The sequence below is a fragment of the Garra rufa genome, chromosome 1 (assembly GCF_049309525.1).
Source record: "Garra rufa chromosome 1, GarRuf1.0, whole genome shotgun sequence".
Taxonomy (NCBI): domain Eukaryota; kingdom Metazoa; phylum Chordata; class Actinopteri; order Cypriniformes; family Cyprinidae; genus Garra; species Garra rufa.
The window spans coordinates 55925652-56047547 of NC_133361.1; the positions used below are offsets into that span (position 1 = coordinate 55925652).

Consider the following 121896-nt stretch of genomic DNA (forward strand, 5'->3'; position numbering starts at 1 on the left):
GAAAGCAGCTGCGCTGGACGGAATGCCTTTTTAATAGTTTTACCTCATATCTTCTTTTTATAATCCTTGAAATCCAACATTGAAATCAACAATAACATTGGCTTAATATCACAGCCACAGGCCTAAAGTGTAAGCAGACAGTTGAATGCTTAGTTCTCTCCTCTAACACCAAAATTAAACAGGGATTTCATGTTGAGCGCTCTGTAGCTCCTCTGCATGAGCGCAATCTCTCTTCTGAATTGCAAATAGCAAGAATGCATCATAGACAAATGTCCTTAGATCCTAATATTATTGCATATAAAAACAGCTGGTGACTCTGGCGAGATAAAATTTGCAATTTATAGCAATAATACATGTATGTGTATTCTCTTAATTTTCCCAGTAATGATAACAAAACCGTGGACTATTTTAACAATGTCCTTACAACCTTTCTGGGCTTTGAACGTGTCAGTTGTGTTGCTGTCTATGGAGGGTCAGAAAGCTCTCGGATTTCATCGAAAATATTTTAAATTGTGTTCTGAAGATGAACGAAGGTCTTATGGGCTTAAAACAACATTCATTTTTGGTTGAACTGTCCCTTTAATTGCATTGATTAGACCTAGAAAACCTACTAAACTGTGCTTTCACTCATTTTTTTTCTGAAATTTATTCATTTTACTATTTTGAATAAGCAAAGGGTAATGACTAATTTGAAAGTTCTTTGCGATGGCTAGCAGGGGCGAGTCAGATGTGAATGTATGGTATTTCTAACATGACAAGACATCCACAAACATCATAGCCCGTTTGATTTGCATGCATGCAAACACATGTGGCAGAACTGCGGGCAGTGACACATGCATACCAATGCATGTAAATGACGAGATTTTGCTTATTCCCAAAAGATCCTGCATTGTTTAGCCAACAGCGATTTCACAGAGCAACATGTTCCACAAGTCAGGCAACGCAACACCTGAACTACGTAACGTCACAGTCCACGTCTACTGTATTATACTCATGCTAATTTCAGTGGTAGGGCTAGTCTACAACTGTGTGATGAGACACACGATCTCATTCCAGGTGCTCCTTTTAAGTTAATAAGGTCTAATGCCTCTGAAAGAGCCACCTGCATATGTGGAGCTATTTGTTTGGTGGGAGCCCTGATTTGTGATATTTGCGGGCTGCGGGTGTCCATGGCCAGCCTGTGAAACTGAATACTCCTTTCTCTGAACGCGGTGAAATATTCATCGCTGACCAAAACCCCCGCCTCCCATCACACACGCACATCCGGGCCACGGCTCGACCTTTCAGATGGAATTCCACACGGATTTCAACCTGAAACCCTCTCGCACATTTATTTACTCCGCCGGCACCGGCGATATTGTGCACACAATAGAAGTACAGGAGCCAGATCCGTAGGTGTGAAGCCCTGTTGTTCAGCACCTGTCCTCCCTGCCGAGGGTTGGCTCATCGCGGTGGCGAACGAGGGACTCGTGCCATGCAATTACTCAAGCGAAGCTCGCCTCTCCACCCTGGAAAGCTGGGGTAAATGCGGACACTCGTTTAAAAGCTCTGTGTATTAGAAGATTGTCTGGTTTAAGACAAACAGAGGCTGTTTTTTTTTTTGTTTTTGTTTTTTTACAAAAAAACACTTTATCTGTCAAGGCGGGGGAGGCCGGGTCTTGAACGCTCACAGGTGAAGGCATTGTGTCAAAAATGCTCCCTACCTGGTTTTCTGTTTGCTTGAGAGAGAAAAAGAAAATGCAGAATCTGATACAAGCCTCACAATAGATGTGAATCTCAAAAGAATGCAAATAGTGACACTGTACGCATGAAAGAGCTTCGGAAACCATTTGAACTCTCTGACTGGTCGTTCTCTATGTTGTGCGTGATGATTGAGATTCATGTTTAGGTTGGGAAAAGTAGCTCTTTCCGTATGGCCATCTTGATGAAGATCTTACTGGTGTTTGGAGTGAATATGCACAGCTGGATGACAGCAGTGGATCATTATGATGCCAGATGCCCGCTAAGTGAATCAATAGGCATCTCTATCCTGTGTGCATTTACTGTGGTACACAGCTGCCCTCTAATGGAGAGACCGGCTTAGTGCTCAGATCCCAATCTGGCACAAGTATTGCTGTGACTGTTGCTCATACTTAAGGTTATGATTTTAACAAGCCAGTAAACTTTTTATTGCTCTGTTTGTGCTGAGGACATAGACGATACCTTAAATTGTGTGGCTTGTTAGAGACTGAGCAACAATAAAAGAAGAAAAACACCCCACAGACTTAAAACAAATGAGAGAGTGAAGTAAGCCTGCATGATTTCAGGAAAAAATAAAAATAATAAAAAAGATCAAAATAAAATTCTGATTTAAAAAGCTGCATTTTAAAATGATTTTTATAAAACTGCAACGCTCTAAATTAGTTTGTTTAATATGGCTGTACAATCTGGCCCAAATAATAATAATAATAATAATAATTATTATTATTATTATTACAAAATAAAAATAAAGAATAGTAATATTGTAATATTTAACTGTAAAAAAAAATCAAGTATTTAGTAATTATGAAAAATATATAAAAGTAATATTAATATTGTAATATCTGTCTATCTGTCTGTCTGTCTGTCTGTCTGTCTGTCTGTCTGTCTATCAACTGTCTGTCTGTCTATCAACTGTCTGTCTGTCTGTCTGTCTGTCTGTCTGTCTGTCTGTCTGTCTGTCTGTCTGTCTATCAACTGTCTGTCTGTCTGTCTGTCTGTCTGTCTGTCTGTCTGTCTATCAACTGTCTGTCTGTCTATCATCTGTCTATCATCTATCTGTCTATCAACTGTCTGTCTGTCTATCGTCTGTCTGTCATCTGTCTATCGTCTGTCTGTCTATTAACTGTCTGTCTGTCTATCGTCTGTCTGTCTGTCTGTCTGTCTGTCTGTCTGTCTGTCTGTCTATCATCTATCTGTCTATTGTCTGTCTGTCTGTCTGTCTATTGTCTGTCTGTCTATCAACTGTCTGTCTGTCTATCGTCTGTCTGTCATCTGTCTATCGTCTGTCTGTCTGTCTGTCTATCGTTTGTTTGTCTATCAACTGTCTGTCTGTCTATCATCTGTCTATCATCTATCTGTCTATCAACTGTCTGTCTGTCTATCGTCTGTCTGTCTGTCATCTGTCTGTCTATCATCTGTCTGTCTGTCTATCATCTGTCTATCATCTATCTGTCTATCAACTGTCTGTCTATCTATCTGTCTGTCTGTCTATATATTTGTCTATCTATCTGTCTATTTGTCTATCTGTCTGTCTGTCTATAAAATAAGAATATTAAATAAGGAATATTAATATTGTAATATTTCACTGTAAAATGTACAAATCAAGTATTCAGTAATTATGAAAAAATATATTTAAAAAATAAGGAATATTAATATTGTAATATTCTATTGTTTACAGTATTATACTAAGTTTATTCAGGGAAGATTGTGGGGGGGGGGTTCTTGATTAAAAATATCAGTTTTTAAGCAGATGTAGGCTACTCTGCTTGCTTTTAGGGCGGCACAATTTGGCCAAAAATTGTGGGTTTTATTTATTATTTTATTATTATTATTTATTATTATTACTATTATTACAAAACAAAAATATAAAATAAGGATATATTAATATTGTAATATTTAATTGTAAAAATAACAAAATCAAGTATTTAGTAATTACAAAAATGATTTTAAAACATAAGGAATATTAATATTGGAATATATTTTACTGTTTACAATATTATACTGATTTTTATTACAAATAGCATTTTTTTTTATTTGGATTATTATTAATGCTATTACTACTACTACTAAATAAAACTATTACACAAAATTAAGAATATTACTTTCCTAATATTACTGATTTTCTTTCAGATTTTTTTTGTATTATTATTATTAATGCTACTACTACTAAATAAAACTATTGAACAAAGTAAAGAAAATGGGTAACACTTTATAATAACTATCTGTTATAACTAGTTAATAGACCATTAATAAACTGTTAGTTAATGAGTTATAAATGACTTGTTAAATAACAGTTAATAGTTTGTTAATTATTTATAACTGTGCCTTATAGATAGCCAATAGATAACTTACAAGCTGTTAGTTAACAAGTTATAAATGACTTGTTAACTGTATATTAATGATTTATAACTATACCTAATAAATTAGTAATAGATCATGAACAAGCTGTTAGTAAATTACTTACTAAAGACTTGTTAAGTATCAGTTAATAGTTTATATATGTTATTGGAACGTTATTCTAAAGTTGCAACTATTCTTCATTTATTAACTGTTAGTAAATGAGGAATAGTTGCAACTTCAGAATAACGTCCCAATAACATACATAAGCTAATAACTAACACTTAACTAATACATTAACTCACACTTTACAGATCAGTTGTTCATAGTTTAACCATCTACTAATACCAGTGAAACTTTGTAGAACAGCAAATGGATGGAACAAGTTCAAGCTACAGAAATTTGATGTGATATTTAAAATACACAATTTTTGTACCTCAACCTTGTTCCACCCATAGGCATAAACTCCACAGATGAAATGTTGAACATTGCGTTTAATGTATAGAAACACACATACTGAGCCATCACATGGCAGAACAGCAGTATACAACAGAATACAAACCCATGAGGTTTGGGCACTTTATCCTGATCAAACATCTTTAATGAAAAGATAGCAAACAGTCCTGCTTACCGTCACCGTTGTTGTCCATGTGCACAGCATGGTCCACAGGTGTAGCTTTCTTTTTAATGGAAGTACCCGCTGTTGACTTCTTTCTCTTTCTCCAGACAGTACCTGGATTTATCTCAGTATTTTGAGCATCGCCGCTGGTTCACTCAGTATAGAGGGTCCAAGGTGTGATAAAACATGTTCATATCAATAGTGCCAATGGCTAGATTTTTATTTATTTTGTTTTCATGTTTAGCACAAAAAGTGCCCAAACCTCATGGGTTTGTATTCTGTTGTATACTGCTGTTCTGCCATGTGATGGCTCAGTATGTGTGTTTCTATACATTAAACACAATGTTCAACATTTCATCTGTGGAGTTTCTTTGGTAAAATACAGTACACAGAAAATCCTATGGGTGGAACAAGGTTGAGGTACAAAAATTGTGTATTTTAAATATCACATAAAATTTCTGTAGCTTGAACTTGTTCCATCCATTTGCTGTTCTACAAAGTTTCACTGGTATTAGTAGATGGTTAACAAACTATGAACAACTGATCTGTAAAGTGTGAGTTAACCCCTTAACGCCTGAATTTATATAGCTGTATATAAATAAATGTTTTATGTGTGTTTTTGCCTTTAAGTAGATGGTAAAAAATGTTGAGATTATCAATTTCACTTTTGCACAACAAATAGATAGAAATTTTGGTATGTTGCAAATTTGCGACAACAGGCATAATGACAAAAAACAATGTTTTATTTATTCACCCTTTTTAAACTTCTTTATTTATATAAGGTAAGTTGTGCTAAGATACAAATATTTACCTGCTTATTGTGTGCTTATACACTCGACATAATGAGGTGAAATATGTGTGACAAGTATTTTTGAAGTTATTGTAATAATTAGGTTTGTAGCATATTAGCGACAGTAGGCCATAAGGATCAAACTTTCCCGACTCATTTCCATAACTTCGCGACCGGAGTAATCCTCATGCGTAAACAAGAAATAAGTCCGTCACTTTGCGGTCCCACTAGAAACAAGTGCTTGTCGAAGGTTCCTAGGTCCGTAGCGAATATGCACTAACCGGCATTGGGGGAATGCAGACGCTATCTCGGCTGGTTGATTGAGTCAAACGGTTTGTCGCATATTTATGACAATAGGCGTTAAGGGGTTAAGTGTTAGTTATTAGTTTATGTATGTTGCAACTATTCCTCATTTACTAACAGTTAATAAATGAAGAATAGTTGCAACTTTAGAATAACAGTAAGTAATTTACTAACAGCTTGTTCATGATCTATTACTAATTTATTAGGTATAATTATAAATCATTAAAATACAGTTAACAAGTCATTTATAACTTGTTAACTAACAGCTTGTAAGTTATCTATTGGCTATCTATAAGGCACAGTTATAAATAATTAACAAACTATTAACTGTTATTTAACAAGTCATTTATAACTCATTAACTAACAGTTTATTAATGGTCTATTAACTAGTTATAACGGATAGTTATTATAAAGTGTTACCCTACCTCTCCTCATTAAAAATAGCTGTTTTTAAGTAGATGTACTGTGCTTGCTTGTAGGGCTGCACAATTTGGCCAAAAATTGGGATTTGTATTATTATTATTATTATTATTATTATTATTAATGCTACTACTACTAAATAAAATTATTAAACAAAATAAAGAATATTACTTTCCTAATATTTAAGTATTTAAAAAAAAATACAACAACAAAAAAATACAGTATAATTGTAAAGTGTCAACCCTAATATTTATCATGGCTCTCTTAATTCTATCCATCAAGCTCTTATATTTGCAGAAAACTGCAGGGAGACACACGATCTTCCTCTGGTTTTGTAACTGATATCGCACAAAGCCATATCACGATTTGGCTTTTACTATGATTAATCATGCACCCCTAGACTGAAGTCGTATCTAGAGGCCAGAGCATCATAAAGAATTGTGGGTGGACTCTTTTGGCATGAGTCAGTGAACAACCACCCAGAAACACATAGCAGTGCTTTTAAATTTGCATTCATACTATTATTATTGTGTTTTGCATATGCATATGACAGTGGCTAAGTTATGTTTGCACGCTAAATCCTAGACAGCATATATGAAAGACTCCCAAACACTTGCAGTTTTGTTCACTCATACCTGATGACCGTAATCAGATCATGTCACACGCTACGTTAAGAGCAAGACTAGATTCCAGAGCGTCAGTGAGACGACACTTTCTTGTGCTCCATTATCTTCCTGTTAGACATCAAACCTGTGTGACTGCTGGATGTAGGAATGTGTATGGAATACATCCTGGAACAAGAAGCAATGAATCATGATTCCTGCTTGATTTTACTTGTGAATGTTATGACATTTATGCACGAAAATTTAATTAAAAATCCTGTTCTTTGTTTTTCTCTAGATGCCTCAGTCAAACGGGCTGCCAAAGCATCCTATCCTAGGGTGAGTATTAATGAATCATGTTGTTTTCTGTGGCAAGGGAGGCATCGTCTCCTCAACACATTGGATGAGAAAGAAATTCAAAATACAAATAGTAAACAACGCAAATATTACAAAACATGACGTTAAAAGCGTATAAATCACTAGTTTTGAAAGAAACACTGTTCAACAGTGACACCAGCAGGTAAAGTTACAGCGGGCGTCTCTCTCGCCTCCCCTGAGCCCGTTAAGTTTTAACAGACCTCCTAAAGCATGCGGTGAGTTCAGTGGGGGGTAATTGAGAATGAATGGATCATGTGAGTCATCGTGATATGATTGATATGACTGGTTACGATCATAAATCCCATGAACAATATAATGGCGTTAATAAGAAGACTAATTTAAAAAAGTAAGTAAACAACTCACACACTTAGATGTAACCACTTTATGTCAAAATAAGACTTGAAATGACATGAAAACATGATCTGTGGGAGTTTTTTTTAGAGATTTAATGACTGATTATCTGAAAAATGTAAACATAGTTAAAAGTTACATAAGTTCACAAATAAAATATGTGACCCTGGACCACAATACCAGTCATAAGTAGCATGGGTATATTTACATTTACATTTAGACATTTAGCAGACACTTAAATCCAAAGTGACTTACAAAAGAGGACAATGAAAGCAGTCAAAATCAACAAAAGAGCAATAACATGCAAGTGCTATGACAAGTCTCATTTAGCATGATAATACACATAGCAAGGTTTTTTTCAGTTTATAATAAATAGAATAAAAAAGAAAAAGCAAGCTAGTGTTAGAGGCCCTCTTTTTTGCTTTTTTTGTTGATTGTATAATAAATAAAGAGAAAGGAAAATTAGATGGAATACAAAAAGAACAGAGAAGCTAGTGTTGGAGTATAAGTAGCTATTTGTAGCAATAGCCAAAAACCATTACGATATTAAGTAAAGATTATGTTTCTTGAAGACATTTTGTAAATTTTCTACTGTAAATATATGAAAACGTAAATTTGGATTAGTAATATGCATTGCTAAGAACTTCATTTGGACAACTTTAAAAGCGTACTTATTGTGCTTTCAGATTAAAAAAAAAAGACTTTTATGACTGGATTTGTGGTCCAGGGTCACATATATTGTTTAAATTGTTACTGCCTTGATATGATATATAACTTGATGAGATTAATGCTTGGCTTTAATTAATGGAATATTAATTACATTGTTAATGTAAAAAATAAATAAATAAATATTGTTTTCTTTTTTTTAATAGTGCAAGTAATGCTTATTTAATAAATGTCGGGCCCTATAAAATCTGTTTTATTTTGTCCCAAATTCCTTTTTTTTTTTTCAAATAATGTTTTTTCAGTTTTAATTTTTTAATTTATTTTTTTTCCCTCTTTTAAATTTTCTAGACTCTGTCTACGGTTAAACTACATCTTATTTATTTGTTCAAAAAGCATGTCTAATTCATTGAAATCATGAAACTGTAACAGCAACAAAATTTAACAGCAGTTTATTTAAAGTTTAACAAAAATTACATTTTAATATCCCATGATTTTTTTCCCCTGTCAAATTCAGCTTTATTTTTACCAAATTCTGTTTTCCATTAATTTTCCGGATTAATCAAAAGCATTTGTAATAATTGATTTTATTTAAAAAGAAAAAAAATATTATTATTTGTGAGAGTAGACCACAAAACCAGTCAAAAGGGTAAATTTTGTTCAAAAATTGAGATTTATATTTGATCGAGATACAACTATTTGAAAATCTGAAATCTGAAGGTGCAAAAAAATCTAAATATTGAGAAAATCGCCTTTAAAATTGTTCAAATGACATTCTTAGCAATGCATATTACTAATCAAAAATTCAGTTTCACTATATTTATGGCAGGAAATTTACAAAATAACTTCATGGACCTTGATCTTTACTTGGCATAAAACAAAAATGTATAATTTTGACCCATACAATGTATTGTTGGCTATTGCTACAAATATACCCATGCTACTTAAGACTGGTTTTGTGGTCCAGGATCACCTTTTATTTCTTTTTTTCCAGAAATACTGTTATGTATTTATATTCTTCTAGTAAATAAATTCTGGAAAATATTTTTTCTGGTAAATATTCCTTTAATAATAATTTTATTAGTAGTAGTAGTACTATCATTACATTAAGTAATATATTTCTGTCACAATTTCTTCAAGTTAAACCAAACTTTTATTTTGACGGGTTGCTGTGAAAACCTGTAAATTTCTGTTACTCATATATTGAAGTGGCAGAGGCTGAAAAAACAGTGAGAGAACCACACGTCTGCGCCATTCATTCACACAGAAATAGCAGGATTCATATTCAAACGGCATAATATTCAGAAACACTAGTCTATATTTCATGATTCCGTCCGTGTTTCATAGGGAACTATAAATGTGACTGGGACATGAATTTACATTTGATTTTTAAAAAAAGGGAAAAAAGAGGTTGTTTAAATTTATTTATTTTGTATTTTTTTTATTTATTTTTTAATCTGGTCTGAAATATCACCACATATGTTGTGTCTGTAGGGGAGGGAATCCATTCGCTACAGTCAAACTTCGGCCCACAGTCACCAATGACAGATCAGCCCCTATCATCTGATCCACACCACAGAGACCCGCCGCCGAGGATGCTGGGATTATTCACAGGAACACACTTATGCACACAGACACCACATACTGTACAACCACTATTTATGTTCATCCCCTTTAACCCTCCATCTCCCTCTATGTATGTATGTAGATACATATATGTAAAGAGAGAGAAAATTAATGTATATGCGTTTAGTCGAAAGAATCAGATGTTTAACTTTCAGAGTATCCTTCTGTAAATACATGAGAGAAGATGAGTGTGATCTTAAGTTTTTTTTTGTTTTTTGTTTTTTTTTAAATCATTGTGGAGATATTTTCTTACATGTACACTAGATGGGAACCTGCGTTAGCGGAGAATTCCTGATGATAGTGATGTGAACCGAAACACTGATGAAAATATTTTTATTTCTGTAGATGCTGTCTGAACTGGTCACTAGCCCTTAAACCACTTGACCTGGTAACTAGTGAAACGAGCGGAGCGTGAAGTGATTAAAGCATTATTATGACCCCAGTGAAGCTCATAGATTGGAAAAGCAGAGCCATGTAAGCATGTCTACCAGAGTTAGCTGGCTAACTCGCTCAGCTGGCCTTCAGGAACACAGTGGAGTCGTCCAGTGTGCAGGCAACACCATCGTCTACAGAAGCGCTTTTAGCTCATTTTATCTTTTAGATCCTCAATGCTTTTAGAACAAGGGAGCTTTGCTTTTAGTGTCGGCACTGAATAATGATCCATTGTCGGTCAGTGGATAGTGATTTTTATTTATCTTCTGCTTTGGGGGAAACTATTCATTTGGCTTTGATTGTATCAATGCACTTTTCTGTTGACGCTGGCCTGAGATCTTGTAGATCACTGCTGTATGAAAATAAAAAATATTTTGTTTCTAAGTGCGTGCTTCTGTTCATATGAGAGTGATGTGAAGAATGAAGAGTCTAGAATCATTTAGAAAAGGTCTTTGCAAGACATACTTCTCTACATGTAGACCTGGAGTTTTTTAACAGTTTCCAAGAGTTTTTTTTTTTCTTTCTTCTTCTTCTTTTGGATTTGGAGAAATTCAGCATTCATCCTCTGCAGTGAATCAGTGCCATCAGAATGAGAGTCCAAACAGCTGATAAAAACATCACAATAACCCACACAGCTCCAGTCCATCAATTAACATTTTGTGAAGTAAAAACTGCGTGTTTGTAGAAAACAAATCCATCGTTAAATGTACAGATAATGTACTCACTCCCTTGTCATCCAAGATGTTCATGTCTTTTTTTCTTCAGTCGTAAAGAAATTAGTTTTTTTGAGGAAAACATTTCAGGATTTCTCTCCATATAGTGGACATCTATGGTGCCCCGTGTTTAAACTTCCAAAATGCAGTTTAAATGCAGCTTCAAAGGACTCTGAATGATCCCAGCTGAGGAAGAAAGATCTTATCTGGCGAAATGATCGGTTCTTTTCTAAAAATCATTTACAATTTATATACTTTATACAAGATGAGCATTTGAGGTTAAAAAGTATATACAATTTTTTTTAGAAAATAACTGATTGTTTTGCTAGATAAGACCCTTCTTTCCTCTGCTGTGATCGTTTAGAGTCCTTTGAAGCTGCATTTTGGAAGTTCAAACTTGGGGGCACCATAGAAGTCCACTTTATGGAGAGAAATGCTGAAATGTTTTCCTTAAAAAAAACAATCTCCTTACGACTTCCTTGTAAGTACACAAGCAAAGCAAAATATATAACCCTGTAAAAGTGTTTTTTGGATATTTTAATAAAAAAAATCTTACATATTGTGCCTTTAACTCTAAATCACTGATTTTGACTAAAATGCCACCCATTCACAGCAGAGGATCCATTGGTGAGCAAGTGATGTAATTCTGAATTTCTACTAATCTTTTCTGATGAAGAAACAAACTCATTTACAATCTTGAAAGGCCTGAGGGTTAGTACATTTTCGTTTATTTTTGCATGGTGTTTGTATATAAGTGTGTTTTAGCAGTGTGTGCACACAACCACCCTACAATTATAAAAAAATAAATAAAAAAATTTACTCCGTTTTTAAATCCATCGCATACTTCCCTACTATAATAGAACGCGAAAAACGTGAGGCGAGTAGTATGTCTGAATTCATAGTATTCGAAATACAGTAGGCGGGAAGTACCCGGATGACCTACTGCTTCCGCCCGAATTCTGCAGTACGCATCCGATGGACACTTCAGACTCCAGTGCTGCGTCCAAAATTGCATACTACCCTACTATATAGTACGTGAAAAACAGTATGCGAGGCTAGTAGTATGTCCGAATTCATAGTATTTGAAATTCAGTAGGTGAGAAGTACCCGGATGACCTACTGCTTCCGCCAGAATTATGTAGTAGGCATACCATGGACACTTTCCTATCCCATGGGGCTCCGGGAGAGGAGGCGTCATATTCGAAAAATGGTGGAAAGTGGAGACGCCATGGATATATATACGTAGATACCGCTATGACCGCTCCAAGCACGCAGATGCGTCCGCCATATCGGAACGGTATAGGTTCGCAGACCAACGGCTGTGCAGGACTGTGGCATTTCGAATATTCAGTGATTACTATTGTCAATTACATAGATCTATGGGTGAGTGACGTCAAGTAGACCGCAGTGAAATGGCGGACGGCTTACGTATAACGACCCATAGAAACAGTCGCTAATGAGGCATCTATATATATCTATGGGAGACGCAGCTCTTTTCAAGCGCTGTTGTGACGACGCATGACACGTGACAACATCAATATGGCGGATGTAGTATGTCCGAATTCCATTCATACTACTCACATTCATACTATATAAAACGTACTGTTTTAACGGTCGGGTAGTACGTTTAAATTTAAATGTAGTACCTACTTAAGTAGTATGCGATTTCGGACGCAGCACAGGAGAGGAGTTGTTATTCGAAAAATGGCGGAAAGTGGAGACGTGGCGGATGTAGTATGTCGAATAGGCTTTATGCCGAACGTCACATGACCAACCCCGGAAAACAGGTCTCATTGCTTCCGCTTGTCGGAGAACGTGTTAATAGCCGTAATAAATAATGGCGATATCGACGGACTGTTAAGGTAATCAGTTAAATAAGCCAGCTGTTTATTGTGGACGTTTCATTCGATATTTATATATAAATGTTAGTGAAAAGAATAAAAATTTAAAACTTTTATATATCAATCCACATATGTGATGGACATTGGTTATGATCATTTTTAGTGTCTACTTTGAATGAATCTTGAGTAAATCATGTTCATATTTAAAGAGGGATATGCAAAACGCGTGAACCGGAAGCAACGAGACCTGTTTAGCAGAAAACGGAAGCCTGTTGGGCATAACCCCTATTCCATTCATACTACCCATATTCATACTATATAGAACATACTGTTTTAATGGTCATGAAGTACGTTTGAATTTAAATGTAGTACCTTCTGAAGCAGTATGTACGGAGCCCCTTACGTCACCTGTAGAAGAAAAATAATTAATCCGTGGGGACGGTTTTGCAATTCGTTCCCTCAGTTTATAAACCGTTCTCACGAATTCTTAAACTGTTCCCTCAGTTTAACAATTCGTGCCCACGGATTAACAAACCGTGCCCACGAATTTCCAATCCGTGCGCTCAGATTTTGTAAACCGTACCCTCGGATTTTGAATCCGTACCCACAAATTCATAATCCGTGCGCACACTTTCGCAATCCGTTCCCACAGTTTGTAAACTGCTCTCACGGATTTGTGGCCCCGCCCCCAAATTCAACCAGGACACCTGTTTATATGCTGGATGCATTGTTTTGCATTTATTAAACTTTATTTCTCAGTAGGCTATATGAGACTATGCAACACTGACAAAACAGAGTTTTTAGCTTTATTTTATATTAATCACCAATAGATTAGCTGCCAAAACATCATGTGTTTTAACCTATTGGTTATTAATGTAAAATAAACGATAAAAAGAAGCCTGTTTTGTAAGTGCGGTCATGGTACCAAAATAAAATAATAAGTGAAGAGCGCTGTTCAAACGGCTTTGTTTTATATAATATTTTTCAAAATATAAAATTACCCGAATTAAAAAAAAAAAAAAAACGAGTTTTGGAGAGGAGAAGGTAAAAAGCAATACAAAACAAATAATGTACCATTGCCATTCCTTTGCTCTCAAACTAAATGCAATGTAATAATCAGTGGTGTAAAGTATTTGAGTAAATGGACTTCGTTACTGTACTTAAGTATTTTTTTGGCTACTTTTTACTTGTACTGAGTATCAAAAATATAAGCAACTTTTACTCTCTACTCGACTACATTTTTTATGTAATATATGTACTCTTTACTCCACTACATTTGAACGTACACTTACCGTTACTCATTACATTGTGATTGTGCGCGACAAGTCGGCATCTTTTTCTGCTATGGGTAATTTCTTGAGCGGAAGAGGCGATATGGCCATCTGCAGGGAGCTGAAGGTACTGGATGCTATTTACCTATGTGCTAAATGAGACTACTCCACATGAACGTGAACGGAATCTCTGTGCGGAATTCAAAATCCCCATGTGAGTGATGTTATAATGTACAGTAATGATGCTATGCGTTTTCTTTTAAAGTTTCTTTCAGAGACTTTATGCCCTTTTCCATCAGCAAAAGTGAATATTTGTATGCCATCAAGACATCGTGAATTGTCAGATGAAATAATGGATTTTTTTGTTTACTATTCATTCAAAAATGTGAAACAGGAGGGATGGCAAATCATTACAAATCAATGCAAATTGTTTTATCCTATGAAACTTTTATATCCCAAATAATTAGAATCTATATTTTGCTATAATCAGTTACTTTAAATAGTTTTAAACAAGGTTTTAACATTAAACAACTTTAAACATTTATTTGGAATAATATGTGTTCTAGTATTGTGTATATAATTTGGGGCATTAGGCAATATTTTATATACTTTCATCAGTAATGTGTGAATTCTTTTTTTCTTTTCTTTTTTTGGAAACTTTGTGGAATGCTAAGATAATATATTTTAAACTGAATAAGTGAATATATGCTTAATTTTAAATGCACTAAAAATACTTTTAAATTAATTTTTCAATTTTTAAACAGTTTTTGAGTTTGACTGAGACTGACTTGTTCTGCCATTTTGAAACATTAAGGTGTTCAATTTCATTTCTATATTAGGATTTAAATAAATTCTCACAAATAAACGGTTTCTTGTTATACACATTTCTTTGTGTTCTTTGAGCCTACGTTCAGTACGAGTAAAATACTTAAGTTCTTTTAAAATCGGATACTTTAAGACTTTTACTCAAGTCTTATTGGAATTGGTGACTTGTAACTTGTAACGGAGTAATTTTTACAGTAAGGTATCTGTACTTTTACTCAAGTATGGTTTCCGGGTACTCTTTACACCTCTGGTAATAATAGGCCTTATTTAATAATAACATTAATAGTGCAGCATGTATCTAACTCTGGGTGAAAAGCTTATCATAATCACAAATCCGTGAGAGCAGTTTACAAACTGTGGGAACGGATTGCGAAAGCGTGCGCACGGATTATGATTTTGTGGGTACGGATTCAAAATCCGAGGGTACGGTTTACAAAATCTGAGCGCACGGATTGGAAATTCGTGGGCACGGTTTGTTAATCCGTGGGCATGAATTGTTAAACCGAGGGAACAGTTTAAGAATTCGTGAGTACGGTTTATAAATTGAGGGAACGAATTGCAAAACCGTCCCCACGGATTAATTATTTTTTTTCTACAGGTGACGTAAGGGGCTCCGTAGTACGGGGCTCCGTAAGTATGCGATTTCGGACGCAGCACATATTTATGCCAAACTGGTCAAGACCCGCCTACGACCGCTATTGGACTGTCCTGTATTTGCATATTCTCGCCCTCAGCCAGTTATAAACTGCACCATTTTCGGTTTGGGAAACAGCGTCTCCTAAGCAGTGCAGGTGTTTTGTAGTTTGATGTGAAAGTAAACATAAGAGTCTTTCATTTTCTCCCAAAAGCAGAGTCACTGAGGATGCAGTAGATTAACGCTAATTTTGTTTTTCTATATTAACGAGCCACCGCAAAAAAAACGTAAAGAGACAGGTGGAGTGAGCAGCTGTTTTTGACAAGGTAAGTTGTGTACGTTAAGTGTTGTTTTACACAACCATTCGGGAATTTCAAACAAAGCACGTTGTAGACATTTCATGAAGAGCCTAAAGAATCATACCAATGTGTGGAAAATGAGTTTTAAAAACCTTGACAAACACTAGTTAGCCCCCAAAATAAACACTGACATATTCAGAGGGTTTTGGATTTATGTCACAATTTGGTCAGTTACTTACTCGGTTGTAAACAACAGCATGGTTTGCACGGTTAATGCACTACTGAATACATTGTTCTGCTAATTTATGCTGTCTAAACCACAGAAAAATCATATAGAGAAGGACTTAGTAAGGGCGCAATATTTTGACAAACTAAAGTTAATAGGAGGTAAGGACACATACCAGCAGTATTAAGATATTAGCCTAATATTTCACCTACCTGACTGGAAATGAAAAGAACAAACACGAATGTTGTCAAGATTAATGCTCTGAAAATCCTGGTTCAGTTTGGCCAACCACAAACGCCTTTTGTTCCTCATACCGTTTTTGCACTCTTCTCCTTGATTTGTTATAACTTTTGGCATTTGATATAGTACTTCAAATGGTTTTCCAGGTCTGACTGATTAGTAGAGATCAAAACATGACAATAATTGGCCACTTTTAGCAGCAATATTCAGCAGAATGTGTGGATTTCGTTTGGTTCAGTGGCATTGTTTATTGTACATTCAGTGGCGCCAAAATGGCCAATTGATGAACTTGTGAAAATGCAACATCTGGAAAAATTAAGAAGCTTAAAGGTTGTATCAGCGATTTCAAGCCTGAAACATAAAGTTTCAAATTCAGCTGACCTTTCTTCATGATCCGCTCGCTGCCTGCCCCATAAATCAGCTGTAAAAAAAACGCGTCTCTCTGGTCAGCCTAGGGTTCGAGATATCCCAAAAAAACAATCGGTGCTACCAACCTTTCCAGAGCAAAACAAACCAATCAATTGTTTTTTTGGCATATCTCGGACCCTAGGCTGACCAGAGAGACGCGTTTTTTTTTTACAGCTGATTAATGGGGCAGGCAGCGAGCGGATCATGAAGAAAGGTCAGCTGAATTTGACACTTTATGTTTCAGCCTAGAATTGCTGATACAACCTTTAACCTGCCGAGTGCTTGTTAGATACATTGCAGTCCTGATTTCACAACACCATAACGAAAAAAGAAACCATACAATCCTGTCAAAGTCAGCACCGCATACATTGTTCTGCTAATTTATGCTGTCTAAACCACGAAAAAAAACATGTGGAAACTGCTAAATCAAATAGGGAAGGATTTAGTAAGCAGGAAATGGCGCAATGTTTTGACAAACTAAAGTTAATAGGTGGTAAAGATACATATGAGCAGTATTAATTAAGATATTCGCCTAATATTTCACCTACCTGACCAGAAATGAGAAGCAGCAATAATCAGCAAAATATGCAAGTTTTGTTTGGTTCAGTGTTATTGTTTGCCGCCAGAATAGCCTAGTCGACGACTATTCTCACTCATTTGTTAAAGATATACAATCTATTTTAATGATTCCAAACATGTTCAGTAATACAAATGAACGAGTTTATTTGAAATAGAAATCTTTCATTACATTATAAATGTTTGCTTTTGATCAACCGACAACTGAAAATTAGTGCTTAGACTTTATAGATAAGTTCAGATGAGTTGAGAAAGTTCAAAATGTTGTTCTATGCACATTTCTAGACCATCCAATAGAATCAACAAACACAAGAAGCAACCCTTGTAGAATTTATTTACAATCTCTCTTAATGTAGAAAAGGTTTAAAACGATCATATTTGCGTGTCTAGTGTATGATACGAGTACATCATGAATGAAATCACCCCAGAGGCGTCCGAGACTGATTGTCGGTCACTGAGAAAAAAAAAACAAAAAAACATTTCCTTTTTTAAAGAGTAACTGCGTGTCCGTAGGTGACATATTACATTGTCTAGATGCCAACTTCCCTTGTTTATTGCAGGTTTCAGTTCAACCTGGAGATGGCTGAGGTCCAGCGAGTGAAACATAACTGCATATTTAACCTTTAAAAAGACGCTTTCAGAAAACCCAGCACGTATAACATTGATCATCAGTGCAGTATGACGAAAACATGGCCCCCAGAATAACTAAGCTGATTCAGAAATCCAAGATATACAAATAACACACAAAAAAAATGAATACAGAAGATGCTTTTTTGATCTTGACTAAGATGTGGCTGCTTTAGGGAGCATATTCAATTTCTTGACATGAGAGGCAACATTCAGAGATGGAATTGAAAATACATCAGGGAAGCAAATTAACCGTTTCTTTTATACAACAAACACACAATGTTACTCAAAGTGATTCGGCGTTTGTCCAGAGTCGTGTGGGATTTAACCCTCAGTGAGTCCCGGCTCGTTCAGTTTATGGTTTCTCTGCCATCGTAAAGGCACTAGTGATTAGATGACTGGAGACTGGCTTTAAGATTTTATATAAAGAACAAAATACAAACAAACAATCAGCAAATAGTGCTTGCGAGGCATTTAAAACGAAAAAAAAAAAGAAACATGGACAGCCTGTCACATGCACCATCTTGAAGTAAAGAGTTTGTGGCTGGTTACTATTGTGATCTGTCATTTCTCGTAGTTACGCAAGCGACGTTTGGCATTATTGATGTGCGCTGATTACAGATAAACTATGCTGATGCTTAAAACTGAATTTTAAAAAGACGACAACGACAGGGGTTTTGGTCCCTCTAGCCAAAAGTGGCTCCACAGTTTGGACATCTCCTCTGACGCAGGGCCAGACAGAAGAGAATTCCCAGAGGAAAGAAGAATATGGCACACATGATTCCCAGACAGGTGAAATCATCCTCCAGCACGCCAACCCTGAAGAGTGAACCACACCACAGTCAGATCAGTCATTAACGGAGCGCTAAAACAGTCAAATGCTACACTCTTAAAAATAAAGGTGCTTCACGATGCCATAGAAGAACATTTTTGTCTAAATGGTTCCATAAAGAACCTTTAACATCTGTTTCACAAAAGGTTCTTTGTGGCAAATAAGGTTCTTCAGATTATAAAACAGTAAGCAAGAAATGGTTCTTTAAAGAACCTTTGACTCAATGATTCTGTGGAACCAAAAATGGTTCTTCTATGGCATCCCTTGAAGAAGCAGCTTTATTTTTAAGGGCGTCGAACACGTTTTTGTTAAAGGAGAAGTCCACTTCCAGAACAAAAGTTTACAGATAATGTACTCACCCCCTTGTCATCCAAGATGTTCATGTCTTTCTTTCTTCAGTCGATAAGAAATTATGTTTCTTAAGGAAAACATTTCAGGATTTCTCTCCATATAATGGACTTCAATGGTGCCCATGAGTTTGAACTTCTAAAATGCAGTTTAAACGCAGCTTCAAATGGCTCTAAATGATCCCAACCAATGAAGAAGTGTTTTTCTAACAAAACAATCGGTCATTTTCGAAACAAATTGACAATTTATATACTTTTTAACCTCTAACGCTCATCAAGTCTAAGTGTGCGTGAACTCTGTTCATGCATTTTGAAGTTGGGGAAGAAAAAGAGAGAGTTTTTCGATCTACCCTAACTGTTTTGGCTTGAAAAAAAAACTATATAAATTGTCAATTTGTTTCGAAAAGACGCTTCTTCCTCGGCTGGGATCGTTTAGAGCTATTTGAAGCTGCATTTAAACTGGAAGTTCAAACTTGAGGGCACCATTGACATCCATTATACTGAGATAATTCCTGAATTTTTTTCCTCAAGAAACAATTCCTTATCGACTGAAGAAAGAAAGACATGCACATCTTGGATGACAAGGGAGTAAGTAAATTATCTGTACATTTTTGTTCTGGAAGTGAACTACTCCTTCAACGTTTTTGAAAAAAAGTCTCACCAGGGGGGCATTTCTTTGATCAAAAATACATTAAAAACAGTCAAATTATTCTAATATGCTGATTTATTATCAATGTTGAAAACAGTTGTGCTGCTTCATATTTTGAACCTGTAATAATTTTTTCTGAAGCCTTTTCTGTCACTTTTTTTATTAATATAATACATCTTTGCTGAATAAAAGTATTAATTTCTTTCAAAAAAAAAAAAATCTGTTGACACCAAATATTTGAACGGTAGTGTATATTGTTGCAAAAGATTTCTATTTTAAATAAATTCCGTACTTTTTATCACTAAAAAATCCTGAAAAAAGTTATCACAGGTTCCAAAAAATATTAAGCAGCACAACTGTTTCCAACATTAATAATAAATCAGCATATTAGAATGACTTCTGAAGGATCATGTGACACTGAAGGCCTGAGTAATGATGCTGAAAATTCAGCATTGCATCACAGGAATAAATTATATTTTAAAGTATATTAAAATAGAAAATTGTTATTTTAAATCGCAATAATGTTTCACAATTATGCAGTTTTTTTCTTTATTTTTCATCAAATAAATGCAGCTTTGATGAGCAAAAACAAAAAATCATTTAAAAACAAATTCTTACTGATTCCAAACGTTTGAATGGCAGTGAATAGAAATTGTAATAATGTTAGTTTTTACTGTATTTGTTTTTAAATAAAGATATTTCATTAAAACATTTAAAAATCACAGTTATTCCAAACCTTTGACTTGTACTGCAGCTTTACCATAATACTTTTCAGATGTGACTGCATAAAAATACTATGACTAGTTATTTAATTAAATTATCGTAACACTCTTTTTGTTACTACCCCAGTATGCGTTATGCAGCATATGATTGAACTTTCTTAGCTAAAAAATAAAAATGTCCCACCAAATATGGGATGTTTTGTCCAATCTAGCCCTCTTCTTAAAATGTGTTTGACACCCCTGATGTAAGAGAGTCCACATCGGCACATGTTGAAACAGTAAGAGCTAAAAATATGCCTCAATCGACTCTCATAAAGACCAAAGTTATTTTCACTCTCTGCTGTAACCATTTCTCGTCCAAATAAATCCGAAAATAGCATCAGCCTCTGGTTCTGCTTTCTGATCATTACCAAGTCAACAGTGGCCTGTTAAAGGGATAGCTCACCCAAAAATGAAGCGTCTGTCATCTTTTATTCACCCTCACGCCATTCCAAACCAAAAAGATTTTTATTATAGAAGATTTTTTTAATACGAGTCTCAATTTTTGTTCATCCATCAAGTCAATGCAACCAAAAGTTCATTAAAACATCATAAAAGTAATTCATCTAAGAGGGTTTACACTTGTCATGTTTGGTTAGAATAAAGCGAAATCTGGTGTGATTGCTCTGTTAGTGTGGTTCATTTAAATAAGTGTGAACACCATCTGCACTCTGGTGCAAAAGCGGACTGAGACCACTAAAGGTGTGTTCACACTTGTAGTTTGGTTCGTTTGGTTCATTTAGTCTGTATAAAGGAAATTATACATTTGGTCCTGGTCCGTTTAGCGTTCACCCTGGTATTTTTGACAGCTACATACAGATACTGAACCTGACTGACTGGTTGTGAACGTATCACTATGCTTTTAGGTTTAGTATTTTTTGGGTTCGCTGTCAAAAATCCCAGTGTGAACGCTAAATGGACCAGGACCAAATGTTTCCCTTTATAGGAAATGTTTTCCTTTGTGGTCCAGACCAAATGAACCAAAAGAACTGGTCTCAGTCCGCTTTTGCACCAGCGTTCAGATGGCAGTGTTCACACTTACTCAAGTGATTTTTTGAGTATTGAGTAAAAGTGAGTATTTTTTTTTAATGTTTTTAAAGAAGTCTCTTCTGCTCACCAAGCCTGCATTTATTGGATCTGAAATACAGCAAAAGCAGTAATATTGTGAAATATTTTTACTATTTGAAATAACTGCTTTCTATTTGAAATTTTTTTTAAAATGTAATTTATTCTTGTGATCAAAGCTACATTTTCGGCATCATTTTCATTTTCTCCTGTCCTCCAGAAACCATGCTAATATGCTGATTTGCTCTTCAAGAAACATTTGTATTATTATGATTAATATTTAATAATATTATTTAAACAGTTGAGTAAATAAATACATTTTTTCAGGGTTCTTTGATGAATAGAAAGATCAGAAGATCAGCATTTATCCAAAATAAAAAGCTTTTGAAACATTATACACTATTCAAAATCTTGGAGTTAGTATCATTTATTTATGTTTTAATTAATAAAAAGTGATGATAAAGACATTTATAATGTTACCAAAATTACTTTTTTACTCAGCAAAGAGACCTAAAAAAATTCTACTCAGCTGTTTTCAACATAATACTTACAATAAATGTTTTTTGATCAGCAAATCGAAATATTAGAATAATTTCTGAAGGATCATGTGACTGGAGTAATGATGCTAAAAAATCAGCTTTGAAATCACAGGAATAAATTACATTTTAAAATATATTCAAATAGAAAATAGTTATTTTAAATAGTAAAAATATTCCAAAAATGTACAGTTTTTTGCTGTACTTAAAAAAAAAAAAACATTAAAAATCTTACTGTTCAGAAACTTTTGACTGGTAGTGTATAAGCAGCTTCAGTAAGTACCAACATTACAAGCGTAAACGCTTTAACAAACGTCTTTTATTTATTTAAACAGACGGTATGCAGTTCAGTATGATTTAAGAAAAGTTTGAAAGGGAACAACCAGTGTTTGTTTTGTGGTCACGCTCACTAAACTGGACTGATCTGGTCCATGAACCAAAGTTCAGTGTGAAATCAGCGTGTCAGGAGTTCTCATGATGTGACATGACTCACATGAGGAAACAGGAAATGATTCTGGATTAAACAACCTCAACAGGCCACAATTCTAAGTTTGAAACACGATATGGATTTGATTGAAAATATGAAAACAATGTAAAATCAAATTCCATAAATCAAATTCATTTTTAAATGTTTTTTGGAGGGGGGAGGGGCATCCAGTCATCACATGACATAGGTTGCATGAGTTAGCAGCAGATATGCAGTCACAAGGGAAGAGGATGACGACAGGGCGGATACAGAAACCACTCAATTCAGTAGAACTGCATCTGGTTTATTTCTGGTATTTCCTTCACACATTAACATAAAGTTCAAATAACTACTGGAACAATGTTTAGATGGTGTTTTCTCTCTATGGATTCTTATAGTGCGATGACTGTTGTGTATCCTCACCTGCAGGCCGGACATCCTCCGACCACCACCACAGAGGGCTGGACGATGGTGTAGGTGTTGGTGTAGGCTGGCTGGGTGGCTACAGCGATAGGCGGTGCCGGGCCCGCTGGATACGCTGTTGTGGCAGCTGGAAAACCTGCGGGACAGAGTTCACATTCATTTATCACTCCACACTTACCACTTTATCACCTCAGATGTTTCCACACACTGTGATGAGCAGGAGTGATGTTTTATGAGCTATTACAGCAAAACTATAGCCCCTTGTTAAAAAAAAAGTAGTGTATTTCAAAACTCTAAAGTATATATTTTTTGAAAACTATAATAATTTTTTTCATTTTAATGGAAAGTAGTCTGCTGAAGTATTCTAAAGTGTACCTTTTTTCCACTAGGATATGAAACCCTGAGACAATCAGTAAACTGTCAACTGTGATTGGTTAATAACTAACCAGCCCAACCAAATTGTGTTGAGTACGTGACTGCTTTCAGTGTGTTATTACAGTCCATTATAAAATACATAGCGGCAGTCTTGGTACACACCATGGTACTGAATGATTACCTTATTCATATATGACCCCAGACCACAAAACCAGTCATAAGTAGCACTGTATATTTGTAGCAGTAGCCAAAAATACATTGTATGGGTCAATTTTTCTTTCATGCAAAAAGTAAATATTCATTTTCCATTTAGTAAATTTTCTACCATAAATATATCCAAACTTTTTTTTTTTATTAGTAATATGCATCGCTGAGAACTTAATTTCAGCAACTTTTATAGACGATTATCTCAATATTTAGATTTTTTGGCACCCTCAGATTCCAGATATGTAAATAGTCGTATCTCAGACCATACGTCAATGGAAGGTTATTTATTCAGCTTTCAGATGACACTTATGACTGGTGTTGTGGTTTCTTTTGACAGTCGTGAAAAGATTCTTCCAAGCCGGTCCTTTTAAATGAACAGAATGTGATCCAAAGCCTGTTGCATAAGCTGCTTAAACTAGTTTTACAAGTTAGTCAGCTGACTTTTATTTTATTGATTTATTTTTTTTAGAACTGGTCACAACTAAACCAGTCTTATAACCTATAAACTGCGGTAATTTGAGAATAAAAAAGGCAGATTGTTATTAATTAATTGGTTATCTTATCTTACCGAATCAGCTCTTTTAAGGGAATCAAAAACCAGTGTGATTTATGAATCGTGATTTATGAATTAGCCAGACCGATAACTGAATTAATCTGATTTACTCACTGTGATTTATTAATCAGTTAATTTATTATCTATAGAACTGCAAAACGATTAGTCGCGATTAATCGATTTAAAATAGTTTATGTTTGCATACTACATGTGTAGTGTGTATATTTATTACATACATACATACATACATATATATGTGTGTGTGTGTGTGTGTGTGTGTGTGTGTGTGTGTGTAAATACATGAATCATATTTTCATGTTGTATTTATATATATATACATAATAAATATACACAGTATGCACACATATAGTATGCAAACAAACTTTTATTTTGAATCGATTAATCGCAACTATTTATTTTGCAGCTCTAATTAGCTGTGAGTTACTAATATTTATTTATGTATTTATTTGTTTACTTTTAGGGCTGGTGATACTCAAATCAGTGCAGTATTTTATAAACTATTTATTTACTGTATAGCTACAGTTGGTAGTTGGTAGGATTTTTTTAATTTATAACGTTAGGTAAAAAATGTTGGATTACTAGTCTGTGTAAAAACTATTATTTAGTTGTAATTGTAACATATTTAATTGTGATTTGAAATGAGTAATTAGTCAAATTAGTAAACAACAGATATTTTTTATGACATGGCAAGGTTAGTACTGACTGACAATTGACTGCTTTATCGAAATGTTTCTTCCTCAAAAGTAATTAAAGGAAGCAGAATCTGAGCCAGTATCGTTATATTAAATTACATCACTAATAATAATAATTACTTGACACATACGTTATAAAATCCGGCAGTGTGTGAGTTATAAATCGTTAATAATGATTGTGAACAGACTGAATATACAGTATGTGTTTCTCTTGCCTTGGTAGGGCGGCGGTGCTGGAGGCTGGAAGCCCGCCGCGGGTGCAGCGGCCGCGGGGATCGCGCCGTAGTCGTACGCGGCCGGGACTGTGTTGTACGCTGGAGGTCTGTCCTGGAGAAGAGGTTTAGTATCCATATCTGGTCTGAGGCGTCTTGTCTACTTTAGCAAACTGGCATACAATCTTCTCGAGCGTCTTTAACGCGGAGGGTCAGCGGACTAACACAAACAAAAACCAAAACAAAGATCAGATGAAAGTTCCTCCACTCTCCCCATGCGACTTCAGCCCACTCTTAAAGCGTCTGTGTGAGGAACAGGAATGCTTATTAAGTCGGCAAAAATGTCCTAAAGATGCGCCATAGCGAACTTTTCTGGATTTCTCTCGTTTATGAGAGAAATCTGGATTACTTAACGACGGAAACTCCTTATCAAACTCAAACGACGTTTTTTCCTGTTCGCTGCACTGTCACAAGACTCGAATCACGTGATGAAGTGGGACGCGGCGGGGCGGGGAACGTCTTAAAGAGATACACCGACTTTTTTCTGCGCGTTTATCAAACAAAGTTATTACTTTTATTTCTGTTTAAACTCAACCTGTTACGATTTTGCTTACATCTTCCTTGCAAATATATTTTTTTATATTTTATTAAAAAGTTTTTAGAGGTAAACCAATAGAAATTAGAATTTTAATAATATTTCAAGTGTGATTTATGAGATTTGTTGTATTTTGAATATTTTTTTTCTTTGTAAAAGGCAAAAAGTTGATCATACTGATTTCAAAATTTCTGTTTAAACTCAACCTGTTACGATTTTGCTTACATCTTCCTTGCAAATATATTTTTTATATTTTGTTAAAAAGTTTTTAGAGGTAAATCAATAAAAATTTGAATTTTAATAATATTTCAAGTGTGATTTATGAGATTTGTTGTATTTTTAATATTTTTTTTCTTTGTAAAAGGCAAAAAGTTGATCATACTGATTTCAAAGTTTCTGTTTAAACTCAACCTGTTACGATTTTGCTTACATCTTCCTTGCAAATACATTTTTTATATTTTATTAAAAAAATTTTAGAGGTAAACCAATAGAAATTAGAATTTTAATAATATTTCAAGTGTGATTTATGAGATTTGTTGTATTTTGAATAATTTTTTTCTTTGTTAAAGGCAAAAAGTTGATCATACTGATTTCAGAGTTAAGGGTTCACTAGTTTGGACACACATCGAACCAAACACTATCATAACATCTTAGTTGATAATTCAGTATACTTTATTTTTGACAAAACACCTCATGTTTCGGCCGTGACAGAAATGTTTTGGCTAAAACATGCTAAGATACAGAAAAATTGCACAACTGTACTAAAATTGAGTTTATTTCCCCCTAAACAAAGGATTATGTGTTCCATTTTGTCACTACTGGAACAATGATGACATGTTTTGGTCGTGACTGTTACAGTAGTGACAATTTTAATGGGATAACCAAAAAAGATGTCACTACTAAAACACCCCCAAATGTTTTGGTAGTGGCAATTTTAGATACTTTTAACCTCTTAACTGTCAACCTCATTTCTGAAAATTCATAAGAAAGTGCACTTTCGAAAAACTTAAATTATTATATTTCATGAATGCTTTTGAATACAGACCTACACTCTTAAAAAATAAAGGTGCTTCATGATGCCACAAAAGAACATTTTTTGTCTAAATGGATCCATAAAGAACCTTAAACATCTGAAGAAACTTTCTGTTTCACAAAAGGTTCTTTGTGGCAAAAGAAGGTACTTCAGATAATAAAAAGGTAAGAAAGAGATGGTTCTTTGTGGAACCAAAAATGGTTCTTCTATGGCATCCCTTGAAGAATCTTTTAAAACATCTTTATTTTTAAGAGTGTAAGGCTGGTCTCTCTTTTTAAAGAAGACAATTAGCAAATTATTACAGAAGTGAAACCATTTAATAAAATGAAAGTATTAAAAGTTATTGAAGTTTAAATTTACTGTATTTTATATAAAATACATATTGTTAAAAATAGTTAGAAATACAAAATTGCTATGAAATTAAAGCTTTATGTCTGCGTAAGTTGTGTTCCAAATTTGAAGTTGATATAAAAAAAAATTTGAGGTTCATATGCAATTTTGTTTAGGCATTATACCAAAAAAAATAAAAATAAAATAAAACAGAGGGACACCCAAACTCCATTGAATTTTTTTTTTACACATTTCTGTCACAAATCTATTAATTTCTCTCTCAGTGTTACATTTATTACACAAAAAACACCAAATATGGAATCTTGAGACTCTTGAGACTCAGACCTTTCCAATGATAAGTGCAATGGTTCACTCTTGTCATAAATTAATCTATTACTGTTCCTACATATATCTTCCAATTATACATATAGTCTGAAATTATTCAAGACACAAATTGATTCATTTTGATTCATAAGTCACTCAGGCATTGAATCATTTGCATCTTACTGAATCTTACTTTATAAGACGGAAAACAAAAAGAGAGTATGATGAGGATGTTACCTGCTTCTTAACAGTTTTTAGTTTTAGTTTAAATTTAAGGAAGTAGAGTTGCAATGAATTCAAAATCATGAAGAGAACAGAATAAAAATAGGAAGAGGACACCGCTGACCCTCATGATTGTGTGTCTTGTAACAATAAGTCAATAAAGCATCAGCTATTTTTTCTCTTTCATGCCATGGCAACTTCCCTTAAAAACGTATAAAGTTTGTTGAATAAATAAAAAAGATCAGAAGTTGAGTGAGAATCAAATTCCTGAATCATCCACACCACCATCTTTTATTGAGCCATGGCTCAGGTGTTCGTTTATTTGCCTTGTTTCTTTGTTTGTTTTGTATGATTGAGAATGACAGTTTCAGGCTTTATTGCTGTCATAAAGATCATCATGTGACAAGGCAGCTTAGGTCTGTATTCTTCTTGAGCATGTATGTACAGGTTGCCCTTACGAAAAAGACGTTTATTCAAGTGTGCTATTAGTATACGTCTTTTACACTAAAAAATAGGAAAGTATACTTTCAGTCTACTTTTTATGTACTTCTCAAAAATGCGTTTTATGTATTCTCAAAGACATTTAAGTATACTTGACTTTGAAAAAGTCTAAATATATTTGAGCAATACTTGTGCTCTGAGAATCTGTGTTTTCATTGTTATACGCTAGGGGCGCTATTACACATTTTCTGTGTATAATTTACAAAACAAGCGAAGAAGAAACCGAAACAACAGATGCAAATTATCAGACATAGATATGTAAAACTGTGTAACATTATGGAATAAAATGTCAACACATGAAGAGGTAATAATGACTGTCAAGCTTTGGGGTTATGAAACTTACCCACATTCAAGTGTTTTTTTTGTTTGTTTTTTTTTTAAAGGATGATTGAAGCTAGAATAAAATATTTTTGTTTACAAGCAGATACCATGTTCTTTTGATGTTTTGTATGTCCAGATATTCATATAACAAAATATAAACAAATTAATAACTAAAAAGGGGCATACAGTCAAGCCTGAAATTATTCATACCCTTGGCAAATTCTGACTTAAAGTTACTTTTATTCAACCAGCAAGTTTTTTTTTTTTTGACTGGAAATGACACAGGCTTCTCCCAAAAGATAATAAGATGATGTACAAGAGTCATCATTGTATACTTATCACATAAATTATACTTAAAATATACTTTAAGCTTTACTTAAATATACTTAATAAACTAAACTTGAAGTATACTTCTTTTTGGTAAGGGCGTGTCTGTCTTGTTAATAAACCAGTTGTAAAAACTGCAGACAAGAACAAAGCGATTTACAGCATTATCTAAAGAATTATAAAATACTAGAGCCCTTATTGGCAAGAATTATCAGAATATTCCTTCTAGATAGAAGAAAGACGTTTCTTTTTATTTGTTTGATACATCGTCTATGTATTTATTACAACAGTCAGAAATAAGAAGTTAAGTATAAAAGCTAGTACTCATATATCACCCTTGAGTTTTAATTATTAAGAAAGTAAAGAATTAATAATTGATCAGGTGAGCGTGCGCATATGAGAGCTCTACCCTACGGAAAAACATACGTGCTCACACAGGCTGTCCAATCAGAGGCTGAGATTCCGACGTTTCCGTGAGCGCTGACCAATCAGAGCGAAAATACCGTTAACTTCCTGCTTTGAGTGCCTGAGCCCTTAGAATAATGCTGGGAATAATAATAAACGGACGGCCGATGTTTGTAATGCACGGAATATATGAAGACTCTCTTCACAATCATTAAACTACATAGTAGGTAAGTGTATGATACTACTCAGGGAGCATTTGAAGACAGAATATAAAGCGGTTGTGTGTCGGAATTTAAATTCGTCGTCATGTCGGTTACTATGTTTTCTTTACTAAACATAACGCATATAACATCAATAGAAAAGTGCAAAAACATGACATAAACTAAATTAAATAGCGAATAATACGCTTGCAGCAATGAATCCAGTCAGACAGGTGCAAGCCGACCATCTGGTGTCCAGTTACCTGTATCTCTTACATTAGAAGGCTTTAATGTTTGTATTGAGTATTATTAATTTACATATAACATATATTATTGAAAGCCAGCATGGTTGATCGAATTAAATAAGAATTTCTAAAATACAATGTATTTATGTATTTTAATAGTGAACTTGTATGGACGTGAGTACTTGACAGTCTTGTTTAATAAGCAACAAAACGCTGTTTATATTTATATATTTGAAGCCATTTCATTTTGTAAGTGTGTATTGAATAAAATACTGTTTGAATATCATGTCGTCTAGGGCCCATGATGGCCGGGTCGCTGCTGTGGGCAGTGGATGTGTACGGGCGGGTGTTCAGTCTGTCGGCCGCTAGAGGCCGCTGGAGGCGCGCCGCGGATATCGTGCTGGAGCTGAAGCGGGTGACAGGCTCTCAGCAGTGCTGCTGGGGCGTCGGATGCGACCATCAGGTTTATCTGCATGTGTATCCCAGTCAAGTGCCTATACGCCACCAGGAAGAGACCTATGAAAACCAGGTTATCTTCTTAATCAATTGTGATTTATTAGCATGATAAAATACTGTATCTGTGTAGTGACAAAGCATGGACAGCTTAGCTGTACACAATAGTAAAAATACAGTTGGTTGCACAATAAAAATGTAATATGTGAAACATAATGTATTCATATTCACAAATAATGTATAATAATTGATATGGAACATTTTACAGAATTGGTTGGAAACATATTTTTCCACAAATTTTGTTTGTATGCATACTGTATAATATCTAAGGTACACATTTCTAGCAATTGTGCAGGTATTTCTCATATTGTATTTTTAGAAAGTTTTGGAATATTTATCCTCTCTCCAGTTTGTCACTACTGAAACACAGTAATATATAATTTAATAAGAAGGGTTATATTGACTTATATATGCAGTCAAGCCCGAAATTATTCATACCCCTGGCAAATTCTGACTTGAAGTTACTTTTATTCAACCAGCAATTTTTGTTTATGACCGGAAATGACACAGGCTTCTCCCAAAAGATAATAAGACGATGTACAAGAGGCATCATTGTGGAAAAAATATTTCTCGGCTTTTATTTAAATTTGAACAAAAAGTGTCATGTCCAAAATTATTCATACCCTTTGCAAACTGTCACAGTCTATGGGAAAATCCAAAGTTCTATACCATTCCAAATAGTCCAAGCTGTTCTAAAGCATCCTAATTACCCTGATTCATTGGGAACAGCTGTTTTAATCAACTTAACAGGTGAAAAACAGAAGCTCTCTGCTGTTGGTTTGTGGACAGTCATGGCTAAGACAAAGGAGCTCACTGAGGACCTGCGGCTGCGCATTGTGGCTGCTCACAAGTCAGGAAAGGGCTATATGACCATATCTAAATCTTTTGAAGTTCCAGTGGCTACAGTGCAAAGTATTATTAGAAAAAGCAAAAACGTTCCGCACTGTGAAAAATCTTGTGGTCGGAAGTTAAAAGTGACACCTGTGCTGGCCAGGAGGATAGTGAGAGAGGTAAACAAGAATCCAAGGATCACCACCAAGGCCATCCTGATGAATCTGGGCTCTGCTGGTGGCAACATCTCAAGGCAAACAGTCCAACGGACACTGACCACCGCTGGGTTCACAGGACGCAGACCAAGGAGGACACCACTTCTCCAGATAAGGCACACAAAAGCCCGCTTGGCCTTTGCAAATGCTCATCTGGACTAAGAAGAAGACTTCCGGTCTTCTGTTTTATGGTCAGATGAAACAACAATTTAATTGTTTGGCCACAATGATGTAGCCTTCATTTGGCTTAAAAAATGAGAAGCCTTCAACCCTAAGAACACCATCCCCACTGTCAAACATGGAGGTGGAAACCTAATGTTTTGGGGGTGAGAAATATTTTTTTCCAAAATGATGCCTCTTGTACATTGCATATAAATTAAACCAAACACTATCATAACATCTTAGCTGATAATTCAGTGATTTTACTTAAATGCTTTAATGCATAAATACTTAAATATATGTATAATAATGTACTATATTAAGTCCAAACTCACCAAGTAGTAGGATAGTAATAATGACCATAAGCATTGTAGTGTATGTTACAGACAGTACACCTGACCTGTTAAGTATCATTGTCTGTCTGTCTGTTTTACAGAGATGGAACCCAGTTGATGGTTACACAGACACACTCCTCCCGACAGACCGCTGGCAGTGGACGGATGAGTTCGGCTTGAACCCACAACCTCTCCACAGCTTTGTGTTGCCATCTGCTAACTGGGAGTGGGAAGGCGACTGGTACGTGGATGATGAAAGCTGTGGGAGAGAATCCACTGAGACAGGGGTGGGTGACACAATCTCAGACATCTCTAAACACAAGCCATCTTAACTCAAACCACTGTAAACTCAGCCTATTGCAAATTTAACCCAGCCGTCCCAAACGTGATCAGCTGTAAAATGTACCTTATCCTAACCCGTGTATACTTTAAATCTTAAAAGAATATTTTGAAAAACTGTACTTGCAGATAATATAATATCAATGAAATATAAGGTCACTGAAGTACACTTCCATTCAAAAGTGTTTGAACAGTAAGATTCTCTGCTGCTCACCAAGCCTGCATTTATTTGATCCAAAGTAAAGAAAAAACAGTAACATTTAAAAACATATTTTTTATTTAAAATAACTTTCTATTTGAATGTATTTTAAAAGGTAATTTATTCCAGTTACTCCAGTCTTCAGTGTCACGTGATCCTTCAGAAATCATTCTAATGTTATATACATAATGTTATGTGATTAGCTGCTCAGAAAATATTTATAATTATTATTTTGAAATAATATAATTATAAATAACATACTGTCTCCAAGCTTTTGAATGGTATAGTGTATAATGTTGCAAAAGCTATTTATTTTAGATGAATTCTGATCTTTGGATCTTTCTATTCATCAAAGAATCCTGATGAAAATGACTGTTTTAAATATTGATAATAATGATTGTAAAAAAAATTTGTCTTGAACAGCAAATCAGCATATTAGAATGATTTCTGAAGGATCATGTGACACTGAAGAAGAGTAATGATGCTGAAAATTCAGCTTTGATCATAGGAATTAATTACATTTAAAAATGTATTACAATAGAAAACAGTTATTTTAAATAGTACAAATAGTTTACAATATTACTGCTTTTGCTGTATTTTGAATCAAATAAATGCAGGCTTCGTGAGCAGAAGACACTTCTTTAAAAAACAGTAAAAATCTTACTGTTCAAAAACTTTTGACTGGAAGTGTAAACTTTTATTTATTAACACGTTCAATTACACTTTTAAAAAGTGCGCTTTGAAACAAAGTCAAAGTAAAAGTTTTACTTTAAAGTACATTTTAAATCATTATGTTTTAATAGGAGATACACTTATTTTATTAACATACCAAAACACATTTTGACTTTAAACATTTTAAACTTTAATTTAATTCTAAACAACATGCAATTAAGTAACTGAAAACATTACTTTTAGTTCACACTTAAGTGCATTCTTTAAAAGTATACTAAAGTGTGCTTCTTTTTCGCAAGGGTAAAACACCAAATTTTTAACAAAAAATTTAAATCATGTCAGAATGACTGTGTAATGCTACTTCCTGTGCTTTCAGGGGTGGGAGTACGCAGTGGACTTCCCTACCACCTTCACCAAAGAGAAGAAGTGGAATTCATGTGTCCGTCGCAGGCGATGGCTTCGCTACAGGAGATATAAAGCACTAGGATCGTGGGCCAAGGTATCATCACGAGAAAGACTACTAGTATTTCTATTTAATAGGGAAACCAAACTTATATCTAAAATTTGAAACTCAGTGTGAAACAACCAAAGATAAGCCAATCTGGAATGCTGTGTTCTTCGGTGTTCTGCAGAGTTTAGCTCGAACCAGCTCCAAAACACTTGCCTGCCCTGTTGAAAAAAACTGAATATGCTGCTTGGTATGTTTTGAAGCATGGCAGCTGGTTTGAGCTGGTTTAAGCTGGTCCTAAGATTGCCCTAAGTAACAGGACCAGTTTAAACCAGCTCATGACCAACTAAGTACCAGCTTAAACCAGCCCAAACCAGCTGCAATGCTTCAAAACAGACCTAACCAGCATATGCTAGGTTTTTAAACAGTGTGGAAATCTGGAGACCTTGATAAGCTGTTTTAAGTGTGTTTAATTTAGGGTTGGAGCTAAACTCTGCAGGACAGTTGCGCTCCAAGAGCAGAATTTGACACCCCTGCTTTATATTTTACTCCTATTAACTATTGACCACATATGTAGAGTTATTGAAAATGTGTGTTCTTGGTGCAGGTGCCTTTGGACAGAGGCAGACCTCCTCCAGAGCCCTTTACTGACATCAGCTGTGGAGGCTGGGACATGAGTGACAGCCCTGAGAAACACATTTACCTGTGGGCCGTGTCCCAGCAAGGAAAGGTAAGTCATTACATACTGTATTCAACCAGTGCAAAGGAATATTCCTGGTTTAAGACAAGCTCTAGAACTTATATGTGCGATGTTTACCACGATTACTACAGAATATAGTTTACATAAATATCCCACATGCATATCGCTCAGGTCAGAAGGATTTTTTAATTAGTTTTGAAAGAAATTAATACTTTTATTTAGCAAGGATGCATTAAATTGATCAAACATGACAGTAAAGACATTTACATGTTACAAACGAGTTGCATTGTAGATGCATTGTTCATTCTTAGTTTGTTAACTAATTAACCTTATTGTAAAGTGTTACCAAGATTTCTATTTAAAATAACTGCTATTCTTTTGATATTACATTATTTAATCAAAGCGTCCTGAAAAATCATGTTTCCCCAATTTATTAAGCAGATCAGCTGTTTTAAACATGGGTAATAATCAAAAATGTTTCTTGAGCAGCAGGTCAGCTTATTAGAATGATTTCTGAAAGATCATGTGACACTGAAGACTGGAGTAATGATGCTTTGCATCACAGAAATAAATACATTTCAAAATATATTCCAATAAAAAAGTCATTTTAAGTTTTAATAATATTTCGTGTTTTTTTAGGTCACAATCTAATGTTTGATTTAGGAGAACATAAAAGACTTTCAAAAATATATTTAAAAAAATCTTACTGACCCCAAACTTTTAAACTGTAGTGTGTATAAATAAATAAAACATATGTGATCCTGTGTGTATTTGTAGCAATAGCCAAAAATGCATTGTATGGGTCAAAATGATCGATTTTTCTTTCATGACCAAAATCATTAGGATATTAAATAAAGGTAATGTTCAATGAAGATTTTATTGCAAATTTCCTGCCGTAAATATATCGAAAGCCATTTTTTTATTAGCAATATGCATTGATAAGAACTTTAAAGGCGATTTTCTCAGTAGTTAAATTGGTTTTTGCACCCTCAGATTCCAGATTTTCAAATAGTTGTATCATGGCCAAATATTGTCATATATATTCATAATATTTCAACAGAATTGACCCTTATAACCGGTTTTGTGCTCCAGGGTCACATATATCAGTAACAAAAAGCAAACACAAAATACATTATGAAAAACCATAAGAGGCCAGATCTAAATAATTGTGTGTGCTAACTAACAGTATTTCACAGCTTAAGCTGTATTTAACTAGTTGTTTAACTGATAAGCAGGTTAAGAAAGATGCAGATGATACTGATGGTTTAGTATTATTTATTAGTCTTTTTTATATTTTAAGATTTTTTTTTTAGTTAAACAATTTTAGTTTAAGTTTAGTCATTTTCAGTAATGCTATGTTATATCTATATAGCTTTAATTTATATCTATTTCAGTTTTAGTTAGTAAATTTAGCACTGAAACTTTCACTTTAACATTTTATTTAAACGAATTGCCAAGGCTGTTTCCTTCTAATTCATTTTTAAAATTTTGATCTCAGCTTTATTTCAGTTAACAACATTTTTTTAAATCGTTTTAGTCTTTGCAACTGTAACAGCGCGGACTTGCAGTTGCATTACAAACTTGTGACCACTAGAGCGCACTGCTGTCCTGTGATGTCTGTTTTATATTTTGAGCTCAGCCAACACCTCCTTATGGATTAACCACTTGCTCACAAGAATGTGAATAATTTCCTGGCCGAGTGGTTCATTTAAACACTCTCTGAATGTTTTGTCATGTTTATCATGTGTTAAGAATCTCTTCATGATACCACGCAGATGTAAGGTGTGTCTGTATCTCTACACAGCTGTGGTTCCGCACAGGCATCAGACAGCAAAACCCAGAGGGGACGCACTGGGAGCCCATCCAGGTGCCCCGAGAGGTGACGCAGATCAGCGCCGGGCCGAAAGACCTGCTTTGGGTCGTTCTCTGGGATGGACAACTGCTGGCCAGAACGGGCATCAGTAAAGACTGCCCTAAAGGTCTGACACTGACAGATTTATTCCTGTCCTTTGAATTCACACATACAGTATGCAGGACATACAGTACATGTTTTGAATGACTTACACATCGCTGCTATTTACGGTCAAACTGGGATCACGGTCACGGTCATGTCAATAGCATGACAGAGGTATGGTCCTAAAGAACATGTGGTCACTTGCGCCACACTTACACATTTCTGAATGTGTTTGCATTAAATAGCAGGAAATCAATACTAATGCAACAAAAACTGCTGCTCTCATTTTTGCTCGATGCCTTTGAATCATCTCAAGTCCTCAAGTGTCCTAACAGGACAATTTTAGTACGTTTCAGTTGAAATTACATTAAAGTATATGTGACCCTTGACCACAGTCCACCAGTCTAAAAAAGTATTTTTTTTTTTAAACTGAAAAAATGAAAATTTTGAAATATTGAGAAAACTGCCTTTAAAGTTGTCCAAATTTTATTTGATTACCAGTCAAATATTAAGTTTTAATATATTAACAGTAGGAAATTTACTAAATATCTTCATGGAACATGATCTTTACTTAACATCCTAATGATTTTTGATGTAAAAGAAAAAGTCTTGCAGAATATGGCATTATGTGCTTTTTAAGTACTAATAAACAGCCAATATGCTTGTAATGCGGATGCTAATAAGCAAGTAGTTCATCTTGAGTAGTGTTCCCTAATCTTAAGTGTTACCAAGTATATTTTAGTTCACCATGATCTTTAAAAGTATATTATTTTTGTTTTTAGGCTCATCGTGGGAGCTAGTGCAGCCTCCAAATCAGAAAGGAGCTGTGCATGTCGCAGTGGGGATCAGTGTCGTTTGGGCCGTCACTAAAGACAACAAAGTAAGACGATATTTACTCTATAAATGCTCTGTACAATGCTTTTGCTTGATGTTAATATTCTGCTATGAGTTTTGCACATTCATGTAGTGCAATTAGTTATTAACAAACATGCAAACATCCTATGACCAGAATAATTGCAATGCAGTATGCAGCTTTACCTTTCGTTTTCATTAAGTACCTACAGATGTTTCTGGAGGGCCATGTTTTACAGAGTTCAGCCCCAGCCCTGATTAAACACACCTGAAGCAGCTAATCAAGGTCTTCTAGATTCTTCCAGGCATGTATGTTAGAGCTAAACTCTGAAGGATGTTGGCCCTCCAGGAGCAAAATGGACACCACTGAACTGAAAGTAATATTAGTGGCTGTTTTTGATTTTTGAAGCCTAATTGATCCAGATGATATCTCTGTGCCTTGTCATGTGACAGTGTAGCAAACTACTCAACAGTTTGTTGTTGCATAATGAGTTCAGTTTGACATGCATTTAAAAAAATAAAGCTAGTATACAGTGTATTATGGAAGCCCATTTCCGCAACGTTTTATCTCACAATTCTGACTTTTTTTTTCCACAATTTTTGAGAAATAAAGTTGCGATTCTGAGAAATAAAGTTGCAATTCTGTGAAAATAAAGTCAGAATTCTGAGAATTAAAGTTGCAATTCTGAGAAACAGTCAGAATTCTGAGAAATAAAGTTGCGATTCTGAGAAATAAAGTTGTGATTCTGAGAAATAAAGTTGTGATTCTCAACAAAGTCTAATAAATAAAGTCAGAATATATATATATATATATATATTTCAAATGTTTATATCTTTTAATTTTGATGATTATAACTGAGAACTAATGAAAACCCTAATTCAGTATCTCAGAAAAATAAGAATATTGTGAAAAAGTTCAGTATTGAAGACACCTGGTGCCTCACTCTAATCAGCTAATTAACACAAAATACCTGCAAAGGCCTTTAAATGGTCTCTCAGTCTAGTTCTGTAGGCTACACAATCATGGGGAAGACTGCTGATTTGACAGTTGTCCAAAAGACGACCATTGACACCTTGCACAATGAGGGCAAGACACAAAAGGTCATTGCAAAAGAGGCTGGCTTTTTACAGAGCTCTGTGTCCAAGCACATTAATAGAGAGGCGAAGGGAAGGAAAAGATGTGGTAGAAAAAAGTGTACAAGCAATAGGGATAACCACACCCTGGAGAGAATTGTGAAACAAAACCCATTCAAAAATGTGGGGGAGATTCACAAAGAGTGGACTGCAGCTGGAGTCAGTGCTTCAAGAGACAATACGCACAGACGTATGCAAGACATGGGTTTCAGCTGTCGCATTCCTTGTGTCAAGCCACTCTTGAACAACAGACAGAGTCAGAAGTGTCTCGACAAAAAAAAAAAAGGACTGGACTGCTGCTGAGTGGTCCAAAGTTATGTTCTCTGATGAAAGTAAATTGTGCATTTCCTTTGGAAATCAGGGTCCCAGAGTCTGGAGGAAGAGAGGAGAGGCACAGAATCCACATTGCTTGAGGTCCAGTGTAAAGTTTCCACAGTCAGTGATGGTTTGGGGTGCCATGTCATCTGCTGGTGTTGGTCCACTGTGTTTTCTGAGGTCCAAGGTCAACGCAGCTGTATACCAGGACATTTTAGAGCAATTCATGCTTCCTGCTGCTGACCAACTTTATGGAGATGCAGATTTAATTTTCCAACTGGACTTAATTGGCCAGCAAACTCGCCTGACCTTAACCCCATAGAAAATCTATGGGGTATTGTGAAGAGGAAGATGTGATATGCCAGACCCAACAATGCAGAAGAGCTGAAGGCCACTATCACAGCAACCTGGGCTCTCATAACACCTGAACAGTGCCACAGACAGATCGACTCCATGCCACGCCGCATTGCTGCAGTAATTCAGGCAAAAGGAACCCCAACTTAGTATTGAGTGCTGCACATGCTCATACTTTTAATGTTCATACTTTTCCGTTGGCCAAGATTTCTAAAAATCCTTTCTTTGTATTGGTCTTAAGTAAAATTCTAATTTTCTGAGATGCTGAATTGGGGTTTTCATTAGTTGTCAGTTATAATCATCAAAATTAAAAGAAATAAACTTTTGAAATATATCAGTCTGTATGGAATGAATGTATACATTATACAAGTTTCACTTCTTGAATGGAATTAGTGAAATAAATCAACTTTTTGAAGATATTCTAATTATATGACCAGCACCTATATATATATATATATATATATATATATATATATATGTATATAAATATATACAAAAATTATCAATGAAAATCAAATTTATTAACCCATGGAGTTCTGGATTTGGAGTCACACTCAAAATTGAAGTGGAAAAACACACTACAGGCTGATCCAACTTTGATGTATTGTCCTTAAAACAAGTCAAAATGAGGCTCAGTAGTGTGTGTGGCCTCCACGTGCCTGTATGAACTCCCTACAACGCCTGGGCATGCTCCGGATGAGGTGGCGGATGGTCTCCTGAGGGATCTCCTCCCAGACCTGGACTAAAGCATCCACCAACTCCTGGACAGTCTGTGGTGCAACATGGCGTTGGTGGATGGAGCGAGACATGATGTCCCTGATGTGCTCAGTCGGATTCAGGTCTGGGGAACGGGCGGGCCAGCCCAATAGCAACTGCTGACACACTCCAGCCACATGAGGTCTAGCATTGTCTTGCATTAGGAGGAACCCAGGGCCAACCGCACCGGCATATGGTCTCACAAGGGGTCTGAGGATCTCATTTCGGTATCTAATGGCAGTCAGGCTACCTCTGGCGAGCACATGGAGGGCTGTGTGGCCCTAAAAAGAAATGCCACCCCACACCATTACTGACCCACTGCCAAACCGGTCATGCTGGAGGATGGTGCAGTGTGAATGTTGTGCTCAGTGTGAACCTGCTTTCATCTGTGAAGAGCACAAGGCAGTCATTTTGCAGGGCTCTGGCAGTGCTCCTCCTGTTCCTCCTTGCACAAAGGAGGAGGTAGCGGTCCTGCTGATGTGTGGTTGTTGCCCTCCTCCACGTCTCCTGATGTACTGGTCTCCTGGTAGCTCCTCCATGCTCTGGACACTACGCTGACAGACACAGCAAACCTTCTTGCCACAGCTCGCATTGATGTGCATTCTGGATGAGCTGCACTACCTGAGCCACTTGTGTGGGTTGTAGACTCCGTCTCATGCTACCACTAGAGTGAAAGCACCGCCAGCATTCAAAAGTGACCTAAACATCAGCCAGAAAGCATAGGAACTGAGAAGTGGTCTGTGGCCACCACCTGCAGAACCACTCCTTTATTGGGGGTGTCTTGCTAATTGCCTATCATTTCCACCTGTTGTCTATTCCATTTGAACAACAGCATATGAAATTGATTGTCAGTCAGTGTTGCTTTCTAAGTGGGCAGTTTGATTTCACAGAAGTGTGATTGACTTGGAGTTACATTGTGTTTAAGTGTTCCTTTTATTTATTTTTTTTGAGCAGTGTATATAAACTCACGTTTGCAAGAAAAAAGTCAGAATTTGCACGTGTTTAACTTTATTTCTCATGATTGCAAGTTCATATCACAGAATTTTGAGAAAAAAGAATTGAGATAAGATGTTGCAATAACATTTTTTTTGTTCAGTGGTGGAAATGGGCTTCCATAGTGTATAGATTGGACCATGCAGTAAGCCGTGTGTTTGTAATAGGTCTGGTTTAGGAGGGGTGTGAATTCCCACAATCCCACAGGCTCAGGCTGGATCAGTATTGGTGGAGAGATGGTGATGCTCAGCGTGGGGCCCAGTGACCAGGTGAGATCAGTGAGGTATCATATTATATTGCCATTCTAACAATACTATACATACACACACTTAATTTACAACAGTTTGCAGCCAGATGGTTTTTACAGCCAGCGAATTTTCAAGGGGGCCACAAGATGACTTCAAATCTTGAAATAGTTACATTAAAGTAACATTAAAGTATTAAAACGTTGTTAAAATGCTGACATCATGCAGAAGAGTGTGTTAGACATTGGGGGGGCTTAAAAACAGGTTGATTTTTTTTTATTTTTTTTTATTTATATTTTTACATTACTTAGTGAACATAATGGAATTTGTCAAAAAATAAATACACTTTAGAATAGTTCTAAAATAGTTCTATAAAAGAAAATGCTTATATAATATTTATAAAAAGAATGATATTATAATAATTAAAAATAGCAGTTTTCTATGTTAATACCCTTTAAAATATAATTTGTTAATTTATATACAAAGCTGAATTTTCATCAGCCTTTACTCCAGTCTTTACTTCACATGATCCTTTAGAAATCATTCTAATATGCTGATTTGATACTTTTTTCAGCATTCTCAAAAGCTGAATGAGCTATCTTTTCTAATCATATGATCTTATGATCACTTTTTTATCAATTTAACACATCCTTTTAAAAAAAAAAAAAAAAAAATGCAGATCTTTGCACTTTGCAAACTTGTCTGTTACAAAGGAGTTCTATTTTTAACTTATTTATCAAAGAATCCTGAAAAACAGGTTAAAAAAAAATTAGAGGTTCAGCATATTAGAATGATTTCTGGAGGATCATGTAACACTGAAGACTGGAGTAATGGCTGATAAAAAGCTAGATTTGATCACAGGAATAAATTATATTTTAAAGTGTATTAAAATAAAACACAGCTAAATTAAATTATAATAATATTTTACAATATTACTGTTTTTTTTTTCTGTATTTTTAAGAGACATTATAAGAGACATTATTATTAAAATGCTTACTCCACTCAAATCAGACTCAAATAGGACTGAAGTACATCTTTATATGTAATTTCATAATTACTTTGATTGTCTTAAGATTTGGTTAAATACATTATGGTTAAATAAATTACTTGTCACTTAAAAAAATACATACAACTTTCATGTCATGTATTGAAACACATTTTTAATTACACATTTGTAATAATGAAGTTGCCATTTAGTACATTTAAAATATTAAATGTAAGATCAAATTACACACAACAGTTTATATTATAATTAAGTACTTTACATGTGTTTTAGTATGTTAGTCAACACATCAAAATGTGTGTACTTCTTAACAGCATGACAAGTCATATTTAACATAATGATTTGACCTAAAAGTACATTTTTAAGAAAATGTAAAAGTAAACTTAATTTGACATTATTACAAAGTGCACTTTCTGAAAGTGTACATAGTCATATAAGTGTACTGTCTTTAGGTAAACCTAAGTGGCTTCTAATTTAATTAATGTTATATTATCTGCAAGTACAGAATGTATAGATAATGTACTCACCCCCTTGTCATCCAAGATGATTAATGTCTTTCTTTCTTCAGTCGCAAAGAAATTATGTTTTTTGAGGAAAACATTTCAGGATTTCTCTCAGTATAATGGACTTCTATGGTGCCCCCGAGTTTGAACTTCCAAAATGCAGTTTAAATGCAGCTTCAAAGGACTCTGAATGATCCCAGCAGAGGAAGAAGGGTCTTATCTAGCAATAGATCTGTTATTTTCTAAAAATAAAAATGCAATTTATATACTATTTAACCTCAAACGCTCATCTTGTCTAGCTCTGCGTGTACTTTGGGCCTTGCGGTTCAAGACAGTTAGGGTATTCTTCAAAATCGTCCTACATCGCTGTTTTACCATTTTTTTGTCAAGGGTGTTTGATCTTCTTTGCACGTTCACTTTGTAAACACTGGGTTTGTACTTCTGCAGCGATGTAGGATGATTTTGAAATACCCTAACTGTCTTGAACTGCAATACCCAAAGTACCTGCAGAGCTAGACAAGACGAGCGTTTGAGATTAAACAGTATATAAATTGTAAATTTGTTTAGAAAATAACCAATCGTTTCACTAGGTGACACCCTTTTTCCTCTGCTGAGTTCGTTTAGAGCCCTTTGAAGCTGCGTTTAAACTGCATTTTGGAAGTTCAAATTTGGGGGAACCGTAGATATCCATTATATGGAGAGAAATCCTGAAATGTTTTCTTCAAAAAACATAATTTTTTTATGACTGAAGACAGAACAACTTGAACATCTTGGAAGACAAGGGAATGATTACATGATCTGTAAATGTTTGTTCTGGAAGTGAACTAATCCTTTGAGTTTAATACATACACTTTGTTTCTTCGAATCATTTACCCTAACTACAGTCGTGGCCAAAAGTTTTGAGAATTACATAAATATTGGAAATTGGAAAAGTTGCTGCTTAAGTTTTTATAATAGCAATTTGCATATACTCCAGAATGTTATGAAGAGTAATCAGATGAATTGCATAGTCCTTCTTTGCCATGAAAATGAACTTAATCCCGAAAAAAACTTTGCACTGCATTTCATTGCTGTCATTAAAGGACCTGCTGAGATCATTTCGGTAATCGTCTTGTTAACTCAGGTGAGAATGTTGACGAGCACAAGGCTGGAGATCATTATGTCAGGCTGATTGGGTTAGAATGGCAGACTTGACATGTTAAAAGGAGGGTGATGCTTCAAATCATTGTTCTTCCATTGTTAACCATGGTGACCTGCAAAGAAACACGTGCAGCCATCATTGCGTTGCATAAAAATGGCTTCACAGGCAAGGATATTGTGGCTACTAAGATTGCACCTAAATCAACAATTTATAGGATCATCAAGAACTTCAACGAAAGAGGTTCAATTCTTGTTAAGAAGGCTTCAGGGCGTCCAAGAAAGTCCAGCAAGCGCCAGGATGGTCTCCTAAAGAGGATTCAGCTGCGGGATCGGAGTGCCACCAGTGCAGAGCTTGCTCAGGAATGGCAGCAGGCAGGTGTGAGCGCATCTGCACGCACAGTGAGGCCAAGACTTTTGGAAGATGGCCTGGTGTCAAGAAGGGCAGCAAAGAAGCCACTTCTCTCCAAAAAAAAAAACATCAGGGACAGATTGATCTTCTGCAAAAAGTATGGCGAATGGACTGCTGAGGACTGGGGCAAAGTCATATTCTCCGATGAAGCCTCTTTCCAATTGTTTGGGGCATCTGGAAAAAGGCTTGTCCGGAGAAGAAAAGGTGAGCGCTACCATCAGTCCTGTGTCATGCCAACAGTAAAGCATCCTGAGACCGTTCATGTGTGGGGTTGCTTCTCATCCAAGGGAGTGGGCTCACTCACAATTTTGCCCAAAAACACAGCCATGAATAAAGAATGGTACCAAAACACCCTCCAACAGCAACTTCTTCCAACAACAGTTTGGTGAAGAACAATGCATTTTCCAGCACGATGGAGCACCGTGCCATAAGGCAAAAGTGATAACTAAGTGGCTCAGGGACCAAAACGTTGACATTTTGGGTCCATGGCCTGGAAACTCCCCAGATCTTAATCCCATTGAGAACTTGTGGTCAATCCTCAAGAGGCGGGTGGACAAACAAAAACCCACTAATTCTGACAAACTCCAAGAAGTGATTATGAAAGAATGGGTTGCTATCAGTCAGGATCTGGCCCAGAAGTTGATTGAGAGCATGCCCAGTCCAATTGCAGAGGTCCTGAAAAAGAAGGGCCAACACTGCAAATACTGACTCTTTGCATAAATGTCATGTTATTGTCGATAAAAGCCTTTGAAACGTATGAAGTGCTTGTAGTTATATCTCAGTACATCACAGAAACAACTGAAACAAAGATCTAAAAGCAGTTTAGCAGCAAACTTTGTGAAAACTAATATTTCTGTCATTCTCAAAACTTTTGGCCACGACTGTACAAGCAATAATAGAGATCTTTGCCTTAGCAAACTCTACTAACAATCTGGCTAAGTTCAGTGCCATCACACCATGCTTTAATCACTTCTGCTAATATCATATTTCATCTGGTGAAATAATCATTTTCTCCTGTGCGGACAACTCTAGTAGTCCCAGGACTTGTCCTTGGGGGACACCCGTCTGCCGCTGGGTGGGGGGCAGACAGGTCTAATTACACTCCTGTTCTCACATGTAACTCTGAGGATTAACCATCATTAGATCCCCAGACCAATATGTGCACCCTGCAGGCCGACTGTATTCACTGTCCTTTTTTTTTTTAACGCACAAACACTCATCGTCCAATCACCTTCTCCAGCTCACGCTGGCCCCTCCCTCCCGCCAAGACGGGCATGTATGGTCTGGGGGAGTCAGGTGTCCGCGGGTGTTGATTACTAGAGCCGCTGAGTCTCAGTGTGGAGTTTGCAAGCGATGCAAACCTTGTCTCTGCATCTCTCTCTCTGTAACTAGACCCTTAGACCGCCTGGCTCTTCCCGTTGCCCACTGCCGCCTCCGTCTCAGCCCAGCCATATATATACACCTCCGATTCTTTCACCCGCACACAGCCATATGGGAGCGTCTAATTTGAGTTTGGCCGCTCTCCACTATTCCATACTTCACATTTCATTACTAACCGCGCTGGCCGTGTATCTGTGCTCAGCTCAGCTGCGACGCTCGTATTTGATCCTGTTCCTCAATTTGGCTCAATCAGAAACAATATCCTGTCTATGTCAGCACATAAAAAGATCATCTCATGGCATGATGGCTTTCTGATGCCAGCTGTATTATAATGATTTAATATTGCATGGCTGTCTGTAGTGCTTGATTGTGATATAACAGGTCAGTCGGGCATTTTGTGATCATATATTTTTGTGTAACAGAGTCAAACCCTCCCAGAACTTCAATATACATTATTATTCAGTATATGCATTAATATTCGAAAGTTTGGCATTTGTAAAATGCTTTAATGTTTTTGAAAGAAGTCTCTAATGCACATCAAGGCTACATTTATTTGATTAAAAATGCTGTTGAAAGCAGTAATATAATGTATTTTATTTTTTTAAATATAATTATATATTTGATATTACATATTATTATATTTTTTTTAAATGTAATTTATTTTAATGATGCAAAGCTGAATTTTCAGCATCATTACTCTAGTCTTCGATGTCACATGATCCTTCAGAAATCGTTCTAATATGCTGTTTTGCTGCTCAAGTAACATTTCTTATTATTATCATTGTATCATATTTTTTGTAGAAAGCTGAATATCAGTAATAATTAATTTTGTAAAAATCTTACTGACCCCAAACATTTTAATTGTAGTTTATATTCTAATATATTATCCTGGGTCACAAAACCAATCTTAAACAGCATGGGTATATTTGTAGCAATAGCCAAAAATACATTGTATGAGTCAAAATTATACATTTTTTAATGCCAAAAATCAGTAGTATATTCCTACCGTAGTAAATTTCCTACCGTAAATATATCAAAACTTAATTTTTGATTAGTAATATGCATTGCTAAGAACTTAATTTGGACAACTTTAAAGGCGATTTTCTCAATATTTAGATTTTTTTGCACCCTCAGATTCCAGATATTCCAGAAAAGCATATTTATTCAGCTTTCAGATGATGGTTTTGTGGTAAAGGGGCCGCATATATACTGTGTTCAAGTTAAGAAAAAATCCTGCATGCATATTTGCCACAGTTTGAAACTCTTTAAAATTTAAATATATTTACACATGAAACTTATTTGACTTTTAGATCACAAAAGGAATTCTTTTCAAAATCTCAAATGTTGGGACTTTTGCTTGTGTTGTTAAAAGATATATACATTCATATACATAGATTAGAAGATCATTGTTTAATAATCTTTGTATTTTAGTTTTTAGTATTCAGAAGACGCATGAGAAAATACTTCAACTAAAGTAATTTTGTCACATTAAGTTAGCTATTCTGATCCAGATTTTTTTTATATCTCAGTTTGAAGAAGGTATGTAAGAACTGAGAGACTGTGGCTGGTGCAATATAAAATATAAATTTATTTTATGTGTGTTTGTTTGTGACACAGGTATGGGGGGTTGGCAGCGATGACCGGACCGTGTATTTTCGTCATGGCGTGACAGCCACAGAGGTCACTGGCAGGTCATGGGTGGCTGTGTCAGCTCAGCTTGATGGCAGTGAAAGCACAAATCATTCCAGGTAGTTGAAAAACACTGTACAGAGCAGGGATTCCTGACCAGGCTTACTTAAAGGGATAGTTCATCCAAAAAAGAAAATATATGTATATATGACTTTATTCTTTCAGATGAATACAATGAATACAAAGAGTTGTATTGAAAAATGTCCTGGCTCTTCCAAGGTTTATAATGGCAGTGAATGGCTGTTGAGATTTTGAAGTCCAGTAAAGTGCATCCATCCATCATAAAAAGTACTCCACATGGATCCCAGGGGTTAATAAAGGCCTTCTGAAATGAATCAATGCATTTGTATCAGAACAAGATCCATATTTAAAACTTTTGCTAACTGTCGAAAGAGTGGCGTTCCAGCGGATGATGTAAGACGTAGGCATAGTATAAGCTCTGATGAGAATATGTTTGTCCCGCGAAAACCAAGTTTTGTTTACAGCAAAGGAAAACCAGTCTCTTGGATTATATTGAAATCCTCTGACATTCTTCTTTACAAATCAAAACTTCTAATTTGTGACTGTTTTTTTGTTGTTTTGCTATCTCTGATCACTTTCGCATTCGTCAACACATTCAGCTACATCCTACATCATTTGCTGGAATGCCCCTCTCTCGCAAACACACATGCGACAGTTAGCAGAAGCTAGAGATTACGGTTTAAAAGTAAAAAAAAAAAAAATAATAATTTGTTACTCAGATGCATAGATTCGCTTCGGAAGGGCTTTATTAAGCCCCTGGATCCATCTGGAGTACTTTTTATGATGAATGGATGCACTTTATTGGACTCCAAAATCTCAACAGCCATTCACTGCCATTATAAAGCTAGGAGGAGCCAGGACATGTTTTAATATAATTCCGATTGTATACTCACCCTCAAGGATGGCTTGAGGGTGAGTAAATCATGGGGTAATTTTCCTTTTTGGGGTGAAGTATCCCTTTAAACAGGTTTAAGGCGGTATTTGGAAAGATTTTTATAAGTTACACCTATAAAACAGCATTTTTTGAAGAACAGAACAGATTTTGAAGTAGAAATATTAGAGCTGTGAAAGGTAAACAGTTTACATTTAACAACTTGGCAATTTCAGTTTTACACTTCTTTTTTTCCTTTTTTAACCCAATAAAAGCCTACTGCATCATATTTGATACATGAATTTCCAAGGTGTCTGAATTATCAACATGATGAAAATTTAGCTCAAAACCCAGTTTTATGCAATCTACTACATGGCGTATATGTATATGTATTAGGTATGTAAGGATATCAAAATCTCATGATAGGATATCTTAATATTAAGTCTGTGATACAATATTTTTTGAGATATAAAAAAAAGACAAAAATTGGAAAAAATAAATATTTTGTACATTTTAAATTTAAATTGTTCTATCTAATTCACGTTGACAGCTCTAACCCATGTTCTTAACTAAGAAAACTTAAGTCAGAAAAAAGTCAGTGAATTGACTTTGAATTTTAAAGGGGACTCAATCCTCTTTTAATTTGTGGTATACTGTCTCAGTCTAAATTGCATTCACACTGGTGTTTTGGAAGCCAAACAAATTAGAAAATAATAATAATAACAATTTATATTGTTATTCCTACAACAGTAATATCCATGTGTTGTAAAACAATTGCAATGTAAAATGAATATTTCATAGGTGTATCATTTTTGCTTTACACTACAGTAGGGAAATTACAATACTTCTTTCCTAATTCCTACACTTGAAAGAGATATTTTGAATTTGGACTGCAGTAACGTACCAATTTAAACCGATAAATGTCAGCAATTCATACTGAACTTTTAAGCTTTTTTTCCCAAATGTGTGAAGGGATTAAGTGCTTTTTTTGCTTTTGGGTTTTGTCAGTTTGACAGATACTGTGCCAAAGCATAATGGCCCAAAACACAACTTTAAAGACCTTTATGTTAGAATAAGAAGTTTAAATATGTTTTTAAAGCTAGTTTTTGCCTAGACTACCTGTCGTTTCATATTGTCATGTGACCACAATGATATCAAGGCAGTTTTGCTACAATACCACAATCTTGATAATACCATTACATCCCCAATATATATATATATATATATATACATATATATATATATATATATATTAGTGGTGGGCCGTTTTCTGCGTTAACGTGCTGCCATTCACGTGCGTCAATTCAGCTGTTGCATATAGTTTAATGTCTTTATTTCGGGATTATAAAAGTAAATTATAACTCACGCACGTGCCCCAGTAAAAAGGGTCTAGCAACGCACCTGCCCTGAAGCAAACCCGGCGGCTTCATAGCTGCATCCCTGTTAGCACGTCTCGTTTGATGTGGTAATTTCACAGTAGGCATACACACAGGTTAGAAGACTCGTTCTCGCCCCCTACAGTGCAATTCGGCTAGGTATACATCCGCGCTAAAATATCAAGGTGAAAGTCATCATAGCTTGCGTAGTATAGACCCAGCTCCCAACCCAACTTTGAGAATAGATTAATGGCAATATTTTTTTATCGCCCAATAAGAGTCTCACGTTAACGCCGATAACGGCCCACCACAAATATATATATATATATATATATATATATATATATATATATATATATATATATATATATTCTGTTGGCCAACACGAGCACAGAAGATGCCATTTATTTCATGCTGCAGTGTCATTTCCATCCAGCAGATGGCACCATGCCCATCAGTCTTGTGAATGGCTCTGTGTCTGTGTGTTTCCCAGTGTCCGTGTTCACAGTGATGCCAGTGTCTTCACTGGGGAGGTCACCGCTCCTTCCCAAGGTTCTGTGCTGGGCTGTGATGACACGAACATTCCAAAGCCACGTGTCCCCAAGATCACGAGCGACAGCTTCATCTCTGCGCTGGTGTCTGATCGTTCCGCTCCAGCACACGACCCACCCTCTGCGGCCCACCCCAATGTACCTGAGGAAAACCAGGTGACGAGCCAAGAGTCTGATTCCTCTGTCCTGAGCCCCAGCAGCCCGTCCGATGGTAGCGAGACGCCATGGAGTAATGTTGACCTGGAGGAGATGAAGGCCTCGGTCCCCAGCAGCGCCCGGAGCTCAGTAGCCACGTACCCCATTGAGCTGGAGCACAACACAGTAGTGCAGGAGGACGTGCCCCCCTGGGCCTGGGTCACCAGTGGAGGATGTGACATCAATTCCAGCTCACATGTTGACTGGTTTAGCATCTCAGGTGCAACATCGTTAAAAGAGAAGTTCACGTCCAGAACAAAAATGTACAGATAATGTACTCACCCACTTGTCAACCAAGATGCTCGTGTCTTTCTTTCTTCAGTCGTAAAGAAATGATGTTTTTTTGAGGGAAAACATTTCAGGATTTTTCTCCATATAGTGAACTTCTGTGGTGCCCTGAGTTTAAATGCGGCTTCAAATGTTCCCAAATGGTGTTGGAAAAAATCCCAGCCGAGGAAGAAGAGTCTTATCTAGCGAAACAATCGTTTTTTTTTTTTTACAATTTATATACTTTTTAACCTCAAACGGTTGTTTTTTCCAGTTCAAGACAAATGTCGAAAAACTCCCATCTCATTTTCTCCCTCAACTTCAAAATCGCCCTGCATTGCTCTTTTACCTTTTTTGTTCAGGGTGTTTGATCTTCTGCAGCATTGTAGGATGATTTTGAAATTATTTTTGAAGTTGAGGGCCAAAATAACATACTCTAACTGTCTTGAACCCGAAAAAAAAAAACAGAGTTCAGGCACAGCAAGAGAATACGAGCATTTGAGGTTAAAAAGTACATTCATTGAAATAAAAACTTCTTTTCGCTAGATAAGACACTTCTTCCTCGGCTAGGATCGTTTACAACCACATTCTGGATCGTTTGAAGCCGCATTTGAACTGCATTCTGCAAGTTCAAACTCGGGGCATCATAGAAGTCTACTATATGAAGAAAAATCCTGAAATGTTTTCCTCAAAAAACTTAATTTCCTTACGACTGAAAAAAAAAGACTCAAACATCTTGGATGACGAGGGGGTGAACACATTATCTGTTATTTTTTGTTCAGGAAGTGAACTTCTCCGTTAAAGTGATAGCTTATCATTTACTCATCCTCATGTAGTTGCAAACCTGCTGCATAATTTTTTTCCTATCACCGAAGGTACAAATTCTACTTTTTCTTTATGCTGTTTTATTGAAAATATTCTCTTTTCTGATTCTGTCAGATCCCGGGCCGCTCTCTCCATCCCTCACACCTGCCCTCAGTGCTGTAGACACAAACACTCAAACAGTAAGAGCACATGAGAAAGATGCCTCTATAGAGAAGGTAAACACACTGTGAGCAGGCCTTTGTGCATCACATAAGATTAATAGTGAATGGGCATCTCAGACACTGATGTATATATGTGTGTTTCAGTTTGTGCGTGTGACAAGAGGTTGTATGTGTTGGTGGAGGGACTGGCAGCCTCACCAATGGGAGGATGTCAGTGTGACACTGGAGCAGGTGACTGGTGCCGGAGCTCAGATAGGAGACATCCTTTACCTCTACTACACACACGACCAGGAGAAGAAGGTAACACACCATGAGCACAAAAAATACTTATTATGAAAATAGTCATGATAGTATCTCTTAAAGGAATAGTTCACCCAAAAATGTTCTTCTGTCTTCTGTCATTGATTACTCACCCTCATGTCGTTCCGATCCCGTAAGTCCTTCGTGCATCTTCAGAACACAAATTAAGATATTTTTGATGAAATCCAATTGTTAAAAGCATTGTTAAAAGAGTCCATGTGACATCAGTGGTTTAACCTTAATTTTATAAAGCTACGAGAATAGTTTTTGTGTGACTTTAGTCGCACAAAACGTCTTATGGGTTTGGAATAACATGAAGGTGAGTAATTAATGACAGAATTTAGGAATAAAACAGCTTATGAACCCCTTAAATGAATGTCATTACAAATGAATGAATCAAGATCATAACGTGTTTTTGAAGTAAAGTGTCATTAAACTGTATTAGTGTCAATAACGCTACGATTCTCCCAATGTGTGTGTGTCAGTATCTGTATGCTGTGATAAAGGAGGTGACAGCCCTGGTGCCCGTGTTCAGGGACTCTCTGTACACTGTGGCTGTTTACACACCAGAGAGAACCAAACAGAGGTGCCCAATTTTACTGGCAACTCCCTCTCAAGAAGACTTCAACACCTGGGTAAAATGCACAAAAAGATCTCTGTGTGACATAAAGCACACACATTATCTTTTTTCAACATCTGCTAGTAGCAGGTGAATTGAAAAATATATCCATACAGTTGAGGTCAAAAGTTTACATACACCTTGCAGAATCTGCAAAATGTTAATTGTTTTAGCTGAATAAGAGGGATCATACAAAATGTGCTGACCTGAATAAGATATTTCATATAAAAGATCTTTACACATAGTTCACAATAGAAAATAATAGTTGAATTTATAAAAATGACCCTGTTCAAAAGTTTACATACACTTGATTATTAACACTGTGTTGTTACCTGAATGATCCACAGCTGTTCTTTTTAGTGATAGTTGTTCACGAGTCTCTTGATTGTCCCGAACAGTTAAACTTCCTGCTGTTCTTCAGAAAAATCCTTTTTTCAGCATTTTTGTGTATTTGAACCCTTTCCAGAAATGACTGTATGATTTTGAGATCCATCTTTTCACACTGAGGACAACTGAGGGACTCATATGCAACTATTACAGAAGGTTCAAACACTCACTGATGCTCCAGAAGAAAAAAAGTACTGCCCTTCAGAAGCTACAAAAGATACTTACAAATTTCACAGCAGTGTTGTTTTTGACAACCATCTTAGATTTAGTCTTAGTCTTAGTCTTTTGGACTAAAATGCTTATTAGTTTTAGTCACATTTTAGTCACTTCTAAATGTGATAGTTTTAGTCCAATTTTAGTCGACGAAAAGTCATAAAGGTTTTAGTCAAAAAAAAAAGGGGAAAAGTAGTCTTTTAACAAATTAATGTAGGTCAGTGAGTATTTTGCTGTTGGGTAGTGTCACTTATAAGTTGTGAAAATAGCAGATCTATAGTTCAACACAATGTGAGCTTCCGGATCGACTATTTTCACCAATAATTACAATAATGAAGGAATGGTTTTAGACATAAAAGACATATATTTGAAATAATGTGCAAACTGCCGCCATCATGGTTAATCATCTGTCTGTCTGAGTGACAACAATGTGACATGTTGAGCATGTGGTGGGCGTAACCAAACAAGGATAGAATGCTAAAACGGCTTGCCATAGCCTACTAGTATGGCAAAGAGTATTTAATGCTAAAACGGCTTGCCATAGCGGCAGATACTTTTTCGGTTTAAATTGGCATGCACAATAAGCAGAAATGTCATGCGTTTTAAACGTCTGACGGACCACCCACTAACATTTGCAGATTCTGCAAGGTGTATGTAAACTTCTGACCTCAACTGTACATCTTACCAGTCATGACCCTTTATTTGCATAACCATATAAATTCTTCTCACGAAGAACACATTTCTGCCCAAAATTTTGATTTGCATATAAAAAGTTTAATTGCATTGTGGTATTATTTCCATGACAGGTTTACCCCAAAACACATTTGACCCCAACATTTTCATGCTCATAAATCTTCCTGACGAGTTTAGGGTGTGTTTTTGATTGCGTCACAGAATGATAAGTGGTATCTTTCTGTGTGTGATCGTTGCAGCTGTCTCTGTTGAACGGGTCGTGTTGTGCGTCCAGGGGTCTCGGAGAGCATCCATCCAAACAGGCCCTGTGGGCTGTGTCGTGTAAAGGTGACGTCATGGTGCATGAGCCGTCACCCAGTTTGGAAGCCCCAGCGCAGTACTTACCCTGCGACCTCATGTGAGAACGTCCCCATCTGTCTTTTTCTCTCACTGTAACTCTGTTCTAAACCTAGTTTGCTGCTTCACTGGCTGCGAGAAGACTAGACTTACAATTGATTTCCATAAAGTTTGGCATTAGCATGATGCAAAGCTAACAACACAATATTATAAAAGCATGAAAAGTAGAGATGCACCGATTGACCGGCTAATGATCGGAATTTTCGGAGCATCTTGCCTATTCCTTTTATTTATTTATTTATTTTTTGCATCTTGCCTATTCCGAGCCTATCCTTTTATTGCCAGCAGTGTCTCCCCTTAAGCGCAATAACACACACAGCAAAATATTGTCTAATTATCGTTATCGATAAAATCCCAGAAAATAGAGATATTATTTTTTGTCAATATCGCACACTCCTAGATTGAAATATAAATGAATATAAATAGTTGACATTTCTACCATCTCCCTTGCATTGCAATTACATGTGATTTTGTCTTACAGTTTGTCCATTATTAGCAGTTACTTAGGTTACTAAGATTAACTAAGGGAGCTAATTAGTAGAAGTTTACAATGCTAAACGTATATACATTTATGCTAAATACATCTAAAAAGAGAATAGAACTAGTCGCAAACAGTGGTGAACAGAAGCATTTAAAGGGATAGTTCACCCAAAAATGAAAATTTCCCCATGAATACTCACCCTCAAGCCATCCCAGGTGTATATCACTTTTTTGTTTAGACAAATACAATATACAAGTTATATTAAAAAAGGTCCTTTTTTACAATGGCAGTGAATGGCTGTTGAGATTTTGAAGCCCAAAAAAGTGCATCCATCCAACATAAAATGTGGTCCACGTGGCTCCGGGGGGTTAATAAAGGCGTTCTGAAGTGAATCAATGCATTTGTGCAAGAAAAATGTGACCCTGGACCACAAAACCAGTCATAAGTAGGGTTGGGTATGGAGAACCGGTTCCATATTTTCATATTGCAGCGCCCACATCTGAAGCGCAAGCACAGAGAACAGCGCTCCCGGTTCAGGTTCCCGACCTGTGTCTGTTCTCGAACAGTTCAGTGAATTTCCACTGCAGAAAAGGTTGTTCTGGCCCGGGACTGACCTATCTTTTTTGTTTATTGACCTGTATGCACGAAATACGTCAGCAGATCCTCGTAAACACAGCATTGTTTTTGTTTTGAGTGAACGTAAACAGATGAGAAAGAACAGTATTTTTAGATCTGTGTTCAGTGTTAAAGAGACAGCCATCTAAAAAACATGCAGCCTGAGAGAAATCATTAACTCACTGAATATCTTTTATTTATGCTATTGCTAATTGATTATTTTATTACTTGTCTTTAACAATTGAATGTTTGAAATTTATATTAGTCTACTTGTTTTTTTTTCTGTGGTATTTTAGGTAAAACCATAGGCAAAAGAAAGAATAAACATGTTTGACATATAAGTATTTGACTCAAAACTTTTTAATGGATTTTTTTTTTATCTTATTGGAATCGGAATTAGAAATCGTTAAGAATCGGAATCGATAAGCAGAATCGGAACTGGAATTGGAATCGATAAAATTCAAACGATACCCAACCCTAGTCATAAGGGTCAATTTCGTGAAGTTGAGATTTGAAAGCTAAATAATAAGCTTTCCATTGATGTATGGTTCGTTTGGATAGGACAATATTTAAAAAAAAAAACTTAATCTGAGAGTGCAAAAAAAATCTAAATAGTGAAAAAATCACTATTTTTCCAAATGAAGTTCTTAGCCATGCATATTACTAATCAAAAATTACATTTTGATATATGTGACCCTGGACCACAAAACCAGTCTTAAGTCGCTGGGGTATATTTGTAGCAATAGCCAAAAATACATTGTATGGGTCAAAATTAATGATTTTTCTTTTATGTCAAAAATCATTAGGAAATTAAGTAAAGATCATGTTCCATGAAGATTTTTTGTAAAATTCCTACTGTAAACCTATCAAAATGTAATTTTTGATTAGTAATATGCATTGCTAAGAACTTAATTTGGACAACTTTAAAGGTGATTTTCTCAGTATTTTGATTTTTTTGCACCCTTAGATTCCAGATTTTCAAATAGATGTATCTCGGCCAAATATTGTCCTATCCTAACAAACCATACATCAATAGAAAGCTTATTTATTGAGCTTGATGTATATATCTCAGTTTTGTAAAATTTAACCTTATGACTGGTTTTGTGGTCCAGGGTCACATATTTACTGTAGGAAATATACAAAAATGGAACATGATCTTTACTTAATATTCTAAAAATGTTTGGCATAAAAGAAAAATCAGTAATTTTGACCCAAACAATGTTTTTTTTTTTTTTTTTTGGCTATTGCTACAAATATACCCAGGCGATTTATGACTGGTTTTGTGGTCCAGGGTCACAAATATTTATATTTAAAACTTTACAAACTGTAATGTCTTGCTTAAACTTGCTCACATTTTATTTTTTGATTAGTAATATGCCTTGCTAAGAACTTCATTTGGACAGCTTTAATGGCAATTTTCTCCAAATATTGTCCTATCCTAACAAGCTTTTTAACAGCTTTCAAATCTCAGTTTCACAAAATTGACCCTTATGACTGGTTTTGTTGTCCAGGGTCACATTTTTCTTGCACAAATGCATTGATTCGCTTCAGAAGGCCTTTATTAATGCCCTGGAGCCGTGTGGAGTACTATTTTTGATGGATGGATGCACTTATTGGACTTCAACATCTCAACAGCCATTCACTGCCATTATAAAGTTTGTAAGAGCCAGGACATTTTTAAATATAACTCCAGTTGTATTCGTCTGAAAGAAGAAAGTCATATATACCTAGGATGGCTTGAGGGCGAGTAAATCATCAAACAAATCATCAAACAAGTTAGTGATGTTGCTTCTTTTACTTAGTTCCTCCCGAACACTGCTTTTAAAGCAGTTTATTTGCTGTCTGCTGTTTGAAACACTGGAAATAATAGTAACCTAATAAATGGTGGCATCTAAAATAACTGGTTTTATAAGTCAAAAGTATTAGCATCACCGGACCAACTTTTGTATAACAATTTACACCAACAAAACTAGGTTTTACAAGTGAAATCCGGTAGGAATAGCTCTCATGGGTTACACTTTTCCTAATGTGCATTGCAAGTGCCTAAAAAGCTGTCCAGACAGGCAGCTTACTAGGTTTGGGACAGAGCTAGTTTGTCACAAAATGTTGAGCTGGCGTTTCATAATTTAATCATGCATAAGTCAAGCTTGCATGCCACAGAACTGTCTGATGCATTTGATTTGTTTTCTCTGGACTGTGTGTGTGTGTGTGTATATGTGTGTTTGTGATTGTAATGTGTTTTCTGTTGTTGTGTTTGGCATGCGTCACGTGTCTGTGTGCGTACCTGCTGTGCGCTCAGGTTCTGGCGTCAGGTTCCTGCTCATCTGCTCAGTGTGGAGTCTAACAGTCTGGGTGTGGTGTGGGGCATCGCTCACGATCACACCGCCTGGGTCTACACGGGGGGCAACAGGGGACCATCGGCTCAGGGTAAACATGCACCCTGCTGCTAACCGTATCTCTCTACACCTACATCTAGTTTTGACCCCGCAAGTTGAACCTATGCTGACTTAGACGCTGGTGTGGAGTTGTTTCCATGAGGTTTCACCAGAAGATCTTTCAGTCAACCCGCTTAACCAGAAAGACTAAGGGCCAGTGACAGATCATTTCCATAATGTACCAAGAGCAGCGCAAATTACCACCTGCTTTAAGTAGTTTTTTTTTTTTTGCCTTAAATAATGGTGCAAAAACCAGTAATTTGACGAGCCGCAAAAATAACTGTACAACAATAGCAAAAATAGCCCTTTTAGCACTAATTCTTCACTGCACGTCGTTTGACGGTTTGCGCTGGTGCAAGCTGTTAGTAAATCTGGCCCCATGTTTTGCTAGTGAAAAGCATCATGGTCCACCAGTTAGACGAGCTCCAAACCTGCATAAACCAGCCTGGACCAGGTTGTGGTTCATTCTGGTCTAAGCTCAACTTTGCAGCAGAATGGGACATATATACTGCACAGTAAGCAGTATGCTAGTATTGTGTTCAAAACAAAGTCACTGATCTTCTCAAACACTGGGTTTCATTCACTAAGAATTGCACGGATTACTGGTATTACTTGATTACTCGCAATTTGCGTAAAACGCACTCAGATCATCTCTTTTCTATTTCTTTAAAACCTTTCATTACTTAAACACTAAAACTACTGAAAAACATTATTTGAGATTATTTCGGTTACATTAATAAAGCTGGCAAAAAATACAAACTAAACAAGTTGAGTTTCTAAAATCACTAAAACTATAACTAAAATACTAAAAAAAATTAAAGCTACATAAAAATATTTTAAGCAAAAAAATCTAATAAAAATGACAAAAGCACATAAAAGTACTTATAAAATGACTGAAAATAAAAGCTAATTCAATATATAAATAAATATTATAATGATAAATACAAAAGTAGCACCATTTCACTGTTTAATAGTATATAAATAATACTGAAATAAGACATTTTATTTACACAACAGTTCTTTTTGGTCCTCGAATCTGATTGGCTGAGAGGAGTGGAATATTTTAGTGATAACAGAACTCCTTCACTCTGCTTGTGGTATTTCTCACTATAATCTTTATAAAGAATACTGTTTTTGTCATGGAATATAGTTTTAAAAGTTTTTACGTGAGAATGTACTTTTGACTTCAAATATGCAGTTTGTTATAATGTCTATTTGAAAATTTGCTTCTGTTTTGTCAGAAATGTGATCTCCAGGGCATTAGTGGGCATTCAGCCCTCATGAACCCGCCGAGAGCAGCCTTACCTCAGCCAAATTTTCTGAAATCTGCCGCTGACTCTGGTATCTCTATAGTGCTTAAACATGAGATATAATTCATATTGGGTAAATCTAATGGGCAGTCTTTGGTATCATTAATCTATTTTTTGTTCTAGAGCAAATAGTTTTGGCTGAGGGCAAAATCTAATATACACACACAAATGCATTCTGATAAATTGCAGTTCAGTATATAAAATTTAATTATAATCCAGAGTACATAAGTTTTGCATATGTTTGTTTTCAATTGTTCATGCATTTTCTTGTACATTCAGAATAAATTTGAAAGCAATTAATGAAAATTTAGTTTTTATGAAATCACTTGTACTCAGAATTCACACACAAATTCATGTACATGCACAGGTAGTGAATGTGACCCAGTGTTTTCATTTCAAATGTGCTTTCATTCAAGATTAGAACGTAGTCTTAGTTTTAAATAAACACTTTCTAACAAGTTGCTTCTGTCTCACTCTCATTAATTTCAGGAAGTGAAAACCTTAACCAAGCAATAAGTGATGTGAGGAGTGTGTACATCTATGAGAACCAGCGCTGGAACCCAATGACAGGATACACAGACAAGTAAGTGTCATTTAAGTGAGCTTCACTGGTTGTTTAATGTTCCTGTTGTAAACGCTTTGTGTTCGCTGTCGTCCTCAGGGGTCTTCCCACAGACCGTTACATGTGGAGCGATGCTTCAGGTTTGAGAGCGTGTACCAAAGACAACACTATCCCTCCCTCACCAGAGTGGACATGGGTACAACCACACTATAAGCTTGTCACGCTTGCAGAAGTTTGCCTTATTGAGCAGTCTGTTGTATTTAAAGTGCACTGAACCATTTGGAGTATTATATCGATTAGTTATTACCTTTGTCGATATCTCACTTTCACAGGTTTCTGATTGGGCTGTCGACTACAGTGTCCCGGGAGGGACAGATAAAGAGGGCTGGCAGTATTCTGCAGATTTCCACGTGTACGTTTACTTTGAGCAAATCAATAAAACAGCAGCTAGACATTTCTATTTCAAGCTAAATGTGTTTTATGTTCACACAGATCCTTTCATGGTTATAAGACAATGAAGGACTTTGTGCGGCGCAGACGGTGGGCTAGGTTAGTTCACAATTTCAGCTGCTTTTGAACACACTCACCATCTACACATCTACACTGTTTTTTTTTTGTAAGCAAAAACCTTGTTTCTCTCTAATGTGAGGCAAAAACATACAAACTCCCACAAAGGCCGCTTATTCTTCAATGCTGAAGTAAGCCTATGGGTGAGACTTCACTTCGTTATCCGCTTTAGGGAATTAACTAGAAAAATAACAATGTGCAGAAATTGGTAAAACTGTTTGCACTACAAACCAGTGTGCTCATAATTAAGATAATACATTAAAATAATTTATTCCATGGAATGTCTGGATACTGGATTCTGATTGGCTGGCAGGTGTGCAGTAAAACCGTTTAATGCACAGGTAGTTCCAAGTCAGTTTAATCACCGTTCTATATTAATGCGCTGCTTTAATTTATGCACGCAAAAGCACAGAGAGAGAGAGAGAGAGAGAGAGAGAGAGAGAGAGAGATCGCATTGTGCTGCGCACATACATAAACTTCTTGTCAGCGTTTGCCTGCGATCCTTATTAAAATATCCTAGATCGCTACATTATATTCCTCAGCAACGGGGTGGTAAAGCTGCTGTTTTTGAATGAATTGTTGTTTGTAGAGAGAGACGCACAGCATGCAGGCAGGTAACGTTACGCACACACACAACTGTCATCTCTCTTGCCTTCACACTCACTCTTGGTCGATCGATAATCTACTGAAACAAATGCTATATTTCATTCAAATAAATGTGATTTTAGCGGACTATTTAATCTCTGTGTCTGATTTGAAGCGGCCAGAATGCTAGAGCTGCGTGTCATAACTGATGAAAATAACCGTCTTTTTTATCCATTCAGTCAAATTTTGCGCTGCAAATATCAATCCTAGTTTTAATTTGTCTATAACCATGGAATAAGCGGGATAATCAACGGCTTGCCGTGCGTTAAAGGATTTAAAATGCACTTCGCGGAGGCAACCACCCTCCGCTTCGCGTCGGGCGGTTATTAGCCTCCACGTCGTGCATTTAAAATCCTTTAACGCACGGCAAACCGTTGATTATCCCTTACATAGTAACACACCAATGTGCAATATCAAGCAGCAAAATGAGCTGTTTTGTACAGCTAAAAATAGCTGGACGTGGATGAGACCGGAAGCCAGCCACATAAAATGTACAAATGGGGCTGCGCCCACTCTTAAGGGCAGGAATAAGGTGGATAAAAAAGGTTGTAGAAAGCTATTTAAGAGTGTTTGTTTCTCACAGGAAGTGTGAGATCAGTCTTACTGGACCATGGCAGAAGGTTCCTCCGATCGCTCTGACTGACGTCACTATCTTGCCGTGTCTGGCCCAGTGTAGTCTGGAGCAGGTTCCTGTGTGGGCCATCAGTGAGAAAGGAGATGTGCTGTGCCGTCTGGGTGTCACCGCCAGCAACCCGGCTGTGAGCACTAAACTGTGTCCCTATCCTGCACCCACTCTAACAAAACGGGGCTGTTTGATCCCCTCCAAATTTCATTTCATTTGAAAAGTTGAACTCAAGAAATCAGACTTTTTTTGAGTTGAGGTCAAAAGTTTACACACACCATGCAGAATCCACAAAATGTTAATTATTTTGCCAAAATAAGAGGGATCATACAAACTGACGTGATAAAGATATTTCAAATAAAAGATGTTTACATACAGTCCACAAGAGAAAATAATAGACCCGTTCAAAAGTTTACATACACTTGTTACCTAAATGCATTTGGTAGGAAAGGGTTTAAATACACAAAAAAGTGATAGTTGTTCATGACAGTGTTGTTTTCGTCAACGATGACGATGACGAAATCATTTCGTTGACGCCACTTTTTTTCATGACGATAACGAGACGATGACGAGATAAAAATGGCTCGTTGATGACTAAAACATGACGAGACGTGTGTGAGTTTTCGTTGACGAGACGAGAATAGACGAAAATGTTAGTGGGTGGTCCGTCAGACGTTTAAAATGCATGACATTTCTGCTTATTGTGCATGCCAATTAAAACTTAAAAAGTATCTGCCGCTATGGCAAGCCGTTTTAGCATTAAATGCTCTTTGCTATACTAGTATGGCAAGCCGTTTTAGCATTCCATCCTTGTTTGTCTTTTATGTTCTAAAACATTCCTTCATTATTGTAATTATTGGTGAAAATAGTCGATCCGGAAGCTCACATTGTGTTGAACTATAGGTCTGCTATTTTCAGAACTTATAAGTGACACTACCCAACAGCAAAATACTTACTGACCTACATTAATTTGTTAAAAGACTACTTTTTTCCCTTTTTGACTAAAACTAGACTAAAACCTTTTTGACTTTTCGTCGACTAAAACTAGACTAAAACCTTTTTGACTTTTCGTTGACTAAAATTTGACTAAAACTAAGAAGCATTTTAGTCCAAAAGACTAAGACTAAATCTAAGATGGTTGTCAAAAACAACACTGGTTCATGAGTGCCTTGTTTGTCCTGAATGGTTGAACTGCCCGCTGTTCTTCAGAAAAAAACCTTCAGGTCCCACAAATTCTTTGGTTTTCCAGCATTTTGTGTATTTGAACCCTTTCCATCAATGACTGTGTGATTTTGAGATCCATCTTTTCACACTGAGGACAACTGAGGGACTCATATTTAACTATTACAGAAGGTTCAAGCACTCACTGATGCTCCAGAAGAAAAAAACAGTGCATTAAGAGCTAGGGGTGAAAACTTCTGAACAGATGTGAAGGCCTACATTTTTCAAATTTTGCCTAAATATCATTTTTTTCATTTAGTACTTCCCTTCAGAAGCTACAAAAGATACTTAGACCTTCCCCAGAAGACAAAATAAGTTAAATTTACCCTGATCATCAAATTCAAAAAGCTCTTAATGTGTTGCGTTTCCTTCTGGAGCATCAGTGAGTGTTTGAACCTTCTGTAATAGTTGCATATGAGTCCCTCAGTCGTCCTCAGTGTGAAAAGATGCATCTCAAATCATACAGTCATTGTAGGAAAGGGTTTATATACACAAAACTGCTGAAAAAACAAAGAATTTGTGGGAGCTGAAGGATTCTTCTGAAGAACAGCGGGCAGTTTAACCGTTCCGGACAAACAAGGGACTCATGAACAACTATCACTAAACAAAAATAACAGCTGTGGATCATTCAGGTAACAACACAGTATTAAGAATCAAGTGTATGTAAACTTTTGAACAGGGTCATTTTTATAAATTCAACTATTATTTTTCTGTTGTGGACTACATGTCAACATCTTTCATGCATTTTGTACGATGCCTGTGATTTTGGTAAAGCAATTAACTATTTGCAGGTTCTGCAAGGTGTATGTAAATTTTTGACCTCAACGGTGTGGAAAATGGAAATTTATAGTCTGTGCAAGTTGTAAATAAATAAACCCCTTCAAACCATATTATTTGAGAAATGTATTGAAAAAAACTGGTGATCTCATTTCCTCAAATATAATGCCAGATAGTATCAAATATACAGGGCCTATGGGACATCCTCTAACCTCTAATTCTCTGAAACCACAGGGTAACTCCTGGCTCCATGTGGGCACAGACCAGCCCTTCATATCTATTTGCATAGGAGGAGGCCACCAGGTGTGGGCCATCGCCAGGGACGGTGCCGTCTTCTACCGGGGCTCTGTATCTGCCCACAATCCAGCCGGTGAGACCACACAATCACCCTGATGGAAAATAATGGTTAACTTTCCACAGTATGTAAAATACTGCTGGCTCTGGTTTTCCAATTCAGGCAGCTTACAGCAACTGTCCATTTATCATTAGACCTGTGTGCACTTTGAAGGTCATGTCTTTTGTCACTAAAAATAAATCCATTACTAAAATTGGTTTTAAGTGTTAGAAATGTCAAAATAAATTGATATTAGTGTGTCAATTAAGTGGTTGTATTACAGAAACCTATTAACTTAGAATCATATGGCATCTGTTCATTAACCAGCCTTGTGCTTATGGTCATGACACTGCAAGATGCATATTTCAAGTAGAATTTAATGCTGATATTTGACTAATGACTATGATCTCTTTGATTTTTCAGGCGAGTGCTGGTATCACATACCATCTCCTCCGAAGCAGACACTCAAGCAGGTTTCTGTGGGCAGGTCCTCCGTTTATGCAGTGGATGAAAACAGTGAGACAGCTGTTTCCACTCATACTCAGACTGTTTTTAATTGCTTTAATCAAGCTGTATAGAATCACAAAGGCTCTGAATAACTTTCCCTTCATTTGAAGTGTGTATACATACATCCAATGGAATACCTCGATGGCCAACTACATTTGTCAGTTGAGCTCAGAATTGAAAAAGCCATAGTTCTGTCCCAATTTCCTTGATTTGGCTGACATTTTTACACAAAATAGGATTAAAGGGTTACGATACCCCCCTGTTTCAGCACTGGCTACTATCACCACAGTTTTGAAAAAAATACTGCAAAAGTGGGCATGGTGCACTCACAGCGCTGCGTGGAGGAGAGGGGAGAGAGACAACACAGAAAACTTTGGGTTCAGACAGTTTCATTTTACTCCCCACGAGTTTAAAACACAAATAAATGCACATCCTTTTGCACTATGCATCGAAAACCTATATATGAACACACTGTTGAACCACTAATAACTGTTTTAACTGGCTTATTTTGCCGCGTTTATATAAGCCTTTTGATGGGTTGCGTCAAGGAAAATCCGCTTACACTAACTTTGTGAATGAATCGCATGTGCCGAACTCATACGCTCTCTTTCATCCATGAACGTTCCTCTCAGTTAATGTATGCAATCTCATAATCTGAAGCGCCTGCCATAGCAAATCAGCACACGCTGTCGTGAATAATTAAGCGAATCGACTTCTCATAGGATAAGAACACGCAGCGTCATGAATATTTATGAGACACCGACGCGCCATCGATGTACTATAGTCCATCGCCGCGTCACAAACGGTGACGTCAGGACGATGTAGATTTTAAACCCGGAAGATGAAAATAGCGCAAAAAAGCTCAAAATTAACCAGTTATCTCTAACAATTAATGTTAACAGTTGCCAACGTTGCTTTCTATGATGTGCAACACAAACACTTCTGCTAAAATCTCAGAAAAAGTTCTCTGGGGGTTTCGTAACCCTTTAAAAGCAAAAAAAAAAAAAACATCCTCCAATTAAGTCTGAGCTCAGTATGTTTGTTTTGCAGGTAATCTGTGGTACAGACAAGGTTTGACACCCAGCTATCCTCAGGGTTCTGCATGGGAACTCATTTCCAGTAATGTGTACAAGGTGTCTGTCGGACCACTGGACCAGGTTTGAAACCTTTCACTACCTGCTAAAGACACTAATGCGCATTTTACCTTATATACACAAACGCATATTAAAAAAAAAACATTTATTGGTTTCACATTTTTTGATACTTTAAAAGACACAAGGTTCTGTGAAGTTATATTTATACCACAATATTGTGGAGTTCTTGATTTTGACACACATTCCAAGGCACAGCTACTAAATAAGTCGACCCTTGTGAAGTGTGCTTAATTGTGCCAAATGTGCACATGTAGTGTAGTAACATAAATGAAATAAAACCATTGCAGCAGTGAGATTGCATGTTAGAGTTATGAATGATCTTACGCAGCCAGGGTGTACCACAAGGCTCAGTTACAGGCCCTTTGTTGTTGTCCTTACACATGCTACATAATTTCATATACTGGAAGCTATTTTTTTCTCTTTCCACTATTAATTTCCACTTTTTTGTTATAGCATTAACCTTTCCTTTACCCACTTTGATTGGGACTCTCCTCCTGAGGTTTACTAGACTCCAAAGGTGCTTAGGCACTTATTGTATCCACTAGGTTTTTGTTGTATTCTTCTTCTTCCTTCTACTTCTTCTTTTGTTCTGGGAGTCTATGGCAGCCCATAGAACTGCTTGCGAGACACTTATGAAATTTGGCACACAAATAGAGGGCAGTCTCAATATTACCCATAGCAAACTCCACTCCTCTAGCATCACCAATAGGTCAAATTTGCACTTACATTTCTGCAAAAAAACTTTGAACCATGAGATCTAAAAGCAAAATTTTAAGTCATGCCGAGTCGAATGCATACCAAAATTGAAATTTCTTTGCGTCGAAAGTTTTCGCAATTTTGAAACTCAAACCTAGAGGGTTTGTCCAATTTTCACCAAAATCATATTGATATACCAAACCGTTTTCGTAAAGAGTACTAACGAATTTGAAGAAATTTGCTCAAAAATGGACATGAGGCTACATCTTCACGACGTGTCAGCAGATTCAGACAAAACTTGTTACGTGTTATAGCAAGCATGACATGAGGGCACAGCACCACCTAATGGTCAAAATATATGAAATAATGATATTTCTGCTTACCAGTTGTGACCAGTCTGAACACTGGATTTGTTCAATTCAGAATGGCATGCCGAATCAAACCGTATCTAATTTTCTAATTAAAACTACTTTTTTCTAACTCATCCTAGACAGTTTGTCCAATTTTCACCAAAATTGACTTCAGACCATGCTGGCAAAAATGATTTTGCATCTCTCCTTTGTCTGACACACCCATTTCAGGTCTTGGAGTCTCTACTAATGAGCTGATGATCTGAATCAGGTGTGTTTGATTAGGAAGACACAGAAAACATGCAGTGTTGGGGGGCCTCCAAGACCGTGGTTGGGAAGCACTGCTTTAGTGGACTAAACTAGTTACGCATGACTGAGAGTCCAAAAGTAATTTTTTGGCACAGCACCACCAAAAAATATAAAATATTTATATTTCTGCTTTTTCAAACTTGTCCTAGAAGGTGTATCCAATTTTCACCAACATTGGCTCTGATCATCTTCATAGATGGTTTTTCCAGTTTAAAATTGTTTTGGTCCAGTTTTCAAAATGTGTTTCAATTTTCACCAAAATTGGCTCAGATCATCTTTAGACAATTCTGGCAAAAAAAATGATCAAAAGATTTTCGATATACCAAACCATTTCCATAAAGTGTGTTAAAGAATTAAAGAATCTGTGCAAAAGTGAACATGAGGCTATATCTTCGTAACGCTTTAGCAGATTCAGACCAAATTCTGTATGCATTATAGCAAGCATGACCTGAGAGCACATAAGTAGTTTTGGCACAGCACCACCCACTGGTCAAAAGATAATTTGACCAGTGGGTGGTGCTGTGAAAATATTGATTTTTCTGCTAACAACTTCTGACCAGTTTGAAAAATTAAAAGATTGGTCTCTTTAGATTCAGAACGGCATGCCGAATCGAACAGCATCCAATTTTCCTATATTGGTCTTTGGGTGTCAGTCATTTTGAGTTTTGTAATTATTATTATTATTTTTATTTACTTTTTCGAACTCATCCTAGACGATTTGTCCAATTTCCACAAAAAAACAATGCTTAGTTCTTCAGACAATGCTGGCAAAAAGTTACCAAAAGCTTTTTGATATAACAAACCAATTTCTTAAACCACGTTAACGAATTTGACGAAATATGCATAAAAATGGACATAAAGGGTTAGATCTTTGCAACGTTTTTAGCGGATTCAGACCATACATGCATTATACCAAGCATGACTTGAGGGCACATAAGTAGTTTTGGCATAGAACCACCTACTGGTCAAAAGATATAAAATATTGATATTTATGCTTGCAAATTCTGACCAGAAAAATAGTCTTGTAAGATTCAGAACGGCATGCCAAAGCAAACAGTATCTCATTTTGTCTATGTAGGCCTTTTTGGGAGATTTTTTTTTTTTTTTTCGAATTTTATGAAAAAAACTTTTTCGAACTCGTCCTAGACAGTTTGTGCAATTTTCACCAAAATTGGCTCAGATCATCTTCAGAAAATGCTGGCAAAAAATGATCAAATCCATTTGCACTTTGCACTTTAGTGGATTTAGACCAAACTTGTTATGCGTTATACCAAGCATGACTGAGGGTAATTTTGTAAGTAAAATAAGTAATTTTGGCACAGCATCACCTACTGGTCAAAAGTTTAAAAAATGGCATCAGCCATTTTGATTTTCCGAATTTTTAATTTTACGAAAAATCTACTCTTTTTTTTTAAATTCTTTCTTAATGGTTTGTCTGATTTTTTTTTAACCAAAAATTTCCCTCAGATCATCTTCAGACAATGCTGGCAAAAAGTTGTCAGAAGTGTTTTGATATACCAAACCAGCATCACCTACTGGTCAAAGGATATAAAATGTTGATATTTCTGCTTTTTCGAACTTCTCCTAGACGGTATATCCAATCTTCACCAAAATTGGTTCTGATCATCTTCAGACAATGTTGGCAAAAAGTTATTGAAATTTTTTTGATATACCAAACTGTTTTAGTAAAGCATATTAACAAATTTAACAAAATATGTGCATAAAATGGATATAAAGGGCTGTATCTTCGCACCGCTTTAGCGGATTCACACATAAATTGGTATGCGTTACAGCAAGCATGACTTAGAGCACATAAGTAGTTTGGGCACAGCACCACCTACTGGTCAAAGATATAAAATATTGATATTTCTGCTTACAACCTCTAACCAGTTTGAAAAATCATAAAATTTGTCTCGTTCGAATCGAACCGCATCTAATTTTCCTATGTCTGCTTTTTCGGGCATCGGCCATTTTAAGTTTCGTAATTTTGAATTTTGTGAAAAATCCAAACTCTTTTCTATTTCTTTCTAAACGGTTTGTCAGATTTTTTTTAACCAAAATATTGGCTCAAATCATCGTCAGACAATGCTGGCAAAAAGTTATCAGAAGTGTTATGATATACCAAACAACTTTTGTAAAGCGTGTTAACGAATTTGACGAAATTTGACACGAACAAATGGACATAAGGCTATATTTTCGCAACGCTTTAACGGATTCAGACCAAACTTGGTGAGTTTTCTACCAAGCATGACCTGAGGACACATAAACAGTTTCGGCACAGTGTCACCTTCTGGTCAAAAGATATAAAATGTTGAAATGTCGAAATTCTCCTAGACGGTGTATCCAATTTTCACCAAAATTGGTTCTGATCATCTTCAGACAATGCTAGCAAAAATGTAAGTGTTTTGATATACCGAACCATTTTTGTAAAGCGTGTTAACAAATTTGACGAAATTTGACACGCACAAATGGACATGAGGCTACATTTTCGCAGTGCTTTAGCAGATTCAGACCAAACTTGGTGCATTTTAAACCAAGCATGACCTGAGGGCACATAAATAGTTTTGGCACAGTGTCACCTACTGGTCAAAAGATTTTAAATGTTGACATTAATGCTTAATATCGGTTTGAAAAAAAAAAAAACCCTAAAAAAACGGAAGATTGGCCTCCTTAGATTCGTACAGTGCATGCCAAATCGAAGAGTACCAAATTTCCTATGTTGGCCTTTTTGGGCGTCAGCCATTTTTAGTTTTGTGGCTATATTGTTTTATTAGGTTTTAATGCTTTGATGGTTATGAAACTGGAAAGTGTTGATAAAGTTTTATCTGTCCAGGTTTGGATAATCGCAGATAAAGTGCCAGGTTATCCATCTGAGAGCTCAGGAACTGTGTGCCACAGACTGGGAATCAAGCCCATGCAGCCCAAAGGCCTCAGCTGGGACTTTGGCATTGGGGTGAGTTTTTTTTTTTTTTTTTTAGAAAGCTAATTGATTTGATTGTCATCCAAACAGCTGACCTATCCTCCAATATTAAAATAAAGCATCACTGCAGTAGTAAATTCGGGTGGTCAAAGATGCATGTTTTAAACAGGGTGGATGGGAGCACCTGTCTGTGAGAGGGAACTCTGTAGAGGCCCAGCGTATCGCACCTCGCAGTCCAATGCCCAGCCGGACTCAGAGTCAGGTGAACGGGAATGTTGTGGGCTGCTAAACATAGTGCCCACCCACCACCATCATCATCATCACCACCTTCATCATGCTTGACTGCATGTCCCTGTTTGCTGTTCTTAACACCCTTTCTGTCTCTGTGTCCTGTGCCCTTCTGACCAAATGTGACTTTATTTTGCCTGATTAACAACCATCTCTTTTCTGGTGTGACTTGATGAGTGTATGTGTATGGTTTGAATCACTTGATCCACTGATGTCTCTTTGATTTAATGCATGTTATGTTTTCTCGTTGGCGCATTTGTTTCTGTATCCTGTAGAAGACCATTTTATGTTATGGGTTTGATTCTATTATTTGAAAATGATTTTATTTCAGTCCGCTTGCACTGTCAGAGACAATGCTGTAAATGTGGACAACTTCCCTACTGTGATCTAACCACTGACAAGCTGTTTTTTCCAATAAACATCTGTTAAAAAGCACAAGCTTGTTTGCATTTCTGTATTCATGGCTTGTACCTGTAAATAAGCTCATGACAGAGAATTAATACAAGACATAGGAGTTAATACAATATATACTTTAACATACTCTCAAAATATGTATTAAATGAGAATAAATAATAAACTTTAATCTCGTAATTGCTACGAATTCTTGTAATTTAACCTGTATTCTCTTAACATTTCGACTTTATTCTCGAAACATTTCGATTTTATTCTTGAAACATTTCAACTTCATTCTCGTAATTTTGACAGTCATAATTTTGACTTTATTCTTGAAATATTTCAACTTTATTGTAATTTTGACTATTGTCAAAATATTTTATTTACATAATTTTGACTTTATTCTTGAAATATTTAGAATTTATTCTCGAAACATTTTAACTTTATTTTTGTAATTTTGACTTTATTCTCATAATTTTGATAAATATTTCGGCTTATTTTCGTAATTTCAACTTTATTCTCGAAACATTTCGACTTTATTCTCATAATTTTGAGTTTATCTCAAAACATTTCGACTTTATTCTCATAATTTTGAGTTTATCTCAAAACATTTCGACTTTGTCATAACTTTGACTATTGTCAAAATATTTCGGCTTATCGTAATTTCGACTTTATTGTCAAAACACTTAAGACTTTATTCTTGAATTATTTTTCCTTTTTCTCAAAACATTTTGACTTTATTCTTATAATTTTGACTTTATTCTCATAATTTTGACTGTCAAAATATTTTGACTTATTCTCGTAATTTTGACTTTATTCTCAAAACATTTTGACTCTATTTTCATAATTTCGACTATTCTCAAAATACAGACTTTATTCTCATAATTTTAATTGTCAAAATATTTTGACTTTATTCTCGCAATTTTGACTATTGTAGAAATATTTCGACTTTATTCTCGAAACAGACTTTATTCTTGAAATATTTTGACTATTCTCAAAACATTGACTTTATTCTTGTAATTTTGACTTTATTCTCATAACTTTGACAATTGTCGAAATATTTTTTTATTCTTGAAACACTTTTTTAACTTTATTCTCAAAACATTTTGACTTTATTCTTATAATTTTGACTTTATTCTCATAATTTTGACTATTGTCAAAATATTTTGACTTATTCTCGTAATTTTGACTTTATTCTCAAAACATTTTGACTCTATTTTCATAATTTCGACTATTCTCAAAATACAGACTTTATTCTCATAATTTTAATTGTCAAAATATTTTGACTTTATTCTCGCAATTTTGACTATTGTAGAAATATTTAGACTTTATTCTCGAAACAGACTTTATTCTTGAAATATTTTGACTATTCTCAAAACATTGACTTTATTCTTGTAATTTTGACTTTATTCTCATAACTTTGACAATTGTCGAAATATTTTTATATTCTTGAAACACTTTTTTAACTTTATTCTCAAAACATTTTGACTTTATTCTCATAATTCAGACTATTCTCATAATTTTGACTATTGTCAAAATATTTTGACTTTATTCTCGAAACTTAGACTTTATTCTTGAAATATGACTATTCTCAAAACATTTCGACTTTATTCTCAAAATGCAGACTTTATTCACATAATTTTGACTTTTCTCGAAATATTTTGACTATTCTCAAAACATTGACTTTATTCTTGTAATTTTGACTTTATAACTTTGACTACTGTCGAAATATTTAGTTTTATCGTAATTTTGACTTCATTCTTGAAACACTTATTTATTCTTGTAATTTCGACTTTATTCTCGAAATATTTCAACTTGATTCTTGTAATATTTTGACTTGATTCTCATAATTTTAACTTTATTCTCAAAACATTTCGACTTTATTCTCAAAATACAGACTATTCTCATAATTTTGACTATTGTCAAAATATTTTGACTTTATATTCGAAACTTAGACTTTATTCTTGAAATATTTTGACTATTCTCAAAACATTTCGACTTTATTCTTGTAATTTTGACTTTATTCTTATAACTTTGACTACTGTCGAAATATTTTGTTTTATCGTAATTTTGACTTTATTCTTGAAACACTTATTTATTCTTGTAATTTCGACTTTATTCTCGAAATATTTCAACTTGATTCTTGTAATATTTTGACTTGATTCTCATAATTCAGACTTGATTCTTGAAATATTACAACTTCAATCTCATAATCTTTGTTTTTTTTTAAGCTATGAGGATATTTTTTGTGTGCAAAGAAAACAAAAATAATGACTTAACGTGGCACTCTTGTGAACATACCGGTATGCCAAAGACTGACACGTCAGAGGAAAAACAGTTGAATAAAGTTATTTTTGCTTTCTTTGCAAAGTAAAATGGAATATTTTATTGACTATTTTACTTGAACGTGTCAGTTGCGTTGCACTCTATAACAAAGAATTAATACAAGACATAGAAGTTCATTGTCATTTAATTCCATAATAAACAGAGCAATTAATTATAAACCATTCCTTCAATGACACTAGGCATGATCATCGTCAATATGAAGTAAAAATATCACCATTTTTTAAAATTTACAAGTTATAAGGACATGATGACCTGCATTTCCCCATCATTAATTTGTCTTTTTCGATCACTTCTCACCCGTGATATCACATTTTAGCTTTAAATTATCAAAAAAAAGAAAAAAAAAGAAAATCAGTCTTCGTACCTACTCCTCAAGTCATTCCCAATTTACAGACAAAATTAAACATTTATATACAGGAGAACAATTCAACATTAAGTTACACTTTAAAGATGTGCAAGATTAAGCAAAGTATACTGTAGAATAAAACCGAAGAATTTCCTTTCATAAAATTTCAAGTTGAACCAAAATCGAGTGCTGGTAATACAGATATTCAACATGTCTAAAACATAGAGAGATTACTGTACTCAATTACAAGGGGATGTAGAACGTATGAAACATCTTGAGTATAATCTACCAAAATCAGACTGAACAAAGGAAATATGATTGTGATTGTGTAGCATCACCTCGATACTTGATTTCTACTATTTACATTAGTTTATCTGTCATTGTCAACCGAAAAGAAAAGCAACATGAGCAGCAAGACTGGCAAATGATTCAAACAACCTATGATTACCTTTCAGGTCCAATGAATAATACATGCGCACCAAAATAACAGAAGGAAAACTAAATCATTTCCCATCCCTTGAGTGTTCACAAGCTGCTCTTTAATGTCAACACAAGGGAATCAGAAATTTAAGGAGGTTCTTTGTTTGTTTGTCTTTTTCCTTTAAATAGTATTCCTACTAAATGCTACAAGCAGCCATTACCTTTGGAAGTCCTCTGGAAGTTCTGCTAGTTTCTAACTAGTCTCTTTGACCACCAGAGCTTTCAGAATTACTCGCAGTTCAATTTACCGCCAACAGTGAGGATGAAGCTCACATAGAGTCACATTTCAACCCAAAATCTAGAGAAATAAAATAAGAAGTTTAGCAAAATATCAATATTAAAGGGTGAGTTCACCCTAAAATTTTAATTCTGTCATTAATTGCTTACCCTCATGTTGTTTCTAAACCCGTAAGACCTTCATTCATCTTCAGAACACAAATTAAGATATTTTTGATGGAATTAAGAGCTTTCTGATCCTGGATAGACAGCAACACAACTAACATGTTCAAGACCCAGAAAAGTAGCAAGGACATCATTAAATAATCCAAATCAGTGGTTCAATCATACGATGGTGTTTTAATGCCATGATAAAAAAAATGTAAAACAAAATTACGAGATTAAAGTCGAAATGTTTCGAGAATAAATCTGAAATGTTTCAACGATAAAGTCGAAATGTTTCGAGATTAAAGTCAAAATGTTTCAACGATAAAGTCGAAATGTTTCGAGATTAAAGTCAAAATGTTTCAACGATAAAGTCGAAATGTTTCGAGAATAAAGTCAAAATGTTTCAACGATAAAGTCGAAATGTTTCGAGAATAAAGTCAAAATGTTTCAACGATAAAGTCGAAATGTTTCGAGAATAAAGTCAAAATGTTTCAACGATAAAGTCGAAATGTTTCGAGAATAAAGTCGAAATGTTTCAACGATAAACTCAGCTCAGCTTTCAAATTGTCACTTTTAACACGATATATTAATTATAAATACGTTTACCCTCTTTATTTAAAGTTACAGCATGACATATACGTGAAGAAACATCAGAAAGCATGAAAAAAGCAGTATAACCTAATTTAATGAAACAAATGACTTGTAATTGGAAAGATGACTGATTCACAATAAAGTTGAAATAGTTCATGAATAAAGTCGAAATTACGAGAATAAAGTCGAAATGTATCGAGATTAAAGTCAAAATGCTTTAAGAATAAAGTCGAAATTTTTAACAATAGAAGTCAAAATGTTTAGAGAATAAAGTCAAAATATTTTAACAACAGCTCAGCTTTCAAATTCTGCCACTTTTAACAAAATTTAAATTATAAATGTTTTCCTTCTTTATTTCAAGTTATAACAAACATTATAAAGAATGAAAAAGCAGTATAACCAAATTTAATGAAATTAATGTGTCACTGTAATCGGAAAGATGACTGATTGAAATATAGTACAAAATTAAGTAGAAATAAGCAGAAATTACAAGAATAAAGTCTAAATTACGAAAATTAAGTCCAAATATTTTGAGAATAAAGTCGGAATTATGAGAATAAAGTTCTTGAAACATTCTCAAAACATTTAGACTTTATTTTCAAAACACTCGACTTTCTCATTATTTCGACTTTATTCTCGAAACATTTCGACTTTATTCTCGAAACATTTCGACTTTATTCTCGAAACATTTCGACTTTATTCTCGAAACATTTCGACTTTATTCTTAGAAACATTTCGACTTTATTCTAGAAACATTTCGACTTCTAGAAACATTTCGACTTTATTCTAGAAACATTTAGATTTTTTTCTTGCAATTTTGACTTTATTCTCATAATTTTGACTATTGTACTTAATTCTCGTAATTTAAAAACTTTATTCTTGAAACATTTTGACTTCTCAAAACATTTCAACTTTATTCTTGTATTTTGACTTTATTCTCATAATTTTCACTATTGTCGAAATATTTCGACTTTATTCCCAAAACATTTAGACTTTATTCAACAATTTATTTTTTGACGTGTCAGTCTTTGGCGTGTCGTTTTTTGCTTTCTTTATGCAAAAAAAAAACTCTTCGCTTCATAACATTAAGATTGTACGATGGTGTTTTAGTGCCCATTGAAAAAAAAATTTAAGACTACGAGATGGAAGTCATAATATTTCAATATATTTTGTATAGAGAATAAAAGTTTTCGAGAATAAAGTTTAAATATTTTGACAATAGTCAAAATTATAAGAAGTCAAAATACAAGAATAAAGTCATTATTTTTGTTTTCTTTGCATATAAAAAGTATTCTCGTAGCTTCATAACCGTTGAACCACTAATGTAACATGGAATATTTTATTGACTATTTTAGTTGAATGTGTCTATAGAGGGTCAGAAAGCTCTTGGATTTCATCAGAAATATCTTAATTTGTGTTCAGATGAACAACGGTCTTATAGGTTTGGAACGACATGAGGGTGAGTAATTAATGACAGAATTTCCAACTACCATTATAATACAAACACTTTATATTTTAAATAGAATATAATTACATGTTTTCACATTACAGTAATGAGAAATGTGCATAATTGTCATGAAAATGTTCTTCTTTCTCTCTTTGGATTTTGGGGTGAAATGTGACCTGGATATGTTCTAGATCCCCTTTGCACTGAATAAAAAACTTTAAACACAACACAAACCTGAACTGAAGTTCAGAAAGGATGAAGGGTGTCCTCAAGTGGGCGGAGAGGGGCTGTGAGGCACTGCGACGGCCCGTTCGCTATACAATCCGACAGCTTCAGCTAAAAGCCCTGATGCGCAGCACTCCGCAAATATCGCTCACGAACAGACTGCAACGACAAACACTGCTCACTACTTTAAGACATATCCAAAACCCTTCAGCTGCCCATATCCTGACTTCTACATCTTTTAATACAAAACATGTCACTGGAACTACACGAGTCGTTGCTTGGGTGAAAGTGGTTTTGTCGTTATGAACGAGTAGTCCAAACACTGTACAAAAATATCTGTGGCGAACCCATGTTGCTTCTATTGGACATCTAAATCCGTTACACGATCATATAAATAAGCTTGTCACACTAGATTTCACATTTAAAAAAAAATAATAAAATCCAGTGTGTTAAAATAAAAGGCAAGTATTACACGATTTCGATTGCACAACTGAGTTGGAGTCTATTGGCTCATTAGTGTTTAACAGAGAGTCCTCTGGTCGAGTGATAAACTTCAGCTTCATCCTTCTGACGTCAACTAAAGAAACGCATATGAGCAAAAGAAAATAGTGAGGCAGGGCACTTGGGAAGCGCGTGAAAGTTTCTAAAGCATACGAGAAGCAAGGTTCCTCCAAATTGCACTGATGAAAAACGAAGCAAATCATAGTTTATGGAAACACAGGAGAGTCCTCACAGTATGCCATCGGCTCAGTCCCCTTCATATCCTTGAAAATAAATACCAACGCTGCCTGAGAAGCAATCAAAGCCTTGTGACGTATCTCCAATATCTATGTGTCCGACTGGTTAATCTTTCTCTCCATCTTCGCCGCTTCCTGAGAAAGAAAGAAAATGAGAAAGAGTTCAGATTCTTGAGTTTCCAGTCTTGGTTTTGTTTTGTGTGTGGATGTTGGTGCTCAACTTACCCCCTTGTTCCATGTCGGAGTCTGTGAGGTGGGTGAGGGAGAAGCTGGCGATGCTGGCTGGGGAGATGGAGAAGCGTGAGTAGTTGGAGGGACTGTTCCAGCTCTGCTCCAGGGTGCGGTTCGCAGGGGGTGGTGAGAAATACTTGGAAACTGCCGAGGTCCCACCGGGCCTACTGGCAGAATGATCGCTGGCTGCCTTTGAAAGGAAATTGGGCTCTGGAGATGGGAAGTCATCGTCCCATTCGAATGCACCACCTGAGAGACAAATCAAAAGGTTTAAAGGCTTAGTATTTAACCTAATGCTTGCAAGGTACCTGTGGCTTTTTGATGCTTTTTGAAATGCTTTTTAGTTTTTGAAACGTCACTGGGATTTTAAATGAAAATATCATGTACAGCTCATACTAGAGACTGTTATAAAATTTAGCTCTTTGGCTCTGGATTAGCCTAAGTAGGGCCCTGTGAAATTCAGTTTTTTTTTTTTTTTTTTTTGATTTTCTTGATTCCGTTTTTCCATGTAATTTTTGTAGACTCTGTTTTAATGGTTAAAATAAGAATATTAATCATAATGCATGTCTAATTAATTGAAATGATGAAACGTACACAATTTAATAGCAATTGATGAAAAAGTTAAGTTGAGGCCCTATGAAATACATAGTATTTTTTGCCAAATTCCATTTTATTTTTTTCAGTTTTAGTTTCTGGATTCCGTTTTTTTTCCAATTTAATTTTTGTAGATTCTGTTTTAATGGTAATAAAAAAATATCAAAAAACATGTCTAATTAATTGAAATCATGAAACGTACACAATTTAACAGCAATTGACTAAAAAGTTGAGGCCCTATGAAATACATTTTATTTTTTGCCAAATTCCGTGTTCTTTTTTTTTTTTCAGTTTGAATTTTTCTAGATTCCGTTTTTTCCATTTAAATTTTTGTAGATTCTGTTTTAATGGTAAAAAATAAAAATAAAAAATATAAAATATTAATCAAAAAACATGTCTAATTGAAATCATGAAACGTACATAAATTAACACTTAATTTATAAAAAGTTGAACAAACATAAAACTTAGGCCCTATGAAATACATTTTTTTTTTTCAAATTCCATTTTATTTTTTCCAAATTGTTTTTTTTTTTTTTTTTTTTTTTTTCAGTTTTCATTTTTTTGGATTCAGTTGTTTCTATTTTAGTTTTTCCTAGACTGTTTTAATGGTTAAATAAAAACAATAATCAAAAAGTATGTCTGATTAATTGAAATCATGAAACGTACACAATTTAACACCAATTTATTAAAAGTTGAACAAAAATTACATTAAGGCCCTATGAAATATATATATATATTTTTTTTTTTCAAATTCCGTTTCTTCAGGGTTTTTTTGTATTTTTTTTTCTCCAAATTCTGACCTCTGTAATTGGTTTGTGTAGCAAATATTAAGATCTATTTTTCTATTGTATCAAATACTTATTTCATGCAATAAAATGAAAATTAATTATTTAAAAATCATACAATATGATTTTTCAGATTTCTTTTTAGAATCTGTCTCTCACAGTTGAGGTGTACCTATGATGAAAATTACAGAACACAGACTGTCAAAGAGAACCCCAGGTATTAAGACTTGTATGGTTCACTATAACCTAAATAATACCTCTTACCAAAGTATGTAGTAGAAAACATATGAAAGACTTGCGTTATTTAAAAAAATCCACGTTTTATACATATTTTGGACTGACAAGTATCGGCATGTTTACACCCTTCCAGGATGGCATATAGCATCTTGCCTCTTTGTAAGCACTTTCAAAAGCAGTGTTCTACTAAAGGCCTCAAAGGCATTAGGGCTAAAGTGGAGAGAACAAAGACGTGGGTCTTTAGGAAGTTTTATTCGTACACAGGCATCTTCCCATTTCTTTTCTTCTTATCACTAGACAAAAATTGTAAACACTTAAATCGGTTCTCTTCTTGCTCTTCTACTAAAAATTACAATTAAAAGCATATTTAATGTATTAATGTGGTATTGTATCAATAATATTATTTTCAGAGTTGTGTTGTAGTAAAAAGAGCAACAGGTAGCGCCAGTAGCTCATTGAGTGCAATCATTTCATGTCAACGTCAAACCCTCCAAAAGTCCAAAATATGTATAAAAAAAAAAAATGTGGACTTTTAAAAACAAATAAGTCTTTCAATGGGTTTTCTACGATTTTTGTTGCATTAAGCCATACATGTCTTAACCCCTGGGCTTTCCTTTTTCCTTCAAGAAAAAAATAAGCATGGTCAGTCATTACCTTCTTCGTCGGTGGAGCTCTCAGAGTTGGTAAATCTATTTAGGTAGCTTGAGGCCGCCACTGGACTGCTGAAATCAGACAATTGGCTACTGGGATCAAGAGTATGCTCACCAAGTTCCTTTGTTGGGGTTTCCTATTTGGTTGAAAAACAGGCAATCAGGCATAAAAAGACTCTTAAAAACAATCAAGCTGTATTTAAACAGATTAGAAAAATATATCAGACCTGATCAAAAAGGTAGACGGTGACATCGTCAAAGAATGACACGCCGCGTCTATTATCTCGACTACTGCCCTCTTCGGATGTAGCTTCAGCAGTCTGAAGAGATTTAGGTTTTAGCAGGCTTTTGAGATTGAGGGAACTGCTGTCGTCCGAGATGATAACGGGTACCGGGTGCACAATATCATCCTCGCTGCACTCAGAGCTGGAGCTGTGCAATCGGTAAGCACGCATATCCTCATCGGACTCGTCGCTGTTCTCATCTTCTTCATCAGCATCCATCCCGTCCTCGGTGCCATACTCCAGTGAGGATCCATCGAGCTTGCCCAAGTATCTCCCCTCCATATCTGGCTCCTTCTTCTTTGTTATCTCCCCAGCGTAAGTTCTTGTTAGTTTTGCATGGCCCATGACGTCTGTTGAGGGCTGCACTGAGGTAGTGGATGTCGCTGCATGTTCTGGGGCTGCAGTTTGGTCTGAGTCGTCAACAGTCAATGGTTTTTCCTGGCTCCAATCTTCCTCAGTGGTGAGAACCAACTCAGGAAGAACAGTCTTTGGAGCCTGGACATCACCCTCAGTTGATTCTGGAGATTCAGGGGAAGTCTCAGACACCGAACGCTCCTCAACAGCTTCGGTTCCTTGGCCTCCGTCAGCTTCTCGATTACTCTGGGGCCAAAATGAAGCATCTCCAAGATTGTTTCCACTAATGTCATCACTCTTCTTATCAAGCTCCTCATTGTCTGAGAAGTAAGCGGAGTCTCTGTAGTTTCCTCCTAAGGGAACTTCACCAGGTTGTTGTTGGTGATCAACTCCACCACCATTCACCTGAACATCAGGTACAGTGTCCGCCTCAGAAACAACAATTTCCGGAACCAGTGCCACAGGTTTCATGGCACTTCCCATCTCGTTCTCCTCGGAGGAATCCTTCAAGCCTGTTTGCGAGTTCCACTCGGGTGACTCAAGGTTTTCCGTTTCATACCCACTGTCCGCTGCTTTGTATGGGGGTTGAAGCTTATTAACAGATGTTTCCAAAGACTGCCCATGCACCACATCCAAAGAATCTAACGAATCTGGCGTTTCAGCCGAGTTTTCAATGGTTGGAAGAGTTGAAGAGGTGCTATCATCAAGAAGGCTGTCCTGGCTTATTTGGTCAAGACCAGAGTCTGAAACCAACAGTGAGGACATGTCCTGAGTTACGTGGTTGTCCAGTAAAGTTTCTTGATCTTGATCGATGGCTTCTGATGGTGGAATATCATTGGCCGTGTTCTTGTCCAGCTCCATTATATCACTCATTGAGTCGCTACTTGTTAGACCTTCAGTGAGGCCACCTTCTGTACAATCACCAACAGGTGAAGTAGTAAAGCTAAGCTCAGCTGCGTCGCTGATTTCTTGATACTGCCCACTGTCCTTTGAGGCTCCAAAGCATTCTTCAAGGCTGGGGGGTTTGGCATCTATGCACGTGTGTTGTGTATCTGTAGTGGCACTTTCAAGGGACTGATGACTATCAGAAGGACTGTCAACAATGAGCTCCACACTCTCAGAGGTAGAATCAGAAGAGGAGTAGTTCCCAGATTTTGGAGAACGCAAGGAGCCATTTGTCTCTGGCAGGTGGTTGCTACAGGTTTGTCCTGTTACTAATATATCAAAAGGCACCATTTTTTCGTTTCCTTTCAAAGGCGACAGAAAATCATCTAAAATCGGGCTGACTAAGTCCAAGAATTCGTCCTTGAGCTGTGCAGAATTCTCGGCTGATTTCAAAGACTCACCTGTGAGGTTTACACTATCTGAGACGCCAGTCTCAAGGATGGAGCTCATTGTCTCCTGGATATTTTTTGATTCAGACTGTGATTTGTCCTTCATTAGGCTGTTATCTTTAAGAAACAAAAAGTTTTCAGCCAGATTCTCAGTGTTGAGAAGCTTCGTTACATCTGAGCTCTCCTGATTAGAGATCTCCAGATGAATGGCCTCCGGTCTGACCCCTAAAAAAGACTGCTGAAAACTATCACTAGCCTCTTTCCCATTGGCTTCACCATCAGACTCTCTCTTCTGCACATTCATCTCCGGAAGCTCCATAAAACCTCCTGTGAATGAATGAGAATCTTCCAGTTTTGCATCACCCTCACTGAAAATGTTAGTATGGTAAGGGCTCTCGTGTTCACTTGAGGACCATATGTGGCTGTCCTGAAGGAACGAGTCTTTTGAGTCAATGCTCTGATGGAAAAAATCAGCATCCGTACTGGATTCGTCCAATCGGACATCCTGTAAGACTACAAACTGATGCTGCTCTGAAGCATTGGTACCTTCAGCGCCCTGACTTTCCTCCATGCCAATTTCGCTCTCATCTAGCTCCTCCAATTTAATAAAGTAGTCATTTCCAGAGGATGCTTTATGTGCATCAAACACCGGCAAGGTTTCCGGGACTCTGCCCTTTTCAGCTTGCGCTACAGTGTCAGGGAAATGAGCCTGAATATCTTGCCGTGGCACTGGAAAGAACATACTGTGGTAATTCAAAGTAGTGTCCATGGCAGAGCGATTGTGGCTGTCATAGTGGTCATGCTTGGCTGCCTCCCACACGTATTCAAAACTCAGCCCGCGACTCGTTTCGGTGACTGTGAGCACCTCGTCCGGTTCTCGGCCGTCATCAAATTGCTCCAGGATGGGGAAGGAGGAATGACTGACGGTGGCTTGACGAGTCGTGGGATTGGGTTTGAGAGAGCTCCAGCGCTGCTCAAAGTCATCCTCCACATCTTTCTGACCCTGCATACGGAGGTACGTGAGCAGGCGGTGGACCTCTTCAGCGGTGGCCCTCTTGTCTGCAGGCAGCCAGCAAAACTGTAGAACCTCATACCTGTAGACCAAAGCATGGCATTAATAAGTTTCAACTTATTAGAGAAACTGATCTTGTTTACAAAAACAAAAGCAGCTGTGAAGAACTAACCATCTTTCTGAGTATGGCAAGTCCAACTGTGGCTTGAGAAGTCTGACTTGTTGATCCTTAAGCACATGGTGGAGCACTTCTCTATCTGAAAGGTGAGGATACGGCTGCTTTGGACCTTCAAACAGCTCCCACAATGTCACACCCAATGCCCTGAAAACACAAAAATCTTATTTTGTTATGAACATGTAAATGTTAAATTATATTATCTCTAAATCAATAGCATATTAAGTCTATAAAATAAGACACAATATCCAATATTTACAATCGACATAAAAATAAAAAAAGGGATATGTCTGTAGTAAGTTTACGCAATAGTTTACGCAATAGCTGGCTGACATCCAAGCCATCATTTATGCAGTCTGACTAATTCACAGATGCTATATGAGTCAAAGACCTTAAAATTTATGACCCTGCATTTAGACAAGTGCTTGGGAGCTCACATTCAGAGGGCTCTGAGCTGCCGACTGGTGTGAGACGGCACAACATTTCTACTGTTTTACTACTACATTTTCTCTTTGGAAGGGACTTCAAAAGCAAAAAAATGCAAAAGAACATTCTGTTAAACAACTATACGTAGGGTATCTATGATTTTGAGTTACGTACCAAACATTGCTGGGTTTAGTCTGTTCTGATGTAATCACTCCTCCATGCAGCTCACCAATCAGCTCTGGGGAAAGCCAACGCAGTGCCACACATTGATCGTCCTCTGTGGTGATGTAATCATCCTGCAAGGACAAAAAAGCAATACATATATTTTATTGCAATAAAAAAAAAATACAAAAAATAAATAATTATACTTTTCAGGTTTTACCTTAAAACTCGAAGGACCAATGCCATAATCTCCTACTTTGACAGTCAGGTCTGTTGTGAGATAGCAGTTCCTCAAAGCCAAATCACTGTGAAGGAAGATAGGAGCATGTTTAAAAAAAAAAAAAAAAAAAAAAAAACATTCATACATAAATCAGTTTTATCTTGTAGTGTGATGTATTGACTAATGACTATACATTTAATTTTAATTTTAATAATGCCTTATACAATTAATTTATTCCAAAAAAAATAAAATAAAATAAAAATAGATTAGTTAAAAGGATTAGTTCACTTACAGAATCAAAATTCTCTGATAATTTACTCACCCTTATGTCATCCAAGATGTTCATGTCTTTCTTTTGTCAGTCAAAAAAGAAATGAAGGTTTTTGAGGAAAACATTTCAGGATTTTTATAGTGGACTTCAATGGGACCCAACGGATTCAAGGTCTAATCTAGTTTTAATGCAGCTTCAAAGGGCTCAACACAATCCCAGCTGAGGAATAAGTAATAAATATCTCTCAAAACAATCTGTCATTTTCTAAAAAATATTGATATTTATATACTTTTTAACTACAAATGTTCATCTTGCACTAGCTTTAAGATGCCTGTCCGGGACTTCACGCATTACCTAATCATGTTGGAAAGGTCATGTGTGGTTAGTTCTTCATCTGTGTACTTTGGTTTAAACATGTAGGGTAGGGCAATAAACTTTGCATGTTCGCTTTGTAAACACTAGGTCGGTACTTCTATGTCATGCGTGACCTTTCCAACATGATTACATAAAGTCGAGCTAGTGCAAGATGAGCATTTGTGGTTAAAAAGTATGTAAATATACTTTTTTTAAGAAAATAACTAGATAAGACACTTATTCCTCAGCTGTGATCGTGTAAAGCCCTTTGAAGCTGCAATTTGGACCTTCAACCTGTTGCTCCCTATTAAAGTCCACTATATGGAGAAAAATCCTGAAATGTTTTCCTCAAAAACATTTCTTTTCGACTGAAAAAAAGACATGAACATCTTGGATGTTATGGGGTGAGTAAATTATCAGGAATTCTGGAAGTGAGTAAATCATGACTCCTAACGAAAATGTGATTTGCAAGCCATCGTCTTTTTAAATTGGCTCTGAGCTAAAGCCAAACCCACTGCAAAGATGTCATTGTCTCTATCCACTGTGTCCAAAGTGCATGCTGACAGTGTGGACATAATTAAGTCACGAGCAAGTTTGTTTCCTAACAGCATGCCAGGCTGAGTGAGTGTGTTTTGCAGTGTGGTTACTGTAAACAGACTAGCAGAAGTGTGCATGTTGCTTCATTTTTATTTTTTTTCCCCCTGGCAGGACAACTACAAATCTGAGCTACAGGCTACTTGTTGAGCTCTACAACAAAAGCACTGATGCTAAAAGCTTTTCCCACTCGCACAGCACCAGAATATTGTTCCCAGAGGGGAACAATTTGCCTGCCCACTGAGGCAGTAAGTGGGATGGGAGGACATATGGTGTCTCATTCAGACTGAGATCCTGGACATGCCAGCTCGGATTTCAGCATTGGCCATCTTTTCTGAGCAGTGTCTCTTTTACACCCTCTCTCGGGAAACCGCTGACACTAGCGGTGTGCTCACACAGCGCAGGCCTACTGTCAGGCTCACTGAAACCACGGCAAGATAAATGGACAGATATTTAAGACGCTACACTTTGGCCTTGGCAAAAGGGGCAAATACAGTACAGTTGGCGGGTCACTGAGAAGCACAGCTGTGCTTTTGGCCATACATGGAAAATCACAGGGTTTTTATGCTTAGCTTAAAGTAAAACCTTTAAAAAAACATACCTGTTACTTAAAATGTTAAGTTTTTTCTTTTAATTCCACTAGGGCCAAAGCAACATTTCTCATTTACAACCTTGGACCACAAAACTTAAGTAGCACGGGTATATTTGTAGCAATGGCCAAAAATACACTGTATTGGTCAATATAATCCATGTTCCTTTAATGCCAAAAATCATTAGGATATTAAGTAAAGATCATGTTCCATGAAGATATTTTGTAAATATTCTACCATAAATATATCAAAACTTAATTTGTGATTAGTAATATGCATTCCTAAGAACTTCATTTGGACAACTTTAAAGGCGATTTGCTCAATATTTAGATTTTTTTCCACCCTCAGATTCCAGATTTTCAAACAGTTGTCTCTTGGCCAAATATTGTCCTATCCTAACAAACCATACATCAATGGAAAGACATTTGACCCTTATGACTTTTGTGACCATGGTTTTGTGGTCCAGGGTCACGTTTTATTTAACTAAATAAATAGAACCAATAAATAAAAATGGTAACGGAAAACACTCATTTACTGTTAACCAAGAGTTTTCCCTCAATAAACTCCTAATTTGCTGCTTATTAATAGTTAATAAGGTTGTTGTTTAGTTTAGGTATCGGGAATGGTTAAAGAATCTAGAATAGGGTCGTGCAGAAAAACTATTATAGTAGATATATAAAGTACATTATTGTAACATTGATACTAAAATAACACTGGTGCACTGCGGACAAGCAAAACACAATGGGAACTGAAGGGGATGTGCATTAATTGAAGAAAAAAGCTAAATCTGTCTTCATAAAAAAGTATTCTTTTTTTTTTACTGGGTACAGGAAACTACAGCTCATTTATGTAAGTGAGGATAGCAAAATAAAGTAAACTGTGACATATTATACCAAAAAATTCTTCATACAGGAGACTACCAGTGAAATTAATAAAACATTGGGACCAAATATTAATCACACTTTGACCTGACCATGTTTTGCTTAAGTGTTTTTTTTCCCCCTTTAATCGCTAATACAACCTTTTTACACCACAGACTAAAAAAATAATAATAAGCACTGCTTGGTAATTGGTCAACTTTCCTTTCCTTTCCTTTCCAAAGTATTGATAGTTGTGTAAGTAGTCATACTAACAGTTTTCTGAATATTTGGTTGATTGTAATCCACTACATACCTTTCTATCAAAGTTATCTGACAGTACCTACATTTGTTCTGACACAGTTTAACTCTGAGTTCTTGTCATATTTTATTACCATTTGGCGAATAAACTGTGATAATATGAGAAATGCTGAAGGTGTCTGAAAGCATTTTGGTTTGACTGTATATAGCGGAAATTATTAAGGTCCAAGCACATTGGAAAAACTTTGACACAAGAACACCATTTTTTGAGCTATAGCATGTTCTCTTGATGAAATGTGATTTGGTGTGTGAGCACGCTTAGAACATCAATATCACTTTCCCAAAACTTCCCAATGCAACTTCAAGGAATCGAGGGGAAAATTTGTTTCAGCTAATACAGTTCTGGAGTTATTAGTGAAACGTCCTTATTATAGCGCTACCTAGTGTTGAGTGGGTGTCTGTGCATTTGCCCTGAATTGAGAGAACTTTACTATTTTGATGCCCAGTTACTTCAGTTACTAACAAAAGGGCTCCTTTGGTTCTCCTCAGATGCTCAAACCCCCACAAACCGATCAAAGATAGTTCAACAATCTAAAATGTTCCATTTGCACATGCAATCTGCTGCTCTTTGGGGTTTGTGCCATTTTAGACAACCAAACCAGCTCAAGTAGATGCCCACAGTGTCGGCATCAAACTGCGTTTTGCTGTAAATCAACCCTGAAAGCAAAAATCAAGGAGCCCAAGTATTTTCCCGACGGCCACAACAAGAGCACGGAATCTCCATGCCTCCTTTGGAGTTGCAGGCCAGATAACCCCGCCCACCGTCTGCGCCCTATTCGGGGGGGATCCTCTTACGCTCAAACCGCAGAATCATCATATCCCAGCGGCGATGGACAGCCAACACCCCATAATCCAGGGGAGCTGTGCAACGGGACACCTTTCAGCATATTCTGAGCATGCGGGAGGGTACAGACGCGCTCAGCATGGCAAGACACCCTAGATAACTCAGCCTTCCTCAAGAAGCCTGGAAGGGGAAGAATGAAAGTGCAACGTTGCCTTTCACAGCGCCGTGGCCATTTTTGGAAAAAGAAAGAGAGGCTGCAACGGACACGTTCAGATCGATGCCACGAGTTGCTTTAAACATGCTTGTGTTATGTTTGCATACTGTCAAATCAATGAGAAATGAAATGGAAATGCAATGTACGTGCATCTCTGAGATGTAAATTGACGTGAAGGTTATATTTGCATGGTTAACCTGTGCAGGAAGTTGTGTTTGTGCATGTGGGTGACCCCAGCGGCGATCTCGCAGGCCATTTTCTGCAGCTGCAGCAGTTCTCCATTCCTGTACAGCCATTCATGCTGAGAAACGTAACTCTTCAGGTCCCCCTGCACACCAAAACACAAGGACAAGAACATTTAGTTACAAAACATTCATGACCCAACCAGACAAAATCACATTCAACAGAACTTGGAAAGCAGATATCATAGTAAAGTTAGTTTGAGGATAAATCAATCCTGCACAATTTTTTAAGCCCATGCATGAGTAAAAGGTAACTTGCGTTGGCAGCCACAAAGGGGCAGTATTCTCTCTCTGTACAGATGCTCTACCCCTGCACGGGCAACTCGACCAAATAAGGGAAAGGTGGTTTAATAGAGACTACTATATGCTGTGTCACAGTAATTTAAAAATAAAAAAGCAGCAGTAAGACAGTGCGGGCAAATCAGGGCCGTTTAGCGGTGTTGGGTTTGTGGGCCAAAGACTACAGGCCAGTTTAGCTCTGGGAGAAAAGTGCATTTCATTAGCTCTTGCATAAAAAGTGGGCTGCAGATTTTATGCTGTAAGAGGTGTTTTATAAAAAAGTCACTTACTTGATTTAAGAGAAAACATTTGATTTATTGGTAAAAATTGGTTAAATTTGTCCGTTTCCTCAATTTGAAGTCTACTCGCTCAACGACTTATTATTACGCAAGTCACAGAGGACGCACACGCTGGTCTCGAGAGGATCCTGATATGTCAGACTCCTAGCGACACAGGGCAAAGTACTCCCTTTGGAATGCTTTGGGAGAAAAAGCGTTACAGCTGGCAGCCATGTAAAATAAGATTAACCTTCTTTTAAATCAGCCAACCTGTAAAGCAAGCAAGCTTTGTTTGCATAGAACATAAAGCTTGGCAAACTGTTTTGACTTTTTATTTATCCATTTTTTTAATACCACTTCATGATAAAATGGAAACATATCAATGAAATCTGCTTATTAATTTAAGAATATGCAAGTGACCAAAGATTCACCTAAAAGAAGGCACATTTTATGAAAGCCTAACGTGGAAAAAGGGAAAATGCGCATTTTGCAAGTGAAACTGACACTTATGTTTAGTATGATTAAGCTTTTTGCATGCGTGCAATCACAATATTATGATGTAATATTTTAGTGTTTCTTCACAATTCCCATTATTTTAACAGGTGATTACTATCAAATTCTCAAAAAAAAGTATTAAATACATCATTTAAGGGGTGCAATACATAATTTAACAGCTTAAATACATAATTTTTAGGGGTGAATGTGAAAAGGCAAGCAAATGTTCTCATTTCTTACATTTGATTCTGACTGATTAATGGTTTAGGGATATTCTTAAAAATGAAATGCAAATGAAATGCACACGTTTTCTAGTTCTCAAGTCATTTTAAGTGCACTGCATTAAGAAACGTACGATTACTTTAAGATCCCGGTAAATCTTACCCGGGGCTTGGTCTGCCTTCAAACGCATAAACACGCATACACTTGGTGCAGCTCCCTAAAGAAAGCCTTTACAGGAGAGACTGTCACTCAATCAGAGAGCAACTGGCATTCTGCAAAACAGCTCCAATTGCACCCTGCAGCTATATTTCTCTCTAAAATGCACTGTGTCAGGGTTACCAGTGGTTACCAGCGATACACAATGAAAATCAGCCTTCCACATGTGCTTCTTGAGTAAGCGGTTTAATATAAGGTAGATGATGAAAATCCTAGGGACGGGACATACGCTGTTAAAAAAAGAACTTCCCGCTCTGCTCATTAGGAGAGATGGTGCGATATGTTCAGAATGGAATACTAGCGTGCTTCTTACTGCATACTTGAGAATATACACTTGCATGCTGTGTAATATTCATTATTACAATTTTTTTAAGTACATTACTGTTCAAATGTTTGGGGTTAGTATGAGTTTTTAAAATAAATTTTTACTTTTATTCAGTCAGGATGCAATAAATAGATCAGTAAAGACATTTATGTTAAAAAGATTTTATTTTAAATAAATGCTGTTCTTTTGAGTTTTCTATTCACTAAAGAATCCTAAATTCAATGTATAATGGTAATAAGATTGTAATAAGAATGTAATAAGAATGTGATACGTCTCAAAATCTTTCTTGAGCAGAAAATCAGCATATTACAATGACTTTGGAATAATCATGTGACCAGTTGATGAATTAATTGGTCAATTTTTGTTTTGAATGACAAAAAAAAAAGAATCTGTTGACATTTTCGTCCATGAACAAAAACGAGACAAAATGTTAGGGAAGGTCAATTTGGGAATAGGGTTGTGCCGATAGACGATAGTATCGTGTATCGACGATAGTCAGAGATATCGCCTGTTGCTGATGCCTTTGACGATAGTAAGACAATTATTATTATTATGCGCCAAAAAGGCACCTTTCTTTAGCGATGCAGCGCGGAGAGTCGGTTCTAGGATACTTCAGAAACTTCCGCGGTATAAACACAAGCATAGACTAGATAGTGCCGCAGATGTGTGCAGTGAAAATGGGTAAGAGATTTATTCATCATACAGTGTGTACATAGATTAAGTGTAGACTTAAGTGTAGACAGTCATTGGGATAACAGAAATAGTAAAATGTGGTTTAGGCTGAAATAAATACGATATATCAGAATCCGTCTGTATATAGTAAACATAAACATTCACCTCAGTAACATCTGTATGCGTTAACTAGAATTACGATGCGATAAAATGGCACTAAACATACGCACGTGAATTACATGCACATTGCTTTTCATTCTATATGAACTGAAATACAACATGAACTGATGACAAAGATCAGACATACAGCGGTAACATTATCGCAATATGACGGGTAAAGAAAGATACATTCATTTACATTCAGGCACGCACATTTACCGCTCCCTGAAGATAGCAGAGAATGAAACCGAAAGTACCGTCAGCGCTCTGGACTGTACACGCACAACTGTGTCACAAGTCACATGCACTACCCCTACAAAATGAATAAAGAATTTATTACATATTGACATATTCACATATTATTAAATAAATTAGCACCATAGTATCGTGTATCGGCGATCTCACAGGCTGACGATAGGACGATAAGAAAATTGAGCATATCGCCCAACACTATTTGGGAAGAGATTCATTAAGACAAACCTGCTGCGTAGTTTAAGAGGTTAGATGTGTACACTTGAACTGTATCATAGCCTATTGATCTATCTGGCATGACAAAAGCTAACATACACTTCCTGCACGTCCCATAAAATGTTCAAAAACGTCAGTAACTGGGAGTAAGAGAAGAGCAGACATGAGGAGAAAATTGGATGATGCAAAAGAGGACTCAACTGAATGGAAAAATACACACAAAATTATGTCGAATTGTCCGTTTTGACGAGTATTCACGTAAACAGTCGATTACGTCTTTAGGTTAACGTCGCACAAATGGAGAAATATACACTAAATTATGTCGAATTGTCAATTTTGATGAGTATTCACGTAAACACAGTCAATTATGTCTTAAGTAAATGTGTCATGAACTGAGAAATACACCTAAAATTATGTTGAATTGTCCGTTTTGATGAGTATTCACGTAAACGGTTGATTTGGTCTTAAGTGAATGTCGCATGAATGGAAAAATACACACAAAATGTCAAATTGCCGATTTTGACAAGTATTCACGGAAACAGTCGATTACGTCTTTAGGTTAACGTCGCACAAATGGAGAAATATACACTAAATTATGTCGAATTGTCAATTTTGATGAGTATTCACGTAAACACAGTCAATTATGTCTTAAGTAAATGTGTCATGAACTGAGAAATACACCTAAAATTATGTTGAATTGTCCGTTTTGATGAGTATTCACGTAAACGGTTGATTTGGTCTTAAGTGAATGTCGCATGAATGGAAAAATACACACAAAATGTCAAATTGCCGATTTTGACAAGTATTCACGGAAACAGTCGATTACGTCTTTAGGTTAACGTCGCACAAATGGAGAAATATACACTAAATTATGTCGAATTGTCAATTTTGATGAGTATTCACGTAAACACAGTCAATTATGTCTTAAGTAAATGTGTCATGAACTGAGAAATACACCTAAAATTATGTTGAATTGTCCGTTTTGATGAGTATTCACGTAAACGGTTGATTTGGTCTTAAGTGAATGCCGCATGAATGGAAAAATACACACAAAATGTCAAATTGCCGATTTTGACAAGTATTCATGGAAACAGTCGATTACGTCTTTAGGTTAACGTCGCACAAATGGAGAAATATACACTAAATTATGTCGAATTGTCAATTTTGATGAGTATTCACGTAAACACAGTCAATTATGTCTTAAGTAAATGTGTCATGAACTGAGAAATACACCTAAAATTATGTTGAATTGTCCGTTTTGATGAGTATTCACGTAAACGGTTGATTTGGTCTTAAGTGAATGTCGCATGAATGGAAAAATACACACAAAATGTCAAATTGCCGATTTTGACAAGTATTCACGGAAACAGTCGATTACGTCTTTAGGTTAACGTCGCACAAATGGAGAAATATACACTAAATTATGTCGAATTGTCAATTTTGATGAGTATTCACGTAAACACAGTCAATTATGTCTTAAGTAAATGTGTCATGAACTGAGAAATACACGTAAAATTATGTTGAATTGTCCGTTTTGATGAGTATTCACGTAAACGGTTGATTTGGTCTTAAGTGAATGCCACATGAATGGAAAAATACACACAAAATGATGTCAAATTGCCGATTTTGACAAGTATTCACGTAAACAGATCTTAAATGTTGAACAAACAGAGAAATACACACAAAATTATGTCGAATTGTCCGTTTTGATGAGTATTCACGTAAACGGTTGATTTGGTCTTAAGTGAATGCCGCATGAATGGAAAAATACACACAAAATTGTCAAATTGCCGATTTTGACAAGTATTCACGTAAACAGATCTTAAATGTTGTACAAACAGAGAAATATACACAAAATTATGTCGAATTGTCTATTTTGACGAGTATTCACGAAAACAGTCGATTACGTCTTTAGGTGAACGTCGCATAAATGGAGAAATATACACAAAATTATGTCGAATTGTCTATTTTGACGAGTATTCACGAAAACAGTCGATTACGTCTTTAGGTGGACGTCGCATAAATGGAGAAATACACACAAAATGACGTTGAATTGTTGGTTTTGACAAGTACTCACGTAAACACAGTCGATTAAGTTTTAAATAAATGTCGTAAGAACTGAGAAATACACACAAAATTACGTCGAATTGCCCATTTTGACGAGTATTCATGTAAACCAGGGGTGGGGAACCTTGATCCCCGAGGGCCGGTGTCCCTGCATAGTTTAGCTCCAACCCTAATCAAACACACCTGAACAAGCTAATTAAGGTCTTCAGGATACAGGTTGGTATCTTTTTTTTCAGGGTTGGAGCTAAACTCTGCAGGGACACCAGCCCTCGAGGATCAAGGTTCCCCACCCCTGATGTAAACAGTTGATTACGCCTTCAGTGAATGTCACATGATCGTGGAAATACACACAAAATGATGCTGAATTGTCCATTTTGAAAGTACTCACATAAACACAGTCGATTACGTCCTAAGTAAATGTTGTATGAATGGAGAAATACACATAAAATTATGTTAAATTGTCCATTTTGATGAGTACTGGTGTAAACATTGTCAATTATGCCTAAAATAAATGTGGAATGAACTGAGAAATACACACAAAATTACGTCGAATTGCCCATTTTGACGAGTATTCATGTAAACAGTTGATTACGCCTTCAGTGAATATCACATGATCGTGGAAATACACAAAAAAAGGGTGCTGAATTGTCCATTTTGACAAGTACTCACAAAAAAAACCAGTCAATTACGTCCTAAGTAAATGTATGAATGGAGAAATACACATAAAATGATGTTAAATTGTCCATTTTGATGAGTACAGGTGTAAACATTGTCGATTATGCCTAAAATAAATGTGGAATGAACTGAGAAATACACACAAAATTACGCCGAATTGCACATTTTGACGAGTATTCATGTAAATGGTTAATTACGTCTTCAGTGAATGTCGCATGAACGTGGAAATACACACAAAATTGCGCCGAATTGCCCATTTTGACAAGTACGTAAACACAGTCAATTACGTTTAAGTGAATGTCGCATGAATGGAGAAATACACACAAAAGGATATTGAATTGTCAGTTTTGAGGGGTATTCATGTAAAGACAGTCGATTACATCTTAAGTGAACATAAACAGTGTGGAGAATTTCAGACGTGTATCAGTACATTGCATCTGTGCATTAGATTTTAAAGGGACAGCAGCCTAATTTAGTTGCTATTGTCTGAGTCATTTATGTTAATCACTCACTGCTCTTGACTGAATCACTTTAGTAGCCCTAATTAATCAAAATTTATTTTTAGAAATAAATATGTCTGCGTGAAAGAATGAGGAATATGGTAAACATGTAAAGAATGCATAATTAGCCTTCATAACCTTGGTATTTCACTGAAAAGAAGAGCATGTTCAGGTTCTTTATGAGAAGTGGTTTCATCTAAATTTAATATAAAGCCATGATGCAGTTAAATTGGTGTCTATAACATTATGTAAATAACATTTTAAAAATCAACACTGTTGTCACATGGCTTCATTAAGTCGTTTACTTAATCTTGGAAATATTGTTTTGCCAGTCTGACAAAATGATGAGTCAAGAATGAGACTTGATTTAAGGCTAAAAAGAGAAAAATTGATTGAATTGTGATCTGGTTATATACCACAAATTTTGCAAAGTAAATATACTACATGTCCACATGCCAAAAAAATACAAGTAGTGTGCTATTCTAAATATAGCAACTGACTACCTCAACCAAACCTCTCGATTTGAGTACTCATCCCACACAAACTGCTCTGGGAGGGAATCGAGTCCTCAACTGTGCAGTCTATTCTTCATAGATGAGATTTTGTAGGACCGTACAACCAAATAGGTCTAAGTCCTAGCCTCTCTGTGAGCTACACTTTGACTCGGGAAGGAATGGCTTGGGTCGAAACCTGAGCTGTAACACCAGCTAAGGAAACGGCCCAGACTGCATTATGCAACAAGGGTCTGCAGTGAGCTCATTCTCGCTCTCTGGAGACGGGAGGTATGGCTCGAAGCCATCCACCTGCTCGGGCCCAGAGGATCCCAGACCACAGGCATTGTTCCTAACAACTGGTCAGGTGTGCAAAATGTTCCTAACCACTACCGCTGAGGGATTAACACACAGCTAACTAATTACAGCGAGTGAGCGGAGTCAAGCTCAGCAGAAACTGAAAGGAATTAGAGAATATTGTCTCAGATGATTTAGTTAGTTTGTGCAAACAGTGAGCAGTGAACTGGCATGGCTCATAAAGTGTAATTATTATGCTTCTGCAGATTAGCAGACGGGAAAAGTAACTTGTGGTCAACAAGTGCGTAAACCCATTGGCAAGGAACTCGTTAGATGATGACATCTGTTTGTTGTTTGTTTCACTTTGCACTTGCACATTTGAGACTTGCAAGAGCACAGTGTGTTTTTACTGCAGCACTTCGGCATTAGTAATAGTAATTGATATTTCAATTCATGCAGAGATATTATAGTTAACTAAAACTATAGAAACCATACTGATTTTGTCACTTGAATAACAAATGTTAAATGAAAATAAAATACAATAATACTACTATTTATTTTTATTCAACTAGCAACTAGGAAACATTACTCATTTTTATTTTGCTTTACTTGATGTACTAAAATAATTTGAATAGTATCTAACTGTAAAATCATTTTTACAATCATATCCTAGCTCTTAGTATCTTCTGCAGCATGGTGATAAAATGCACCAACGCAGCAAGATGTGAGAGTGACAGTGTCAGAAAAAGAATCCCGTTGCTTTTTTGGGATATGAGGGAATCGGAGAGCAACCTACTGCATGCAGTTATGCGGCTCATATCCTTCGCAGGCACAAGCAGTGCTCCCGAAATAGATCAAGAAAAACAGAAAATAAATCAGAAGGGCAAGAAGCAGCCCAGTGACAGTCACTGGCTGTGTAACATATGACAGATGCTGGCCTAATTAAAGTGCTGGGAACAAATAAAGTAAGTGAGGTACGCTGGAGTATCTGTGCTTTCGTCAGACTTGTCCGATAAGAATTTGAGACGCCGTATGTGGCTGTGAAACAAGATTCCAAAACGGCCAATTCAAGTGCTTACAAGAGTGCAAAACAAGATGATCTGAAGAGCTAGACAGATGCTGAAGAATTCAAAAACAGATGTTTTCAACTGTCTACTATATCATATCATTTGTGGTTAAAAAGTATATACATTTTTGTTTTTTGTTTTAGAAAATGACTGATTGTGGCACTAAATAAGACCCTTATTCCTCGGCTCGAGCCCTTTGAAGCTGCATCGAAACTGCAATTTTGACTTTTGACCCATTGATTCCCATTGAAGTCCACTATATGGAGAAATATTCTGGGCCCTCATTTTTTAAGTTTTACCCAAAGTGTGAGATCTACCAACTTCCATATAGAAATGTGTGTAAATATAAGGACAAAATATAGAACCTTTTCTACACATTGTTCATAAATGAACATCTTGGATGACATGGGGGTGAAAAATTATCAGGAAATTATTCTAGAGTGCACTTTAAGCAAAATTAAGCAATGCAAAATTGCTAAAATGTAACCACAAAAATGCTGGACCACAAAACCAGTCATAAGGGTAACATTTTTTTAAATTGATTTACACCTCACCTGAAAGCTGAAGTGTATATAAGCTTTCCATTGATATATGGTTTGTTAGGATAGGACAATATTTGGCCGAGATACAACTATTTGAAAATCTGGAATCTGAGGATGCAAAAAATCTAAATATTGAGGAAAAAGCCTTTAAAGTTGTCCAAACGAAGTTCTTAGCAATGCATATTACTAATCAAAAAATATGCTTGAATATATTAACGGTAGGAAATGTACAAAATATCTTCATGGAACATGATCTTTCCTTAATATTCTAATGATTTCTAGCATAAAAGAAAAAAAACAATAATTTTGACCCGTACAATGTATTTTTGGCTATTGCTACAAATATACACTTGTTACTTCTGACTGGTTTTGTGTTCCAGGGTCACTAATTAACTATGTAGGAAGCAGTAAATTAAATCAGAGAATATATATACTACCACTGAAAAATTGGAGGTCAGTAACATAAAAAAAAATTAAACACTTTTATTCAGCAAGGATTCATTAAATTCAAAAAAATTGTGTCATTTTAAACTGTCCATCATAAAAGATTAAAAAAAAAAGTATCACCGTTTCCACAAAGATGTTTAGCAGTACGACTGTTTTCAACATTGATAATAAATGTTTCTTGAGCATCGAATTAGCGTATTAGAATGATTTCCAATGGTTCATGTGACACTGAAGACTCAAGTAAAGATGCTGAAAATTCAGCTTTGCATCACATGAATAAAATACTTTTGAAAATATATATATTTTATAAAAATCAGATTGCACAAGTCACTAACTTACCAGTTCACAGTACTCAAAAACAAGCAGGAAAGGGATAGCCTCCACACACTGACCAAGACACTGTAGGATATTGGGATGCTGAAGAACCCTGTAAACACACAAGTAATGAAAAACATGAATCTAACCATATATAACAAAGCCTACTCACCACAATAATATTATAGCAGCTAAAAATTAAAAATGATCTATATATAACCAAGCATTAAACCATTTTTCACATTATCTAAACAAAATGTAAGTGGTAGAATGGTTGTGTCTGAGGGGTTTGATGGCTTGTGAACCGGCTCAAGTAAGAGAAGCCCAGTTCTATGATTTTCTCATTCTAAATATAATGTGAGTGTCTCCCTTAATGTAAGTCAGATCACTTAGTAATGTAATAACACAACTCTCCTCAACAAGTATAATGATCTAAGACACTGTTCACGTCTGTAATAAAACTGCACAGGACAGGTCACATAGTGAAATTTAATAATTACAGTTAGAGGTTTAAAAAAGAAAAAAAGAAAAAGTACACTACCACTCAAAAGTTTTTGAACAGCAAGATTTTTAAAGGATTAGTTCACTTCCAGAACAAAAATGTACAGATGTACTCACCCCCTTGTCATCCAAGATGCTCATGTCTTTCTTTCTTCAGTCGTAAAGGAAGAACAGTCATGAGGAAAACATTTCAGGATTTCCCTCCATATAATGGACTTCTATGGTGCCCCCAAGTTTGAACTTTTCTCCAAGTTTAAACGCAGCTTCAAAGGGCTCTAAATGATCCCAGCAGAGAAAGAAGGGTCTTTTCTAATGAAATGATTGGTTATTTTCTAAACAAATGGACTATTTATATACTTTTTAACCTCAGAGTAATTACAAGCTGCATTTAAACTGCATGTTGGAAGTTCAAACTCGGGGGCACCATAGAAGTCCATTATATGAAGAGAAATCCTGAAATGTTTTCCTCAAAAAACAATTTCTTCACGACCGAAGAAAGAAAGACATGAACATCCTGGATTACAAGGGGGTGAGTACATTATCTGTACATTTTTGTTCTGGAAGTGAACTACTCCTTTAATGTTTTTTAAAGAAGTATTTTTTTCTGCTCACTAAACCTGCATATATTGGATCCAAAAAACACATTATTATTATTATTACAGCTGATTTTTCAGGTTTATTTGATGTAAAGAAAGTTCAGAAGAAAAGCATTTATTTAAAATAGACATCTTTGTCATGTCATGTTATAAAAATGGTAATTGTAAAAACATCCTGACTGAATCATATTCATCAAAGAATCCTGAAAAAGAACATGTACTCAACTGTTTTAAATATTAATAATAATAATAATAAAAAGTACATTTCTTGAACAGCATTTTAGAATGATTTCCGAAGGATCGTGTGACACTGAAGGCTGGGGTAATAATGCTAAAAATGTAGCTTCGATCACAGGAATAAATTACGTTTTAGAATATATTCAAATAGAAAAGTTATTTTAAATAGTAAAAATATTTCTAAATGTTACTGTTTCGCTGTACTTTGAATCGAATAAATGCAGGCTTGGTGTGCAGAAAACACGTCTTTAAAAAATAAATAAATAAATTTACTGTTCAAAAACTTTTGACTGGTAGCGTATGAGCAATAATAATAGTAATGCTCGCCTTTTAAAACCATTAATAAAAGCACAGCCTTACATGATTTACCAAGTCACAAGCCAACAAATCCCACTGGACAAACTCAAGTCCCGCCCTAAATTATTATGTGGCTTGAGCTTCAAAACATGATAGTACATAGTTTGAAAGCTGATGTGTTACAGTAAAAATCTGATTGAAATTATCACTGTTGAAATTACATGCATGACAAATTCTCAAATTCAAGAATAAAGGCCGTCTCACCTGTATGGGTCTCCTTGCTGAAGGAACTCATTCTGCTCTTTGGAGCTGGCGTTGGCCTTTAGCTCTTTGACAACGGCTCGGGCGACTCCAGGGTCCACGTAGATCTCACTGAGCAGAACCTGTCAGAACCAGACAAACAGAGAAACGACTTTGACAGTGGACCAATCCAACACCACCATGTGATTCAAAAAGGAACACAGTCCTTCCGGCAAACAAGGCCTGTTAGGCGTATCTCAGCGCAGCAGGTGGCTCAGATGGGAATGTTCCCATGGCTCTGCTAGGCAGGAAAAAGCATCAGGAAACAAGGTTTTCCCCAAAGTCTTAATCTTGGTAAACACATCCACACACAGGCTGCGGGAGGACAGCTTGAGTGCCGTATAATGCTCCCTCGTACACGTCAAACTCTGGTCCCCAAGGGCCCCCGGCATAGAGATGAGAGCATGTACCAACAAGATCACGAGATGTGATTATTCAAGATGAATCCTCAGGAGAAATCGTACATTGGTTCTTAACAAATACTTCAGAAGTCAGTGCCTTGCTTTCGCACAATGGGTGTCACAAGACACAAGTCTAGCAAATACATCTTCACACCTTTAGTGTACAATGTAAACACAGGAAGACGAGCTCACCTTTCCAAACCAGCCGTTCCCGATCTCCTGAATGTAACTGAGAGAGTGTCGTGCCACGTGAGGACCTGATGAGACGTCTACAAGAATAAATATCAGACAAACATAAAGACGGATCCAAGAAAAGGGGAAAAAAAACACTGTAATGCTTGAAATTAATCTTTCGCAGAACAAAGCTAATCGAATCTTTTACTCTTAAGTGGTTATATAAGGCTGACCCTTTATTCAACATAATAGGGTTTCTTTTAGAAGCATTTTGAAAGCAGTTAATCTACTTTATCCAGTCATACATACTGCTGTATGACTTTACTCAAGTCATACAGCGGTAATATAACAATATATTGCCTGTGATACTCAGTGTTGGGGGTAATGCATTACAAGTAACACAAGTTACGAAATTACTTTTTTCAAGTAACTAGTAAAGCAACGCGTTACTTTATTTACAAGAAAATATCGGAGTTACTTCATTAAAGTAATGCCTTTACGTATTTAATCCCATTTTGTTAACCAACGTCATTGCTGCTGACCTTTGTTGATCCAATTCAACCATACCAATAAGCAAAACTTTAGATTAACTAACATTTTGTGCTTCATTTGTCTCATTGCTGAAGAGTGTTGAACTTCCTTTTCCTACAGTTCTACTGTACAGACGTGAATTTACTTTTACTTATGCTTATTCATTTCACTTTTTAGTGTGAAAGAGCTTTTACATTTGCTAAAAATCAAACTTTTTATATTAAAAACAAACAAGCAAGCCCTGCCCAGATTTACGCAAAAGTAATGTAACGCATTACTTTCCATAAAAAGTAATAAGTAACATAGTTACTTTTTTACAGTAAGGTTTTTCATGTTTCTTCTGCTCACCAAGCTTGCATTTATTTGATCTAAAGTACAACAAAAAAAAAACAATAAAATTCTGAAATATTTTTACTACTTAAAATCACTTTTTTATTTGAAAAGGTTTTAAAATGTAATTTATTTCTGATTTCAAAGCTGAATTTTTAGCATCATTACTCCAGTCTTCAGTGTCACATGATCCTTCAGAAATCATTTTAACACTCTGATTCGCTGCTAAAAAAATATTAATAATTTTATACTTATATAAGCTTTTTGCTTCAAATCTTTGGATCTTTCTATTCTTCAAAAAATCTTGAAAAGATTTTACTCAACTGTTTTAAATATTGCTAATAATTTTAATAAAATGTTTCTTGAACAGAAATGCAGCATATTAGGATGATTTCTGAAGGATCATGTGACGCTGAAGACTGGAGTAATGGTGCTGAAAATGATGCTGAAATTGCATTTTAAAATAGATTTAAATAGAAACCCGTTATTTTAAATAGTATATTTAAAAATTCTACTGTTTTTGCTGTGCTTTGAATCAAATAATGCAGGCTTGGCGAACAGAAAAGACTTTCTTTAAAAAAAAAAAAATCTTACTGTTCGAAAACTTTTGACTGGTAGTATATTAAACTGTTATTTTAAATTGTACTAATATTTGACAATGTTAAATTTTGACTGTATTTTTGATCAAATAAATGCAAGTTTAATGAGTAGAAGACACTTCTTTGAAAAACAAAAAATCTTACGGTTCAAAAACTTTTGACTGGTAGTGTATTAAACAGTTATTTTAAAATTGTAGTAATATTTGACAATATTACATTTTTACTGTATTTTGGACCAAATAAATACAGGTTTGGTGAGCAGAAGAGACTTCTTAGAAAACAATAAAAAAATCTTACTGTAGTGTATTAAATCGGATCGGAATTAATTGGATCAAATAAATGCAGCTTTGGTGAGTACGAAAGACTTTCTAAATCATTAAAATATCTCATCAACCTCAAAATTCTTTGTACTATCTTCGAACTAAAGATGTGTTAAAGGGCCAAGGCACGTGTTTCTCACCTGTTAGGCGTGGAAGTTGGAGGTGAGGGGGTCCAGGGAGGGGTATGGGTGGAACAGCGAGTGTGTAAACCTCCGCAGGTGACTGCATAGAGGGGGTGTCCTCCGCTGGGGGCGTGAAATCAACCTCATCCTCAAAGTGGTCTTCAAACTCCTAACACATTACAAATCACATTTCAAAATCAACACTAGCAACATAGCTTTAATACCCAGTACAGACAGGCATTTCTTTTACCTTAAAGTTGATCTCTTGTTCTTTGCAGCAGGAAGCACAGTTGAGCAGCAGTACCACAAGGGCCACCAACACAGCCAGAGACAACAGCAGCGGGATGGTCAGAGAGAAATCCACATATCCAGCAGCCTCTGCTGAACACAAACACCCGATTAAAGCTCAGTGTGTTACGCAGCGGATGAACGCTAATGGAGCGATAAGCTTTTAGAGGGAATCCCTTGTGTACTATGCAGGATTATTTGAAATGAGAGAGACCACACAGTCATTTAATCATTCCTGTGTTCCAGGACACTGATCTGCCTGGGTTTCTAAAGTAACAACACAGCAGGTTGCCATCAAGAGAGATTAAAGGCCTACTTAACACCAAGAAATGATTATAATGGGAGTGAATTAGTTATGACACTTCACACTACACCACGCACATCTGATGGAGACACAGTGTATGTGCTGACTGTGATATTTTGCAACATATTCCGATATATGAAAAAATAAACAGCTAGATTTTGGAAAGAACCAATCATTCTTGAATGAAAACACTTAAAATATTTAGAAGCACCTTTTAATCAATAATTAAAAAATCTGATAAAAAAAATAAGCCTTCCTATTACGAGGTGATATTAGACTCCTTAAAGTTATAGTTACAGGGGGATTTTGCTTTTACCTTGGTAATGGCATTTTTCTAACTAAAAGAATGTCATGTTTTGTCATTTTTTTAAGCTTTTTGAAATTTCTAATTAAAACAACAGAGTAAGTTACCAATCAAACGAAATCAGCATTAACAAAATGAATTTGTACTACAGAGGTGGCATGAGTGCAATCAAATTCATAAATTCATGTTGAGATTAATGTTGTAAATGTAACATTTTGAATATAGAAATATGATATGATTTAAATAACTGAAACGATACTTTAAAAACTGCCAGTAGGTGGCGTGAAGTCACTGACATTGTAAAAACGAATCTGATTACGTAACTAGCATTACTTGTTATATGGTTATATTACTGTTGTATGACTTGAGTAAAACACACAGTGCTGAAGTTTTTACGTTTACTAGATAAAGTAGATTAACTGCTTTCAAACTACTTCTGAAAGAATCCGTATTATGATGAATAAAGGGTCAGCCTTATATAACCACTTAAGAGTAATAGATTCTATTGCCTTTTTTCTTCGAGAGACTCATTTCAAGCATACAATGCCTTTTTCCTTTTCTTTGATCTATCTCTATATTTGTATGTGACTTGACACTGAGTCATTCATTCATTGGATTCGTTCAAACGGCTGATTCATTCAGGAGTAAAGCAAGTGGAAAATTGAATCACTGAATCACTAGATCCATTTAAAAGTGCACGTTTATTCATAAACAAAACACCGCTGTGTTTGACTTGTTTTAAACTATTTTTAATGATGAAGTGGTGTTATAGTCAGACAATGTAAGTCACTTATTATTAACTTCTTGTTTATTTCACTGTTGTATTAAATCAATATCTCATTTACAAACTCCCTTAGAAATTATTAAAAGTGGTCACTCATCTTAGTTCATCGCGATCACACATCATTAAGGTGCGTTCACACCGGACGCGAATGAAGCGGCAAGCGCGAGTGATTTACATGTTAAGTCAATGCAAAGACGCGAATAGCCATCCTGCGGCGCGAAACGCGCGAATGAGGCGGCGCGAAACGCGCGAATGAAGCGGCGCGCATTGAGCGTTTCAAGCGATTGCCGCGCGAAACGCGCGAGTTCAAAAATCTGAACTTTGGCGAAAATCCGCGCCGCGTTAACCAATCAGGAGCTTGCTCTAGTAGTGACGGAGGCAGAAATCCGAAACAATAATGGAGGACAAAATCACCGTTGCTGTCTTTGGTTACTCGGAGCTGTACGATACATCTTTGGACTTTTGTAGAAACAGGAATAAAAAGGATTTGGCTAGGAAGAAAGTGAGTGAAGAGGTTGGACAATCTGGTTAGTTTTAAAAAACGCTCTTTACTCAATTTGACCTACATATACATACATATTGAGACTACAAGCAAGCTAAAGCTGGCAAATTGAGCTCATTCACCTATTTTACAACTACTTTCCCACTGACGAGTGGCAGAAACCCCTCCCATGACGCGAATTTGCGTCTGTTGTGAAGAAAATGTCACGCGCGAATGGCGCAAGTAAACTCAAATGTTCAAGCGTTCAACTACGCGCGAATAGCGCGTTTTTTCCGCGCAAGTCGCGTCCGGTGTGAACGCATCATTACAGTTACATTATAATCAACGCAGCTCTCTACATTGCCCAATCAGTCTCTTTTTTTCCATATTGTGGGCTTCAATGGGAGATCCCAGCCAAGCAATAAGGGTCTTATCTAGCAAAACAATTGGTTATTTTCGAAAAACACCTCTTGCTCTAGCTCTGCGATGCATGTCCAGAACTTCAAGCATTAGGTAATCAAGCTGGAAAAGTCATGTTTAGTTGTTCTTATTTTCTCCTCCAACTTAAAAATCATCTGCTATCATTTTTACCTTTTTATTTTAAAGGGTGTTTGACTTTCTTTGCATGTTCGCTTTGATTACGTAATGTGTGAAGTTGAGCTAGTGCAAGACGAGCATTTCTGGTTTAAAAGTATATGAAAGTTGTTGTTTTTTAAAAAACTGACCAATCATTTCACTAGAAAAGACCCTTATTCTTTAGCTGGGAGCCCTTTGAAGCTGCATTGAAACTGCAATTTGGACCTTCGGCCTGTAGCTCCCTATTAAAGTTCACTACACAGAAAAAAAATCCTGGAATGTTTCCCTCAAAAACCTTTTTTTTTTTTTCGACTGAAGAAAAAAGACATGAACAGAAATACACTGTTGTGTAAAGAAAATTTATGCTTGGTGTGAAAACACCAAACAAAACACACCATCTCCATTCCTCTCTTTGAGGGATTACAGGACGAGCCTGATCTTTCAGCGGCCTACACGCAAGCCATTTGCAGGACATTGTGCTCTGGTAGGGTCTAACAGCAGTTCGGATATCAAGTGTTGAAAGGCTGGATGTGCTTCGGCACCTGTTCTGTCACTACAGCACTATTAGCACCGCTCTCCATTCCTCTCATCAAAACAAAACAACCCTCTGGGGTTCAGAACAGCAGGCAGCATAATTGGTGGCAGGAGAGGTCAGTAACACAGATCTCAGATCAGACGCGTTGGGCCGCCAGCGTCACATGTGTCTGTGCGTGTTTGGCGTGTTGCTAACCCAGTAGTTTGTCTTTCACAATTAGCTGACAAGGATGTGTATGTATGGATAATATGCTAAGACAGTTCTTTCACCAGCGGCTGCCATGATCTCCCATAATAGTAATAAATGTGGCATTGGTAATCCTACAGGCCACACACAGAGCCATGAAACATGAGTGGCAAAGACAGAGCTATTTTGAACAGTAACTCATAAAAGGTGGTTTGCAGTATGCAGGTCTTTGACTGGGTTGGGGCTTGATAATAACATCTGTTTTACCATATCTCACATGTAAGATTTGTACCAATTGAGCTCTCCTTTACTTGAGAGTATTAGTGCAAGATTTTCCCCTGATTTAAACTTCAACAATGGATTAGAGTTGCCTTTTTAACTATATTTACCTCGTTTTTAAAGTCAAAGCTACTGTTCGGTATAGCGGCAACCAGCTGCAAAACTTCAGCTGGTATAGTATTGTAAGTCATTTTTATGGTATCGTGACAACCCTAGGACACAGCATTAAGACGCAAGATACACACCAAGGAAAACAAGTCTCAAATGTATTAAACAGTACATGCATCTGACAGGAGAGCAAGCTGCTTTAAACCGTGTGTTAGTTTGAAGGACTTAATGGATGAATTTCGTGTTTAGGATCATGCACTTTTCCCACGGCTACTTAATCTGTTCTGTGTTATTTTTATAGTATAATAAGAATATAAATATGAATTGTATACTCATGGTAAACTCATAAAATCAAATAACATTCCCTACACATTGAAGTTGTGCATGTGCAGTCATTAAAAAATACTTTAGTTTAGAACTGAAAAAACATACCAAAATTTTGAGTACAAATTAGTGCTGTCAAACAATAAAAAAATTGTAACTAATTAATCACACATGTATTCTGAAATTACTCACGATTAATCATGATTAATCCCACCTAGCATTGAAATTTTTATATATACTTTTATATTGCACTAATTTGACATTCAATCTTCACATTAACGTAGAAACCACATAAAGAGAGTATACTTTTACTATCTGTTTAATGGCATTTTTTAAGACTGAAGTTGAGTATCATTGATATCAATACTACTGATGTCTCTGATTTTTATTTAACCACTGACTATAGCCATTTAACATAACAGTATAATTGAGACATATGAATTATAGCGATTTTCACAATATTTAGATTTTTTGCACCATCAAGTCAAGTCAAGTCACCTTTATTTATATAGCGCCTTTTACAATACAGATTGTGTCAAAGCAACTGCACAGTATTTAAACAGCACAATAGTGTGTAAGTAACGCATTGTAACAATCAATTTTCAGTTAAAGGCAGTTCATCAATGAATTCAGTGATATCATCGTCAGTTCAGTTCAAATACAGTTCATCAAATTCCATTTTTAAATAGTTGCATCTCGGCCAAATATTGTCCTATGATTCAATTAAATAAATATATGCATTGCAGGTTTAATATATGAACTTTAATTATTTACATGCGTGCAGGTTACTTATGTGCATCTCAGAGCGGTTTTGTTGCAGTAAATGCTGCTCCACACAAACAGTTATCATTTACATGTGTGGAGCATCTCAAATGGCATCTCAGCCTGCTGCCTCATTGCTTTTATATATGTATTTTTAATCATTTTAAAGGCTGATTTTCACTTGCATCTATTTTTAAAACAAAAAACAAATACTGATGTAAAAAAAAATCATTAGTGACAGCCCTAGTTAGGGGGCATTTACACAACACTAATTTCAAAAAAATTAAAACTACTGCATTTTAGCCGTTTATTTACTTGACAAAAGCATTTGGGGGTCCTTAAAATGCAAACTTTTAAAAAGCTGAATACAAAGTGTCAGTTTTTGAAAACAAAACCATTATTGTCTCTGTGTAAACTACAAAAACGCATTTGTGAAACTGGGAAGTCATGTGTACGCCCATTACATGTTATCAACTACTAGTATGCAACGCATACAAATGCATTTAAGTCATTTTAGTGTATCCACGTGAATAGGGATCATTCTGACAAGACCATGTCATCTGAACGTGAAAAATTCAAAAGGAAAAACATTTCCGTTTTTAGCACACCATTGTCGTGTAAACGTGCCCTAAACCCTCTAGCCACATCCCTTTGCTTGTAACGTACACCTGAACCCTTCAGTGCGAGTCAAATGACAATATGATCTAACACTGCAATTACACCGAGAGCTCTGGGATGTACATGAGAGACCTGTTGCTAGGCAGCCAAAAGAGACAAGACCCAGGCACATGAAGACACAAACGCCAAGAAATCAGTGACAACTGATTGTGTAGAAAAAACACCCACCTGCCAAAAAGCAAGATCTAATCTAACGGTTGCTTCCAGAAGCAACACATATATTTTTAGATTATTAAAAGGTTTCCTTTTTTAAAATGTTGCTTTTATGATGAACACTCATCGACAGAAGTATGTCTTGACACTTTGACACTGGTCTATCTCCAGAAATTGCCAGACATTAATGTCTCCGGTTGCTAATATTTCTTTCATGAAAACCAGTTGACACCGAACGTGTTAAACTGTTGATATCAATCTTTCTTGGTTACAGTCATGAGATGCTAAAACTTGCTATGGTTGCTATGGTTATCATCATATCAAACAACTTATAAACACAATATAAAAATATACACACTAGCTTTAAGCTACAATTACTACAGGGAGAACCTTGATCAAGTTCACAGCAGTTCAGTTCATAGATGAGCCCTTGCAGGGTGTGAATGTAATTGTGCAAAAAGGAGGTCAAAGGCTTAATTATTAATAATAAACGGTGTCTCATTCATGTCAACAGCTTCAGACATAAAAAACTTGGCATCCCTGAGTGAAAGCACTACATTACTGATTTCCTAAGTCGAGAGTCAATCAATAACAGCGGTGCATCATGCGATCTGAAAATTAAACAGTGAATGGCCTAAATGTCAATGCGTCTGCGACCAAGCGGCAGGCTTCCAGCTCAGTAACCACATTGGTTATGAGGGGTTGAGAGATGGGTTGATCATTACCGCGGTCCGGCTGAGCCCCTGCTCCTCTGATGAGTGACGAGCAGTGGGCAGCAGCACAATCGCCTCCCCGTTTGTTCTTCTTATCTGAGTCATGAGTTTATATCATGACTTGGCAAGCAGCACAAATTATTCAACTGCTTCTCAGGCCAATAAACACCAAGCTGTCAGCTCTTATTTCGGCTCTCTTGCATAATGAAGTGATGTCCTCTCACACAGAAGTGGAGATGACCCAATTGGACAGGGTGTTGTTTTCTCGATTTGGCATATGCGTGGACAGATTCAGGTGGAGTTTTAGACGGTCCACTTGCTACTGCCTAGGTTTCAAGTATGGACGCAACACGATGACAGTAATCATGCAACTAACTACTCAATTATTGATTTTAAAGCCCCATGAAAACAAAAATGGAGCTTTGTAGCTTCTGTTAGTCTTTGTATCTAGTGTAACAAAAAATAACGGAAGCATTTAGAAAGTTCCATCCAATCAAATGCTCCCTAGAATGAGAATGTCCCTATCCTTGGCGCACTTTCTTTCGCAGAACAATCATGGTGTTCAGGTGAGCGGGCAGCAAGTAGGCGGAGCTTCAATTCAATCCAGGATTTGTCAGGCTCATTGAAAAACATGCCTGTGGCGACATTTCTGCAAAATGATATTCTGTTGTTTTCTACATGTTTCATGATACTTTCAAAGTTAGAGGCACTTAAAGCATGGTCAGAACATGAGTCAACACTAAACCCTACCTGAAATCTAACCGAAAATGGTAGTAAAAGCACATATGTGACCCTGAACCACAAAACCAGTCGTATTTTTTGATTTTGATTCCAGGTCCAGGGTCACATATGATTTAAAAATACATCTGCTAAACCTGCCGAAACATTTTATCTTACTTCTACAAGTCCTTGATCTCTTTTATTGAGTCTCCTTGATTTCATAGCCAGGTGCATCACAAGTGCAATGTTGTATCGGGTGAGCTACCGAGCAAGTTTACAATGCCAGAAAACCAAACATACACAGCTAGTTTTGTGATGTGTTAGGCTACAAATCATGCACTATGGCCTATGTGTTTTGAGGTCGTAACACAGTATTATGCAATGTATCTTTATTTGACAATAATCTGTCCCTGCAATTATAAGGAATAAAAGATGTAGCATTTGACTGGCACAAGTGTTCATTTGACCTGAAAACTGCAGTATAGGTCCATTTTTGAGGCATGTTTTTCCAATGAGCCTAGGGCTGTCACTAACGATTATTTTGGTAATCGAGTTACCAGTTTTCTGGCGATTAATCGAGTAATAATTATAGGTCTTTCTGTGTGTGTTGTAATAAGTGAACAATACACTTTAACATTAATTAAATGTATATAAATAGCAATGTACATTATGCATTATAACAAATGACTGCAGAGGGCACCAACGGCCTGACAATTGTTTTTACACTTCACTGCACGATCCAATCCTTGTTTATTATTGACTAAACAACATTTAACCCCTTAAGCTCTGCAGCATATTTTGGATTTTTTTCAGAGTTAGGCACACCAGAATTTAAGAGAGCGCCCTAACCACATACTTTGGAATAAATTGATAAAAATGGTCTCATTTGACAGGAAACTTTCTGAATTTTAAAACATGAGTAAATTTTTGCATATTTTGTATTGTATATGTTTGTAATATTGTCATAAACACAGTCAAAAAGTCAGATTTTTATATATATTTTTTATTATTTTTTTTATGTATATATCTGTAAATTAGGAAAAGTTTGGTCTATGTTCCTGCAAGAGGTCTCATTTTATTCCACTAGGTGGCAGTAAACACGGGAAAAAAGAATTTTGTTGATAACATCTTCCAAGCAAAAGTTATTTAGCTTTGACTGAAATGAGGCATTGGAGTCTCCTTTAATTCTCTTTTTTTTTTTCTGAATGCAGTAGACACACCTGAACTTAAAAGAGCGCCCTAACCACATACTTTGGAATAAATTGATAAAAATGGTCTCATTTGACAGGAAATATTCAGTGTTTTAAAACATGGGTAAAATATTGCATATTTTGGATTTCATATTTTTACAATATTGTCATAAACACAAAGAAAAAGTAAGAAAAATTATTATTGTTTTAATTTAGTTGTTATTTAGAAGTCTGTAAATAAGGACCAGTTAGGTCTATGTTCCTTTAGGAGGATTCTTTTGATTCCTCTAGGTGGCAGTAAACACGGGAAAAAAGAATTTTGTTGATAACATCTTCCAAGCAAAAGTTATTTAGCTTTGACTGAAAGGAGGCATAGGAATCTCCAATTGTGCTTTTACATTATTCATTTTCGATTTCTGAAAGCAGTAGACACACCAAAGGGCGCCCTACCCATATACTTCGGAATAAACTGACAGAAATGGTCTCATTTTAAAGAAAACAACCTAAGCTAAAAGCTGATATAGGATTTTAGGCTAGTATGTGAACACAGATGTAGTTATCAGTGCAGAAATATGATGCAAAAGTTTGCTTGTTCACAGGAGTCATTTCAGTTTTTGTGTTTCTTTTGAAATTATTCTTCGATATTTTACTGTAATGTGAAAAATCTGTGAAGTGAAGCACATATTTATATTCCTGAGAGTAAGAGCTTTCATTTGATATATGACTTGTCTATTTTTAGTGAGTTTGTGTGCCATAAATATGAAACATCATTATTTGTCTGATTTTCTCGAGGGGGGGGGGAGGTTGCGCAATAACGAATTTAGACTGTATTTTTTTTTTTTATGTAAAATTAATGCAAATATCATGGGATTCGCAAGAAAGCAGAGGTTCTAAGCTTTCAAAAAATACCATATATGTCTAGTTTTGTGCTTCACAGTTCATAGATTTAAAAAAAATTATACGATGACCCCCCCCCCGTGGACCCGTCGGTGGGTCCAAGGGAGTGGCCAGAGCTGAAGAGATTTTAGTTGATATTTAGAAGTCTGTAATTTAGGACCTGTTTGGTCTATTTCCCAGCAGAAAGTTTCTTTTGATTCCACAAGGTGGCAGGAAACACGAGAAAAAAGAATTTTGTTGATAACATCTTCCAAGCAAAAGTTATTTAGCTTTGACTGAAAGGAGGCATAAGAATCTCCGATTGTGCTTTTGCATTAGTAATTTTTTTTCAATTTCTGAAAGCAGTAGACACACCAAAGGGCGCCCTACCCATATACTTCGGAATAAACTGACAGAAATGGTCTCATTTTGAAGAAAACAACCTAAGCTAAAAGTTGATATAGGATTTTAGGCTAGTATGTGAGCACAGATGTAGTTATTAGTGCAGAAATATAATGCAAAAGTTTGCTTGTTCACAGGAGTCATTTCAGTTTTCGTGATTCTTTTGAAATTATTCTTCGATATTTTACTGTAATGTGAAAAATCTGTGAAGTGAAGCACATATTTATATTCCTGAGAGTAAGAGCTTTCATTTGATATATGACTTGTCTATTTTTAGTGAGTTTGTGTGCCATAAATATGAAACATCATTATTTGTCTGATTTTCTCGAGGGGGGGGGGGAGGTTGCGCAATAACAAATTTAGACTGTATTTTTTTTTTTTATGTAAAATTAATGCAAATATCATTGGATTCGCAAGAAAGCAGAGGTTCTAAGCTTTCAAAAAATACCATATATGTCTAGTTTTGTGCTTAACAATTAATAGATTTTTTTTAAATAATACAATGACCCCCCTGCGGACCCACCGGTGGGTCCTAGGGCGTGGCCAGAGCTTAAGGGGTTAATTCAAATATCCACTTAATCTTTAATACTTGGTTATTTCTTTTTAACATGCTACAGCCACTGCAATTTCTTGAATATGTGGACATCAAAACCTGTAAACTCAGAGTGAGGGTTTTATTTTGAAGTTTTATTTTGAAATTGCAATGAACAGTTAGCATGTTTAGAAAGATACTGATATATTTTCCTGTGTTTGCATAGGTTTATAAATGATTTACCTTACAAATCTGATGAAATGCCACACACTGCGTTCCCAGATTAACTCACAGAACATGCATAGATGGAATTTGAGATGCTCCACACACAAAAATGATAAGAGTTTGTTTGGAGCAGCATTTAGTGTTAACAGAGTTGCTCAGACACGCACATACGTAACCTACACGCATGTTAATAATTAAAGCACATATTTTAAACCAGCACTGCATATATTTATTTAATTGAATCGTAGCATTTGTGATTTCACAAAAGCATTATGCTTTATTATGATTTTTAAATGTGTTTAATATATCATGCAGCCTGAGAAAATGGTCTAATAATGCGTTTCATGGATTCTCGTCCGTGGAATGTGCCACTTCCGATACTCTGCTGGTTTCTCGACACAAGAAAATTGCAGTCGAGGATTTTTTTAAATCGAGTACTCGAACTGAATCAAGGAAATGTGACAGCCCTAAATGAGCCTGGGTTGGTCAGGACAGATGAGAGTTTCGATGATCTGATCACAAAATCACAAAACTTCATTTACACCTGTAATCAACACTGACAACTTGTGATTTAATCACACAAAAAAAAGATGTTAAAGCCAGTCCTGTCACAAGGTCTTTAATATTTCAGACTGTATTAAAATGTTAAGATTAAGGCAGTTTTAATTATTGTGATTAAAATTATCATTACATTTATTATAGAGCTGTGATGATAGGTTTACATTGTGTGTTTCAAAACTATACTGGCTGACTGTCAGTGTACTAAAAATAAAGCACTGTGTGGGTGAATTTCAGCAAATGGCAAAAGGACCTTGCACAATACAACATTTGCCAGATTACAAGGATTACGACTCAAAACACAATCTCTGCCACAATGCCACTACTAAAGCCATCAAAGCACCAATTTTGTAATACATTCTCCACCTTTGACAACAAATCTTTTGTTGACTAGCTGTTAGTCACACTATCAATGGGTTGCACTTTACTTCATATATTAATAACCAACACATCGCCTGTCATCCAATACACATAATTCTAACTAGCCAACTATTTGTTCCAATCCACTGAATAATTAATTTTGAAAATGTGTCCATTTGACTAACTCAACTGTCTAGGATTAGCGCTGTGCACAGGTGTTTTCATTTGCTAAAATGATTGTCTGACTGGTTTAAGCACTGTCGCTAGATTTCTCATAGCGTCACTGGATAATGACACCATGACTGTGCAACCGTCCAACTGAAAACAAACAACGATGATTAAGTCACGTTTTGTTTGGAAGGTAAAATAATGACAACACACCCCACAAAGTGCAGGAACAGGGTGTTTCAAAAAGGCTTGGCCTTCCTGATTTTAAGTCTGCTGCTGAGAAATTGTGTCATAGGAGCAAACTAAAACACAGTCAACTATCAATAGCACTCCTTCCACATTTAGCTCATCTGCATTGAACAATGTGAAGATGCAGAGAGGGTGAGAAACGAAAGACGGCACACTTACATTCTACAATGATGACCAGAGAATTAAAAACAAAAAAAAAAAAAAAATCAAGGGAGAGTAAAACAGATGTGACTGTGACTAGGGACGTAAACATACATCAATGCATTGCAATGCATTTGTCTGACAATACAAACTCAAAGCATTTATTTTTAGTTATGTAATAGCAAGTGTGGCCATTTGTAACCTGAATGTGCAAAACATCCTGTCTCATTCACTTCCAGTCGTTTTTTCTGTACAAGAAAGAGTCCATTATGCTGCTTGATATTTTAAACTGGTATTTGTTATCATATTATTTAAACTGGGGGTCGACCAACGTATGTTTTCTGGAGCTGATGCCAAAACTGATACAGATTATTACAGACAAAGTAGATCAATAAATGATATTTTAACTGATAGATATGTCTAGTGTAAAAATGAAAAATAATGTCAAAATTAAGAATAACAAGAGCTCTGACAAAAACTTTATTTAAATGCTTTTAAACTACTTCATTGGCAAATCGATTTTGAAAATGACTATTAACTATAAAAATTCTTAATATCGGCACCGATAATTGGTCGACCCGACAAAATGTATTAATATTTACCTATAGTGCAAGTCTTACACACTTATAGTTACTTTAGGGGTCGACCTAATGTGTTTTTCCAATATTGATTAATAAGATCAAGCAGACCGATAACCGATATTTTGAACTGATATATATATATATATATATATATATATATATATATATATATATATATATATATATATATATATGTGTGTGTGTGTGTGTGTGTGTGTGTGTGTGTGTGTGTGTGTGTGTGTGTGTGTGTGTGTGTGTGTGTGTGTGTGTGTGTGTGTGTGTGTGTGTGTGTGTGTGTGTGTCTGGTGTGAAAATAAAAATTTATGTAATAACAAGGGGTCTGACAAAAACTGTCTTTAAATGGTTTTAAATTACGTTATCACCAAATTGGTTTTGAAAATGACCACTAACCATAAAAATGCTTAATATCGGCAACGATAATCTGTTTACCCCTAATTTAAGTTTCTGTGGCACAAAGAGTCTTACCATTCACTGCACTTTGTTATTTTTTTGTTATTCTTCTAGTTATTACCTATTAACAAACAGATTATATATAGTGCAAGTCTTACACACTCAAAGAAAATAGTTTACTTTAGGGGCCGAGATCAAGTAAACCGATAACCAATATTTTGAACTGATATACTGTATACGTCTGGTGTAAATATCTAAATTAATGTCACAATTAAGAATAACAAGGGCTCTTTAAAATCTTTCTTTGAATGCTTTTGATTTTATCAGCAAATCGATTTTGAAAATGACAGATACCATTTACCGTTTACTGCACTTTTTTATTCTTCTAGTTATCACATATTAATAAATAGATTAATTAATATTTACCTGTAGCGCAAGTCTTACACACTCAAAGAAAATAGTTCAACCAATCTGTTTTTTTTCCGATAACGATTATTACAGATCAAGTAGAACGATAACCGATATTTTTAACCAATATATATGCCTGGTAAAAAAAAAAAAGAAAATTAATGTCAAAATTAAAAATAACAAGGGCTCTGACAAAAACTTTCTTTAAATAATTTTTTTGAAAATGACATACCAATAAAAAAAACTTAATATCAACACCGATAATCGGTTAGCACTTAATTTAAATTTATTTAAATTACTTAAAGTTTTACCGTTTACTGCACTTTGTTATTCTTCTAGTTCTTCTAGTTATTACCTATTAATAAATAGATTAATTAAATAATTAACTAACATTTACCTATAGTGCTAGTGTTACACACTCACAGAAAATTGTTCACTTTAGGGTTCGACCAATATGTGTTTTTCCGATACTGATTATTACAGATCAATTAGACTATTAGACTAGATATTTTGAACCAATATGTCTGGTGTAAAAACAAAAATTAATGTCAAAAGGGCTCTGACAAAAACTCTTTAAAAGTTCTTTTGAATTATTTAAGCATATATAATTAATTTTAGCAAATCGGTTTTGAAAATGACTGTAAACCATAAAATATCGACACCAATAATTGGTCGACCACTAATTTAAATTTATTTGTATAATCATGAACACAAGTTTCTGAAGCACAAATAAATAGATGAATTAATTAATATTTACCTATAGCGCAAGTCTTACACACTCACAGAAAATAGTTCACTTTAGGGGTCGACCAATATGTGTTTTTCCGATATATGAACCGATATATATGTCTGCTGTAAGAATGAAAATGAATGTCAAAATTAAGAATAACAAGGGCTCTTACAAAAACTTTCTATGAATGCTTTGAAATATTTTAACACCAAATCGGTTTTGGAAATGGCCAATACCGATAACCATAAAAATGCTTAATATCGGCGCCGATAATCGGTCTACCCCTAGTTCACTTCTATCTAATCTGGTGGATAATATGATAATAAAATCAACTGTTCACAAGCATATTTGTGCCTTTTTCAAATGTAAAAATTAAATGTGCCTGCAGCTAATTTTTTAAATAAAATATTTAATCATAATTGTCAAATCAAAATGATCAAAATGAATAAAGCAACAGACAAAATCCAAATTTCCTAATAGAATCAAATCACTGTCAGCATAAATATTCACACCCCAGCTCCAGCTTCATTGTCTGAACCCTTAATACAAATATAATTACAAAACCTAAGCAGTGAAGAGACTCCATCTGGGTCACAGCTATTAGTCAGCTCAGACTTCATCACACTGCGCTGACTGCTTCCCTCGCTACATCATCATCACCAGTACTTACTAATTAACCAGACCATTTGCTTACTGAGAGACAAATGGCCTGATTGGCCTTGTAGAAAGTGGTCTTAAAAATAAAACTCATTGCATGTAGATGGTTCATGTGAGCAAACATGATTATAAAGTGCTTGTAGTTACTAAGTCATCTTTCAAAAAGGCCATCTAACCAAGTAAATCATTCACCACTGATAAGAGTGGTATGCTTGGGTTATGCGTTGGCGTACTGTAAGTCATGCTACCTGTTATAAGGAAGTAGTCCTACCCACCTTTGTCCAAAGAATTCCAATCATTTTAAATTATGAGAGGCAATTACGGTTTAGGGAACTTAGAGTCCAAAAAGACAGAAATTATTTTAAATAAAAAGGCCTACAAATAAATCCTTATCTGTTATTTTGACTGAATGAGCTTTAAAAGTTCTGTCATGCTTTATTTTTATCCGTCAGGAAAAAAATTTAACACTTGGTATTTTAATGTGACATTGTTGTCACAAGAATATCTGTGACAAAAGCTGCTTTCAGTCTGCAAGCTGTGCTTTGTTTTCACCCTTTTTTTTTTTTTTTGGCTGGAGAAGACAACAGAAACGGTGCTCTTGTGGTCTACTCTCCTGATTTATCAAACATGAATAATTCACTGGAATAAACTAATTATCTCTTGTTTTCAGTTCTCATGCCTTTCCCAGTTTGTTTTGAGCGCATTAATTTTCTCACTGCAAGTACATATTAGCAGAGTTTACAGGAAAGTTATTATAAAGGGAAAATATAATTGATGTCAAAATGACAGAAAGCACTTTGAATAACAACAACAACAATAATAATAATAATAATAATAATAATCAGAATTCCAAAGAGAGCTGGGTAGATTACTTACAAATTGTAATCCGTTACTAATTCCAAATTACATGACAAAAATTGTAGTTAATAACATAATCCATTCCATTACACATTTTAGGTAATATAAACAGAATAATTACGATTATTTTTGACCTGACTTATTTATCACATTGATTTAAACAGAATAACCTTGCACCATATTGACAAAAATACTAGGAGTAAAAAATATATTATCATGTATTATCACCATTTTTTGTTATCAACAACATGAGTGCATTAAACATTATATTACGTCAAGGATTCCCAAACTGGTGTTTGTGAAGGAACTGCAGAGGGTTTATGAGTTTAATAAAAGGCTAATAATTCATTAAATAATAAAAAAAACTGTTATTAAAAGAGTAGTTCACTTTCAGAACAAAAATTTACAGATAGAGTACTCACCCCCTTGTCATCCAAGATGTTCATGTCTTTCTTTCTTCAATCGTAAGGAAATTCTATTTTTTTTTTGTTTGAGGAAAACATTTGAGGATTTCTCTCCATATAATGGACTTCTATGGTGCCCCCAAGTTTGAACTTCCCAAATGCAGTTTCAAAGGGCTCTAACCGATCACAGCCGAGGAAAGAAGGGTCTTATCTAGCAAAACAATCGTTATTTTCTTAAAAAAAAATAATAATTACAATTTATATGCATTTTAACCTCAAATGCTCATCTTGTCTAGCTTTGTGTGTACTCTGTGATTAAAAAGTATATAAATTGTAAATGTTTTTAGAAAATAACAGATCATTTTGCTAGATAAGACCCTTCTTCCACTGCTGGGATCATTTAGAGCTCTTTGAAGCTGCATTTAAACTGAATTATGGAAGTTCAAACTCAGGAGCACCACAGAAGTCCACTTTATGGAGAGAAATCCTGAAATTTTTGTTCTGAAAGTGAACTACTCCTTTAAATTATTTTAAAATCAATCAAAATAAAAAAGAAACATTTTATTTGTTTGCCTGCATGTCATGTGATCATAACCAACGTCAGAGAGCCAATGAACATCCAAATGTGATCCTTAATTATTAAAATATTTATTTTAAAATCTCAGGGGTACTTCCAGTCAATATTTTAGGTGAAAGCGAATCAGATGACAAAAAGGTTTGTGACTTTATGCATTTTAACATGTTTGAAAGACAAAAGCCCTCTGAAGATATAGAAATGCACGGTTAAATAACCTACAGAGTGATAACTCAAATAAAAAAATATACATTTTTAATATCAGTAGTTGATGGAATGTTCTTAAACCAGAAATTATTTTTGTAGATCGATGGTCAAACGCTGTCATCGCCTGATTAATGACTGAAAACTTTTTTTTTTAATTTTTAAAAAGAGCTGAAAAATAGAAATTAGGGAGAATCAATAAATTATGATTTTTTTTTTTTTTGCTATAGTGTGAAAACAACATGTACTCATGTTATCCATAACGAGCATTTCAAAATGTTATTTAATCTAATCACAAGTACTTAATATTTAGAATCTGATTACATAATCCAGATTACATGCGGTCAGTTACTAATTAAAACATTTGATTCACGCAAAATGCATGTTATATAATGCTATAGCTAGAACTAACGCTTATGTATCTTTTATATTGGTTTACATGTTAAGGTTTCTCCCATAACTTGCGCAAAGCATCATGGGGTGTATAAAAAAGGTGGATACTTGACCTGGTAGCTCAAAACCAAGCATATGGCGGCAACAACACCAGTGTCGTGGGTTTGATTCCCAGGGAACGCGTGAGCTGATATACCTCAGAAAAATGTATAAATACAGAGCATGTTGGGTGTTTTTACATAAGGCGCTTGATGACTGTATCGATTACTCACCACATCTGCTTGCAAAACATCTCACAGTGACATTAGGATCATTCAGAAGGCCAGCACAGAGGTTTAAGATTTACCTATTACACAACACTGACTCATTAAAGTCCGTTACTCAAAACCAGGAATAATTTCACATCTGTGAATGATCAAGCAATATGTACATGGATTTCCAATTTCAAAACAATGGAAATGTTGGATTAGTGTTTGTTTGTTATTTGTTTGCTCACTGTCAGAGTGGTATGTTTACAGATGGGTCAGCTGTCAACCATAACAAAAGACTACCATGATATTTGGACATGATGGTAGTACTCTGTTAGTCTTGTAAGCGTACCATGTAAATATGGTACCACAGTAGCCCCGCAATACGTTTATAAAGGACAGAATGAGTGAAATATGAGCAAAAACACATTATAATGTGACTGCCAGTGTTTGACATCTTACCTGCGTGTGTTTTTGAGACTGGAGCAGCTTGTGTGAGAGTGGCAAATCCTAGTAAACACACACCTCCCCGAAGAGCCTCCATCCTCACCACTGCAGCTAATCCACTACCTCGACTACCTAGAAACAGCTATTACATCTAAATAACGAACGCAAATAGCGCCTGGATTGGCTCATCTACGTCTATGTACATCTATTTTGTTATATCCGCCGTGTCAAAGAGACATGTTGTGGGATATTAGTCATAGGTCGCGTTATGAGCGTTAGCTAACACGACAGGGCTGTGATGTTCATGAAGCTAAGCTAATGCTAACCGCTACCGGCGTCTTATTTACGACTACGTCTCATCGTTTAAAACCGTTCGCTCGTTCACTACCTCTCTAGGACGATTGGGTGTGACGGATGTGAGGATAGGTCTTTTCCCAGCATTGTAAAACGCCTGGGTTCGTGGAAAAATCAAAAGCGCAGTAAACACAGTGGTCCAGCATCACCTTTCCGCATGAGCGCCATGTTTCCTGACGTCAGGCGTCGCGTCACTCGCGCTGCACGCGAGGGCGGTGGTGACAGAAACTGACAGCCTTCAGATGTTTGGCCTTTGACTTTATCACTGAGAGAGAAAAGGTTTCGTTTATGATAAGCGGTGTAAAACCTGTATTAGGAGGAAAGCGTGAATAGATCATAACAACCTGATTACTGGCCTCTTGTTTTTTGATAGGTCTATTTTTATATATACAGTCAAGTCGATATTATTCATACCCCTGGCAAATTCTGACTTGAAGTTACTTTTATTCAACCAGCAAGGTTTGTTTTGACCGGAAATTACACAGGCTTCTCCCAAAAGATTATAAGACGATGTACAAGAGGCATCATTGTGAGAGAAAAAAATTCTCAGCTTTTATTTACATTTGAGCAAAAAGTGGCATGTCCAAAATTATTCATGCCCTTCTCAGTAGTCAATAGAAAAGTCTTTATTGGCTGTTACAGCAATCAAACACTTCCTATAATTGCTGACCAGCTTTTTGCATGTCTCCACTGGTATTTTTGCCCATTCATCTTTAGCGATGAGCTCCAACTCTTTCATGTTGGAGGGTCTCATTGCCATCACCCTGATTATTAGCTCCCTCCACAGATTCTCAATTGGATTTAAGTCAGGAATCTGGTTGGGCCACTGCAAAACGTTGATGTTTTTGTCTGCTAACCATTTCTTTTGCTGTGTGTTTTGGGTCGTTGTCATGCTGAAAGTTTCTCTGCAGACTGCCTGATGTTGTTGTTGAGAATTTTGATGTATTGCTCCTTTTTCATGGTGCCGTTTACTGTGATTAGGTTCCCTGGTCCACCGGCTGAAAAACTCCCCCAAAACATTAGGTTCCCACCACCATGTTTGACAGTGGGGATGGTGTTCTTAGGGTTGACGGCTTCTCCTTTTTTACGCCAAATGAAGGCTACACAGTGGCGGTTCTAGACAAATTTGACTAGGGGGGCCAAGAAGGGGCCAGTGTTTAACCAGAGGGGCACATTAAAAAATGACAACAAGTGATATTTAAAGATTATAAACTTTATTTTACTTTAAAATCATACAAACATTTTAGGGATGCTCATATTGACCGTTCACTGTTAATCGACAGTAAGAAGTACTATAAGTTAAACGGTTTAATTTTTTTTTACGTTTGCTGCATGGTGAAAGAAAAAAATAATGTTTACTCACGGGCGCGTGTCGACACGTGCAGTGCGGCTGTTTAGACATATTTTGATGAGTAAGCACCTGCTTTACCTTCTCTTAGTTTGTGTAACTGATGTAGTAGCCTATGTGCTGCACGATAGCAATGGCGATGTTGCGTTATCAGAGAGTGAATCCATGAATAAATGAATTCAAATTCTGAATTAATTATAGTCTTAAAAGTGCGCGCTCCCCTTACAATCACTGGAAAGCTGTCACTCATACATTACTGTAGTTCATCGCAATCTCTCAAAGTTAATAAAAGGTAATAAAATCACATTTACACAGTACAATTAATCTCTTATTTACATCATGTCTACACTTTCTTTGTTTTAATGAGAGAGTTCTCAGAGGTGTAGAATTTCAGCAGAACTAAACCGGCACTTGATCATGAACTAACAATGAACAGCTGTATATTTTTATTAACTAACGTTAACAAAGATTTTACAAAGCCATTTACAAACTTGATTTAATTATCAGTGTGAAAAACAAAAGTAACACGGTTATGTGCAAGAACAACAAGTCACTCACAAAATGAAATTGTTTTGCTTACCTTCGACTCTTGCAACAGGAGAAATAAATCGTAGCTCCTCTATCCAAGAGTTGCTGCAGTGTTTGTGTGCGCCGCTCTAATTTACCCATTTAAGTAGAACGATGCGTCGCATTAGTTCCGCTTTTGGCGCTCGTGTGTAAAACCATAATTAATTAATTTTTTTTATTTGGTCAGTACGTGGGGGGCCACAGGGGTGGCCAAGGACATGTCTACAGGGGCACGGGCCTCCCTTGGCCTCCGTGTAGAACCGCCACTGAGGCTACATCATTGTGGCCAAACAATGTCCATGTGACATGACCACGTCAGATTTGTGAGATTTTTTTTCACAGTGTGGAACGTCTTGCATTTTTTAATAATACTTTGCACTGTAGCCACTGGAACTTCAAAACATTTAGATATGGTCTTATAGCCCTTTCCTGACTTGTGAGCAGTCACAATGCACAGCCGCAGGTCCTCAGTGAGCTCCTTTGTCTTAGCCATGACTGTCCACAAACCAACAGCAGAGAGCTTCTGTGTTTCACCTGTTGAGTTGATTAAAACAGCTGTTCCCAATGAATCAGGCTAATTAGGATGCTTTAAAACTGCTTGGACTATTTGGAATGGTATAGAACTTTGGATTTTCCCATAGACTGTGACTGTTTGCAAAGGGTATGAATAATTTTGGACATGCCACTTTTTTCAAATGTGAATGAAAGCTGAGAATTTTTTTTTCACAATGATGGCTCTTGTACATCATCTTATTATCTTTTGGGAGAAGCTTCCATACTCACCAAGGCTCCTTTTATTTGTTCAAAAATACAGAAATATAATTACAGTTTAAAATAACTGTTTACTATTTTAATATTTTTTAAAATGTAATTTATTCCTGTGA

At 35.9% G+C, this 121896-nt stretch overlaps 4 protein-coding genes across 4 annotated transcripts in view; 2 read left to right on the forward strand and 2 right to left on the reverse strand.

Moving 5' to 3' along the window:
- baiap2l1b (BAR/IMD domain containing adaptor protein 2 like 1b) overlaps positions 1-10645 on the forward strand; it is an 87868-nt gene extending 77223 nt beyond the window's left edge. The window contains exons 13-14 of the mRNA XM_073833843.1: positions 7110-7150; positions 9698-10645. Coding sequence (XP_073689944.1) covers positions 7110-7150; positions 9698-9770 — 114 coding nt within the window. The 3' untranslated portion in view covers positions 9771-10645. The remainder of the gene's footprint in view (positions 1-7109; positions 7151-9697) is intronic.
- Positions 10646-17424: 6779 nt separating this feature from the next.
- bri3 (brain protein I3) lies at positions 17425-25530 on the reverse strand. The gene is made up of 3 exons (XM_073833856.1): positions 25064-25530; positions 23001-23136; positions 17425-18740 (listed from the first exon to the last, which is right to left on the reverse strand). The coding sequence occupies exons 1-3, from the start codon at positions 25197-25199 to the stop codon at positions 18608-18610; spliced, it is 405 nt and encodes a 134-aa protein (XP_073689957.1). The 5' UTR covers positions 25200-25530; the 3' UTR covers positions 17425-18607.
- A 3716-nt stretch (positions 25531-29246) lies between these two features.
- tecpr1b (tectonin beta-propeller repeat containing 1b) lies at positions 29247-69796 on the forward strand. Its single transcript, XM_073833871.1, has 25 exons — positions 29247-29345; positions 29860-30092; positions 31718-31903; positions 33203-33325; positions 33882-34004; positions 35779-35953; positions 36711-36808; positions 40500-40601; positions 46630-46760; positions 49463-49935; positions 50922-51022; positions 51113-51268; positions 51754-51903; positions 53420-53577; positions 56972-57099; positions 58907-59000; positions 59079-59175; positions 59312-59391; positions 59472-59528; positions 60775-60949; positions 63046-63181; positions 63569-63661; positions 64703-64809; positions 68995-69114; positions 69251-69796. Exons 2-25 carry the CDS (start codon positions 29865-29867, stop codon positions 69368-69370), a joined length of 3411 nt encoding a protein of 1136 aa, XP_073689972.1. The 5' UTR covers positions 29247-29345; positions 29860-29864; the 3' UTR covers positions 69371-69796.
- Positions 69797-72216: 2420 nt separating this feature from the next.
- On the reverse strand, positions 72217-119265 carry lmtk2 (lemur tyrosine kinase 2). The gene is made up of 14 exons (XM_073833161.1): positions 119247-119265; positions 101183-101313; positions 100951-101101; positions 99049-99125; positions 98420-98538; positions 96549-96636; positions 86965-87095; positions 82783-82867; positions 82575-82696; positions 81972-82121; positions 79043-81881; positions 78820-78952; positions 76544-76798; positions 72217-76453 (listed from the first exon to the last, which is right to left on the reverse strand). Exons 1-14 carry the CDS (start codon positions 119263-119265, stop codon positions 76425-76427), a joined length of 4329 nt encoding a protein of 1442 aa, XP_073689262.1. The 3' UTR covers positions 72217-76424.
- Positions 119266-121896: the final 2631 nt, after the last annotated feature.

Excerpts from the sequence above, each read along its gene's own strand:
- lmtk2 (XM_073833161.1), bottom strand. Across the intron at positions 98,539-99,048 it reads GGAACGGCTGGTTTGGAAAG|GTTCTGCTCAGTGAGATCTA; the intron begins GTGAGCTCGTCT and ends TGGTTCTGACAG. Across the intron at positions 78,953-79,042 it reads CCGTCTACCTTTTTGATCAG|GAAACCCCAACAAAGGAACT; the intron begins GTCTGATATATT and ends TCAACCAAATAG.
- bri3 (XM_073833856.1), bottom strand. The coding sequence starts at position 25,199 with ATGGATACTAAACCTCTTCTCCAGGACAGACCTCCAGCGTACAACACA. Across the intron at positions 23,137-25,063 it reads AGCACCGCCGCCCTACCAAG|GTTTTCCAGCTGCCACAACA; the intron begins GCAAGAGAAACA and ends TCTGTCCCGCAG. Across the intron at positions 18,741-23,000 it reads GGAGGATGTCCGGCCTGCAG|GGTTGGCGTGCTGGAGGATG; the intron begins GTGAGGATACAC and ends TTCACTCTTCAG.
- tecpr1b (XM_073833871.1), top strand. The coding sequence starts at position 29,865 with ATGATGGCCGGGTCGCTGCTGTGGGCAGTGGATGTGTACGGGCGGGTG. Across the intron at positions 51,904-53,419 it reads AAGAAGACTTCAACACCTGG|CTGTCTCTGTTGAACGGGTC; the intron begins GTAAAATGCACA and ends TGATCGTTGCAG. Across the intron at positions 59,529-60,774 it reads CGGCGCAGACGGTGGGCTAG|GAAGTGTGAGATCAGTCTTA; the intron begins GTTAGTTCACAA and ends TGTTTCTCACAG.